Source organism: Pezoporus occidentalis, unplaced genomic scaffold (genome assembly GCF_034315485.1).
Source record: "Pezoporus occidentalis ecotype Australia unplaced genomic scaffold, CSIRO_AGI_Poc_V1 ctg4, whole genome shotgun sequence".
Lineage (NCBI taxonomy): Eukaryota > Metazoa > Chordata > Aves > Psittaciformes > Psittacidae > Pezoporus > Pezoporus occidentalis.
The window spans coordinates 25,087,170-25,231,348 of NW_026915724.1; the positions used below are offsets into that span (position 1 = coordinate 25,087,170).

A 144,179-nucleotide genomic window follows, 5' to 3' on the forward strand; every position below is an offset into this window, starting at 1 on the left:
ACTCCTCACACTTTCCCTGCTCCAGCGTGGGTCCCTTCCATGGGTGCAGCCCTTCAGAAACAGACTGCTCCACTGTGGGTCCCTTCCATGGGTGCAGCCCTCCAGAAACAGAATGCTCCAGTGTGGGTTCCCCACAGGCTCAGAAGTCCTGCTAGCAAACCAGCTCCATCGTGGATTTTCTAGGCGTCACAGCCTCCTTTGGGCATCCCCCTGCTTGGTGTGGGGTCCTCCAAGGGCTGCAGGTGGAGATCTGCTCCACCATAGACCTCCATTGGCTGCAGGGGCACAGCCTGCTCTAACATGGTCTGCACCATTGGCTGCAGGGGAATCCCTGCTCCAGCACCTGGAGCACCTTTCTTCCTTCTGCCCTTGGTGTCTGCAGGGCTGTTCCTCTTGCATGTTCTCACTCCTCTCTCCAGCTGAAGTTGCTGTTCTGCAGGGTACATCCCCTCTCGCCTCCCCTTTCCTAACTGTTATCCCAGAGGCACTGGGATAACCTTTGGCCTTGGCCAGCGACAGGTCCCTCTTGGAGCCATTTGGCATTGGCTTTGTCAGACACAGGGAAGCTTCTGGCAGTGTTTCACAGAAGCCACCCTTGTAGGCCCCCTGCACCAAAACCTTGCCATACAAACCCAATATATACAGTTTTAACAAAAATTGCTTTAACTTCCTGTTTCCTTAAGAAGCCTGGAAAATGACCTGCTTGAAAGGCTACCCTCTCTCCTTCCCATGCTGCCATGCTGCAGATGTGATCAGCAGCCAGAGCACGCCTGTAGCCTCACTGTAGTGAAGAACTTGTGCTGCTGCAGGGTCCACATGTCCAGAATATTCCAGGGGCCTCTCATTCCAGGGGTCTGGCCTAGGCTGGAGTCAGGTCATCATCAGAAACTGGCAGACCTCAGAAACGCTAGCAGGATACTCAGGAAGACACATTTCCCAAGCAGCAAATGGGGCCTGAAACAGGCTAAACCCAGGACATTAGGGAAGATGTTTAGTTTTGGTATTAACCATTTTATAGGAATTCTCTACTATATGCTAAAAATGAGGAAATGAGTTGCCATAGCACTTAAATATCTACTGTAATAGCAGGAGCAGACCTGAACTTTTGTCTGAATCTAGAAACAAAGACCTTCTGTGTCCATCCAAAGACTACAGAAATCATCTGGAAATCTCTGGTACTTCAGACAGTGCTAGGGAATGATGACTGTGTTCTTCATTGAAATGGTTTTCATTTAGCCCCATCATTTGGAGATGATGAAAAAGGGGAAATTAAAGGTAAAAGATGAATATACCTACACTGAATGGTGCATGTATGCATGAAAGATGATCCTATGCAGCAGACCAAATATAGCTCTACAGCAAAGATCCATGAGTTAATGAGAATGTCAGTAGTGGTTAATGCATTGCTCTGCATGAGATATGAATCAGGCCATACCTTCCTATGGTAAGTGTAATTTCAAATTGTCTCTGATATCAACATGCACTGACTGTGAACAAATATTGAACTCATAATGACAATCACTGCATTTTAATTACTGAATAAATTATGTTGCATATTGTAGACAGTAAACTTACAAATATTTGCAACTTCGCAAATGCTAAAAATAAAAATCAACAGAGAAAATGAATCCTGTTCTCTCAAAAGCATGGAAAATTCAAAGGAAAACAATATTTTCCTGAAGTTGATAACAACTTTTTTTTAAAACAAACACGATAATTGGAAAAATTATACCATAATAGAAAGTTTTTCCTTATACTTATCTTCTACCTTCTCCTCAACTCTTGGCTTAGATATTCACAACAGTATCATCTGACCTGTGTAGAGCACTCAAAGTATGAATGGCATTGCTGAGTAATCGGAATTTTCCCCCTAGAATGCCCATTCTGTAGTCTGAGCTAATACACTATTCTGAAAATTGAATATCTTTGCAATCATTTTAATATAGAACAGTACAAAACTATGCTGAAAGCTGGTTACATTTAAATAAATTAGAGCAAACTAGCAAATTTCAGAGGCTGGGATACAGGATGAATTGTAGGCATAAGGCAACTTTATCTAAAAAAAGGTTCAAAACATGTTTTATCTCTGAATTCTTGAGAGGTGAAAATAAAATAAAAAATAAAGAAAGCAATAGAAGAAGCTAGCATTTTTACACAGTAACCAAACCTTTGTAAGGGCAGATCCACTGCATAATCCCTATTTACTGGAGTCTAAACTCTTGTAGGCAGATGTAAATATTCAGCATAAGAATGTGTGCACAATGCAGACATTCTTTATTCCTCCAAAGCAAGGCCTCTTCAGTATAGCTCATTGTCAATACAGGATAGCTGTCTATGTACAGAAAAGAAAAAAACACATTATCCACTGTGATTAAGCCCTTGCTCCAAAATGAAGGTTACTCTAATTTGAAACAAGGCATTCTTGAATCTTGGAATCAAGATATTTTCAGGCAGTAAATATGTATAAAGCTCCTTATTAGAGATTCCACAAAGGGCTTTATTCAGGTCTCTAAGTGAAGTTTTTAAGAAAAGCCTTTGTTTTTGTGGGTGTTGGTAGTTTCCACATTTGTTATATTTGATTAATTTTTTGAACAAACCAGTCAGGATTTTATTAAATTACTGTGGCATTCAGAGACACTGTAAATAAATATGATTATTGAGCATAATCATTTCTGGAATACACAATGTCTGGTAATCTTTTAAGATTAAGGATTCTCTAGTTCACTGTGTTTGTTTTGCATGTTGCCAATGCGTTCTAGTGATAGTGTTTTGGTATTGTGAAGTTCTAGTTTAGTTAATGGCCATTTTGCACCATGCAGGGTATACAGCTTGAATGTACCAAAAAGAAAGGGGGGTGTGTGTGTGCGTGTGTGTGTGCAGGGTGTGTGTGTGAGTATTGTTGCTCAATCATCTAAAAAGGTCACTATGTCATTTTTTTTTCATTTTATAATTATTTTGCAATTTTGCTTCCCTAGGTAGAGATTGGCTGAAGAATTCATTACAAACAGAAGCCTTCGGGGAAGAATGTTGCCTAATGAAATTAATCATTATACAGGTCTACTCTTTAATAAAGTATTTAATAAGAGATTATTTCTGGATGTGATGTATTAGTGCAGATTTGCTGTTTTGACAGTCACTACAGTATATGAGAAAGAGAGAGAGAAAAAAAGAAGGAGGAGGGAGGGAGGGGAGGGGGAATAACTTTCCAGTGACCATCCAGCAGTGTTAGTAGATGTTTGGCACTTCATGAATTATCATCTGAGATTTATACAATTGGAAAATTGTGTTCTCATCTTTCTTTTCATTAGCTTTCACAAAAAAATTGTGTTGCCAGCAGAGTTAATTCTACAGGCAAAAAAATCAGCATATTATGTTGGGCATGAAGTCAGAGTTGTCCCACAAGTCAAAATCAGACAATTTGGCAAGTCATCCAAGGAAGACGGAGGATGATGTAGGACACCCTGCTTCAGCTTCATGTGTGCCCGGTTAGTTTTCTTCAGGCTGCATTTGTACAGGGAGACATGGCTTCTGTCTCACTGCTGGAGCAGGAGGAGCTGTTTACAATGTCACACGTTCCTAACAAAGAAGGTGTATGGTGGACTGTTTCTCCCTCTCTTTTCCATCTGTGTGTATTACCTCTTGCAGGTATCTATTTGTTTTCTTTACTTAAATATTTGTTCTCAGAATTCACAATAAAAGACCTTCTGAAGCAAAAACTTACTATCCTCCAGCAAAGGGTCTACTATGAATTTAACATAAAAATAAGGAATGTTAAATATGGATAAAGCTTATGAAATAGCATGGCATTTTACTTAGTTTTATTGTTGTGAACCCAGGTTTAATTCGCAGAAATTAGCTAGAGATCTACAGGTTTAGTATTTTTCTCAGGTAAAAAATACAATCTGCAGAAGAAAAGAGGAAAAAACTATTATTTTTATGAGCATAAATGATAAACTAGCAAATTTGCTAATTTGGACACTAGCTTCACTCCGAAGTTTAGCCAGCCTTTTATAATTTAGCAAGCAGCCCTGATAATCTGCTACATTGTGCATGATTCTATAATCATTGTGCTATTTCTAATTAAAATTGACAAACCCTCTGAAATTTCTTTTAGACAAATATGGCAAGTTTAGAACAGCTTGAACTGTCTTAACTCCTGGGGACTGTATTTTTAAGTAGGCACTTTTTAGAAGAAAAGCAAGAATATTATAAAATATTATAAAAGAAGATGACCATTTCCTTTTTGGGTAAGAAATGACACCAGATGCAGATCTGCAGCTACTCATGTTAGAGACTTCTGGCAATGATGTTAACACCTTTGCAGGCAGAGTACTGAAGCAGCTTTTGCAGATGTGTTTCATTCTGGAAGGAAAGTACATTTTTATAGATAGTGGCTTCTTTTCTCTTATGAATACAGAATAGAGGACACTGAAGTCCCAGTCATGGCTAAGACATCAAGCTAGTGTTCAAACAGATATAATATAAAGCACATATTCAGGAAGCATCTGGTTTATAAGACGAACAGAACTGTGTTCTCTGCATGCATGTTTTGCAGGTGGTGAAATCAGGAGATTTGTTGAAATATGTGATTTTGCATTCCTACCTCTACAGTTAATGAAAAAAAAAAAAAAACAAACCAACAACCAAACAAAAAGTATTGGCCAGAATGCTTGTGGTTTCTGAAAATATATATTTTCCTCTATCTTGCTGTTGTGCCTTCACATGTGACTATAAGGTGCAGGAAGAGAGATTTGTTTCCTTGAGAACTTAATGACAGAGAAATTTGTTCAGGGAAAGGAAGATAGAGTTCTACATAAAAGTTCTGTGATTTAGAGAGAAGAAAATTATTACAAAGGAGGAAAAAAAAAGTACTATCTCTGTATTTCTCATCTTTGTGTGTGTGTGTTTTGTTTTCTGATGCAGATTAGTGAAAGCAAGAATTTTGAGAAAACTACTTCCATTTATGGCTTTAATTTGAAAACAATTTTTGTAAGTTACTTGTGAAAAAAGGGGAGATATAAAAGCCCATGAAAAGCTATAGACACTCAGATTTCCTAGTGCAATAAAATGAGTCTCTTTTGTACACCTGTTACTCCTTTAGATTGAGGAATGCACCTGACCTAGCCTATGCTTCCTTGTTTCCATCTTTGCTGGTGAGACACATGAACAGCATTTATTCCCTGGCTGCCCTCTCCTCTACCTTTTCTCAAGTACTTGGATTCATGTATCGCATATTTTGGCTTCATGAATCTTCTTGCATGATGAAACATCTGCCTGTGGTGCCAAAGCTACTGGCAGTGCCTGTGTTTGCCCCAGAGCACATTACAGATGGTAGTGTCATTGCAGATAATGATAGCCTAATATACTTATGGTCGCAACAGGGGACAGATGCTGCTTTTGCTCAGTTTTCAGTGGCTGATCCACCCTACAGGCTGGGCCGGAGAGGTGAAAATACTAAAATGCAAGCAGAGCTGGCAATTTAGGTGATGACCACTGGGTGGGGCAAAAGTGCACATCAGTAAAAACCAAATAAACAAACAAGCTCCCCACCCCCACCCCCCGACCCCACCCCCCAAACAACAAGAACAAACAAAAGAAAAGAAAAATCAAAACGTGGATGATTTTTCAGAAACATCAGGGGACTCAAAAGAAACTTTTTTAGGGTGGTCAGGAGGTTCTCAACTCAAACATGCAAAATAACAATTTCTATATGTGAAACAATAGACATTCTTCATTACTTTTATTATTTCCACAAGAATCTACATCAGATTGCGTGGGAGACCATTTCAAGGCATTTTATCTCTCAGGATATGAATGTGAGTAAATCACACCCTATAATCTTCCATCATCCCCAGTCCTTTTTCCAGGGGGGATTTATGCTCACACATAAAATAAACACTTAAACCTCCAGTGTAGAATGACAGACCTTTCTTTCAGAGACTGCAAGGGTCTAAAGTACATGTTGTTTATCTTTTGCCTTTGTGCAGCATAGTCAGAAGAGGAAAATCTTACCAGATCATTATATTAAGTAGGAATTTATTACTATTTTTTAAGTGGAATATTTTAGCAAATTTCATTTTTCCTGTTTCTCAGTTTAATAGCTTGAGACCCTAAAACAAAATTTGCATGTTTTTGATGATTAACATGATTTTAGTACAAAACAGCATTATTTCCTCTTATAGTGAGCAAGACTCATGAGAGCATGGACCTCAGGTTATTCCTCATCCATGTACAGGTAGCGTATCAGAAACACAGGAGAGAAGCTGAGTAAAAAAACCCACCACCCTGCATGAACTTAACTTCCTGAATATCCTGTTACCCATACTCAGATCCACAGTCTGTTTTCTTCTCTAATGTGATTGCTCTGCTTGTGGTCATTAAATAGATTTCTTTCTATAGAACTGCTTTTTATTTTGTATTTTTCTGTGGAAGAGAAAACTGTTGGCCTGATTTCAGCAAGTTCTCAAAAAGGAAGACATAAGGAATAAGGGAGGAAATATTACAGATATTTGTAACAATTTTTCCCAGACTTATTCCTGAACAGCAATCAGGAAAAAAAAAAAAAAAAAAAACAAAAAAAACAATGACCTTTTTCTTTATAAGATTATAAGAATAGTTATCTATCTTCTAAATTAGCCAAAGGAACTGATCTGCATGTGGTTGTCCAAGCACTAAATACAAGACAGAGTATTGCCTTTTCTCTTTAGAGGGGCCTTAAAAATACAATTTTTCTTTTCCTCTTCACCTTCCTACTTCTTCATGGCTGTGTCCATCTATAACTCTAGAAGATCTTTTGCATTTATGAACTCAGTAACTATTATCACTTGTGTCATAGGGTCAGTGGACAGGACAGTTTATAATACAGTATCATTTTCTGGAGGGTGAAAAGAACAGCATATCTTATTTTCAGCAAAAAGACTAAAGCAAGGTGATAAAAGCCATTATATTTCCTCAGTCCTTTAACTCCACATCTGGCATCATTTTTCACCGGCCTCACAACTTGCTCTCTTTCTACAAACATTAGAGATACTTCCTGTGACTATGGCAGACATCTGCCAATGCTGCAAGTGCTTTTGTCCCTAGAGAGGATGGCTTCACCTCACTTTTTTTTAGAGGGACAGGCCGCCTGGATATATTTCTACTTGCTGTGTCTGGCCTACAAAAGGAACTGCTGATTTAAACCTGTTTCCTGTTCATCAGATATACCGATCAGCAAAAATCATTAGAACAGATGTTACTATCTGTTAGTGGCTTTAAAAGTGAAGACACTGGTGAGCTGAACTACTTTGTACAAATTTCAGGATGTGGAATGATCTAATGCATGTCATTTTCTTAATGTTCCTAGCCTATGGGTAAATGAACTTCATTCTCCGTTGTTGCCAGTTTTGCATTTTTCAAAATATTAAAAACTAATGTGAAGAAAAACAAGCACAGTCACAGACAACAGAGCTTGGACTGCATAGAGTGCTTCAGAGGACTTTGTCTTGCACTAAGATAATAATGTTTTTTAATAATGTTATTACTGATAGTATTTATTACTTAAAAATTAGTCAGTGTTGTAGTACAAGTGCCAGTCAAACTGTATCTATCTGCTTATACCAGAGCTGAATCTGTTTCATAAGGCATTTCATAATAATATTTGAAGCACTTCCAACATATAAGTAACCATGACTGTATACAAGTGAGGAGATTGGAAAATAAGTTCTGTTTTTTCCTCCAGGTAACTCTATCTATCCACCACTACAGTAAAAATCAGTCTTTCAAATTAATTAAATTTTGGATCCTAGTACTGACTTGAGCATAACCAAGCTAGGTCTTCAAAGGTATCTTCTTCCAAGCATTGGAAGTTTGTGACTTGATTCTCTTCTAAAAATCAGTCATGACCCTATCTAAAGTAGTCACAGTTTTCCAACCTGCACAGTGAATACACTGCAGATTTCCATTTGGATTTATACCTCCTGTCTTCCTACACTTGTCTTCAATCACTGAGAAATTCTGCTCTTTCATAATTGTGTAGGGAGTTCAATGTGGCAATACATTAAACGTAGGTTCGATAGTCAATAAACTATTGTCAATAGCAACTTGAAATATTCATTTAGGGCCTAAAGTAAACTTAATAAAAATTGCATAAGAACTAATTAACATAAAACAGCCAAATGCAAAATGAATTAAATAAACTAAAATAAAGTTCATGTTTTAATCAGCAAAGCCTTGTTGCTTAACAGCTCCTCCAGGCTTAATGTTCAGCTTAGTTTCTGGATCACACTTTCAAATTGCTCCGCAGAGACATAAATCTGACTCTAGCTACTACGTACTCTTGTGAGAGTGAGTACATGTGTGTATTTCTGAGTGGGAATGTAAAATATAGTGTACTGGTGCATTGCATGCAAATTAATCTTTTCTGTAGTAGGAAAAATAGATTATAATATTTTTTAATTTACAGAACACTTTCAAATATTTTCAACTTTCTTTTGTTTCGGGTGATACCAAGGAAATTCAAGAGTAATATTGGATTCAATTAGACTGTATGAGAGCAGAATAAGATTTGTGAACTCACTGGAATTTTCCTGAATAAATACTATCATATTTGAAATCTGATGCTAACCCAAAGTTCCCTTCTTTGGAGAGTCTTCACTGTAATATTTTTCTTTCTTGAGACAAATAAAAAAACCCCAAACATTTCACAATCTGTTAATCCATTGATCTAGGTCATATATATTTCAAAATAATGTCCAAACTTTCACTTAAAGCCATGCAACTAGATAAATTATCTGGATTATGCCGTATGTGCTAGCTTGCTGTGACTGATTCATCATGCAATCATAGGATCTCAGAATCATAGAAATGTAGAATGGTAGAATCATTTGGGTTGGAAGGGTCCTTAAAGATCATCTAGTTCCAACTCCCCTGCCATGGGCAGGGACACCTTCCACTAGACCAGAATTCTCAAAGCCCCATCCAGCCTGGCCTTGAGCATTTCCATGGATGGGACATCCAAGGCTTCTCTGGGCAATCTGTTCCAGTGCCTCATCACCCTCAAAAAGAGTTTTTTCCTAGTGGCTAATCTAAATCTCCCTTCTGGAAGCTTAAAACCATTCCACCTAGTTTTGTCTCTACATGCTCTCGTAAAACATACCTCCCCAGCTTTCTTATAGGCCCCCTTTATGTACTAGAAGACTGCTCTAAGGTCTTCCTTGAACTTTCTCTTCTCCAGGATGAACAAGCCCAAATCTCTCAGCATGTCTTCACAGGGGAGTGAAAATGCAGCTTGAGATGTCTTCTCTCTCCAGCTTCTTACTGAAGTTCAGAAATACTTGACCGCAATATGCTGTAAGCAACAATGTCACTATTGTTTGACACGATACAGGAACTAAGCAATCAGTACACTAGGTGACCACTAGCTGAATCTAAAGTGAACAGGCTGAACTCCCACTAGACGTCCACCACCACTCCTAGATCCTGTTCGTGTTGCTGTATCTCTGTCCGAGGAGATGGTGAGATAAATGTTGTATAACGTAAGCTGCAGCATGGAGTTCAGGGTGTATTAGACAGGTATTTTTCGTGTGCTCAAATACATGTCTGAATTTTTCCAACAAATGTAAAAAACCCTTTAAGTTGTGTTAATTAACTACATGGAAATCTGTTTTTATGGTCACCTAGACATGGATATTAATAATCTACTCTATTCATCAGTCTATATTTCTGTTAGGGACTTCCACTATAGTTTAAGTAATCTGATTTTTTTTCCTAATTTTTCCTATCTGCATGATCATAACGGTACTATTCTGTGGCACAAAGATTGTGAAATAAAAGTGTCAGGAAATTTCTCACAAGTGGAAAGTGTCTTTTTGCTCTCTGAAGTCTATAAATGAATCTGCAGCTCAGAGCAACCTTGTGAAAAGCAATTCACTGAGGCAAAATAGTTCACACAGTCCTACTTAAGCAGGCAATTTTTGTTGTGGAAGTTATGTGCCTCAAGTACAACTAATTGAATTTGAGAAATGTTTATACGGGACTAATTACTGAATGAAATCATGCTAATATTAATTATTTATATTAAGCACAACTTGTGGGTTTTTTTTTTAACCAGAAATGATTTTAAATATCTGATTAAATGACTAGAGATCACTATTAAAGTGTCCCCTCTGACAAGCCTGTACCCATCAGTACTGAATGGTAAAGCAACACTTGTGACAAAAAGGCCAGTCAGCCTTCTATTATTGATATGACCTAGGGAGTCACTGCATGAAGTTTTCTGGGGTTAATCACATATTCACTTGAAAAAGATTTTTAAGGGAGAAATGTAGCAACATATTGGACATATTGGACAGCCAGGAGAAGGCAACACCTCAGGGTCATGCTTGACTTTAAACAAAGTTGCTAAGATTACAAGCTTTTGATGAATGATGTTTATAGTTTGAAATGCTTTCTCTGGGACCAGCAACTCTGCATCAATATCTATCTCACTGAGAGACTCACCTGGTAAGGCTGATTTGATTTTGATGATGTGGAGGAAGGTGCTCAGACTTCTTTAAATACAATTTCCTACCATTTCTCTTTGGTAAAACTTTCCAAAAGAATGAGAACTAGTGGATATCCAAACAGGTTTAAAGGCATCACAATCCAGAAGAACATCACAAACTGCAAAAGTAACTACTGAAACACGGGTGAGCTTTCCCTGTGTTGTACACAATGATGTAACGTTTCTTGTTCCCATGAAATCTCTTTAGATGGTGTGGTGAAAAGTGAGGCAAATAATAGTCCTTAAGATAATATTTCTTGGGAATTTTTTTTATTACCTGAGCATTGATATTGCCCATAAGCAAGAGTGGTCCTGTTAAGGCATCCAAGAACTTGTGACAAGGCCTTTAAATCTATTTCAAAACAGATTACATGCACTTAAACAGAGCAAGGTTAGCAGCTCTGGACCTAACATAATGCAGAGTCTCCACTGAGTTCAGATACAGAACATGCTGCTACAAAAAAATGTTTCACTACAAATTTGTCAGCAGAGTGCCCCCAAATCAACACAAAAAAAAAGAGGTAAAGAAAAAAAAAAGAAGATGGCAAATCAGTTATTGAACAATCTCTAAAGAAAACCAAGGACAAGTTAAATGCAGCTTATACAATCCTTTTTAAAGAGGAGATTCAATAAATTTGTGGAGCTGCAATTCTGATTCTCAAGCTCAAGCAAATGAGAGTTAAGTGAAGAATACATTTTCTTCGTATCAATCTTCACTGTTGAGCCACAGACAGCTGACCCCATGGATGTCTTGAAATACAATTCTATCAATTATTGGGTCCTTGAATTGCTGTGTTTCCTTACTTGGGATCTCTGCCCAGCAGAACATTTTATCTTTTGAGAAACTATTCATCAGTTATAGGGACAAATATTGAGAGTGAAAAAGAGTATCTCTCCAGACAAGGAAGAGAGGCTAATGTCCCAAAATATATTAAAAAAAAAATTAAAACATTCTAAGACAAAGCTTAGATGATCTATGATTAAAAATATTATGATTTCAGAGGACTTGAATTATTTACAGTTGTTTCAATATATGAATTGCATATGACTTGCTCATCTCAGTAGCAATACATACAGACTAGTAAATGATTATTTTTCGTATTTTATGTATTTTAATTTAACTATTTAACATATCTTCATAGGTTTTGTGTTAATTCAGCATCTACAATACTTCTAAATAGTGTAGCCTTATTGATTTAACTTGTAGTGTCCCAGAAGACATTTGATGCATTTTTTTCCTACAAAGTGAATTGACTTGAAAAGTGAATTTACATTTTGTTTGCTGACCACATCTCAGAAGTACTGGTGAATATTAGATGAACCCAGCAACTAAATGAATTTGTCATATTCTTGCACTCCTAGTTTTCAGTGCATATTTATGTTTTAGGTTTTTTATAGCAACATTTGTAATTTATGTCTCAGATATATAGAATCTCCTTTAAGAACTAGAGGTAGAATGATCAAGGTATTTTATTTAAATAAATGAAGTGCCATCTGCATCTTTACAAACCTGAAAATCTTACAGTTATTTGCATTCTTACTGTCAACAAACTCGTCTGCGTATGGTCAGCTTTGCTAGGGGATAGTATATGCTCAGGCTTAACAAATCAGCCCAGTGTTCTACATAGTTAAAATTAGTTCTAATAACAATGATTATTGCACACAATTTTGGGTGTCTGCTGTAATGTTTTTTCCAACCTGAGGTGTAGTGTCTTCCCACTGATTATTACTTTATACCCATGGAATAAAAAATTCATAACAGATATTAAGGGGGTTTATTTCTACATAATAAAGAAGCATTCCCTCAGATTCTTTTTTTTTTTTTTTTTGCTTGTGGGTTTTTATTTTAATCAGTGTTTTCTTGCAAACACAGATTTCTTTTGGCTATTTGTATACTGCATTAAAATATTATGATTCTATGATTTTATCTTTTAAATGTATTACTCAAGATTTCTTCATTCCACATTACAGCAAAGTAGATGTACTGAATTGTTTTTTACAGATTTCAGTGTCTGGTAGATTTTCAAAAGTATAGGGGGCATTTGATATCCAGTTCAATTCCTTCATTTCTCTAGGAAAATAGTAACCTTATCAGACGTAAGTTTTGTAGGGTTTTTCCTCTTTTCATTTGAGAAGAAAAGTTCCTTTAAAATATGTTTTCTTTTGAAGGGGCTTGTAGCAAGCAATTGTGGAATGCCCTTCGCCATGATTTCTCTAATTAGAGATCATGCTTGGGACAAAGTGACCCTGTGTGTTCCCATTTCTGAAAAATAAATTTAGTTTGTGTACTATCTGGGACCATTTCTGTTTAAAGACAGCTGTATTTACTAAGCATGAAAAGACTAGAAAAAAATACTGTTTACATTCTTTAAGGATGAAATTTTTAACAATAGAAAAAAATATGTCAAACAACTCTAGAAATATTTTACTTCTTCCTCTACTTCATGCAAAGAAATTTTCTTAATATCTCTTTAGAAAAGGCTTCAGGATGCCCATAAATATTTCTTGGGTGATCAAAACCAAATTCTCAATTAAATTTCAAAGAAAAAGAACCTGAAACTTATTTTAAATGCATCTAATTTGATATGCAAGTTTTCACGGCTTGTGTTTTATGTTTCAAGACTTTAATGTGATTATATTATGCTTAAGCTACTTCTTATTCCTGTTCATTTTTGATAGGTGTCTTCTGCTACATTATGGTGTACTCTCACTTAATTTCTTCCATAGCCTTTTTTTTTAAATTATGAGGACTGCTGGTGGACCATATAATTGGACTGGTAAGGACCAAATACTTTTGGATGTGAATCTATTGCAGAGTTCTGCAGTAATTATGTGAGTGTTCTTACTGTTTCTGAAGGTAAGGTGAGGTAATCTGTATATCCCTCAGCTATTCTACAAAGGGAGATACTTTATAAAGTTTATTTTGTGACATCAGAGCAGCTGATACATTAATTAACACCGTATTTCATATACCTTTTATTGTTGTTTTTTTTATGGGACTTGCCTTTGAAAGTGAACTTTACCTATAAATGTATTAAGAACAACATTAAAATATCTTTGAATGTCCTAAAAACATAAAATGTGTTGAAGGCTTCTAAGTCAGGGAAGTAGCTATATCACCTTTGTAACTGTCTCCTAATGGAAAATCATCACAATTATATTTGAAGTCTAGTCAAACTGAGAACAGTGTTTTACTCTGAACTGAAAATAGCAAAAGTAGTCCAAAATCACTTTTCAAGTATTTTAAGGATCATGCATTCTCAAGATGTCTTAGTCTCAAGTTTTCCTATAGCTTGGTGTTTTTTCTACCCCACTTACTTATTTCTAACGTGAAGAGCACCAAAAGGAGTACCAAATAGGGCATTTAGGGAAGTCAAAATATACTGAATGTAAATGAATATATTAATGAAAACTTCTGTACTGGCAGGGAACTTGTTCTTGAGTTTTTTGTGATACTCAACCCAGCGGCATATCTTCAAGCTCATGTAGCCTGGAGGACTTGGGGAATATTACTTTATGAAACACTTAATCTTGAAAAGACATCTGTATCCTAAATCTTCACTTTATGGCTAGTACAATTCTTGTTGTCTGCAGTAAGATTCTTGTCTGAATTAATAGTAAAGGAACTGTTCACATAAAAATAAAAAGAATATAAGCACACACACAGATGTATAAACATACTTATAAAAATATGGAATAGGCAATCTCAAAGTATGATAAATGAAAAAGAAATATAAATAAAAATGAGTGTCAGATTTTAGAACTGGTGAGAGTACCATTTCGGCTGCCAAATAAGAGCTGCATTTAAATTCAACAACAGTGAAATCCTTTTATTTCAAGATAGTGTGATACTATTCCATAAAAAAAGGGGGCTGAAGACACTAAATGATGTTTTTCAAGGAATTTCTAGCATTTAGCATATGTCTCAATGTACAGATAACTACTATTTGATATCTTGTGTGCAAAAAAGGAAAGTTCTACAGGTAGAGGCGGGTGAAGAAAAGTTTTTGCCAATTGTGCACAAAAGGCAATTGAGTGAACTGGTGTGCTGCCATACCTCATAATCACGTGAGGGCTGGTCAAGGAATAACAGTGTGTGCTAGTACACTCCATCACTCAGTTACTTTTCATGCCCTAAAATTGTCATCACATCCATTATCCATCATCTCATTTTCAGCCAACTAATTTATATCTATGTCCTGATTTTACTTCCCTGATGTTTTATTGCATTATCTGGGGATTATAGTGCAGTGTAACTTTCTATATATGCTAATCCTCTCACTCATAAATCATTTCTTTATTCTGGGTTTAAAACTAAACCAAGATCAAAAACCTTCATAATCTTTTGTTCTGTGTTTCATTGGGATATTTTTTTATTATTTTTACAGATACTGTCCAAAGACTAAAAAGATACTGCACAAGTGGGAATGACTGAAGCCCTTTTTCTGTGAAAATACTATTGAAATTGATACTAAAACATTGGTTACGTTCCTAATTTGTTGGTATTTCAGTTTATATTTACTGTATCTCTTATCAGGTTCTATTAACTTTTAAAAATATGGAGTATAGTAGATTCCTGTGCAATAGAAGGCTTTTCACTTTGTAGAGAAGTTAGTTACCTTAGGCTCTTAACTTCATTAGGAGGCTAACTACTCTTAGTGGCCTCAAGGGCCAAACAGAGCGAGAACTGTGAACTAAACTGAGATAATGAGTTCTCATGGGGGTGTGATCTGGAGCCAGCATGGTGTTAGGAGGATCACCCACCCCTTCAGCATGGCCATATGCAAATGGGCACCAGAGGTTCTGGTTAACAAATAATCACTACTGAAGGGGGCCCATGAAGGGCTAGAAATGGATGGAATGAGCAGTATTTCCTGAAGGGTTCCAAGGGATCCATAGTGAGTTAAATCTCCGAGTTGTTTTGAGACAAACACAAAAATGGTCTCTTGACCATCACACACATAAATACTAAATTAGGCAGGTGATCACCATGCATGCCAACTACTGTCAATGAAAACTGTGGTCTCTGCAGAGAAAGATGACACTTCAGAGCTGAACACTCCCTTTCAGGTTCCATCAGCTTGCTTCAGGTAGAAAGACTATGCTAAGTAAGAGTTATCATTGCCTAGTAACTTCTTTCTTCCAGGTAAATAGTCGAGGACAAAACTAACACACTGTATCCTTAAGACCAGAACATTACTGTAAACCCAGTCCCAGTGAGAAAGAAAAGATTTTAAATAGTGTTTTGGTTTTGTTTTCTTTAATTTGTAACAATACTGCAGAGCAATAGATGCAGCTTTGTGCAAATGAGGCTTGCTTTGGCATTGCTTTGTAAAGACACTCACTTCTGGGTTGTGAGTCGGAATACATTCCTACTCTGTTTTCTCTCTCCTAATTAGTTTTTAATCCATAACATGACTGTGCATCATCCCCTCTCATTACTTAATGTCCTCAAATGAGGATTTTTTTCAAAAGACTTGAAATACTATATCAGTTATATTGCCTGCTTCTATTATGTATTTTTCTAATTGTCCCAAGTAGTACTAAACCTTTAATAATATAAAAATCTCTGTAACAATCATCTTGTAATTTTTTTTTTCCTTTTTTTGAATTCACCAGAGTTTCTTCTAGACCTTTGGTCAGTGATATCAATTAGGAGCCATACAGACACGGAACTTCAGGCTTAACTCTGTAGAGTTCTTACCTGCTCTGATCAGTACTCAATATGCCTTCAGTACAATTAATGTGAAATGAATATTCCCTTTATTAAAACATGGCATAGCAATAACATTCTATTAATTCTAACAGTGAGGATCTTGCTTGATTTTTTTTAGTATCTTATCTGCTTAAATTTTAAGGGCTTGGGTATTTGGGTTTTAGGCTACATTGTGCTGAGGCATATATGTATATATATATATATATATATATAACTTCTTAGATATTGTTAAAAAAAATCTGTACACACCTGAATATTAAGACTTGTGCCCTCAAAATGAATGTATGGGAACTGATACTAGTTTTTTTAATAGGATTTGCTATCCAGGAAGGGCAGGCTTTTGTACACTCCAGGGTTTTTTAGGGTTTTTTTTTGATGCACAAGAAGAAGCAGTGTAGAAGGCCAAATAACAACTCACTTCCTCCAATCCATTTCTGTTCCCTGGTGCCTAGCTTATTAAAGTGCATATCAGCTCAGACTGACAACTGGCACATGCCCATACCCTTTCTACTGTTCTCCTCAGCATTGTTTGACACTGTCATTCATACATTCCTACTTACATGCTGTACAAATCTGGCAAGTGCAGGCAGAAGCATGTTGAAGTGACTCTGATCTTTCTTGTCAGATTAATCCCAGAAGGCACCATTTCCATCTCCAGAACTTGCCATTGAAGGACTTAGTAAAGTTCAGTTCCATCCCCTTTCTCATTCAAAATCTATGCTTTAGCAAACTATGACTTGGCAGAGGCTTAGGAAAAGACCAGCAAGAACGTATTCTCTGCTAGCAGAATGAGATAAAAAACAAATAATATGCCATAGCTGATCTGCCCAAGTACCTTTTATATTGAGCTTCCCAAAGTATGCATAAAGTTTCTGAAAGAAACTTCAAGGTTGATTTGCTTGCTTCTGCCCTGTTTGTCCCTATTTTACATTCTGCATAGTTACACATGGACTTGTGCTGTAAAGTTGATTAGGGAAGCAACCAGTGCTCAATAAAACAAACTGGAAACTTCTTTGTTTTATTGCTTGATTTATCTTGAATCATTGAACTGATATATTTCACAACATAGCCTCACGTAGTGTGATGTCACCCACTGATGGATGGTGAGTGGTAGCCCTGTGGGTAGGAAGGAAGGAGAAGAGGAATGTCTCAGATGGCTTTGTTGCCAGTGACACTGAAAACCACAGTTCCACCCCTTGCTTAGCTGAAAACCATGTGTCTTATAAACAGGAGTGAGTTTTCAGATGTAGCTCCTCAAACTCGTATACTTGGTATATCCAGTGCCTTAAAGAAAAGAAAGCTTTAAGAAGCAATATGAAGGGGATTTCATGATGCATATATATATATATTTTTTTTTTTTTTAAGGCAAAAAAAAAACCAAACAAGTGAATTTTCTGTTGAAGATGCAAACTCATCCTGGTCTTCTGATTTAAAACTTTGCATTGAACATACAGCTTTTTTTTGTTTGTTCCTATTTTGTGTGTGGAAACAATAGCAAGTTATAGGATGGAATGCTAATAAAGGAAGATTGAGACATACCTCAGTTTTGTGTTCATAATTCAATGGGTTAAATGATTTTTTTTTTTTTCTTTTTGTGAACTCGAGTCATAGACTCTAACATACCATCTGAGCACTTTCTTTTCTCCATCTCAATGTTTCTGAGTCAATGGGCAGAATTTTACTTACCTTTTCCCTTAGCTTCTCTTTCTATACCTGCTGACTGAGTACACAGCAAAATCTTTTTTCTTTCTTCTCCAGCTTACTAAGCTACCTCATGGATAACTGTACTTCAAAGGCCACGTGTTACACCCAGCTATTATATCTAAATGCAGAAGCAGAGTAAATGCTATAATTCCTAATTTCCCTTGATCCTAAATCCACGGTTTTATGAATTAACATAAACATCCATTTTTTGACCAGTCTGGTAAAATTACCTACATATCTGTAGAGATTTTGCTTTCCTTTCAGAGGCATCAAAGACTGCTTCCTTTTGAAGTGGTAAGTGCTTGGTATCGTAGCTTAATGCAGTACTGTATTGTTTTGTTTAGCCTCAGAGAGATGCTGGTCTGATCCTTCCTACAGCAGAAAATACTGTGATCTGATATCTGGGACTGAACCAAGTAATTGCAGGAGCTTGGCTGTGCCAGGGGAAGGGGGAGGGTTATGCCTTCATCTTTCCCTACTAATGCCTGTTACGTGTTCTTATCTCATTTGGTGCATTAAAAAGAATTTTAAAGAGGTAAATACCAAATTATTTTTTTTTCTTTTAATTTCCTTTTCTTATTTTTGTTTTTGTCTTGGGTAACAGCTATGTAGCAGCTTCCAGTCACAGAACAGGTTGGTAATATGGTAGGAAATGGTGATGGTGATTATTCTTTTATTCCTTTCTGTAAATTGACCTCAGAAATAGTTTACAGAACTTGCAGACAATATTTCAAACTATACTGAGGTGTGGGGGAAGACACAGCAGAACTCAAATCATACTTCCATCAGGAATATTCTGCCAGTGGTTAAACAACCTGAACAGCTCCTGAGCCTGAACTGTCAGTGTTACAATTTTAAATGTTTCCCAATTAAATAATTAGGTGTAACTTAATAAATGTTTGAACACCACTTTGTCTCTCTCTTCTTTCAACCCAACTGTCTTGTAGTTTATGTCATTATGGCCCACTTTTCAGAAAGAACATGTCTTAGTATTGAGTGTATCAAATCTAATCCTACGGTTTATTGTGGGCAGCCACAGTTGGTCCAGCTCTAAGGCTTTCCCTCCCTTTCTGGTGAAAAGCACTTGTACTGTGGCCCTGCTGGTGGCCTGAATCGCCTCAATTTGTTCTAGCAATCAGAGGCAGCTGCTCTATGTGAAAGGAGTGTGGACCACTGAACAGAGCATTAGGACTGACCTCAGGCTGAATGCAAAAGGCTCAGCCTTTTCTGTGAGGCCAGTCGAGCATGTGCAAACAGATTTGCTGAAGTACAAAATGGTCCAGTGATTTAAAGCAAGTTTTTTTCCTCCTTTTCTCCTTTTCTCTTTCAGAAATGAAACAGGATAGAGGATAGCCTGGGTACAATCTTAGCAACATCTGTTGCCTTTCAGTAGGGTCTTGGCCAAAGCCGCTATCTATTCAAAGAGGTACTGACATTTTACTGAAAGAGAAAAAAGCCTTAAATAGAGAAGCATTTGGACATGTTTCCCAACACACACAGTTGGGTCTTTTTACGGGTCAGAATGCTTTTGGAGAAACACTTTTTCCCCCTCTCCTTTTTTCTGCTGAAAGTGTCAGAAAACAAATCTTCAGCAAATTATAGAGCTCAGTGGGCTTAGAGCACTGACGAACAGTTAAATTTTCCCTTCTTTGTTTCTATTCTTTGAACCAAAGGGTGTTTGACAATCAACATCTTAACCACACTTAATAGGAAGTGTGAAGGAATTTATGCTTAATATTGTTTCACATCTGTTACTTTCTAATTTCCACATTACTTTATCTTTTTTAAAAAATAGTTATAACAGTGGAGCCACTGAAAAATTTTAGAACTATTGTGATGACTGAGATTGTATGAAGATATATTTTGTAAAGTTGTTATGTTTTCCTGTGTGCTCTCCTGCTGCCGTAAACATTAATTTCATCCAGCACTTAAGAAGAGGTCGTTACCTGTTTCACTCTCCCTTTTTTTCTCACATAGCTTTTCACAGGCAATTTTGCTCTGTCCAACCATGACATGTCTTCATAAAAATGACAGATGAAGCAGCTGACTAACTCATGGGTATATTATCCTCCTGCAGGCATCTGCTGCTCAAAAGGCACCTATTCTTTTGTTGGTCTTGAGGCTGAGGATGTATATTGCATCCCATACATGAAGCCATTCTTATCCTCCATTTTGAAGGTGAATTAATAAAAGCTACTCAGAGAAGTCTAGTAGACATTTTCAATTACATAGATTAGTAACAAATCAAGATTTATATAAGCACATCTTTTTAGATGCAGAAGGTAGTGCTAGAATCCTCAAGAAGAAATCTTGCAGTATCTCTAGTTTTCCAGAATTTTGGTTCACCAGGCAATGGTTGTTAAGTCCAAAGCAGCATGAATATGCACGGATGAACAAAAGCTCCATGACATGAGATTACTTAAAGTAGTTGGCTTACATGTGACTTGTGTGCATGTGTGTAGTAAATTATTATTTATCTCTATGGTGGTCCTTCACACTGACATCAGGGTGCTGGTGCTCTATGTCTGACAACTGACATAAAAAAAAGCCTTGTCTTAGAAGGTTCACAACAGAAATACATATAACAAACTTCAGGGACTCAAAGTGCCCCAAAGCAATACTTCTGTCAAAAAACCAAGGTATGTAGGACTGGTAACACTAAGGTCAATGTTGCTGCATGATTAGACATAGCATCTTAGTGACCAGTGGCTGATGTCTCCAAAGGCCAGAGTGTCAGAGTAAAGGAAATACACTAAAAGAGTGAAGGGGATTGAATGGCTCTAGTGCTAGGGTACTAAACCATTCTGGTGCTAGGGCACTAAACCATTAACCTGCTAAGTGTAGGAGGGTGTAGGTTCCAGGAAAGTGCTATTTTCTTTCACCTGACCTCAGCCCTTTATTATTTTTTTCCTTATACATACAGGCATGGAGAGAAGTAGGAGTAAATGGGAACTGATAAGCCTCTGGTTTTATTCTTGCAGTACAACCGTTGGTGAAATGCCTTGGGATCTGCATCTTCATACATATGGGCAAAGATTTCCACCACCTTCTACGGGAAGGGGACAAAACATTTTGCTTCAAACTCTGAAGTCTTAGACCTCTCATAAAACTTAGTCTTCTCTCACTGAATCAGAAGATGTTTTCCCACTTATTTTAGGGAAAGCAAAATCTACCACAAGAACAGGTAGAAGCTGGATAGGATTAAGGAATTTATAATGTGTTTAACATTTTAAGTATAAAAGTAATGTCTGAGTTGTCATTCCTAAGAGATAAAAAAATTGATGGATACATTCGCTGGGTGAAAAATTGACGTACCAAATTATGTCTCCTTTGGCACTCACACCAAGTAATTGTGAAAGTGGGCAGTTCAAGATGATGAAGACAGACAGATTTTTCTCTAGCTCATTTGGAAGATATTTCTATCTATCTGCTTCCTGTACAACTGCTTGCATGACATTTCAGAATTCTTTTTCCATAAATATTCAGGTATAGAGGTTTAGCATTTAGGTTACCATTCAGACATGAAAAGTCTTTCGCTTGAAGGTGAAAAAAAAAGAAGGGTCACCAGCATGCTCCTTGCTTGTAGTATTTCTTGTACTTCTAATGCTCAGAATGTACGTTTTGTAGATGCTTTGTATTTTGGGGTTGGTTTGGGGTTTTCTCTTGCTTGTTTTTTCTTTTCAGATTGTTGAGGTTTTTTTTAGTTCTTGGGGTATTTTTTTTAAAGACAGACTGAGCTTGTCCAGTTATTTCTGTGGTCAGAGGAAAAACATACAAATAAATAAAATTTTCTTACTTAGCTGATGTGTTCACATAGGGAAGGTTATAGGCATCTTGAACACTAGTCACAATGCAGAGCTATATATAATTTTCACCATTATTCAGAAAAGTCCCCTAAAATTGTAGAGATAATCTCTGATCTTGTTCATGCCAGTATTGGAACTTGTGTTGACAAGCTACATAGGAACACCGAAATCTGATTTGGGCTTAGAGGTCAGTGGAGGAGTTATTCACATTATTTTTTTTACAGTTGATGCAGAATATAGAATCTGACCTGAAGTGATACATCCTGCTGTGTATGGGCAGCTACTGGCTTATTTGTGCATACAGTGGCTTTTTCTCACAAGTAATTTTGCTGCAGATTTTCAGATACCTGCTACACAGTAGCAGTCCCCTGAAGTGTACAAAACTCCCTGAAGTCAATTTGACTTCCTATGTAAAACTTTTCATAGGATCAGACAAATGTTTTCAGTCTAGATTGCAATTCCCCTGAAAAATTGACCTTAGTTGTGCCACAGTGTGAATGCCCTGCAGAACTGAGCTTAATATCCAGCAAAAGCTTATCTAACCTAATTTTTTTCTGCATACATCAGAAAAGAGAGGAGTGCTGATTATATAAAATGGTGATTCTTCTTCTCCACCAGCAGGATCTTGCTGGCATGAAGCATTAATCTGAGCCCCAAGTGTTTGTGGATTTATTTATTTACAATTTGAACTATTGTGTTCATCAAGAGACGCTCATAAGTGTGGCTAGGTGAGATCTATTAAGGAGCTGCTGTTTAACTTAGTACCACTGCAGTGTTAGTTCAGGTCCAAGGATAGACAAGTAGTTAACTTCTCAGAAACTGATTTTCTTCTGCTTTTGCCTTGACTGTGCCTTTCCTAGTATTTTTGTTTGAACCATCACCTTGAATGAAATAGAAAAAAAAGGATTTTTAAGCATTCTTCTTCCCTTTAATGCTTTTATTCTCAGCACCTTTCTTTGGCTGCTGCTGGCTTTTTCTTCTTCTTTTATTTTTTATTTTTTCTTCCCCTATTGGTAATCCATACTTCTTGCAGAGTGCTCAGTACATGACACTGCCAGCTTTGTCCTGCCATTCTCTATCTCAGTGCTGGCTAGCTTGGTACATCCACTTATAATATGATGAATAACATCTGGAGCCTGGCCACACAGCCTACATTCTGGTCTTAAGGCTTTTTTAAGTCATTTATCCTTCCCTGTACAAATAGCCCATTCCTGTGTGGCCGTAATGAAATTCTCCATTTCTCTTTTCAGTCTTCTGACAGCCTACCTGCCATTTGCCACTGTCTTCTTGTGAGGTTTTCAAAACTCTCTCCATGAAGCTCTTTTTCAACTGATTCTCCTTGTTTTGTTCTTACTGCTGTGTGACTAATAAATTACCTCCAATGGCAGAATCTTTTCCTTTTAATTTTGAATTAAAAAAGCCTGTTTCTTATCTACAGCGTCAGGTTCCTTTCCTACAACTGTTGCCTTTCTCTGATCTTCCTGACAACATAAAATCCATTTTTATCTGCATTCACATTTATTACCTTAAGCAACAGTAACTTATTAGTTTTACAATTGCATTGTCTTAGATTAACTGGATTTACTTCTGAAGAAGAATACTATTCTTTCAAACATATCAGTTAGTTACACAGATTTGCCAGTATACATGGACCAAATAGGCCATCAAAAGATTGTGGAATCTAAAGTGAAGGTAGAAAGGAACCAGAAAAGAATAGGTGAAGCCATGATGTTAATTTTGAATTGATAAGCTAACACTTCCTAAATGAAATGGGTGGTTGTGGAGAGAGAAATTCCCCGGTTGAATCACCACTTGTTATTTGCTACAATTTAGTTCATACTATTGTGTCTTTTTGGCTGCCCTATCTATTGAGGATATTCTAAAAAATGTCTCCTAAAAATTAGGTTGCTGAAATTTTGGGGGTTATTAGGTAGGTCCCCCTTATTACCATGGCTCTACAGGGGGTGGGAAAAAGCTCCTGGAATATAGACAACAAAGTAATTGCCTCAAAACTTAAGTTTAAATAGGGAATTAAGCCATAACTGGGAGGACACAGAAAGGCAGAGACATTCCTGTGTTATCTTGATAAAGGCAGTGTCTTCAATTTCAATAGTCCTTTTGTTTTTCCTTCTGCAATTTGTAGAAATGAAAACAAAAGAAGACTGAAGGCAGCAATGCTCAGTTCTAGATTTGAATCAGAGCTAGTGCAACCACAGCAATGGACAGTGACTTCCCATGCGATACAGAAGGTGAGAAATTCACATCAGAATTATAGCCACCTGTAAATAATACCTATGGACAGCAGAATCCTTAACTCAGAGTCGTTTATAGAGGCATTAGTACTCTATAGTTAGTACAGTGAAACCATGTGCTAATGGTGGTAAGAAGTATTTTCTTTTAAAAAAGATCTTAAACTGCAAGCTCTCCTACTTGCCTATGAAAGACTAATATCCATATAAATTTTTAGGAAACATAAGGAAAAGTTAGCATTTTGCCTCTGAGCATAATATATTCTTGCATTGAAGGAACTCTGCAAGCTGTTGCTGAGTGCATAATGGAAGTTATTTCTGCCCACACAGTTGATGATTTACCAGCATCCAGTAGCAGTTACCAGATATTGCCTTTTTTCAGAATATATATTATGAGTGTTCAGGTAGCAATGCTAATGTTAAGAGATTTCAGTGTCTCTGAAGACAACTATAAAAAGTTTCTGGGTTTTGCCTTGGGTCAAAATCTTCCCTAAGCAGTGGACACCAAAGCTCTCATTGTCTAAGACACATTTCAAAGCATGTTTCAGAGCAGGTTTTGTGGTCCTACATCTGCTTATGGATCCACTATAGAGAAGAGCAACACAGCTTGTACTGGGAAGATGCATCCTTGACATTTTCAGAAGTCAAAAGATGGGAAAAATGCCAGTACAAATACACCCATTGGTGCCTGAGGTCAGTCTTTATAGGGCCTATCTAAGAGACAGTCTAGCACGGTCTAATGTTTGTTTTTACAAATCGTAGACCTTTTTGTGGAAATGGTACATCCATACCTCTCAAGATGACTAAATACACTACAAAAGATATTAGAAAGAAATGCAACAGTACTGTGAGTATGGATTACAGCCAAAACGATTACAGTCAATGCATTGGAATGGACTGACTCTTTGGCAAAACCCCACAAGCAAGACAGTCAAGAACAAATTGTATTAAAAAATATACATTTGCTTATGTTACTATAAATGGTAGATTGCCAAAAGTGACTAAGAATAATTGCTTCTTTGTATTTTATTCTGCCTGTGCAATGAAATTAAATTGGTCTGCTTAGTCACATTTTTTGCTTGGAATCACTGGGCTGTTTTGCTCCCATGAAGGTTAAAGAGTTTAATACATTTGATTTTGATATGACAGCATAAGCATTTAGAAAAATAATCAGACAAAAATATCTATCCTATTTTCAACATAGTAAAAATAAGTTCAAATATTTTCAGAGACATAGAGTTTAATGAAGGGTTTTGCTTGAGAGAATATAGATTTTTTTGAAACATAAAGCACAGCCTTGAGAGAAGTCTGTTACATTAGTAAGAACATCATGAAATATTCTGTGGAGGTCTACACATGAAAGCTTTTTAATTGGGTGATAATTGGCTATTCCAATTCTCCATTAGTAATATCTGGATCATAATTAAAAAAAAAAAAAAAGTAAGAATCCTTTCTTTATAAAGATTTTAAGTAATTGTAAAACTATTTAGACCCTAGTTTTAACCTGAAGAGCAAACAGAAGTTTGTTAGGTAAAGTTTATGAAGCTCATGAACCCTTTTAGATTCTTTTTTTTTTATATCATCCTACTTCCAAACAATGATCTCTCTTTTTTTATTTTCTCTCTCTTTTTAAACTGTTCTATTTTCACCACTGAAGTCATAGCTACTGAATTAAGTAGGAAAAGATAAGGTTTCCAAGTACTGGTTACATCTCAGAATGAATTTGAAAGAAGATGAAGAAGAGGTGTTTGTGGTATTCAGTTATGAAAAAAAAGATAATCTGTCCTTGAACCTTGTCCTCTAAGGATCAGTACAAAGAGTGTTATTTTGATTAACTTGTGAAAGATGAATTAGGGATTGGGGGGAAGGAGAACAAAAGGAAGAAGAATCCTTAATTACAATCTTAAGCAACTGTGTGCAATCATGTTTCAGGATTTTCTTGCCTGAACACATCTTATTAAGTTGTAACCATGCACTCAGATGCTCCGTAACTTGGAGGATGAAGATTGCTTCTACTTTCCCTCTTTAAACCACCTCTTCAGTTCACAAATGCCATGATGCTGAATTGCCTTTCCCGATTAGAAGGGTGACATTGGAAATCACATGTCTGAAAGTGAAGCTAAAAGACAAGGAACACATAACAGTTACATATTATATTTATTAAAATACTCATGCCTGTTTGCATCTGTGTATTCAAAGGCTGCAAACAAATTCAGAAATTAAAATTATTTTAAAAAAGAATCCTTTGTGATTTAAACCAATTACTTTGTTATTTTATCCTCACATTAATTACTGTTGACACCACGCTTTGCAGCACGATGTATAGGAATAAACATTAATTATAAATGCATGTTACTAGTTTGTTCATAGTCTGTTGAGAATGCTTTTCAAAAACCAGAAAACATTGGTCAAGGCTCATTCCTTACAGTTGCCCTTGGTGTGATCCATTGTTCTAAAAACAGTACGTGTTAAAACTATTTTTGCCCGTGGAAAATGTCAGTTCAGCAGCTCCGCCAACATTTGGAACCTCTGCCTGATTTTCCTTTTTTTTTTTTCTTTTTTTTTTTTTTTTCAGGAGGCGTCCTGACATCTGGGTGATCATGTTTCATTTGTAGATCTGTTTCATTCTGCAGACCCAAAAGGCTTCAGCAGCGCTGAAATGAGGCAGAAAGTTTGTGCTGCAGCTTTCCCAGCCGGACCAAGTCCAAACAAAGCAGGTATTCATTTCCCAAAGCAGCTCCGGGGTTGCGGGGCTGTGCGTGGACGCTGCCAGGCATCAGCCCCAGCGTGACACTGCTCCTTCTCCTCCCACCCGGCCGCTGAGCTTCAGCACGGCCACAGCCGCCTCTCCCTGCGGTTCATTCTGTGAAAACACCTGATTTACTTGTTCCAAGGTGGGGTTTATTATTTTTTTTTTTTTTTAATTTTATCCTCTTCCCTCACCATCCCGGTTTAAACAGGGGGCGGATAGGAGGGACAGCAGCATTGGAGAGGCAGAAGGCAGCAGGGGTGACGGGTTTTGGGTCCCTTGAGCCCCTCGGTGACAAGTCCGAGCCTTGCCCCAGGAGCAGGAGAGGGGACCCCGACCCTGTCCGCTGACCCCGGCCCTCAGCTTCCCCATGCCGGCCAGGCGAATGGGTCGGGGGGTGAGGTTTGGATTTTCAAAGTGGAAGCAGGGTAGGCTGGGGAGACTGAAAGGGCAGAACTATAAACTAGGGACCCCTCAAGTTCAAATTAGTTTTGCGACTTCGTCTTCATGCCTCGAGAGCTCAAGGCGGCTTCTAGGACAAGTGTGGAGGGGGGGTGGAGAGGGAATAAAAAATTTCTTAAACTCTCTCCTTGAGCTCCGCGTTTCAAACACAAATCGAGAGATACATTGGCTCCCGCCCCACCCCCTAGCCCGGCTCCTGATTTTTATCCAAAGCACTCCATCTGTATATCCTGTCAAGGAGGAGGAGGAGGAGCGGCGTGAGGAGTGGGGTCGAGCAAGCTGCGTGTTTGCTGGATCCCTTCTCAATAGCCACTGCTGGGTTTTCGGGAGGTACAAATAGTCCCGGTACCTCCTCCTCGCGCTCTCGGACGGAACTGGCAGCCGGCTCTGGCCGCCCAGCCGTGATATCCCCTGCCCAGAGCAGCATCCCCACCTCCTCTGCCTCCTTCCCTCCCTCCCTCCTCTTTCCCTCCCTCTTCTTCCTCCTCCTCCAGCAGCCACGATCCGCACCCAGTCGTAGCTGGGCTTGGCACCGGCACCCACTTCTCCCACCGTGTGCCCAGCAGCTCTCCGTGCAGTGCCGTGCCGCTCTGTGTTGCGAAGGAGGAGCGGAGCGGTGGCTGTCCTACCTCCGCGGGTGCGGGCGAGTGCGCGGGCGGGGGCGCAGCCCCCATGCCAGGCAGGCGCCCGGCCGCCCGCAGCCTGGCCGCCGCCTGGGAGCATCCCGCCATCGTTTCGCGGCGGATTCACCGTGGGTCCTTGGGATTAAAATACTCACTGCGCTGGGCAGCCGAGGGAGAGGGGGAGCAGGTAAGTGCCGGCTGCACCTGTGCCTTTCCGTGCCTTCCTCACCCCTTTTCCCTCTCACGTAGCCAGAGGGAGACCGGGAGCAGGAGAGGGCTTTGCGCGGCTTAGTTCCCCCGCCTTGCCCCGGCACTGCTCCCGCTCGGCAAAGGGGCTACGGCTCCGCGTGGCGGCGCGGCCGCAGCCGCAAGTTTCCCCCTGCTCGCGCCCGGGAGCGGCCCGTGCAGCATGTCTGGGGAGGAGAGAGGGGAGAAGCCGGAGCACCGGCACCAGGTGTGGCGGGGGAACCATGGGAAGTAAGAGCGCCAATGCTATAGGCGTCTGTGCACCTTCTGAAAAATAAGAACAACAGTATCTCTCCGACTCTTCGGAGAAGTCTCACAGGCACAAGCGGGGAAGTAGGTTGGGGGAAGGGAGGACCACAGACTTCTGCAAAATACAGGGACCGCTAGGTCCCGACTGTCTCAGTCCTTTCTGCGGAGCCAAAGCACCTGTGTTGCTTCGCCTGAGAGTCCGGAACTGATGCTACAGAGCAAAAGATTACAGGGGACAGGAAATTTCCTGACTTATGTCACAGAGCTTGCCCCTTTTATGTCAAGGGTGTTCTAGAGTTTGCAAATGTTGAAATGATGGGAGCTTTTTTCTTTGATTAGTATTCAGCTGGTAAGACTAGATCTGCAGTGCTTGGCTGTTTGACACCGACCCTTCCCCCTCCACCCCGTCCCCCCATCTACCCACGTATCCACACAGAGGCATGTCCTGCTTTCCTACAATACGTTGTTTGCACCAGTAGCAAGTGGTTTGTGACCTGGATCCTCAGACTTCTAGATGCTAAATGAAAGAAAAATTATCCCTTTTTGGGTGAGATTTAACCTTTATACTCGTGATTTCAAAAGGTGAGGTAGTTCAGGTGAGCCAAGATTCTGCAGATGATATCTTCCCTGACAAATCGGGGGATTAAGGGAGGGACGTGAGATGAAAACTAGTGAGACATTCTGATTCTGGGAACTGAAATGCTGACACTTTAATCTTTTTCCATTCCAAGGATAAAATTTTGTGCTCTGATAGGTAAGTTCTCAAGTCAAAGCAGGGACTTGAAAGGACAGCATATACTTCATGGTCTCTCTAACAAGACATACTGCGTTACCATTTTTCATCTAAAACATAGGTGATTGTACAACTTTGCAGAAAATAAATCACTTTTCCAGGGCAAATTTACAGCCAAACTCTGAAGAACGCCAGTTTCTGAAGCAGTCTCTTCTTGGCAGTGATATATGATTTTAGTTTTGTACCCGTATTGCATTTACTAATTGTTCCTCTGTCACATAATTTAAAGTTAGCAGGGATTTTTTACTGGTGAAAGCTGGATATTTACCCCATTTCTGAAAAAGATAGGTCTACATATTCTTAGGTGAAGAGCTATTCAAGATGGGCAATAGCATGAAGTTGCAAAGTAAATTTAGTTTGCTTAGAGCATCACTACTCAAGATACAACAGGTCAAGAGATAAAGAACAGTTGGAAAATGATGCTCATTTGCTCATAGTGATATCATAACAGTTTTAAAGATGCAAAAGTGAGGTGAGGATGTTCAGAAGTAATATGACTGTGCCTCATTAGAACTACTTCAATGTGACTGGTGAGTTATCATTTTTTTGGGGAAAAAAAGGAACAAAAACCCCATTAAACAAATCCAAAAGAGCTATCTAGGGACCAAATGTAAGATCCTGTTTAAAGTCCTTGTGCATGCTTTTCTAGCTCTTCAGCCTGCAACTACCAGGGGATCTAATCTAGGCACACTTTTATAGGGTCAAGAAGAGGGGCTAAGTAAGATTTAAAAAACAATTATGATAAAATCCACAGCAAAGTGAGAAGAGCAAAGGAGCTAAAAGCTGGCTCTGACAACTTTTGATATTAAGCATGTGAAGTATTTTGGGTTTGAGCCCTTAATATAGATTAAAAACTACCTGGAATAATAAGGATATATCAAAGGTAATAATCTGAGCTACTACTGCATGTTAGAAGTGTGCATCAGTTAATGTTAATAAAGATACAAGCATAAGTAATGTTGACTATTTTCTTGCAAAAAGCCATTAAAGATTGCTATTTTAATCAGAGCATATTTCACCCTTATAATAGGAGTTCTTGCTGTAATTAAAGGCTTATTTAGGTCATTGGAATTGTGTTAAGAGTCAGATGACAGCCTCACAACTCTCTTAAATCTACTTTTGCTGATTTAATAACAAAAGACTCTTGATTATTTGCTATTGATCTAATAGCAAAACATTGCTGTCTTTCATCTAAAAGGGTAATTGTAAAGGATTTGTGTAACTGGATATTATCCGTGAATTATCTGATGAGAAGAATGTGTAACTGTGTGTGTGCATGTTGTGTCCATAATTTTCTATGTTTCTTCAACAGTCAGAGACTTGACTGAAGAAAATCATTATTAATGCAAACCCTTAGATTGCTCTACTCTAAATTAAAGTCTCTACTATAAACCTGGTTAAGCTTTTCCTCAAAAGTATTCAACTCACAAATTAACTCCAATGCGCAATGCAAATAGAAAATATTTGAAAGTTCAAATGGTTTGCTGTTAAATGTACTGCCTGGGAGTCAGTTCTAGTATCAGGTTGGCTAGTAAGCTTCTGTGTATCTTTTTGAGTATTGGCTTCAGTATCTGATGTGTTCTGTGGTTCGTCAGTGAAGGCCTTTCTTGAGCCATTCAGTCTAGTTTATCATGCACTTTTTTTTTTTTTACATGTACGCTTTCATGCTACTGCTGCGTATTGTTTTCTGATGTCAATAAAAGTCAAACTCTAGCTGAGGAAAGGTGCATAAAATAGATCGTTGTTATTTCAGTTCTTGTGTCAAACCAGGCTTAACTCTAAGCAGTAATGCAGGAGTGCCTCCTCTGGGAATTCAGTGGTTCTGCAAAAAAGTCATCCCCAGGTATTATGCAAAGTTCCTCAGCTTAAATGAGGCTGAAGAAATTGACCTTGTAGAAATTTAAATATTTGACTTGATTGGTCACAGACATACAAATACTGCTGGCTTTTCTTTTCAATAACTTATCAAATTAGCATATTCCTTTCCAGCAACTTAGATCTATAAAATGTTCCACAGCAAGGTGGTAAAGCAAGAAAACACTTTGTCATGGAAAAATGATATTAAGAAAAAAATCTTTATTTTGTTAATTTTTCTTGGGTGAAGAAAGAAAATTACCAAAACCCCAAACGACTTAGCACTCTAACAATCTTATGATCAGCTGCAGAGCAGTATGAAAGACCAAAAGCTGTTGCCTGGTTTTCTTTACACATTTTTTTTGAAGCCATATCATGTGTTCAAGAATGCCTAGTGTTTTTCTGCTGTCTCATCAGATCCTTTCACCTGAATCAGAGGGTATTGGAGCCAGTTTAGTGTAACAGTGCCATATGTTTGGAGCAGTGATAGTTTTTTGCTTGATAACCAGATGCAGACTGCAGGATGTGCACTACATTTACAGATCTCCCATGTGCATATTTAGGCCAGTTAGCAGCAGGAGGATATGGTCTGTAGTTGTAATGTCATCTGACACAGGGAGTTAATAGGTTTCATCATATTGCAAAGCTTCATTTCATGGAAGGGTCCCCACCTCACTTACTCTAAAGGGACCCTCCTTCTCTGCCTTTTTTTTTCCTCGCTTTCCAGGATAACCAGACATTGCAGTCGACACCATTATTAGACATGTTATTATCTCTAAACCCTTTGTTTCAAGCATCACAGAGTTCTTGTGCATGTGAAGGAGTCTCCTACAGTATTTAGGATGTGTGACATAGATGAGGTGCAGGCTTATAACGAAAGGGAATTTTCTCTGCCACAGAGGGTGACACCCTTTCCAATGGTCACTGTAAAATTGAATGTCAAAACATAAATATTTCAGTGAGGGTAGTTCAGCTCTCAGGAGGCTCACCTACTCATTATACAGTGTTTAAGGGATCATGCTTCAAGATCCAGTGGCAGCAGTTACCCTCAGAGTTACCTCAAAATGCAGGGTCTTATTTTATTGAATGACTAAAGTAGGGGAAAAAAATCCAACACACACAGTGTCTGTCCACTACTGACCAAGCTAAAACAGGATCTACTAGCGGGTGTTGTCTGGGCTGCACTTTCAGGGTCAGTGAGGTCCAGGTTTTCACAATAAATTTTGCAATGGTATAAAAAATTTAAGCAATTTATGAGAGGAAAACAGTGGTGGGGCAGGGGGGAAGAGGCAATAGCAGTGGAAAACTCTTCAGTTACAACTTCAGTGAATGCCCTGAGCTGACAGCAAGATTTCAAAATAGACAAATGTAATCCAGACTGGTAGAGTTTACTAATGGAAAAGGGTTTGGATTTCCACTTCTTCCTGAAGGATTTTACACATTGGAGAGACTTCAGGACAATATACCTTGAAGTACAAAATCTGCCTTGAAGGGGTGGACAGGGAAATGGTTCATAGGTGCAGCTGGCACTATGATACTGGTAGCAATGTGTGAGTGGAAGTCTGCAGGAATTTGCACTTTGGCTGCAAAGGTTAGGTGGTGTGAACATAAATCTCGAGACTCTTCAGCAAACTGCCGTACAAGGCTGGGAAAATCTCAGGCCTGGGGGGGCTTCTGTGAGGATATCTGTGAGACCGAAGATGTTTTGTCCATATCTACTCGTGCTTACCGCTATACACAAACATCAAGGACTAGTCATGATGCGTTGTTTTAGAAATTATGGAGCAAAGCAAAATATTCAGAGAGATTTTCAGTGGGTGTAAATTACCCTTAATTGCTTGCAATGAGGGGAACTGTTCCTTAAAGCTTAGGATCTTATTCATGATCTGAATGTTTTCAACAAATCAAGATTGCCCCTCAGAGACAGTGCATAATAGTGTCTTTTTGACACTAGCAGATTGTTTTGGCAGAGTAGAGTAGTAACATTTTTCAGATTAGCAGTGTTCACCAGAACACTTCTGCTACTAGACTGTGGCTTAAATATAGTTCAATTTCTGTATAGCAGATGGAAGAAAAGGAAGGTTTTATGGTGTATATTGCATAAGGAGGTTATTATTTTTCCAAATATATATTCTTCAGCCTGATGTTTTATACATCAACCAGCTGTTTAGGAACACAAATATGACAGATATTTAGTGGATATTTTTTATGTTTTAGCGATTTGGTTGGTTGGTTGATTAGTTGTTGGGTTGTTGTTTTTTTTTATTCTAATAGTTGTTCACATAGACAGTATGTTACTGTTCTATTAAGACATACTATGCACACAGTCCAGATCACATAACATACTCTTTGAATTACACACCAGCTTTTATACTTTATATTTTTCACGTTTTTCTGATTGTCAGGATTATATGTAAAATAAATAGAGGATAAAATCTTATACAAGAAAAGTAGTACCTGGTGACTTAAATATACCAGCAGACAAATGAATTTTATTTTTAAAGCCTAAATTATGTAGGCAAAGTGTGAGTGAGGAGGCATGATTGTATTTTGGCCCTGTTTGCAGTGAGGAGCAGCATTTTGCAGATCCCGAAATAAGATGTAAAGGTGCACTTATGTCCTAGGGTAATTAATGGCATCAATTAAGCACAAATATTTCTCAGTTCTGTGTACTCTGAGTCCCGTTTATGCAGAAAGTGATACATTTTATACAATAACATCTTTAAACACAAAATACAAAATGGTTGCAGGTCAATTTTGCCTTCAGTTCACACTCAATCCTGTAAACGCAGATCACGGAGAAGGCACTGAAATCAGAGCACTGCATTACCTCTGTTGCTTTCAGTGTTAGTCATATCCACCGCTACAAGTGCAACCCTAAACACTGAAGTTATACCTTGACAAGGAAAAAATTCTAACAGCACCTTTTAGTTTTTAGTTTTATGAGTGCTGTGAAGTTGCTTATGTGGACTTGTGGACTTCATGCTTATGGACTTCATAGAACTGGTGATGTTGAAGTGCTACTTGGACAGATATATGTATGTGCATATATATATGCAAATATATAAATTCATGTATATATATTTAGATATATATTTTCTTGAAAAATCCATATAAAAATGCTTATCTGTATTAGTTAGAAAGGTAATAAAATGCAGTTTAATAAATATTTATTCCACAAAAGGAAAAGATTTTTAAATACCAGACACTTTTAATTTTGCTTTGGAAAGTATCGCACTCAAAAGACAGTGTGCTGAAAGAGCTATAAATAAAAAAATGAAAAAGAAGGGCTCTAAAGAGGAGTAGGAAGGCATCCTGTAAAAGGCAAGGAAGAGAGGAAAAAGTGTTCCAGAGCAGAAAGTGTTGCCCCACAGCTGAATAAAACCAATCAGAATTCTGGCAACTATGTGGTGAAAGTATTTGAGAGTGAGTAAATGACAACATTTTTTTTTCTTTCAGGGGGTGTGAGTATTCTGCTTTTTATCAGATTGTGCTGTCTAGCATATGGACTGTTTTTCAGTTGGTATTTTGGGTGCATTTTTCAGTTCTGTGCTGTGGTGTGTGACTGGGGACCATGGCACTCCATATGGTGGCTTTCATACTTTCCTGCAGGTGTAAAAGAAAGGATACAAGAGAACACTGCTTGAGAGAAAGGTTAGAGCAATTCTAGGTTTGAAATGTCTGTTCAGAGCAAGAGCAAGTCACTTCAAACTGCTCAGTGAAAAGACACCAACATATTGTAAATGTTTTACTGACATTTCTTAAGAAAATCCATTTCGTATTTTTATCTGTTAAATAACAATCTGCTGCATCTTTAAAACAAACTGACAGTTTATCAATATCAGATGTCCTTAACCCTATGTAACTTAGACACAGAGAAGGAAAGTAAAGGGTGCACAAATAGCCTCTACTACAAACAATGCTTTTCTTATTTGAACTGTGTGGTAGGAAGTGAACATAGCACAGAGGCAGCACAGCTACTCTTCTTAACACTAATGGCAACCCTCTCAGTAATTACTATCGCATATGGTCATGATTTACTCAAAGGACCAGATCAAAACTGGGCTATGACTTGTTGGGATTAACCATTTTAAACTATGCTCTGCTAGTGAGGATGACACCTGCATGTTAATCCCACTGTGGAAATATTCTTGGTCCATGTTGGAGAGACATCCTTTATAACCATAGCATCGCATTTTGGAAATTAGGGTCTTTAGGTAAGACATTGTCTATTTTCTTTGTTTTGGCTGTAGGGTGACACTGGATTTTCACATACAGAAGCTTTCAAATTGCTGCTGCTTAACAAACATGCTCAGTGGGTTTCTAGTTTATCCCACCAGTCTCTAAGTAAAGCCTTTCTGGTGCAGGGCAGTGCCACAGAAGGGATTACTATAAAAAGGCTTTAAATACAGTCTGTAATCAGAAGAGCTTTTTATTTGTTTCATGTTTCTGCCTTCTAGGTACCTTTGGCAGCACGATGCATAAGTGTTCTCCAGCTAAAAGAGCCTGACATACTGAAAATAGGAATCCAAGTTCACATTTCACTCAGTTTTAATATCAGTGGGTAGGGTTATAATGATGATGTACCTAGAGCATTTAACAAGTATGTGATTTAATGTCTAGCCTTTTTAGATTAATTAAATGTAAAAAGGATGAAATCTTCTTTATTCCATTGCTTCCTAAGTAGCAGTGGTTCCCTCCAAATGAATGCCTTGTTATCTGTTTTAATTTCATCCTCATTTTAACCTTGTTTTTGCCACTTCTTAAACACTTCTCAACTGCCTCATTACTCATTCAGGCGAGGAGGATGCTTATTTTAGGGAGAGCATTGCTTACCTGGGTGATATCCTGAAAGACAGGGCTATGTTTGGTTCTGATTGACAAAACTTGTAGTTTTAGAAACATTATAGTAAGTATATATTTTTATTTGGCCAGGAAAGGCTCACAACTGTAAAGGGCAGAAAAAAACCCACTTGATTAAAGTTTTGTTTTTTTTTTTTAATAAATCTTTATTTTCTTGTGGTTTCTACCAGTTATTTAATGATCAAGATTTTGAAATAAAATTGAAAAAAATGCACAAAAAATAAAATTTTTATGTGTTAGTGCTGACAAATCATTTGTCATTAAATCAACATTTCATTGAAAACACAAAATCGCATTGTCCTCTGATTTTCTGAGCATATTTGTGTAAAAGTATATAAATTAGTCTTTCGTGCTTCTTACTGTGCCTGATACATTCTCTAGGAATGTAGTAAAAATGAGTGGGGAGACTCAGGGCTTTTTCGTGGATCAGATTCAGATCAGGATAAATCATAACATCTGGTATCCAGTGGCTAAGAATCAATCAGAATGTTCCAATTCATCTTATACTCCTTTAGTTTACTTTTCACTTATCTGGAAGAGAGTTTAGCTACCATATGTCCTTGCCGTTAATATAACTTTCTGCCTATAACTAGTTTGGAATTATATCATGGTAATGGCCAGTAAAAGCAGACTGTAACAGACAGAGGAAAAATCAAAACAAAATAGCTGTAAATAACTACACTTGATTTGATTATTTTAAAGTGAAAAAAAAAATTATCTGTACTGTGGAAACTGGTGTATTAAGAGAACAATCATGAGAAAACTTCATAGCTACCAATACAGATATATCAGCAGTAGTAATGCTATCCAATGAACATGCTCTAAATGCTCAGACACTTATTATGTAAACTCAACTGTGTTGATGATAAGAAAATTCATAAATAAACATTTTTGATGCATTATGTGAAAGCTGCAAATAATTTGCATTTGGGGAAAAAAAAAAAAAAAGTAAATAAAAAGGTTCTGACAACAGTTCTTGTCTTTTTCCTGGATAGGTACCTACTACACCATTTCTTTGGTGAAGGCTATTCAGCAGTGGTGACTTCTTCCAATCAACCACTTCACAAACTATTATCTCTGGACTCCCAGCTGACACCCTGCCAGAGGCTAGAGCTACTGAGACAACTGGAATTGTGCCCATTCTCATCAAGGTTTTTTCTTTCACAAGGGAAAAAAAAAAAGATGAAGTTTGGCAAAGTGGAGTTCTGCCATTTTCTGCAGATTCTAGCTCTTTTCCTCTGTCTTTCTGGGATGAATCAAGCAGAGTTCTCAAGGTCCAGGTCAAGGCCCTACTTTCAATCAGGGAGAACAAGAACCAAACGCAGCTGGGTGTGGAATCAATTCTTTGTGCTGGAAGAATACATGGGTACAGACCCACTCTATGTAGGAAAGGTAGGGGATTTAAACAAACTTTGGAGGGTGCAGATGCTTGCTTTTTTATGTGTTTGTAGGATGCAACCTCAAAATTGTGATTCCGTCAGCAAGGTTGACTTAAGCCAGGATGGGACAAGGTTTCATAGTTTGAAAAAGAAAATTCAGCACTTCAAAACAATTACATTCCAGATTCCCCTTGCTTTCAGAGCTTTACGTATTACCTATGCTTCTTTAAAGGGTTCAGTAATGAAAGTATTTTGCCACCACTGATACAAGGAAAATATTTTACTACTAATATTATGTATACTTCTTTACATAGGAATAGAGAAACATAATGATGAATATTCTTTCATGAGAGCTAACAGCTAGACCCAGAAAAATAGAAGTTCTGTGTTGTGTTTGAGAAACCTGGTCTAGAAGGTTTCCCTGCCTGTGGCAGGGGGGTTGGAACTAGGTGATCTTTACCATTCCTTCCAAATCCCAAATTATTCTATGATTCTGTGATACTATGATTCTGTGATTCTATGATTGTGTGATTCTATGATTGTATGGTTCTATGTCATTTGCTGCTTAAATATCTTCACTACTGAAGGCAAGAGAGAAAGAATCGGATGTCTGGGGGTGTGACAAGTAAAAATGAGGGCATGTCTGCATTACAACTTTGCTTTGACGTTGACTGGCTGGCAGATTGGCACCTTGGGGGCCTTGCTGCCCTCCATGCATATAAGAGCCTTGTGGCTTTACCTTCCTCTGATGGGCACCAGGCCAGTACAGAGGAAGCCCTCACATCAGTGGATCCCAAATGGCTCCTTTCGAGTGCCTGTCACTGCACATGGAGCACACTGAGCACAGCTGTGAATCCAGGCCTTAGCTTGTGCTGGTGAATAATTTGCCTCCTTCAGCAATTCTGAAGGAAAAAAGACAACCAGGGAAACAAAAAACCCCAAAAACCCTCTTGTGTTTCTATGTAGTATTTATGTGTAACCATCTTCTTGAAAGAAAGTCCCATTTTTCTATGTAATAACAGAATCAGTAAATACAGTTTCTCATTAAAATATTTTGCAAATGCATAGAAAACAAGGGAGTGAGAGCTTTTGGCAAAATGGCATGCTTACAGAAAAGGAAGTGAAATCATCTGAAATCCACAACTTCAAATATATGAGTACAATGAATTTAAGCTTACTTAATTTCTCCGAGACAAAAACTTTGATGTTTGTGTTTGCACAGTTAAGCACTTATAATTTAATCCTGCTAACTGAATAATCAGGTTAAATGGAGGATGGCTCTCCTGATCACAGCTATGTCTGTGTTTAGGTGCTTTTCTGAACTGGGGCTGGTGATTTTCACAGTTGAGCTGTAAGAAAGATACGCTGGAATTAGAAATATTTCTTATTACAGCAGATCTGAAGGTTTTTGTTAAGTTTTAAGTTATTTGACAGTTTCCATTCTGATGCCATGCAGCTCTGCTTGGCTTTGTGAGTTTTGTCTTTTAGGCAAATTTGGTCTTAGCTTGGAGCTTCTCTTGTCTTTGGAAAATAGCATATTGGGCATTGTGGCCTCTGATAAAAAAGGAAGCATGGCTTGCAAAGTAGAATTTCTCTCCTGGAAAAGAAGTGTCTTTAAATACTTGGCTAAAGACTGGTTTTGATCCATAGCAATTCTCATATTCATTCAATTGCTATATTATGGCCAAAGATGCTGTGGTAGCAATAGAGTACATGATATTTGCATGTGTGCAGTTATTTTTAGCTTCTCAGTCTGCACTTTCCTGTCCTTTATAGGTTTCATAGCATTCATAAGCAGATATCTTCTGAAAAGCCAGCCTTTTTTTCTGAAACAATCTGTACCCGGCTGCTTTTGTATCAGCAGTAAGAATTGTTGGCTCAGGAACTCACATTTGTAGCAGCAATTCATTTTGTAGGAAAAGCAGATAAAAATTTGCACTTGCTAAAGGAAGCCCATCTTCCTGGAAGCAGAGCCCTTGCTGAGCATCTTGTAAGATAAGATGTGCCAAGTTCCTAACCTTCTCACTGGAGAGGATTTTAACTGTGTGGTTTATGAGGTGCAATCATGACCGAAGCTGCATTCCCACGCAGGGTAGCAAAAAGGTGAAGAAGTGATTTTTTTTCTGTATGTTAACATATTATGTATAGAACCACTCTGAAGTGAGCAGCAGTTTCCTTCCTCCCCCTCTTCTTCCCTTAAAAATATTGCTGTTCTTGTTTCAAATCCTTTGCAGGCAGGCAGGGACTGAGAGGACTGAGATTTGGATAGGAAGGTTGTTCTTTTTCTTTTTTTTTCACTCTCCCCTTGGTGATGAAGCTACGGCAAGCAAAGAGCAGGCATAACTCACTTCTCTCATCAAGTGAAGTGCAAGCAGCAACCAGACTCTCCCTCGTGTTCTGCAGAGCACTCTGCTCCTGGGGAGGTCAGTCCTCCACTACCTTACATTCAAGATGCTTTGCAGGGTGCCAATCTAACTGCACATCCAAGAAAGAGGAACCTTCTTCCAGATTTTAAGGGCTGTGAGATAAAACCGTTTCAGAAACAGTCAGGCAAATGGAGCTGCAGCAAGGAATATTTTCTCCCTGCCACTATTCAATTTTACAATGCCCCAGGCAATTCTGGTTGGAAGGCAGCATTTGGAGAATGCTAAGGTTACGCAGCAAATCCTTCAACATGTCATGAAATGCCAATGTTAATTCCATGTTGAGCATTAACATGTCCTTCTGTGTGTGTGAATTCTGACACTCTCATTACATGATCATGCAAACCAAAATCCTATTCCTTTTAAATAGTCTAACAGGATTTCTATTCACCTCAGTAAGATAAGTCTCTCACTTAAAATAATTTTTCAGCGTTCTCATGTTTGTTTAATAAGGATTCAGATCCATACTTGAGGGATGTTACAGCCTTCCTTCTTGTATCCCTGACATCCATTTATTGGCAGGATGTTTTTGGGTTTTGTTTGTTTGCTTGTTTTTGGTTGGGTTTTTTTTTGGTTGTTTTTTTTTTAAGTATTCTTTTTTTCTTTTTTAACATGGCAGTGTCTTGTTTCTCGTGTCACTCTGGAGAAATGTCTGGAGGAGTTCCATTAGTTTTATACTAATAGGAGTCAGAGGTGACTGAGGTTTTCTGCTGCTTTTTTTTTCTTTTTTTCTTTTTTTTTTTTTTTTTTTAATGTAGGTCTTTCCTCTCCATGGTGTGAATTTTAATCATCTTGAATTCAATTCTGAGTAATTCTGAGTGCCTCTTGGGAGGTGCTTAACATGTAATCAGATTGTGGACTGAACCATATACAATTTCTCTCTGTCCCTCACATCACAGCATATGTTATGTTGACTTAAAGGGCTGAAGCATGTAACTATTTAGCCCATTTACCAGTTTGGATAGGCACTGCTATCTTTCTGACATGCCATGTAGGAGATTAGGTAGTCAACTAATTTAGCTAGAAACATAGGTAGCTTCTGTTTTCTGGAAAATGTTTACCATTGCTTGGTAATATGTTTTCTGAGATGCTTTACCTCATATTTTCCATATAAATGACTTTGATGGAATGTATTTGGACATTAATAGTACAGAGTAGTTTTAAATTATTCTATATGTAAGCATAAAAAAATTGGAAAAAAGTGTATCCTATTATATTGAATATTTGAAAAGATGTGTACAGTCTTGTAACTAAAGTCTATATGTGCACACATTGGAAAAAAGGGGTGCAGTTCAAATAGAGCTTTTAAATTTTGTTTTTTTTGTTTTGGTTTTGTTACATAAGAACCAGACATCCAGGGTCTGTTTTTGTTTTTGTTTTGGTTTTTTGGTTTTATGTCAGTTTTTGTTTTGTTTTTAGTTTCATTTTACGTGTTCTGCTGCAAGAGTGTCAGTCTCCTCAAAAGCATTACGATGGAAGTCTTAGGCGGCAATTCTTTCATTTTTATCATTTAAAAAAAAAAACCAAAAAAACTAAAGAAACAACAAATAAACCTGAAGAAATGAAACAAGACTGTGAACTTCATGTGAGAGATTGTTTGATCGCTGGCTTCACTGTTTACTTTTGGATCCAAACCAGAGTTCCTTTTCTAGTATCTTCAAATTTAGGTATAGTTAAAGACAAGGACAGTTTCAAGCCCTTTGCTGAGTTTAACTCTTTTTTTCCCTGAAGCCCCAATGAGATATGAAGGACTGAAAGTAAACTAGAAAAAGACATAGGCTCAACTGAATAAAACCCAAGAAATTGGTATTTAAGTTTGAGAGACTCATTGTTACTTCTCAGAAATAACTCCTGGAGCTTTTAAGGTGCCCTGAATCTAGTTGTTACTTATAAAGTATGGGGAAGGAAAGCATAAATCCCAACCTGCATTTTCTAGATGGTAAAATCAAGAGAAAAAAGGTGAAATGCGTCGACTAAGAACATGCAATCCGTTAGAGCTCACGGTCATTGCCTTCCTGTTCCATTTTACCTGCCTCTTTGTTTTTCTTCTATTTTAAGATAAAAAAGCCCTGCTGGATTCCATTTTCAGACATGGGCCAAAGCACATGAAAGCCAATATTTTCATTATTACTTTCTGGAGTAGCGCAGAATGAATGACGCATAAAAAAGAAATGCAGTGAACTTAAACATTTCCTAGAAATTTGGTGCATTTAGGAGAATTTATAGGTTTTGGCCAAGGCAGGGTTGGGAAAAGGCTTTTCAAGCAGCAAAATAACAAGAATTTATGTTATTGTTGGAATAAAGAGGGTATTGCTGGCATAGAGAGTGGATTGTCCAAACCTCCTCATTTTGGGGGGAAGGAGGCTGGACAGGGGAGGCTACTAATTTTTTGTCTTTGCTTTTTTTTTTCTTTTTTTTTTCAAAGGTGTTAGTCCGTGTGTCAATAGGACGACAGAATTATTTGCATGTGATATTTATCTGCAGTGTGAAGTTATATCAAGCCATACAGATGTAATCAGAAGTAGGGCTTTTTTCTAGATCACAACCTAACACTTTCAGTTGCAGCTGGTGACTTTTTGAATGACTTGGGTACAAGCGTCTTTGCTAAAATACTTTAAGGTGGTGAGTACTGTGGAAGTGCTGGCCACTCTGTCAAACTCAGTGATATTGCAGGAATATCAGCTGCTGGGAAACTGAGGCAACCTCAGCTGTGATGAAAAAGCTGAGATTCTGAACAGAAAATATCCCAAATGGCTTTTCATCTTTAGAAACTGCACTACAGATATTTTACTGACACTTTGGGACATGGAGAGGAGATGGGGTGAAATTACAAAGGCTGAATGTAGGTAAAAGAGACGAGGCTGCCTCCCTTGTAGTTAACAGAGCAGAAGGTGGGTTGAGTGTGATTCGCTGGAGGGCTCTGTTTCTCCCACTGCCTCTGAAGGCAACCCACAGTGACCTGTGCTCTCTGACTAGCCTCAGCCTGGGGTCTTACCCCTCCAAGCATTCTGCACAAAATGAATATTTATGTCTGCTCTGCAAATAAGCTCCCAGATGAGAGTAGTTACAGCTCTGCATAGAAATATTTTTATTTCCCAACCCCCATGTACTTTGGGGAAAAAAAGTCACAAACCCGACACAAACCAACTATTCTTCATCTATCTTTGTGGGCTCTTAGAGAAAAACTCCCCCTTTATTATACTTTTTTCTCCTTCTCTATTTATGTTGTCTTTACTTTTTAACATAATCTCTGAAGCTCTGCTGTTTTATATACTCCCAACAGGCCATTTATAAAAGTGGAAAAGCAAATCTGCCATAATTCTGATATTTACCCATCTCAGGAACTCTTTAGTGTTCTATGAAAGTGCATAACCTTTTGAGAAAAATGTGTCATGCCATTCCTGTCAATGTTTTTCTACCACAAGTGTTGCAAATGAAACAAATGAACAGACAAAATAGTCAAGTTCTGCTTACCCACTTTATGATTGAACAGGTCTGGGTGAAGGGGTACTTCAGCTGTACAGCAGTGGTAGGAATTTATCACCTCAGCTTGTAACTATTCAGTCACTAGCAGCATGCACTTTTCTTAACTGTATAGTCACTGTGGGCTTTGCATTATTCCACACTTTATTTGGATTACCCCGAATAGCTGAGAGCTGACTGACAATCTGAATGTTTCCTACTTAACATGCAAGGCTAAAGTGTCTCTGTAGAGAATGGTGAGATTAAGGCACACAGGAAGAATTATCCAAAGGGATAACTTAAAATCTACTGCTTTTTCCTGGTTGAATTCATTAGCCTGCACAGCTACAGTGTAATTTCCTCTTTCCCTTTTCATAAGAAGTTGTCTTCTCATATAGCTGAATGGATACAGAAATGGGTTTTATGCTGGGGATTTAAAGTGATGACAATTTCACATGCTCAAGCACTAAAAGACAATTTGTATGTAATTTCATTATTAGAGACGATAATAGAGTTGAGAGACTTATGGTTGGATACTGAACCAGAACATGCAGCTTTTTGATCTTTTAGTATAATATAGAACATTGATCCTTAACATGTGCCATTACAGAAGAGGAAGGTTAGTGAAGGTGATGACAACATCCGTAAACTAAGTAGCCCTCATAGCAGCTTTTTATTCAATGGCACAGCCATGCTATTTATGTAATCCTGTAATGCCAGCTCTATGTTTCAGTAGACTAATAGGCTCTACCTGTAGTGCTCTGCTCTGAATTTCTTTTGAGCATTATTTAAAACCATATTTTATGGGTCTCTGACAAAATAGAAAAGCAAGAGTAAAATCTAATTTTTCAACTATATGCAGATGCAAGTCTCCTCTATGCTTGGTTGGCCATCAGAAAATGCCTGTTTTTTCCATGAGGTTTACAGTTTTGATGTCAGTCAAGCTCATGCTGCTTCAGCTGACTTATTTTTAGCCATGTTCTAAGGTTCCTTTTCCTTTTCATCTGCTGAGCTTGTTTTTAGTCCTCTAGTTCATGCTACTAGCTGTCACCTAACATCCAGTTTTACCTCTGTCCTCTGTTCTCACAGTTGTATGTTGGTGATGTCAGAAACACAGCGCTATGAGACTAGGGCTACCAAGAACTGTATTTGCATTATTCCAGGGCTAAGGAAGTCCAGTCATGAACCAAATTCCCCTTGTGCTAGGCACAGTGCAAGCAAACACAACCCATGCCCTGAAAGAGTGGTTTTGTAAAACAAGAGGCAATAGCAGATTAAGAAGCAATGACAGGATCCAGAGAAATATGGAGATGTTAGTCAACATCCCCAAAATAGCTTGAGAACAGTAACTCACTATTGTTCTTTGCCATGAAGATGGAATATTCTGTGTTCTGAAAATGACAATCATGCAGCATTTTTAGACATTATGAACAGATAACAGTGAGTTTTTTCCTGCTTTTGTTCTCCATCCTGTACGGATGACAGTGTAGTTGAAATTCAGAAGTGTGGTTCTATTTGATATCTATGTAAGTACAAGGCTACTTCTTTCAGACCAGTGAAGATAAAGAATATTTTTCCGTTGCTTTCAAAAGATCAAACTGCACATGCTTAAAAGTTTTACGTCTTGTAGCCTGCTATGACACTACCTTTTCTGTGTAGCCTTTTTTCTTATACCTGTACTGCTAGACATAAGTGTCTGTCTACAGACTCATTGGGCATTCATTCCATGTATTTAGTATTTTCCATGTGTTACAATATAAAAGTGCTGCCAGGACTATTGCTGCCTTGTCAAGATTCCTCTGCTGAATTTCTTCTTTGCTGCACATTATTGTGTTTATTTCTTTTCTTTTTTTTTTTTTTTAATATTACACTGCACTTCTCAAGTTCCTTGACTTTTTTAATTATTATTTTTATTACTCACTTAATAAAATAGTACCTGTGTGCATATATTACTTTTTTAGTGCTAACTTTTACCACTTAAGGGGAGTACCAGGGGCAACATATTTAGAGACCATGAAAACATCAGGGAATAGGCAATGTCAAGTAAATTTGGTCTCATATAAATATACTGGTGATAAATCCCAGACAATATCTGCAATATAATCTTTTTCTCTCAACATTATGCATTTCCCTAGAAGAGGTGGCTGGGCTAAGTCACTAATGATGGAACTGCTGAGAGAAGAAGGAAATTAATACTCTAGGTTGCTCAACTCTCTCAAAATAGCTTAGCTACTTTATGCTACCAGCATCTTCTCTCACTTGTGGAAGAGACACTTACTGTCATGCAAATTAGAGACAAGGAGCTCTTAGAAAAAAACACTGGATTTTATGATGTTAGGAAAAACTAATTCTGTCCCAGCTGTTCAAACTCTGATTATGATATGAATACCAGCCTACACTATGAGCAGAAGTTTGAAAAGGTCATAATGCTTAATCTCTCATACCTTCAAGTCTGCAAAAGGAGGATTGGCCAGTTAAAAATGGGGTGGAGGAGGAGAGTTGTTTTTCATCAATCTATAAATGGGAACCACTTTCATCTTCCCGGGCTAAGTGTAAACTTAGCCAATTAAGAAACTCCATTGACAACAGAAGAACACATCATGAAAATATGCTTATCACCCAAATCAATCAAACTATACAATACATTTAGGATTAATTCTTACACATGTTTTAGGCCTAGCTAAAAAATTTGCTACCATTAATAGTTCCTTCCATATTCAAGTTTTGCTGCTGCTACAGCCCTGTTCTGTTGCAAATGTAATGTTGTTATTTACGTGGGTGTAAAGAACGCAGTACAGTAGTAGTACTCTATAAATCATAAGCAATATAAAGAAGAATACACATGATTTTATCTTCCAGATAAATAGGAATACCAAGACAAATATAGATCTTTTCTTTATAGTAGTTCATGCACAATTATTCATGTACCAGAAAATACAAAATATACCTTACTGGCTCTTTCTCAGGCTGCCTTTTCCAGAATGCTCCCCTGGGAGAAAAAGAGAGTTCTAAACATTCAAGAAGGCGGCAAAAGTTATTTAGTATGTGTTGTTTATTAAGTTGTGCTGTTCATACAGTAACTGAAGATTTAATTCAGAATCTTGAGATCATTTATGTTTATCCTAGTAGACCATTTGAGAGTATAAATTTTGGAATACAGCTATTTGGCTGTTTTAAGATTGAATTTTTGCATGTTATTTTATTTGGTAGGTTAGTAATAGAGGAATACTGAGGACTGATTGACAACAACAACTTATTCCACATTTTAACAGTGGAAAAAAGTAGTGCTTTTCTTTCTTATAGTCATATAGTATTCTTAGAGCCCTGAAGGCCTGTATTCTGGTGTTTCATATGGTTGAATAGGATGAATTTTGAGAACAGTTAAGGGCAGTCTGATATAATGTTCTATCAACACCACAGAAGAATTTTTTGCCCTCTCCAGGTCGGGAAAAAAATAAACTTAATGCTATTTTCCTAGGTGATATAAGGAGATTGTGCTATGTGAATTCTAAAAAATATTACCATAGTCATAGTATTACATTTAGATTTCCTGTTTCTGCAAATAATGAGAAATTACCTTGAGGAGTATAGAGACATGCAATTTTGTTGCTGTGAAAAGAATTGAGCCCACAAAGTTGTTATTCATTTGAAATGCTTCCAAAATATGGAAAATCTGGTACTTGGATACATGTGTGAGGATGATAAGCTGCTTAAACATTTAATCCTGAGGTACCAAATTATAACCTTGCTGACTAGGCAATCAATAAATTAATTTTCCTTACAAGGTAGGCAGGTGCTGTGTTAGACAAAGTTTAGCTTGTTATTCTGTAACAATGAAAAGTTTTCTAACACAATTGGGAAAAGCAGCTCATTATTTCTTAAATTTCCATAATCATGGTATAAATGCATTGCCATAAATTAGCAAAATTATTAACTTGTCTTTCTTATGCAATTTATACACATTTTATGGGTAGAGTTATATTTAGGAAAGTATTTGGCATATTTTTATGTTTCTTTTTTAACTTGCAGGGCTATAATTCTGCATAATGGTTATATTAAAAATTGTTATATAATTCCTCTTGCTTCTGGATGTTTAACATCTTCATGCATGTGCAAACTGTTGTCGTCCCTACCCTTTACCACTTACCTGTAAGCACCAAGCCATCTTCACACTAACCTTCAGGCAACCATCCTAGGAGAAGAAAAATTCTAACTTCAGACCCAGGCAGATGGAGCTCATCTAGCCTCGTAAGGCCTTCCATCTAAGAGAACACTCTAATCAAACCTACGACTTGAGGACTTTGCTGTCACCGTCCTAGCTAGCTAGGCCCTGGCAGATAAACCTCAGTTCCATGTACTCTGTACCTCACTTAAAAAATCCACTGCACAGGCCCAAAGGGTTTACTCACACTTGCAAAACACTGTAGCGAGAGGTGAGGGACGAAACAGCAGGTGATAAGATGCACTGGAAGCTGCAGACCCAACCCTGTGTGCAGGCGATTCACAACGTTGATCACTTGAGATTGACTCAGGAGATGACAGTCATGTTCAGAAACATCCTGAATGACCAAGCAGCCTTTTTTCCAACTGGTTTTGCATATCCCACATTGCCCTTTTAGTCATCATCACACTTGTAGTAAGGGTGGGTAAAGTCTTTCCCAAATCTTTGTTCATGAAGACAAGATGTCAAGCAATACGCTTTCAAAAAGTTTCCCTTAGTCAGCATTGCAGTCCTGTGTTCATCCATATTTCTCTTTTATTCATTCCCTCAAATTTTTCAATGCCTTCTTGACAAGAAAAAGCTGTAAACAAGAACACTCTATTATAACTTCAGCTGAACAGGAGATAAGCCAAGTGAAACTGTTATTTCCCGTCTTATTGTATGATTCAAATTGCACAAGTCATGTTTGTTTCTCTCTTCACAAGCTCATATTGCTACTAGTCTGAAGATCTTAAAGCTTTACTGCTTTTCTGTTTTATCCTTTCTGTTGAATCAAGTGTACTCCTGAATGGGTATCAATCCCTCTTGAAAAATTTGGACAGCAAAAGAAATATTAATTGCTCAAAAAGTTGTTTCAGTTTATTGATTTTTCTGATAAATTGAATGAAACAATGTCAAAGGAAGTTTTATGCAGGAAACCAGTAGTAATTTGAGTGATAGCAGTGATGGAGTACGTCAATGTGTGTGTGTGTATGTGTATATACATAGGAAACGATAGAAGTACCTCACATTGAAAAATAATTTCAACTTGTACTGACACATTTATTCAATTCAGATTTAGCTTAAGATTGAAAGAAAAGCTGAAGGTTGTAGTCTTAACAATTTTAGTGCAGGTAAAAAGAGATTGAAAAAGTTTAAGAGGAGGAAAAGCATCCCAAAAAGTGTGAGAACGCAAGGACCATGCTGAAACAATATGCTATGTTTTTCTCACTCCAGATCCTGATATAAAGCTGAAAAGAACATAACAAAGCAATCAACTAAAAGATTACTTTAGATTAAGGTAAAACAATCATATGTATATATCTTGATTGCCTTTGCTCTCTGCTGAGGATGTTCTGTAGTTATATGGGGCAGACGTTGGTTTAAGATACATCGATCCATCACACAGGGGTTCTAGAAAGGCCTTCTAGGTACCAATGCTAGCTGACTTATGTTAACACAGATGGGAAAGGAGGGCAGCTGGCCAGAGATCCAGTAACTCCCAGGTTTGAGAAATGTGCAGGAGCCGAGGTCTGCTAACTAGCAGATGCAGTTGAAAGGGAAAAATATGTAAGTGAAGCTCATTTGTAATCAAAAGAAGAAGATGCCATGTACAACAAGGTAGTCTGTGGTGCAAGACAGCAGCAAAAACAAATACTAAGACAAAACATGGTAGAAAAGTGAATTTATGTTTCTTTTCTGGGAAGTGGGAAGCAAAGGATAAAAAAGAAAAGATGTAAATATTTCTTAAAAAACATTACTAGAGAGGGCTAGAGGATTCAGAATTTGATAAAAAAAAAAAACTTAAAAAATAAGCAACATGTGCCAAACAACATAGCACAAGAAAGAAAAGCTTTCCATCCATAGAGCTTCCAAGAATTTCTGGGTCAAGACAAAGCATGGATAAGCAAAAAGGCAACATGCAGATCTGGAGCTGTCCAAGCAAGTCTGAACTCTCAGCAGATGGGTGGAAGGATGCAAATATGTGCAGCTGTCAGGGCAGCAGCTGGGCCATGTCCAAACTGTTTCAAATTAAGAGCTGAAAATGAAAAGGACTAATGCCTTAGTCTACCACTAAGGAAGTCAGTCTGCACCTCATGAAGTAAATTTGCTTTCAGAGTTAAGGGGGTGAAATAATGACACCTGTGGGTTCTTTTTTTTTTTACTGAGTGTCTTTCAGAACCTCAGTAGCCACTTTTCCTTCTATACTGGTACTTTGAAGCTCATGATTTCATGTAACTGCATTTCCTTCAATCTATTTGCAGGGTACATAAGAAATTTTTCCTGAAGACTAATATAGATTTTGTTCCATACTAGGTGAGCTGCAGTATCACATTCAGCAATTTCCCTTCTTCTATTATTTTAGTAAGTAGAGCTGAGTAGGAGATGATAGTCCATCTTGCTAGTCTGGTGGCAAAATCATCTTTCCAATCTTGCTAGTCTGGTGGCAAAATCATCTTTCCAAAATGTGTTTTGTTTTTTTTTTTTTGCCAACTGTATTTCTACTAGCACAAAATGAAACGACTGCTTTTCATGTGGGATGATACAGATCGAAAGCCCAGGTGTTTTGTCTTGCTTCCAAAATATCCACCAAACAGTCAATGAGGCTATGTGGAAGAGGGAAAGATAAAGATGTCCTCTTTGATGACAGATCCTTCTGATATATTTAGAAATAGAGGAGTCTGTATCTGCAGTATATGCTAAAAATTAATCAAGATATTTACCTTTGCTCTGAAATAATGTCACCTTCTGTGTATTAGAGGCAGTGTCCACTTTCCATTTCTGACCATTTCATGTGTGCTTTGTACTATGCTTAAATTGCAAACATCAATTTGGAACAGAATTTTGAACTGTAGCAGGATGAGCTAACAGGTTGTGGATCAGATTCAATTCTCTGTAAAATTACTTTGCAAGATAATTAGCAAGATACAGGGGAAACATGCTGCAGCTTAACCATCAAGGTCAGAAGAGTTAAGTAAGTTCATTATGGTGAAGAAAGTGATCTGCAGTATTGTGAATTTTCCTGGAGTCAAGCACTCTTACACCTGTAAATAATCTTTACTGAGAACAGAATTGTGACAGAACTGATACGAGTGCCATTGTGGAGACTAACGGGGAGAAAACAGCTCTTTTTTTTCCCCCATGATTACTTGGATCTGTTAAAAATATAAATACAAAAGATGATGAACATTGCATTAAATGCTTTCCTAATATACGCTCAAAATCAGAGTCCATGTTTGATTTTGTTGGTGGCAACAACAGTAATGCAATAAAATAATCTTAAAACATTAAGATGCTAGTCAACAACGTTTGGCTAGAGAATAACATTATGTTATAAGTGATGTTTTGGAAGGCAAAGTAAGAATTGTTCTTTCTTTGTGCTCCTAAAGTTGTATGGTTCATCAATCAATAGATCCTTTCTGACATCTATATATAAGGTTGGGCTCAAGGAAAACATTCAGTGCTGCTAATTTTTCTTTTACCTCAGCTGGAGATTTAAGCCCCTTCAGGGTGGAGTGTGGGACTGTCAGGTGAAGCAGCAGGTTGACTCATGGAAATGGAATGACTCACGGCCCTCACCTTGGCTTAGAAAGTCCGGGTGTCCTAAATAGATACAATGCATCAGTCTGACTGTTTACAGTATAGCAGAAAATTTGCTTTTAAAAGTGACTGTATAAAATCATTCTTCTTTACTCAGCAGATGGATCCTACGTGTGAGTCACACCTGCCAGTTCTGGTGGGGTTTTTTTCCTACTTATTATTGCTATTAATCCTGCTGAGCTAAAACAGCTGAGAGACAGCAAATTGCATTCTATTATTTCTGGAGTGTCATCCACAGACGTGCTTGTTATGTTCCACTGACTTACACCTGCAAACCCCAGTTGTAAGCCATGGAAACCATACATTTTTACAACCAGAACAGAATCTTAAGATAGCAGGGGTTTTACTTACTTATGTAACTGGAGGCATAATTCATCTCCTGAAGGAAAGCTTGTTTTTAAAAGGCTCAGCCAAGGTTGCAATATGAGCAACTTACATATGACTTGTCCACTGAATCTATTTGAAATGCAAGTCACAGAAAGCATTGCTGGTTTTATACTACCACTTTTCAGCATGCAGCACAGTAATAGAAAGCCTGTGTACTGTCTTAATGCCTGTTTTATGAACAAATTTGTTTACTTGGTTAATTCAGTTTGCTCTTTACCAGTTAACATTGAATTCACTAGATTTGGTGCTGAGTAACTACTATCCTTCCACTTGTATTGATATTTTTGTGTATATATGGACACAGCAACATGGCTCTATTACTTAACTAGTATGTTTCCTCTTTGATAAAAAACTGCAAATTTAATAATAGTACATACTGGCTCCTTTGTTCTCTCATATAGCCATTGTTTTTGCCTTCCAGTCTTCCACCTGTTTTAAAAGTAGCTTCAGAGCAGACTGAAGGGTATTCCTTATCTTGCGCTGTCATGAGCACTTGACCGCCAGTGGTTGGTCACTTCTGTTAAAAGCGTGTTTTAGAGTCTTTCATGTATTCTTCACTGAAAACTTAAACAAAACCCTGAACAATATTTTTGCCTTCTGGTAAATTTTATTGAGAAAATATGAATAGCGATTAATGGAGAAAACAAGAGAGGAAGAAGCAATATAAAGGATGCATGTAGGAAAAAAACAAGCCAATACTAGCCAACCACAAACTCCCAGAAGAGCAGAATATCTGTGGAACCATTAGGAGAACAAAGTGTTCACCAGTTAGGAATGAAAAGAACAGCTTACAGTTGAAGAAACACAATGAACATTGAAGATGAATATGAACTAGAGACAGGTGGGAAATATAAACTCTGTGAACTACAAGTGAGATTATTAAGTGGAATTTTCTGTTCCCTTCAGAAAGTTTGATTTTTACATCCTTGATCTTCATTAGGTTGGCTGGTCTGCTTGTGACTTTTCTTTGCAGAAGATTTTATTTATTTGTCACATTTTCACAAGTTAGATTCCATCTATTCATAAGCAATGCAACTTTTTTTCTAAACTTCCATTGTATTTAAGTGACAATTTGCAAATTTTTTTTTAAGGGAAAAAGTATAGAAAATCACATAATAAAATATTTCTGGTTTATGTGCAGAAACAGTTGCTATTTGGAGAATATTTACTGAATTTAAATTAACATTTTTCTTTTAAAAGGTACATTTTTTTTGTCAGCATCTATAAATGTACAAGGTTCAGAAGTGCATGAATGAGAATGTAATTGTTTGTTCTCCCTCAAAAATATAAGAGCACATCCTCAATGAATGGAAATTGCTCTCTCCCTCCAGGGCACAGAGCTGTGCTGATTTACACCAAGCCATATAGAGCTTCCCTAAGGGATAAAATTTAGCACAGTTTGTTAAATTAAGTGATCATTTTAATGGACCACACAGAAGGTATGAGACAAAAGTGAAAATGCCATGAGTGTAAAGTTCTGAACGTTACAATTGGTGACAGAAGGCCTATCAATGAGACAGTAATCCTATAAAAATACAGAAAGATCAGATTGCTTGTCGAATTAGAATTGCTTTAATATGGATGCATGCAAGGGGATAGCAAAGGAGCTGGAAACTTTCCATCTGCTTTGTATACAAAGTGATTAGATTGTGATCACTTAGACCAAGAGGATAGAAATGAGGCACAATTCTGCCAGGATGAGACATGCAAATTGGATCAATTAAGCTTTGAGAGTGCTCAGACAATCTGGTAGAGACGTTTACATGCTGTGTCAAGTGAAACTTAGCAAAGATCAGACTTGAATGCTGGGGGCAAGTATTATAGTGATTTAAACTCTAATCTCCAAGAGTAATTCATTGCTTTCAGATTCAGTTATAAAACTGATCAGATACTATAACAAAACTATCGGATACTAAAATAAAAGATCCCTTTAGGAGAATTTTGATGATATAAACAAGAAGCATGACAGACAAATTAGTAACAGTCATCTGAGTTGAAACATTCGAGGTAGACAAGAGTAAATTCAGATGACTGATGCTGTCTGCAGTTGGTAAAATACACAATACGAGTAACTCCTGTACCTTCATGTTGACCACAATGCATCAGAAGCAGGGAGTGTTCTCATAAGGAACTCATTCTGTGCTCTATTTTCATTGAACTAGAACTCAGGAGAACAATATGAAAATGATCATCAGGTAGAGTGCTCTAGCTTCATCAGGGGCCATCTAAGAATTTGAATTCTGTACCCTATGCAACATGTTTCACAGTGACAAGTGGACACGTTGTTTCAGATAAACAGAGGGGGCTTTATGTAAATATAAAGTTCTTAAATTATTTGAAATACTGGAACCTTGAGAAATGAGTTTCTGAAGGAAAACTTTGAACATCTTCAGTAGAATCCAGATGGCTTTCAGAATTAGAAACAGGTATGCCCAATTTGAATGTTAATGTAGATTCAGCAAGTATACATGATCAGTGTAAAATAACACCCGCCATTTCAGTATTTTCTTATCATTTGTTTATCAATTGCATATAAATTTCTTAGATTTCCAGCGTTTAACAGCAGTGAGTAAGAAACACCGAAAGAATGTGCTCTGGTGAAAACATGAGGAACAAATGAAAAAATCCTGGGTTGGCATCAGCACTGCACATGGCAAAACACATATCTCTGGATTTGTTCTTTGAAAAATGATGAATGAATTTCAATTTTAATCTATAAATATGTTCTCATTATTGTAGTAATAGGACAAATTGTAATGGATTCAAACTTCAACAGGGGAAGTTCAGGTTAGATATAAGGAAGAAGTTCTTTACTGTGAGGGTGGTGAGGCACTGGAACAGGTTGCTCAAAGAAATGTTAAATGTTCCATCTTTGGCGCTGTTTAAAGCCAGGTTGAACAGAGCCTTAGGAGACATGGTCTGTTGTGAGGCGTCCTTGCCCCATGGCAGAGGGGCTGGAACTAGATGGTGTTAAGGTCCTTTCCAACCCTAACTATCCTATGATTCTATGAATGCATAGGAATTTGATGAGATTATCTTTATTATACCTTCATCATACTCACCAAAATAGAAAAAGGCATCAGGAGAGCACTGTCCTTTACATACAGCTGTTAAAATCCTTCTAAGCTGGAAGGCTTTACAGTTAACCTAGTACTGTTCATGTTAGTTTGCTATGGGTTCAAAAATACCAATGCATTATCTTCTCCCCCACAGCTGCTTTCCCGAAAACAGCACAAAACATGGGCATTACAAGAATTTATTTCCCAGCCCTTAATACTATGGAGTAAAAGTGCCTATCAAAATATGAATTACTATCTTGAGATCAGTCTGGTATAACTGAAAACCCTGGCAGATATGCAAATGTGAATGGTTAAAAAAAAAAAAGTTAAGAATAAATCAAAACTTTTAAAGTATTTATTTGCAAAGGATCATTTTAAATGATCTGGACGGTTTAAGGCAGAATTTCAAATGTTCGTACTTACTGTGCATACCCTACTTCAGCTTGTTCTGAATGCTTAATGGCTACAGTGTAAATTTATGTAATGGAATCACTTAAGCTTTCAGTTCTGCTGCTTACAATTAGTCTGTGATGCACATTGCTGTTCATTAAAGTACCCTTCCTTTGCATAGGGATTAAGGCTCTATTTCAGAAAGGCGCTTAAGCATATGCTTAGTACCAACTTTTATGAATGTTAAACAAGTCCTGACATTCTGTACATGGGTAAGGATGATTTTCTTATTCAGAGAATTCTAAAACAGAGATTTTGTTTGATGTAGCACAGGGTTAAATTTTCCTTCTCTCAACTAAATTTTGAGCAATGGGCTGTTAATTAACTTGACAGTATATACAGATGGCTAGATATGTATTTTAGGAACACTTGGGTTAAAAACCACTGTGATAAACCATCATCATTGAAATACATAAGAGTAGGGGGCAGGGAATTCTAGAGCCTACTGAAAAAGAACAACTTGTTTGTCATTTGGTGCTTTACCTTTACTGAGCTGGTCATACTAGTTAATAGAAAACACTACAGAAGTGTTTAATCAAGCCAGTCTGAAAAAGAAATTCTAAATGAAGTGTAAACACATACTGACCACAGTAACTTGTGTTGTAAGGTAAAACATTAAACAAGGGTTTCTTCTGCTTTTCATAGGGGAACTCATTTTAAGCCCTGTAGACACAAGACAAGTGTCTACAGGAAGATATCTAGTACTGCACTTTATTTGGTCATGCATTGTTTTATCATGTTGTGTTGTCATTCTAGCTATGAAGCTGTAATGCTTTGCTATAGATTTTCATTGCTGCCCTTTCCATATGAAATAATTTATTCATATTAAAATGTTGCAGTAAAATTTTACATTCAAAATCCTCTGTTCTTTCTCTATTTCCTTGACTCGCTGTCAGCTCTGAGCAGTTACGACTCTTCTCCCAGCAGGACTTCCCACTGACTAATTGTGTGTGATACAGACATTGTGTCAAATTCTCAATTTTGCACTTTAAATCTAGGAGTATCTTGATTTTACTGGGAATACTTTTGGGATTAGATTTGTGGAAATGCTTTAGGAAATGTCTGGGTGGTGTGAAATATTTTATAATATATAACCAATATGATCATATGAAGAATTGTCAATTTGAAGGTGACTGTAAATCTGTCAGGAATATTATCACTAAGTATTGCATTCATGCAAACATATAAAACTTTATGATAAAAAAAGAGTAGGAATTTAATTTTTAAGAAGCAAGCCACAATAACAAACACTGATGCTCTATTATAGATTTTATCATTTATGAACATTAAATGTGGAGATGTAACCCAACATGTTAATTCTGCTTTACTTTAGCAGTTTCATAAATATTATTTAACAAGTCCTTAACTGTTTTCAGGGAACTACAGGTTCATTTGGCTGTGGACCCAGTTAATTACATTTTTCCTCTATGGTAAAACTTTCATCATTAAAATTATCAGTTCATGCTGTTGTCTGTAGTCTGGTGCAGTATAAGCTTCTACAGTCACAATTACTCACAGTAATTACTTCAACTGCTTTATAGTTACATATTTTACCATTGTCTTCTAGTCTATCAGAGTTTCAGCACTTCTTATGAATATGCAAGGCAAGATTATAAGTGGATTTTTAGTAGCATTAAACTTTCAAGAGCAAATGAAATCTCAGGAATTGATACAACATAAAACCAAACCCAAACAACAGAAAAAAGCTCTGCACCCTCTGGGAATCTATTCCTTGGTACTAATATTCTTTGGAAGCAGGTTCCTATGAGAAAAATCATTATCAACCAAGCAACGCTGCAAGCTATTTTGGATAATTGAAGCAGAAACAGGATAATCACTCTAAACTATAGATCACTAGTTTGACAAACAGGAGACAATATGGGAGGTATAATTTTCACTTTAAAATAAAGACATTCAGCATAAGTACATCTCTTATCTCAGAAAAGACTTTCATATGAAATGAATTTTTGTTTATAAATTTGATATTATTGATATGGCAATCAAACAAAAAGTGTATATGATTATTTTTCCTGCTCAGTGCTATTACAGATAATTCTTTCGATTAATAGAGTTAGCTATCAAAAAATAGAATCTCTAGTATGTTTTCATTTTCCATCAAATCCTAGGCCTGAATTACCACAGCTAAGTAGAAAAAGTAACATGAGAGAAAAAACTTTCCAATCAGTGTTCTTTTTTCTTTTTTGTATTTTCAAGAACAGGGAAAAAGTAAAAGCACTAATTTTGCCTTATTGCAGGTATGCAAATTCTGCTATTGCCTTTCTTCTTTCATCTCCCCTCTTTTACTGTGCCATAGGGCAAAGTGTATTCATGCATTCTCTAGTCATATAAATAAATAAGGCCCCTTTTAAATAATAATTAATAAATGATGTACGGTGGTAAAAGGACAGAAAATATTCCTATCATTGTAAAAATATATTTTATGCATATATACATGTATGTATTTCATTCAGGAGAATTGTATACTCAAGGAACAGTACTATATGTATATTAATATTGTGCAAGAGGAGATTAGTTCATGTGTTGTGCAGAAGTAATTTGAGAAGAAGAATGAGTGACATTTCTCAAAGGCTCTGTTATAGTAAGCTCCTACACATGCACAAACTTTTCAAGCCATGTACATCTGCCAGTCCAGACATATATTTCTATGAATTATACTAGGGTCTTAGGTATTTATTTGCCATGCTACATTTTTTTAAGCACGATCACTTTCATAGAAGCTATATGTGGACAATGCAGGGAGAAAACATCCTGAAAAATTTTTATTACACTGCTGAAATAGACAGTAGCGATTCTAAGAGAATTTTGTCTTACAGCTTCAGTGATTCTTGGCAATAAAATAAATCATATCACTGAACCAAAATAAATCACTGGACATTGGTTTAGTCTATTACAGTGAATAGTATGGTGCATTAAGAACAAATGTGGATCATATGAAAATACTATTGGTATGTATGGAAGAGAACTTGGTCCCTTTCCTGAAGAAAAAGAAAATGCAGAGACCCAACTACAGCTGGTAGGAATAACCATTCAAAAATTTGTAACTAGAAATTCACTCTGGTGGTATTTTCAAATTATTTAATTGCTTTAGGCTTTTTATTAAATGAGCATTTAGTAATTGTTTTTTTTTTTAATAAAAAAAAATCTATTTGGGTAAAAACAGAAGCAGTTTTTATATGCTAAGTCAGATAGCAAATCCACTTAGTTTGTCAGTGATGAATCTTTGTTACTGAAATACTCACAGTGAGTACTCCAAGGAATAGGTACTTATAGACTGAGAGCGGTTGGGAAAAAGCAAAAAACCCCAAAGCTGAATGTTGAACAGGTCTGTAAGGTTTCCAATGTGCATATTGTTTACAGACACTGTAGTCTGTTTCTCCATTCTAAATTTAAGCAAGATAATTTCTGAAAAGCTTGAAGTGTGTGTGAGGGGAAAGCAGGTCTTTTTTCCATTTGTACTCTGAACATGTTACGTTGCCTGCAGGCTCTTGGTGGTGCTACAATACAGTATTGCTATCCCCCCACTCCCAATAAATATTATGCAATTAGCACATGATGATGCACAGCATACAGATGGCTTTTACCTCCCAAAACTGCCAAACTGTCTTTTTAAGAGTGTGAATGACAAACAGTCATTTTGGAGAGTGACATGTCATGATGATGGTGCTTTAAAACCCCTCAAGAATACTCAGATGGCTACATATGCCCACTCAGCTCCATCTACAGCAGCAGTTGCTTCTGAGCTCTTCCTGTAGCTGCACAAATCTTAATAGGCTGGCTGCACAATTCCCTGTCGCCACAGGGCATTTTATGTGCTTATTATAACTGGGGGGAAGAAAGCACAGATTTGTGATTACAGCATCTGCAGACAGAGGAAAAGAAGAGGGAAGATAAGGAAAAGTATGTGTGTGTGCACACATATGCACATGCATGTAAACATACATACACTTTAACGTACACATACATTGTAAACATATAATCACAATCACTATGCCATTATAGAAAGGGCTAAGTTATACAAGTGTATAGAGAGTGAGAACACTATAGACACAACTGAGTGTTTTTAAGAGAAAAAATGTCATAAACATGTGACATGGTTGTTCTAATCATATCTAATTTTCAGTATTTCCTCTTAATTATTCAACTTGCTAGACTTTAGATGACAGTATCTCTTATTCCTAGAGGAACCATTCATCTGAACTTTGTCTTCCACTTGGGAGCCTTGAGGGCTTACTTAGATAATCACTGGAATGTTATGAAGTGTAAGTTTTAGAGATTTGGTACATCTATTTTGAATTTTGTTTGAACAATAACTGTCAAGGAACTGAGGAAGTTTCACTGTTCTCTTGACCATTTAACCCCCCTTTTTCAACAGGTTAGCAAAATTAAACATTCACTTCACTTTATCTGGCTGAGGTGATAAGGTTATTATCCTCCTGGAGCACTGATCAGTCACTTGAGAGTATAAGATCTATATATTTTTTCACTAAACTCTTCCACTAACATTTCTGAACATTTTATTGAGGAAACAACACAGAGGAAAGAGAGGCTAGTAAAGCCTAACTGGTTATTCAAAGTTTGATCATGGAAAAGAGTGTATTTGAGTAAATTAATTCTTACTATTTTAATTTCTTTGGCACAGAAACATACAGCCTGTAACAGCAAAAAAAGTAAAGAAGCTACTTTAAAATGGGAAATGGGAAGTTTTGTTTTAAAATTATACTTAGTTCATTCAGAGCAAGCTGACCCTTACGTTATTCTCCTTGCCCATTGGTCATGGTTTATGTTTGCTCTGCAGTTCCAGCACTTTAAAATGAATGGTAATTTGATTTATACCTTCTTTTTTTTTCTTTTTTTTTCCTTTTTTTTTTTTCTTTCTTCTCTAGAGTAGGTTTTTCTGTAGACTTGGAATAGTATTAATATATACTGTCAGTAAAATTACAGCTGACCAGATTCAGGTTATCGGCGTTTTTAATTACCATTACACTAACCAGAGCATGAAAGGAAGATGCTTGCAAAGTTATACAGCTTTACTCCCAAATACTGTTCTTGCCCGACACTGATTAGTCACTGACGATCAGCTCCACTTACTACTTCAACATTTTCTTTCATTTGTACTTTTTGATTTTCCTTCCTGTTTCCTTCCATTTTAGCTTGCCATTTCTCCTTTGGCCTGTCTTCACTGGTTTTCCTCGTGCCCTATCTCCTGTGTTTCCTCTCTTCCCTCTTTATCCATCTTATTTATTTTCTCTCTTATGCTTTCTCAATCATGCATATGCATAAATAGCTTGATCATAGATGGAGCTTTGTTCTCATTGGCTTTAGGTACATGTTAATATGAAGACCTTGGAGGTCAAAATACACCAAATGACATACAATTTATCTGCAGAAGGGCTATTAAGGACAAGTTGTGGGATGACACAGCTGGTAATCCCAAAGGGATGTGGCCTTGTTTCACCTTGAACGTGAAATGTGCTCATGTGATAAGTAATCTTTCATTACCTCAGTGCCTTTATGATGATCCTGGATAGATTTATTGATTTCCAGTCATTTGTAGTGCTCTAGCATTACCCATAGAAAGACAATAGAGGAGTCACAGAGACAGTCTGAGTTCAGGCAGCCTCTAAGGACAGAGCTGGATGCGAAGAGATCTCAGGAATGTCTGGGACCTCATTTGTCTCAGCAACTCTTAGATCTTTGGTCAGCTCTGTGCGCTCTAGACAGAATTTTGTCAGTTTTAGATCAAGACAGTGAAGAAATCTTGTCTAGGCTGACTGGGTTTTGGACAAACCTGTCAGCAGCTGCTCGTGTTAGATGAATATAATATGGTTATAACTGTGGTCTACAGCATGGGACCTTGTACTCCCACGTGACTATCTCTGCACTTGCTTGACAAGGAGAAAGTCTGGAGGCAATAAAACAGTGCATGAAATTGCTAGTATGTCAAAGTGGCAAATTGTGCCACTGTAGCATAGTTGTTGTCTGTGCTGGTTCCCTACTATACTGAAAACATTGCCAAGACAAGGAAACTCTGGCAGCATTACAAGCTTATTCCTTCTTTTGAAACTCTAATTAGAAATGTTAGGGGTTTGTTTATAGTCCTTTATATTGACTTGATCTCTTGTCCTCAGTATTATCTGTTATCCTGAGAGAACAGAACAGAGACAAGTATATTTCTTTCTGAGATCAGGCTTATCCTATGGTTTTACATAAATTAATAAAACCAAAAGGAAACAAGCACCCTCCAGGAACTTCTTTGTCACTATCTTAATGTTTCTTGGGGAAAAAAAAAAAAAAAAAAAGACTTTTATAAGAAATTCATTCATTACCTGCTGAATAACACTTTCACTAGAGCCTGGGTGTGAAGTCAATTTTATGAATCATGAGCCTCTGCTTACATCAATAAAATGCTGGGAAATCTTTCCCATGTGACTTCTCTAATGATACTAAAAAAGAAATTAAAAAAGTGTCTTAAGCTGTTGATATTGAAATATGGTTACAGTTTAAAAGAGTGAGAATTTCATAGCTCTCCCTGAAAACAATTGTATTAGTAACTAATCGTTCATGATGCCCTTAAATAAAACATGGCAAATATGTGGCGTGTGTGTGCCCACTGGATTTTATTTAAATTTTAACTCCATTGTCTGCAATGAATTTTAAATATTAGATATTATTTGATTGAAATTGTTCCAAATCAGCAACATTGAACACTTAGTTATCCTGATAGTGAACAAATATAATCTTATATTTTCAAAAGAAAAAACATACAAATATCTAGATCTTTATGAGTAACCACAATTCAAAACACCTACTAGCAGTATAATATGAGGGGAAAAGGGAATTCAAAGCATTCTAGATGCAACCACAGTAAATGCTGAATCCAAGAACTGAAGTTTTAAGAATCTGACTGTTGTGATGAACAAGCTTTAATAGAAATAGCCAAAGTATTTTTTTTCAAATCACCTGTTTTCTTTCATCTTCTGTTATTACATATTTAATATGTATACACCTGACAAGTTCCCTTTTCAAGTCTTCCCAGAAAGCAGGGAGGGGAAGGCATGTTTTATATGAAGACAAGAGTGTCTTCATCCCGCAATCAATTCTAAATTATGGTTATAAATGGACAAGACAATTGCTCTTGGCTTGGTATTCTTTCCTTCTTTTGTCCTTTCTTGTTTCCTAGTCCTTCCATGCTTTTAGTGAGAAGGAAGAAATAAAGCTACAGTTGCATCAGTTCTGTATCACCAAGAACTATGGATGCCTTCACAAGCATGAGGAGGAGGCAGTTTTCATTTCTCTCCTCCCTTTCCAGTTATTTTCACAGCAGGAAAGGAAAGGGTGCAGGCAAGGTAACTCCTCCTTGAGAAAACTTTTCAGGTGTTCTGCATGTAAGTGCACATTTCTTATGGTCTGAGGGAGCTATGGAGCTAGGTTGTATTGAAGCATCTCATGTTTGCTCTTTTTGTCAGCATTACCTCTGTGATCCTGCTGGTGCTGAAAACCCAGCAGCTCCTCATGTTCTTCCCATGCTTTTATTCTTCACCTGGAATCTGTAAACTTGGCAATGAAACATTAGCCATCCTGCCACAGGTAGGAAAAACTGCAAAGTTAGATCTCTGGGGAAGAAAAAAAATTGGGAAGAGAGGCATATGGATATTACACCTGCTTTAAAGGAGCCTGAATTGAAAAACTTTTCATTCAGACCTCAGACATATTGGTGGTGACCAGATATACTGGATTATCTCTACTTCCTGTTAAAAACAAATGTCCTTTGCTTATTGAAGGTACTGCATTAACATACTTTAATGGCAAGTGATGGAAAATGGCATCATTTTTGGTTGTACCTACAAACAGACAAAATCCCAAACCTACTGATTACCGGGGATCTTGAAAAAAACACAATAATCATCATCCTAAGGATCCACATAAATGTAAATGCATTAGTGACCCTATACTGGGTTATATTGTTGCAGGGCCAAAAAATATAAGTGAGGGCAACATTCAATTCATTAAGGGACTTAGTGTAGTAGTGCCTTTGCTACTGAGTTAAACTGACTGCTTTCTTCTCTCACACTATCTAAGCAAGGGTTTTCTAAAACTGAGAAGCATTTAGGACATTTAGAGGGAGGGATTTTATTTATAATGTTTATTACATACTTATTCCGAAAGAAAATTTTTCTGGGATGTTCTAGAATGGAATCACATGAGATCTACCCATTGAATCCTTGAATCTTCCATGCCTTTTGAAACAAGGATTTGAAACTGCCTCTGTGTTGATCCTCTTTACTTTGAAAGTCACAGTCCCTATGTGCAGCTACAGGCTGAGCTGCAGTTCTCTTCCTCCTACTTGAATGTCCCTGTAGAAAGTGAGAGGGGTGATAGACAAGATAGTAGATGACACTGCCGAAGATTCATTCTGGAGCCTTCCTGTAAACTTCTGAGGACCAAATATATAATTCTAAATAATTGTTGCAAAATTAATCACACAAACAAATAAAAATTCCAGGTCTCTTTCTTAAATACGCTTCTACAAAAAAGAACCACCCCCTAAAAAAACAAACAAACAAAAAAACCAAACAAACAACAAACCATCAATTAAAAAAACAAACAAACAGTCAAAGTATATTCTACAGCCAACATTATAAGAAATGTATTACTTCTCTTTTCCTAGGATGTTAAACTAAATATCTGGAAGTACAGGTAGTTTGAAGCCATATTTGGTAGTAGCAGAGGTGTAAACACGATACAGGACTGCTGCATTCAAAAATTTTGTTCTTAGTTGCAAATCACTGATGCTTCTGTATTAATGACTTTGAAGACTGCTGTTTGGAAGGATTATGTTGGGTTGAACCAGGATAGAGGTGATTTGAAAAATGCACCAAACATACATCTGGATTCTGCCAGCCTAATTTATTTTTGCATTGTTCTCCTGTATTGTACTTTCAAGATAACTAAGATTGACACTAAAATGCACATAAAAATGCTGGAAAAAAGTCTTTAGAGTGCTTTACACAGAATTGATTATACTGTAGTGCCAAAGATAAACTAAATCTTGAGCTATATCACCTTTCTTATGTTAAGTGGGTAGAGAATTGAGCTTTACTAACTTGATCATGGGCCAGCATTGCTTTTTAAAGGCTTAGTAGTATGACGTTTTAATGAAAGATACAAAGAAGTTTGCTCTCCCAGAGCCTCAGCCTTGGAGTAACAAAGGTCATTGCTAGTCACTTTATTAATCTGTGCAGTAGCAGTTTTCTACCAAGGCATGGTTCCAAAAAGAGGCTTCTGTTCAGCGTTTCACTTCAGGTCACCAGCCACTGTAGTGTAATCCATGAGGAGATTTATGGAGCTCAAAGTGGGACTCCTTAAAAAACAATGTGTTATCAGCAAGCGAGTTAGCTAGGGGGAAATGCTGATGCTACAGAATTTCTTCTTTCTCTTGGACATGAAAGACTTACTCAGTGCAACTTTGAGGATTTACACTCCTGGCCTCTCCCTTGAAGGTCTCTTTTGCTTCAAAAGACTGCTAAAAAGTTATTCAGGATAGGGCTGGATCTACATATAAGGTGAAAGGGAGTTTGTGCACCCCTGCAGTGCAAGACCCAGGTGTGAGTGCTACACTCTAGTGTGCTGATGGGCTTGCCTTCACCTCCATGAGACAGCACTTTGTTCTCAGAAAGTTGAGACATGGAATCCCTTCCTTCCTCTGCCTGAGGAGATCTACTTGTACATCTCTAACCTTGAGAAAACTGCTGTTCCTGTTAAACTGCTGCGTATGCTGGTCTCTTCTGCTTTTCTCTCATCCAGCACATCCTTAACTATGCCACAAAAAGAGGAATAACTTTTGCAGGGAGAATGGAAGAGTCTCAGCCACCACAGAAAGACCAGTACTCTGTTAGAATATGAGATATGGAGAAAACTATATCACTATATATATCACTTCAAGAAGACAAAGGCATTGTATCTTTGTATACCATAACTACAGTTCCTGGGTAATGTGATGCTTAACATTTCAGTCTAGATTGCAGGATTCTGGCTATATAGGGCAACCCGTAAATGCCTATGTAGCTCAGAGGAGACTTATGCACCCTGAAATAGGTCTAAGAAAAAGAAAAGAGGAAAAAAAAAGTAAACCAAAACCAAACACAAGCCAGGCAGAATCTTAATTGCACAGGCCACTGCTCCTTTGTAGGGAAGGTGAGTACGCCGAGTCAAGTCTGAAAAAGCAGAAAGAGCCCTTAAAATCAGATTTGTGAGATGATCAGAGGTATGGTTTATTGAATAAACCTGAGCCAGTAGGGCTGAGGAGTAGGCAGTGCTGCTGATCTTGAAAGAGCCTGGATGTGAGATACATTTTACCTTTATCTGCCCACAGTGTCAGCATTGACTATTCTCCACTATACTGAGAAGCAGGACTTTAAATGTTTGGGGAGCTCCATCAAAGAAATCTTAGGCTTATTTAGATATCTCAGGAGTTAGATATCAGCAGAATGAGGATAAGTTATATTTTGAAATCACGTAGTTAATCTGGTTTAGACACCCTAGCTGTGTTTTCTGAACCAGTACAAACCTCAGACTCCATTTCTGTCTTAAAAGAGAGAGTGTACTCTAATTGCGTAAATATGAGATATCCAAACACTATAAGGAAATAATGTGAAAAAAATAAGCATCTTTTTATCCAGCTGAAAAATTCAAAACTGATCATGAATACTTCCCCACTGAAATAAGAAAAGCTTTTGCAGCTGTGCTAAGTTATGCCTGAGATAGCAATTTTCTGCATGCATTCTGGAAGCGATTACTATCTCAGTGATACCCCCAGCTGAGAGAAAAAAAAAAAAAAAAAGGTTAGTGGAGGAAGTGATGATGATGATGACAGTAGTGTTACCTCCAAACTCGACATGATGTTGACTTAGCATAGGTACAAAATAGGTAAAAGACATAACCCAAACATCTTTAACATTGCCCTTAGCTATTTACAAGTAGTAATCCACTTTTTAAGTAGTGAGCATGTACTTTGAAATTTACTGATGTTCTTTTCACTTATAATCATATTAAATATTCATGTGTGTATTACTTCCACATGAGATATCATCTTATGATATCCAAATCAATTGCTTTGTTGACAGGAGTTTGAACAGTACATGAGAACTGTTGGAGTCTGTTCTGCAACAGGAAGTTGGGACTCAGTAGACATAAAAGAGCTACAAAACCTCTGAAATCTTGCTCTGTAAATAACTTATGTGATGAGGAAGAAATTTTATTTCGGTAAACCTGTCTTGCAGTTCCAATGGAAGATACATTTTAACCTACTGAGCTGCATTTGTTCTCTGCCTGCTACAGTAGTTTCAGGGAAACTACACCTAACTTTCAATGCTGTGTAGTTCAGGTGGTGCCAGGACACTTGGTCTTTCTTACACTCTGCATTTTTCTGGAATTAGATAATGGAAAACAAGATATGGAAGTGAACTTACTGGCCCATCAGATAGTAGCAAGCAATCTATCAACCAATCCATTTTAATTCATTTGGTATGTTTTATAGCTCTACACACCAAACACTGAGGAAATCATAGAATCATAGAATAGTTAGGGTTGGAAAGGACCTTAAGGTCATCTAGTTCCACGCCCCCTGCCGTGGGCAGGGACACCTCACATTAAACCATATCACCCAAAGCCTCATCCAACCTCATCTTGAATACTGCCAGGGATGGAGCATTCACAACCTCCCTGGGCAACCCATTCTAGTGGCTCACCACTCTAACAGTAAAGAACTTCCTCCTTGTATCCAATCTAAACTTCCCCTATTTAAGTTTTAACCCGTTACCCCTTGTCCTATCACTACAGTCCCAGCATCCCTATAGGCCCCCTTCAGATACTGGAAGGCTGCTATGAGGTCTCCACACAGCCTTCTCTTCTCCAGGCTAAACAGCCCCAACTTTCTCAGCCTGTCTTCATATGGGAGTTGCTCCAGCCCCCTGATCATCCTTGTGTCCCTCCTCTGGACTTGTTCCAACACTTCCATGTCCTTTTTATTTTCAGTATGTCGTTTCCCATACATGCACAGCAGCAAACACACACTGACATTAAGTTTATAGCAATATTCATTTAAAGACTCACCCTTCAGTAGAATAATAATCTGAAACCATAAATGTAGGTAAATTCAGGTAGGAATAAAATCACAATTATAATTATGTGCATAGATAAGTGTATATGTGTGTGTGTGGCTATGTAAAACTCTGGTATGAGAATATTAGATGCATTTGAAAATGAGTTTGTTTGCAGAAAGAATGACATTATCTTTCTCAGAAGAGCAAGCTGACAGATTCTAATGGTCCCTTACATGCTGTCCATGATAAACATTCAGCTTATCTTTCCAAGAACAATAAAATTTCATGTATTGCTGCTTGACTTAAGAAATATTTTTACATATCTCCATGCCACTGACTCTCTTGTAAGTTAATCTCATCTCTCATCAATTTTTCACCAGCTTCACTCTGATGTTGATAAAGGAGATGGTTCCATCAAATACATCTTGTCAGGTGAAGGGGCAAGTTCCATTTTCATTATTGATGAGAACACGGGCGATATTCATGCTACAAAGAGGCTGGATCGAGAAGAGCAGGCCTACTATACTCTCCGAGCACAAGCACTAGACAGGCTTACTAATAAACCTGTGGAACCAGAATCTGAGTTCGTCATTAAGATTCAGGACATAAATGACAATGAGCCAAAATTTCTGGATGGCCCTTACACTGCTGGAGTTCCTGAGATGTCTCCTGTGGGTAAGTGCAAAATACACTGTTGGTACTGTGGGAAATGTTCCTATTGCCTTTTTAAAAATTTCATTTTCATTGTATCACACTAACCTAATTAATTCTCTATGAGGCACCTGCAACAGTTAGATATTTCAAGGCTTAACTGGAAATAACATGGTAGATTAAGTATTTACCTTTCAAAAATGTTGTAAAACTCAAATAGCTATGTAGGGATTCAGATAAGCATTTTATGATATTTTTCTCATTCTAGTGTCCAGAGGCTTTCTTTTATAATTCTCTTTAACAATAATAAGTTTCATACCTATGCTATGGTATTCAGAGGTGATAATATATTATTTTGTTCAGATAAAGTCTGTTTTCAACAAACTCTTCAAATTGCTGCTACTGCATAATTTTTTGGTAAGTGTTGCATTTATCAGTAACAGTTTACTATATGTTTTTTCTAATACTGAAATTCAGCTCTCTGGGAAATACATGCAAGCAACGAGGACTGGGGTACTGCATGAGATATTTTCAAATTGCCAGTGAAATCAGAGAAGAATGTCTTTCAGACTCCGTCAGAAGAACTGCTAATTTTTCCTGAGTTTGAATTAAGGAAGAGTTTAAGCATCAAATCCACTATCTCCTCATTTAAAAGAGAACAAATGTTCATCAGTTGTCAGGTGCTGATTCAGAGTAGATAGGTGTTTGGCCTGGAGAGATTTTGGTAAATTTTACTTTAAATTATAAATGCAAGCATGAAGATAAAAAAGCACAACTTAATCTACTTCAGTGGAAACTGTTGCACAGGAAGTGTCACTGCAGCTTAAGAGGGTCATGCGTTTATTGAAAGTGTAATTCTTCTTGACTAATTTTGAACCATATCAAAATATGCACTCTTACAGTAAGACTGCCCATATATAATTTGCTCATTTCTAGATATTACTTCATGTGTTTTTGGACATTAAACAATGCCTCTATATTAGATCTAGAGAGGCAAAGATAATATCCCCTCCCTAAGTGCCTTGCAGCAATCATTAGTCAACATTGCTTTTGCATTTGAAATTTAGTTTAGGAGCCAATAGGAGATAAGTAAAACACTGCTAATGAGTTTTCTCTTTATTTATTTTCCTAAGTAGTGACCATAGATACTATTTCTCATTTGAAACTTTTTCATTGTTACTCAAACAGTATGTGGATGGCTAAAATGGTAATAATAGTTTTGGAAAGAAAAAGGGACACCACAGCTTTTGAGGAGTGACAGGGAGGAGATGAAGTCATGATACATGAATAAGATCTTTTTTACTGCTGCACTTTGGAAAAAATAGATATAACCAGATAGTCTAAGACTGCAAAACCTAGATATTCAGTGCTTCAAAAATATGTTCTGTACAAAATATATGTATTTTTTTAATCTATGGTTTATTTTTAGAATTAGATCATTTAAGTGAGCTGAAGCATGCAGCAGTGATTAGATTTTTGCTTCCTTGTCTTGTGTCCTGAAAGCAATATCTCTAGATTTCCCTTTTGCATGAGGTACCTCTGCTTTGTCCTGTACTGGCATATTGACATATGGAAACTACTACAGAGATAAGAGGTTTACCTATACACACATGTAGGTGTGTGTACGTAGTACATACCTCTACCCCTCACCCATGCTCCATTTGTTCAAAAAATATATTGGAAATCAGTCTGTGGAGAGTGCATAGTGTACAGTGGAGAACATAAGGACTATTTTTCAAAATGAGCTGCTTTTGCATATTTTGTTGGATCTCTACCACATTAATGAGTGAAAGAAATTCTCTCCCATATGGACCATACACCACCAAAAATATATTCAACATAGGTGCAATACTATGCAAAATTTTTAACTGAGACTTGTGTACTCTCTTTAATTTGTGTCAAGTTAGGGTGGTTTCATTTTCATGAATTTCCTGAAACTGTACATTTTACATATCAACATGGTTAGTATCACACAACTGCCACATACTGCATTATTACTGTATTAAGGTTTACCATGAAATGCATGTGTGATACTTGTCTAGTTACATCTATTCACTGTTCATGCATATAACCCATTTTTAATTCATCACCTACAACATTAATGAAATATTAAGGAGAAACCAAGTACCTCCTATTTTGTTTAAAATTATATCCATGACAAGGATTTTTAATTGGATATTAAACAATATCACAGGATTATAAATCCAAATTAACTATAAAGCTAGGAGAACTATAACCTTTAACCTAGAGGGTAACTATGAGAGTATACTGGTTCTGTATTTTATTTGACAAATATTTTAGGACATTATCTAAGGCTAATTGAAGTCGATCTTTTCTGTTATTTGAAATTACTTTGGCTCAGGTTCAAACTATATATGGGTCAGGCCCAATTATATTGATTATCCTGAACAGGGTAAATACCTTGATGGCTTGTAAATTCATTCATAGCAAAAACCTCAAAGATATGGCTTATCTGAAAATCATGTGGGTTTTTTGTTGTTTTGTTGTTTGTTTTTTGTCTCTTAAAAAGTCTAGCAGTGTTATATTTCAAACAAAAATATTTAAAATTATAGCTTAAAGAGTATTAATAGTGTTCTTGTGAAGTTGAGACAAAAATAGCTGATGTGAGATACTGATCTGTTTAGCTTATAGTCAAGGGAACTGGGAACAAAAATTCCAGTACCCAACATAATTTTGGTTTTGTTTAAACTTCTCTACTCTTCAGACATATCAACTGCTTTGCAAAAATATCTTTCTTGCCACATTTATTATTTCTGATAGAGATGGACAAAAATATTTTTTATTTTTATACCAAACTGGGAAGGTGAAATCTTGTTATCATGTTTAAATATTTGGTACAAGTGGGCAGTGTGTTTAGAGACACTGAATGAAGGGAGAGTGTCTCCAGATACAAGCCCCCTCTGCTTCACCTTATCTGACCTTGCTGCTGGGCTGGAACCAGTCTTGGGCTTTGCTCCCAAGTGAAGGTTACCTAATGAGGCTGTGGGAGGACAGGGAGGTAGTGAAAACAATAGGATTTGCCCCCAGGTGCTGTCTCTTCTTCACACTCCTGGAGGGGAAAGGCTGTAGAGGTATTGCTGCATCAGGTCTGGGTGAGGGCCAGTGTCAGAAGAAATACGAGAGCCAGGCTGGGCTGTTGCATGTAAGAATTCAGCAGGTATTATGGATAATTTGATAGTAAAAATGTTTAATATTTATAGTAGCAACTGATGTGATGCAGAAATGTGATGCCAGCATGGAATGGTCTTGTGTATTATGCATATTATGCATCATTAATTGACATCAGCCAATGCTTTTAATAACTGTTTTTAAAGGTCTGCTTTTAAGAACTGCTTTTAAAGGTCTATTTTTCAGTTGTTAATGTGTCTACAATTGACTTGATAAGGGTTTGCCCAGTTTCAAAAATAAACATTTGTTAAGTTCTTCTAGTTTTAGAAACCAGTTTTGCCTTAAATGATTTCATCAATGTTAAAAACAGAGTCACATAAGCATTCTTTGGGCAAAGTAATTTTAAAAGTTTTCAAAATATCACACAAGGGACTCGCGAGGTTTTTAGAAAAAGCTCTGTGCAGAGGCTTCTAAAAGAATAAACTCAAGAGATTTTGAGGACCTTAACCTCAAAATAAACTTTAGCAACCAGTTTATCTTACCCTAACACAAAAAAAGGATGGTGTCTTCAACTTGTTGTAAACACTGCTGAATTTAGACTTGGGTAAATTGAAGCACAAATACTGTTCTAAATTCACAGTCCTCTCTGCAAAAATTCCTCCCTTCTATTTGCCCTCATATCAGAACTTAAAGAGGTCAAGTTCTCAGATTGCTGCTATTTTGTGATATCCACTACTATCTAGTAAAGTTTAGATTAAAAATCTAAAAATGATAGCTTAAATATCCTGGAGGGAAAACAAAAACAAAGCAAAAATGGAAAACCAAAGCCCTCCTTCCCAAAACCAGAAATCTGTACCAGCTATACAAAATCCAGTGTGTTATTAGTTAGTATTGGTAAAGAAATATTCTGAACACCCTTTGGATAAGCAACACTGATTTTCCTCAGTATTTGCTGCAATTGCTGAAAAAGTTCATGTAGTTGTTATGTGTAGAATTCTTTTTAATTAACTGATATTCCAGTTTGTTATAAAGACATAATTGTAGAGAAAAATAATTGCAAAGGAATTATTATCTGAGAGGGAAAGATGTTTTCAGCAAATAGCCCCTATTTTTTTTTTTCAATCCATATCAGGTACACAAACTAAGAAATAATTAAAGTCTTAATTGTGAAGCTACAGGTTATAACAAGTCATTAATGAAAGTCTGGGGTAGGGATAGTGTCCTCTTTACACCTGCAGTCTAGGGCTCTGAACAGCATTGCCATGAACAAGATTTACTGGGACACTCATTTAGTTGGATGAAGTGAAGGTGTGGTGCTATTTGTTGGCTGTCTCAACAGCCCTAAAAAAAAACAGCCCTTTTTTGCCAAAAGGCCTAATCTTGGACATATGTGTGGCAGCTGACCACCTGCATTATGAGGTAGGGCAAAATGTTCAGGAATAGAAAGACTTAATTTCAGTGCAGGAGCGCAAACTCTCCCTTTGTAGTTGGAACTACGATGCAATTACCCATTTTTCCTCAATCTTTATATTTCTTGACTATCCACGACTATCTCTACAGCACATGTGTTTATGTGTTTGGTTTTTTTTTAAAAGAAAATAAACATATGAATTTGACATCCATCCATTGCAAAAAAAATATAGGACACCTCTGAATTGCAATAAACTTGAAGGAATACCTGCTCTTCAAGAGAAATATGCTTTCTCTGGGAAATTCTCTGGAAATCTTCACATACTGATCTTTCCATGCATGATATTTCCTTGGAACTGATTTCCCATATGTAGGACTTATCACATAGTTAGCATACCTTATGTTAGCTTGCATATTCTTTTTAAAAAATATATTGTGCAAAAATCTCCCTCTAGACACAGGACTTCTGGAAGCTTAATTTTTTTTTTTTATGCAACTGGCAAAGAAACAATGACAATAGCAGATGTTTTAAAAGATTTTTCTCACATGATTAGCACAAAGGGACAAGAAAATTATCCTTGCTTTCAGTTGCTGATTATGCTGAAGCGGGATGAGTGCAGAAAGTTTTGGTGTTAGAATTTCTACCTTAAAAAAAAAAACCACCACCTTTTCTAAAGGATCTATGTGCTTTAGGAGAGAGCCAATTAGATTCAGATACTGACTTTATTCATCTCACAGAATGTAGAGGGTTTGTTTGCTACATCAATAGATTTTTACAACAAACAAGCACTTCTAAGCTTGCAGGATTTCCAAAATGCCTCTGTTGAGGTTGCTGAATCTGTAATTTCTTTGATCTTGTATTGGTCTGGAGTCCTTGACAGCGGCAAGAGCAAGGAGCAAAGACGTAACAGTGTGTGAGGTTTATAAGCACTTTTGCCAATATTTGCAGACATTGTAAGCTTCATTGGCAGGGCTTAGGGACTTTGTAAATGTGGTAAGCCTGGCTTACACAAAGAACACAGGATGTCAAATAATCATTATGATACCCTTGTACTCAAAAGCTGGAGAGACTCTGGCAAGTTTAAAATAGGTCCCTGTATGAAATTACATTATAGAGTGATCTGTAAAATCAGTTTGACATAATGAATCAAAGTTCTTAGTTACTGGTGAACAGAAAATTGATGTATTTGAAGTCCCATAACTGATAAATGACTTGATGGATTAACCACCAATTTTCTTTTTAAACTAACTTTCCATCTACCTAATAGTTGCATGTGAAATTTCAGATTGAGAATAACCTTTTCTCTGTCCGAAAATATTAGACAGTCCACAAGAGAGAAAAATTGCATTAAAATAGATTTGCAATCATAATACTTTTTCATGGATACTTCAGGAAGAGACATCAGGAATGTGAGTTAGCTAGGCCATAGCTTAAGTGAATAAGGTTACCTTATGAATGATCACTTCTGGTCAGAATTCCTTCAAGCAGATCCCATCTTTAGTAATCTGTACCATTTTATGGGGGTCTGTACTCAGTCCTCTCCAAACCTTCAGCCTGGTCCCAGGACTCATTTGTGATCCTCTACTTAACTGAGACTTGTAAAGCTGAAGAAAATGGACAGAGGACATACTAGATTAGACAAAGAATTTCAGAACTTTGTTGCACCCATTTCCTGAAAAAGTCCAAATAAAACTGACCAGAATACAATTTCTGTTATGTTTACCCTGGACACCTGCTGTTGCAGTATGTTCTTAAAGAGTGATTTCTAGGTTCTCTGGTCTCATTCTCGCATGTCAAAAATGTGTTCATCCTGAAAATGAACACTCTACATTTAAATGAGCACTTAACAAATGCTTTTCTCTAATCTTTTGTCTAAATCCAGTTTATGAAGGGTCTGATCCTGTGCTGAAGACCTTTTCTGGGTGTTTGCCAAATTGCTACAATATTAATTTGCAACCTAGCCTCCAAATGGGTTCCTGGGCTGTTGAATGGAAGGTCTCAATGTTCCAGACAATCTGCCTGTGAGAAAAAATAGCTCTTTCTGGCTGCCAGAGGCTGATGGCCATGGCCAAGGCCTCCCAAGTGTTTTATCATGTTCTCAGCATACGTCATAGAAGCTGTTGTAAAAACAAAACAAATAGGAACTGGGATTGAAAGTATAACGAATAGGATCTAGATACAGAATGAGATCTTCACAGAATATATCCTTCTTGATAGCCAGTTAGACATTTCACTTTCTTACACCTGTCAACATAGAGACATTTCTTGCTCAAGAAATGTTTATGCAGCAGATTAACTGAATTGATACTGAAGTATTGCGGATTACTGAAGAAAATAGGTACTTTTAAAGGGAATTTGGAGACATCTCTCACCACTTTTTCTCTGAGCTGACACAAAAACTCTTCAGCCACTTTTTCAAAAAAGGATAAATTTATAGGTTACAATTAATTATATGTATGTACAACTCCCAAAATATATAAACATATATGTATGTATATTTGAATTTCTTAACTACTCATTGCAGTTTTAGCATGCAGACTTCTCTTCAAAAGTAAGCTATTACTGTATTTCATACTTAAGCATACTTCAGGCATCACCATCATTTAAAGAATGCTGTTCATATGTCCTCTACCAACCAAAGACAGAGATAGAGAGGGGGAGCTACTGTGTGAGATGTTTGTTATTGCTGTGAGCCAGAGGCAGCGAATGACAGAATGCTTCTACAGCTGGTACTACTGGTTTACAAAGAGGACCTTATATTATAAGCTGAATCAGCATGGAAATTATGAATAATTGTGAAAACACCACCTCATACTGTTTCTGATATATATTGACACAGCATGTTGAACAAGTATAGTTCATATTTTTGGATCTTTTATGCACAATAGTCCCTTAAACATTTTGCAGGTACCTCTGTGGTTCAAGTGACGGCCACTGATGCAGATGATCCTACTTATGGCAATAGTGCTAGAGTGGTTTACAGCATATTGCAAGGACAACCTTACTTTTCTGTGGAGCCAAAAACAGGTAAATTTCCATAAGCTGTCTGCAATAATGCTGGGTGTGGGGGGACAAGGATTGGGAGGAAGTGCATTAAAACTTGCTAGGAATTTACTAATGTGGTCTTGTGGATAATTGAATAGATTTATACTTTTGTTGCTGTTTTCACCTTTTTCTAGAATAAATTATGAAATTGACACATCTGAGCTATGTGATGAGCAGACATTGCTGGAATGGGAGCTTTTCTCATCTTGTCAATCTGCTAGCTCCATGTTCTGCCACTTGTTGCTTGTCTTTCTGATCAATAAAAATTTCAAGATGCTATGAACAAGTTTTTTTGCAGATGTTTGTTTTAGAAATACCTAAATGTCACATAGTCAGATTTCCTTAAGTATAGATTTATCTCTCCATTCTACTTTTAAACTGAAGCTTTGTTGTGGGAAATACTTTTTTTTCTTTATTAGTTTGAAAAAGAAATCATGAAACTTTCTCTCTTTATCTGATATAATATTTTGATGCCACTTTCAAAGCATATTGCTGGTGTGAGATTTTTTTCCTATTTTTAGTGAAATTTTAGGAATATTTTAAGCCACAACAAAATACAACCTTTACTCTTCTGACAGTTTAATAGCCATTACCCATTCTACTGTATCATTCCACAGAATAGAAAAATAGGTTCTCACTCTGCTCAGTGGAGTTTGGTGCCTGAGCCTTCACTTACACCATTATGGAGAAGATTTATACTTTTTATTTCAGAGAAAGACAAGCTGATCAAAAGAGAAACAAACTATTTACCCTATTTATCATAACCTGTGATATGAATCAGACCTGAATCCCAATGCTACGATGAAAAGGCAAAGCTATTTAACATTTGAACTTGCAGATATAAGTAATATAGTTATCTTCATATTGCAACAGCTCCACAATGATATGATAGTTTCTTCTAAGTTAAAATCTTTAATGGTTGAGACTGAAATGTTTGCACACATTTTCATTTTGATGTGATACTCAGATTACCTGTGTGCATGATAATTAGCTTCCAAATCATTGGTTAACACTGCCTGGCAATTTAACTATGATAGAAAAGCCAGCAGACCAGAAAAAGTGGTGTAGAAACAATAACAATATAAAATTGTATATTAATTGCATTTTAGCATTGCCTGTAAAATTGGTGAAATAGTGCCAAACAGCCTGTTTGTGAAAAAAACTTTTAAACGCAGAGATGATTAATGGCAAGTCCTGCATTCGTAAGGGAAGAAAGAAATAAAATTCTAACTAAACATTCAGCAGCTATCAGATGAAGAGATATGTGTCCCAATGCACTTCTCTTTTATTTAGTTTGTTTATATTTCCTTTGCTGCTGACACTAAGTGCTGGTGGAGTAAACGGTTGCCTCTCTGGAAATCAAAGTTAGTGGCTATACTATGTACTGAGCATGAAATATTCATAAAGTCATCACATTTGAGAAGGCATATTTATTTTCTGATATATATATCAACAGAACTGAAAGGATAGAACGCAGAGCTTTTGTCTTGCTTTCATTTCAGATCAATTAACTACAAATTGTTTGCAGATCATCAAATGGACAAACAAAAGCTATTTCAGACATTACAGTATTTTGATTAATAAATAATAAAAAGATCTTAATTATACTAATGCTTTAGCAATGCATATTTTTAGAACAAATATATGCTCCCAGTAAAATGAGATAATTACATGTGGAGTGTGGTATGATATCAAAATTATTAAGAGTTTATGTGGTGAATTCATTATTCAAGAGATTGTGAAATAAATTTTGACCTTGTAATCTTAAAAATGAATACAGAATATTCTTTTCCCTAGCTCTAAAAAAGTGTGAAATCAAACACAAAAGATGGCATCTTCCAGGGAAGGGGATGTTACCCAAATTATTGCGAATTTTATAGTTCAGGGAGAAGATATTTAGAAAGCAAAGTCATATATGGCATTACACAAATAAAGTTGTACTAAATAAAAACTGGGGGGTTTTGGTGACTAAAAATAAGTTCAGCTCCTAGTAAAAAACTGAAATATTAATGTTGAAATGAAATCAATGCAACTCTTGTTGCAATCATTGCTCTGCAGCTACCTTTTAAAGGCAAACCCAGCTTTCACAGTAACATATTTGCTTGTTCAACTACTGCCATGTCTTACTGCAGGCGTTATCAAGACTGCCCTTCCAAATATGGATAGAGAAGCCAAGGACCAATACCTACTAGTTATTCAAGCAAAGGACATGGTTGGGCAAAATGGTGGATTATCAGGGACTACATCTGTAACTGTCACTCTGACTGATGTTAACGACAACCCACCTCGCTTTCCAAGACGTAGGTTGCTTTGTAAAAATATGACTTGTAATATTATTTGTAAACGTTATTTTCTTTACATCATGCTAGTTCTAAAAAAAAGAGTTCTCAGCTTCCATGTGCAAGTACTTTGTGGATCACTGACAGCAAGAAATATTATTATTATTGTTGTTATTATTATTATTATTATCATTATCATTATCATTATCATTATCATCATTACTGCTACTACACTGGAAGAATCTTTTTTCCTTACCTACTGCATTTCAGATCATTTAAAATGAAATGATGTACAGCAGGTATATTTATTAGTGTATTTTACTTCCTCTCTACAAATAAAGACAAAAGAAGGATACACCTCAATAGATATGTAGCTCTTAACACTTAGACCTCAGAATGCATAATTCTTAACTTGGCTCTTAATTCTTCATGTTCCTTTGGCATTTTAATAGGATTTACCATTAGGGTGTTTCCCAAGATGTTAATTGCAGAAGAGCCAGAAAGTTATCTTCCTTCCATTTACTCTCTTTGACCAGGGTAATTCTCATCCTAAACAAAGAAACAAGCATGGTTATATGTTCAAAACCAAAGAGCTCAGTTTATTAAGATCATTGGGGTGCTTTCTTCTTAAATAAAAAAAGGTCTTGCTAAGTAGAATTAAAATAATGTGAATAATATATTCATGTCCTCCCCAGCCTCACCTCCATTGATATAAAAAAATAGATCTGTATGTAACAGATTATTTCAAGCCACAAACTGATGGAAATAGTAGACTAACTGAAATTATTTTTGAAGGTGAGGGTGTTATTGGCTACAGATTGCACTCATATACCCTTCTGATAGCATATATATAATTTTCTACTTAAATGAAAAGCTGTAATTATCAAGAATGCAGGTGATGTACTTACTGTTAAAGAAATTGATATATAACTATTTCTGGTCACATTCATATTGCAAACTGCCTAATCAAGATGCACAGCTATGAACTAATAAGAGTTTCTGCTGTTATTATTTTACTTACTTGCTTTGTTTCCCCTTTTATGGAAAGAAAGTAAAACATTTTCTGCGTTGGAACTCTGTAGCAGGCATTCACCTCATGATTTGCACTTACTTAAGTTTTGAATTATGTTTCTGTAACTTTGCCTTGTACTTTTCTCATCATAGGAAGAAATTCTGGCCATAGTAATTAGAGTCCATCATAAGGAAAACCTAGCAAAAAAAAAGAGCAATTCTATTTTAAACTGAAGAATATATTCTGGTAGTACAAGTAAATATTTAAGTGTTTTAAAAGAAGGTAAATTTTAACAAGGCTTTTTTTTGGTGTTTTGAGGTTTTCTTTAATTTTTTAGCCTATAGTCACAGAATGCTCTAAATTCATTAATTTTTTTTTTTTTTTTATTCCACAGGATCATATCAGTATAATGTCCCAGAGTCTTTGCCAGTGGCTTCTGTGGTGGCCAGAATAAAAGCTGCAGATGCAGATGTGGGACCTAATGCTGAAATGGAGTATAAGATTGTGGATGGTGATGGCTTGGGAGTATTTAGAATTTCTGTTGACAAAGACACTCAGGAGGGAATCATAACAATTCAGAAGGTAAGTCTGATTTTCCTCACGGATTTGATCTATATTTGTATAATATAAGAGCAGGCAATAAGAGTACAAGCCTTTCTTTCTAAAAGCCTTATCTGCTGTAAAAGTTTTCATTGGCATATTTCATCTGCATTTCTGTGAGTTTGTGATTTTTGAGCTTTTTAATGATTTACACTGAAAATTATTGTGTGTCTTTTTGTCAATAGCTGTATTTCTTTCTTGTTTGTTTGTTTGTTTTTTTAAAGCTCCTGCACAAACAAGTTAGGATGGGAAACAAAATTTTTGTCTCATTTGTTCTGGTAACAAAGAGAAAATGTGAAAATATATCTTACAGTAAAATATGCAAGCTCCAAATGCAAAATAGAACCCAAACATAATTAAAACAAACAAAAAAATATATTTCTTTCATTGATACAGTTCTATTCAGAAGGCACATATTGCTAATGTTAAAATTACATATTGAATCATAGAATAGTTAGGGTTGGAAAGGACCTTAAGATCATCTACTTCCAACCCCCCTGCCACAGGCAGGAACACCTCACACTAAAACATGCCACCCAGTTTTGTCCAACCTGGCCTTGAGCACTGCCAGGGATGGAGCATTCACAACCTCCCTGGGCAACCCATTCCAGTGCCTCACCACCCTAACAGGAAAGAATTTCCTCCTTATATCCAATCTAAACTTCCCCTGTTTAAGTTTTAACCCATTACCTCTTGTTCTATCAGTACAGTCCCTAATAAACAATCCATCCCCAGCATCCTTATACCCCCCCCCCCCTCTCAGATACTGGAAGGCTGCTATGAGGTCTCCATGCAGCCTTCTCTTCTCCAGGCTGAACAGACCCAACTTCCTCAGCCTGTCTTCATACGGGAGGTGCTCCAGTCCCCTGATCATCCTCGTGGCCCTCCTCTGGACTTGTTCTGACAGTTCCATGTCTTTTTATGTTAAGGTCACCAGAACTGCACACAATACACCACGTGAAAGCAGAGTAGAGGGGTAGGATCACCTCCTTTGATGTGTTGGTCACTCTCCTTTTGATGCAGCCCAGGATATGGTTGGCTCTCTGGGCTGCAAGCGCACACTGAAGCCGGCTCATGTTCATTTTCTCATCGACCAACACCCCCAAGTCCTTCTCCTCAGGGCTGCTCTGAATCTCTTCTCTGCCCAACCTGTAGCTGTGCCTAGGATTGCTCCAACCCAGGTGTAGGACCTTACTGTTGCCATGGTTAAACTTCATAAGGATGGCATCAGCCCACCTTACAAGCATGTCAAGGTCCCTCTGGATGACATTCCTTCCCTCCAGGTTATCAAGAGAACCACAGGGCTTGGTGTCATCGGCAAACTTGCTGAGGATGCACTCAATCCATGCAGAGTTGGGCAATGGTTATCCCTGCATGATGATATGTGCTTGTTAGTAAATAATCAGGGAAATAATTAGATCTGTAGCCTCGAATCTGTCTAAACATTTTACTATCCGGCATATGATGTTCTCTACACCTCTGACTGCAGTTAACACCCTCCTTTTCATGACCCTGAAATCAGCTGAAGTATTGAGAAACAGCTCAGACTTGAAATGTATGCCCAAATTTTGTAATTCCTGTGTATATATATGTTCAGGTGACATGTCTGAGTACACATTAAGCAGTAAAATTCCAAAGCAAAACCTTCTGAAAGTGCACACTTTGGTTCTGAAAGCAGATGCATGCTTTAACTTTGCACACTTTTGCTGCAGCCGTACATAGAAATGAACATGCTAGGCTTGAACATCGCTGCCAGTACTCTGAGAAGATGAAGGCACTGCTCCATTCAGTTTTGTGCTGGATGTTGTGGAGAAAGTGTATCACTTGGTTATTGTAGTCCTACACAGAAACTAAGGATTTTACGTACTGTTTTTAGAAAGATAACCATTTTGAGATAACTTGAAAAGCTGGCTTCCTCACTAGAAACTAAGATATTCCTTTTTTTTTTAACACGTAAGGCGCATCGAGTAAAAAAAGAAAAATTCTGTAAAAAAATTTTAGAGAAGTGATATGTAAGTATTCAATGAGCAAAGCAGGACTTTTGTATGTTCCAGGTACATGGAATATGAAAGAAAATGCTAGGGATCAGCAAAAATTGCAAATAAATTATTTATCTATATAAATTCAGGGAAACAAACTTTTGTAAAAATAGAGAGATACAAAGAATCTTGATACTAGAAAATTATTGTGGGTTTGGGTATTTCCCAGGATTACTTATGTATAATAGACTTGAGTAATTCATATATTGTTTTGAAAGGTGGGAAATCAGTGAATGAGATATGGGTGTGTTTAATTTTTTATTTGGCTTGGGTTTTTTTCTGCGCACATTTGAACACATTTATTCTCTGCACCCAATGACACAGAGATTTCAAAACATCAAAAGTCAGCAGAAAAAAATAATGGATTTACTCTAACAGTGATTTTCATCAAAATACAGAGTGTATTCTTCCCTTATGTGTATCTCTTCTGCATTGCTAAATCCAGATATGTCTTTGGTTTATATGGTTTATTCAGGTTGGATTTTTCACTGAACGTTTTGAGAACAGTGCTATTTTTCAAATAGTAGTAGTAGTTCTCATCGTTTTATAGCCCTGGAAGGACTGAGGATTACATGTGCCCAAATATGCCTAGCAACCAATGTTAGTATATGCTAGCTATTAGACTAAGCCTCAGTTCAAGGTAACATTTTGACAATAGTACTCATAATAACTCTCTTGACAATACAGTATCAGATAAGGAATACTTTCTCTGTGTTTTCATCCACCTGCCTGGTCTTTATCCCTCCAAAGAGAAAACAGTAGGATTGTACTACGTTATGCCCACAACTAAGGATCGTGTATGTCCCATTATACAATATTTGCTGCTATGTGTTTTCTCACACTCGTGACAACTTATTTGCTTTTGTGCTGGTTAAGATATTTGAATAAAAGTTTAATTAGATGTGAAATTCATGTATTCCAGCAAGTTTCTTAAGTAGCCCACTACCCCCCCCCCCCCATATTTTTCAAAATTTTCTTTGGACAAGGACTAAATTTTGTTTACGAATTTATGGCTTAAATAATAACAGGAGGTTAAATCTGGGTAGAACTGTTTTTTTTGTGAGATCAATGAAGCTAGAATTTAATCATATGAAGGGAGCTAGTAAAACTCAGTATTTAACTGTTTACTTGGTTATTTGCACTAAAACATAAAGTCTACCATCTTCATCAATACCTTAGCTAAATTCAAATGCAAAAAAAATTTGTCCAACATGTATCTAGGATGGTATATAAAACTGCTTAAGTTGTTTTTAGGATGCCGTGCTCTGTTTCCAACCTGCAAAAGAGATGAAAAATGCTAAAAGACAATCTTTTCCAGCAACTGATATAAGCAAGTGAATGGGATCCATAAGTGCAGTTCAGAGCAGTATTTTCATCTTACAGGATGGGTGGGTCAGTGGTGGGAAAATGGGTGAGGATCTTTTCCTGTAACCTGCTATGTTCACACAATTTGTTGCCTAGTAGTTTAAGTCACTGTGAAAACCTTCCTTTTTTTTTTCTTTTCCAACTTTCTCTCTTAGTTAGTAATAATAATAGTAATAATACTATGTAAGAGAGAAGTTCTCGCTTGTCAAGTGAAATAGAAAAAAAGCTCTTCCTTTATTTTTATCCTCTACAGAGCAGTCTAGAGATACCACCTACTCAAACTTTGTGCTAGAGTTCTGATGTTGCAAATAGAGTTAGAGTTTGGCTATTCTCCACCCTATAGTCACACTCTCTGTAGTGAATTCCTAAGTAAAGCTAAATTAGATATGTAAGTTACTTTTAAGCAGGATTTAGGAAAACAACCATCTTAGGTGATCTTTCCAGAAAAAAAAGAAAAAGAATATTTTGTACTTTTGAAAAGGAATTGGGTATTTATATTTCTTAGAAGTATTTGAAAGTTTTATCCTGATTCACACTGTGACTCAGTTCTCCATCTGTAGAGTAGGATCAATTCCTTCCTGTGGTTTCATTTGTAAAGTACATTCTGATATCAATGCTCTGTTAGTACGGGCTCCCACAATTTGCATAGGTACACTTCACAGTGGTGAGAGTTTTTGGAAGAAAAATGTAATTTTTCTGAATATATTAAAGTTTTTAAAAATGTGTTGGATTTGTCTTTGTGGTGTCAGCCTTCAAACTGTAGAAATGTTTGTGGAAACGAATGTTGGTTCAGTTATTTAATACAACAAATTCTGAAGTGTCTATGCAAACCTAAGTTTGTGCAATTTCAAAGTGAACTCATGTGGACTGTTCACGGAAACCTAATTGTAATAAACATGAATGAAATCCTGGCTTCACACTCTAAGCAAAATGCACATACAAGACCATATTGTTTGTAGTTTATAGCACAATTCCTAAAAATAATGTACAGAAATACGCCTTGTATAAGTACAGACCTCACTTTATTCACAAAGTTGCAGGCTATAGTTAGACTTCAGTAATAATAATAGTTTAGTAGAAAAAAATCTGAAGATAAAAACCTGATAGATGATCTGTATCCACCTACAACTTTATCAAATACTTGGTGCTTAAAGTAGTAATGCTGATTTAATAATAAAAAAGGCTGTGAAATCTATTTTTATTGGATGTATCATATATGACTTTTTGGAATGTTATGAGATCTGATTCGAACCATTTGGAAGTCTATGGAGAGATTGCAGTAGACTTAAGTGCAAAAAACAAGAAGCCTGAAGACTATAGAGAGAGGGTTGTCATGTCTTACTAGAGCTAGGGGCAAACATTAAGAAGATTTTTCCCTGGTACAGTTCTTGCTCAATTTGGCTTAATTTTTTTTCCCCCTCAATGCACAGACCTACCGCCAATATCAACAGCCAACTTGAATGTTAGAGGACAAGATGTGAAAATAGTGTTGCAAAGTACTTTGTCATAGAAACTGACTGCTAAGAGATTGTTCTAAAACCTGGATTCATTCCAAGAGTAATATTAACAATTTTATAAAAATGGGAGGCTTATGCAAAAGCTTTTAAGTGAAAAAGCTATCCTTCTATTACAGTTAACATTTCACTTTTTTTTTTTCAGTTAGAATTTTTTCTTTTAATTCTTTACTGAAGTTCACAATGTAAGAGCTTGAGGTGTCCATGGTTCCTTTGAGGGATAATGTGCATTTGTTTGATGTACTGCAGTTTTCAATGTAAAACCTAAGATGGACTTAAAAATGGGATTTTCACCTCTGAAAAGTGCATTATCATGAAGTCACCATAAAATAAAAGATAAACATTACAAAAAGATAGGCTTCCTGTGAACACTAGATTCATATCCAGCTCCTGTAGTATAGATGACTTATTTTCCTTCAGACAGGATAAAATTCTTACCCTTTAAAAGGAAAAAAAAGCAAAACCCAAAACAAACCAAAACCAAAAAAAGACCTCACAAACCTCCGTATGAGAGAAAGATGAATGGATCCTGCACAGAATCTAATCGGATAACATTAATGCACAGATATTAATGAAGCTGTCAAGCTCTATTCACTGTACTGAAGGACTGAAGCATACATTGTCCATTTAACCTTCAACACAGTGATTTGTAGTAGTCTGTTGACTTGGTATCCATTATTGGAATCTTGTCCTTTTGTTCTAGCAAGAAATAATGAAGATATGATCTAAAGGCCAGTTAAATAATACTCTCTATATAACAGACATTCGTGATAATTAGATAAGAAGAAACAAAAAAAGAGGAAATCTTCTCAGTTCATTTTTTCAGTCTTTCTTTAATATCCGTAATATGTAGTATCTTCATTATAATATCATTGAATTGTTAACACATTTCCACGAGGTCAAGAACTCTTGCATGCTAATTATATTTTAGAGGTTTTGTTTAATTTTCAAGATTATATTATGCGTCAAAGCCTGGTGCCTGTGTATTCACCACTGGTTCTGAGGATGTACCTTATAGGACCAGACTGAGGATGATTGCAGAATTTTTAGAGATTGTCACAACCCACAGTAGATAAACTCTGTTACAAAGATCTAAAATAAAACAATAATATTGCATCTGTATAACACACTACATTTAATGTCTTAAAAACCTTCTGACAATCCATACTTCCCTCTTTTAGACGCCAGCTCTTTTCCACTGTATATGTTGATGTAATAGATTTTTTTTATTTATTTATTTTTAATTTTAAAAGAACCTTATAGCTTTTGGAAACTATCAATAGCACTGGATACCAGCAGGTATCTAAAGTAATCCTAAGGCAGGATTCATGTCACTGAAAGCAGATATTTATTTCTTCCAGTTATTGAGACTTCCTTACCAGTGACTGGTGAAAAACAGGCATTTAAAAGTAGGCATCTGATTTCTTCTCTACAAGAATTTTGCTATACTCATAGTAAGCACTATGTGGTGATTTTCTCAGATGTACATGGCTAAGTTAGAGAAGGTAAAAGCAACACTTAGTAAGCAAGCCTGCTCAGAATATGCATCTATATCATTACTTTTTCATCCTTCTCAATGAGGAAATACCTTTCTAATGAAAGTGAGCTTTGTGTATCCTCTGCTAGTCTAACACTCCTGTAATTCAGTCAAATAAAGAATGAATTATTTCTCCAAGAATGAAATTCGATACTTTAAAAGTGTGTGTCAGCCCTTGTGATAAATATTCACATGGAAGGCATATTTTTATGATTTAAAAAATTAGAGGTCTAATTTAGTCTTTAATCAATAAACATGGGGATATTTTAAAAATTAATTTAAATAATATTTTGTTATTATAGTCTTTAGTCTATTAAAATTAAAATTTATGTAATTTGTCCAATTACATAGACCATGCTCTACACACTTTCTTTATTAAATCAGAATTATTATAATATCTTTTCTTAAGATGACTATGGTGTTGTAATTAGCGTATCTTAAGAGGATATCTTGTCTTCAGTCTCATAATATATATTATAGAATCATAGAATGGTTTGGGTTGGAAGGGACCTTAAAGATCATCTGCTTCCAACCCCCCTGCCACGGGCAGGGACATCTTCCACTAGACCAAAAAGCCCATCAAACCTGACTTTGAACACAGCCAGTGATGGGGCATCCACAGCTTTTCTGGGCAACCTGCTCCACCCTCATAGTAAAGAATTTCTTCCTAACTAATATTCTTCTGAATGTTTAATCTAATCTCTAAATCTCTTCCAATTTACAGCTATTCCCCCTTGTATTTACAAGGGCCCTACATGCTTTTGTAAGAATTGCCTCTCCAGGTTACTTGTGGGCCCCTTTTAGGTATTGGAAGACTGTTACAAGGTCTCCCCAGAGCCTTCTCTTCCCTAGGCTGATATTTTAATGTATTTGATTGCTGTAATCTCAGTCATTCAATTTCAACAGATGTCACTGATTAATGCAAATGAATTAACCTCCCCTTTTCCACTACATATGTTTGTACTGTCTGATTGAAAATATAGTTCACTAGAAGCTTGGGTTTTGGTTGTTTGGTTGGGGTTTTTTTAGAACAACAAATCTCAGTCTTTTGTCTTTGACATTCTTCAGGTTATAAGTTCTTCAGTTAATATGATGCTTTTACTAGAAATGTGTGCTTGATTGTCTTCTCCTTAACCTTGCTTCTCATCTGGTCATATCAGTTTCTTAAGTATTACCATCATACAATATAGTTTCTGAGGCACTTTTCATTATCCTGTCGCCACATTACATTTGCATTATGCCTTTGAGGTTAGTTTCCTAGCACAAATATTGTATTTTAGGTATAAAACCAAGATTAAATTAAAAAAAAATATTCCAGCTATGCTTTAGTAATAAATACTGACCAGTTGTATCCAGTATAGTGACCAGTATCCAGAAAACCTTTCTTTTATGGCATATCTGTGTTTGGATAACTATACGTACTACAGCTCTGATTCAATCCAAGAGTTTGCATAACATGAGAATCACATGTATTCCCATTTGGAGAAACCTTTTGTTGCTACACAGAGGTTATAAAATTTCAGTGCCTTTGTGATGTGTTGGAATACATTTTTCATTTTTAAATCTAGACTTTTTGCAACAGTACTGTAACACCAGCATAATTGCTTACTTTAAGTTACTCATTTGGGATTTATGCTACTGAAACTCAATGAAGAACTTAGAGCCTTGCACTTGTAGGTCAACAGATGTGTGTTTCACCTCTGCTGCTCCTCTGAGTGAATACAGTGACATTTTGCAGATGATGTCAGATTATTTTGCAAACACATTTTAGATCCCTATGATGCATTCAGAATCAGAACTGTGGAAAACCTTTTTTAATCTGTTTTATGCACTTGGAATTCTAGTTTTTAAGAAATAGTTGAGTAACCAGACTGCAGTTTTTTAGAAATGCTTGGGTGTTTTGTTGTTGTACTTAATCATTAAACTTGGAATTTCAAAAGAATAGCTGGGCATTTGGTGTGAGTGGACAAACTAAGACTATAGATATAAGGAAAATGGTGCTAACATTAATGTGAGGCTTTCATTTGATAACTGCCTGCAAAGTAAGATACTTTTTTGCCTCCAAAATAATTTTCTTTATGGGACTCTTCTCCAGACAACAAATATACCATTAGTTGTGGGTGGTAATTTTTAATTCCAATTCAGTATTTATGTAAAGAAACCCTGTACTTATCAAAGAAAATTAAAGCAGAATGAAGGTGAAAGAAAAACAATGTGCATTTTAATTAATAAGAAAAATAAACAAAAGCAATCTCAAGGCTGCATCTCAGTACAAAATATTCTCATACAAACAATGCAGTTTAACTGACTGCCGCATTTTCTTCACAAATTCATACAGAGATTAAAGTCAATCCCAATGCTGTGCAAAAAAAGCCCCCGACAAAAAGAACAACCCACCCACAAATTTCTGAATGAGGTGTTTTCACTAGTGAATTTTATAGAGTTGTTATGTTTGGGTAGTATAGTATAAGGTATATGACATTACCTTAGATAAAATGTGAATAAGACAAAAAGAAGTATTGATTCACAGTTATGAACTACTGGGGGAGAATGTGGTCCTCACAGAAAGTTTTGCCATTTCATTCACATGGTAGAAATACTTTTATCATTAAAGTCATTGGGTAGTACTCACTAGCAAGACACTGCAAATAGTGTTTTGACAAAGCTAAAAACTGAGCCATCAGCTATGCTCTGCCAATCAAAAGAGGAGGTTGGATGCAAGTGGCAATGTTCATTTTGTATTTATTTATAGCTTTAAGTGAAAGTTTTATGTCAACATCACAGGATAATAAAATTTCCAAATAACTTCACCTGTACAGGAGCTGGATTTTGAAGCTAAAACAAGCTATACGCTGAGGATAGAAGCAGCAAATATGCATATTGACCCTCGCTTCCTGAGTCTGGGACCCTTCAGTGATATGACAACAGTGAAGATTATTGTAGAAGATGTTGATGAGCCGCCTGTGTTTACTTCACGTTTGTACTCCATGGTGGTGTCTGAAGCCGCAAAGGTGGGCACTATCATTGGAACTGTAGCGGCCCATGATCCAGATGCCTCAAATAGCCCTGTCAGGTAATTATGTCTTAACTATTTATTCATTTAACCATTGAAGTCATTCATTTTGATGTGAGAAAGTCTTTAATTACAATGAAAACAATTTTTTTTTTTTTCCCTCGCAAAAGACGATTGAGATGTTCTAAGAGTTTATTTTTACTTTTGTATGCTTGAACTACACAATCTCTGAGAAAAGAATATATTTTAATCTCTATAAAACAAAGAAGTGAAGATATAGTTTCAGGATTACAAATGAAAAATCCTCAACATGTTACTCATATCTATTTCTCTGTAAATTTACAGAGTCTTTTATTATTTATAACAATTATGTTCTCTTAAATCAACATAGACAAAAAACCCCAAACAAACAAAGCCGCCATATATGTGTGTGTATGTGTGTGTGTAATATAATTGCACATAGAGTCCTCCATGGTAAACCAGAGACAAGGTCCCACAGTAAAACATTAGAAAAAACTCTTATTGTGAGAGAAACCATAAGAAAACACAAATTATCAGTCTCATGTTTGTCTGCATCTAAGGTCAAAGATCAGGAACAAAGACTCACCACTTGAGTTAAACCAATAGAGTTACTTAGAGCTTTTCTTATGGAGAATAGTGATAATAATTGTCAAAGGAACATGCAGAGGATCTAAAGGGTAATACTTCTGACTCAGGAATTTTGAGAACTTAATAACCTGTATGAGAAGGAACACATTCACAATTGGAAGTTAGTACCAAGTTTCATTCATTATTATTGTTCATTTAAGGCATACGTAGAAAACAGGTACAAGCCTTATTTAGATATCACCTTTTTTGTGATGCTGGATTTTTACTTTCATGCATTGAGGATGATATTGGAACTGTAGTGTATCTCTGTAATTTCTAAAGCAGCCATCTCAAATTGAAAAAATAAAGCACTCTTTCACCCTTAGAGGTGACATAAGTATTATCTCTCTCTCTTTCATTATATATTTGCAACATATTCAAAATAACTGATTCCTATAATGCATAAACAAGTCCTAGATGGATGGTTGGCATGTATTTACTCGTGAAATTTATCTTTGCTGAGATTTTTCTTTCCTGTGGCAGTGTTTTCTGGTGCTGATGTTAGCATCTGTTGTACAATATCTGGTTTAGAGGAATCATGTAGGGTGGGATTAAATGCAGTTCCATAAATGCAGTCCATACTCAGAATTTCTTTGAATCCTATGCAGACATAAGCATGACTTTGATTTGATCAGATTACTTTTAGAATTCCAACATGAAAACTAGGTATATCACCAGCTTAACTAACATCCTGGAGAATTCTTCTGCTCCAAAGTCATATGGAATTTGAGAAGGAAGAAAAAAAAATAGTGCAAGTTTATCTATACACTTGTGAACCTGCAATGTACCTTGTCAATGGTACTGCCAGCTCATATGATATAAAGCTGTCCTGCATCTGCTATGATATACATCAGAGCCCGATTCACCTAAAATTAGAATGTGTTAAGGAGGATTAATGCATAATACTTTTCATGATCTATTTAAGAAGTTTAAATTGTTAATCTATAAATAAGTATTCCAAATTCCAAACACTGGATTATATTGATTAAAATTAGATTTGATACAATTCAAAAAATGTCAAAGTTACAAGATCAGAAACAATTAAAACCTTGCCAATACTGGGTGGGAGGAGGGGGAAGCAATAAATATTTTGAAAATAAGAGGTTATCATGTGAGGACCAAAGAATTATCTATGTTCGAGCTAGCGTAAATAAAGGATTTAAAACTCCTGCAGCTCAAAGATTTTTAAGTCTTAATGGCTGCAAGGAATTAAAGGATTAAAAGTATTTAAAATATATATATATTTTGAATTTGAATATGGATACAATACTTATAAATAAATTAAAGGAAACTGCTTGCTTCCTGTGTATAAAATTTTTTTTCTTGTTTCATAAGAATCTATAATCTAACTTGCATAACTTGTTTGTTTCCCTTCCTTCCTTCATTCCTTCCTTCCCTCCCTCCCTCCTTCCTTCCTTCCTTCCCCCCTCTCTCCCTCCCTCCCTGCCTCTTTTCCTCTCATCCTTTCATCCTTTCTTTCTGCCTCCCTCTGTCCTGCCTGTCTCTCTCCCTGCCTTTTTTCTTGCCTCCCTCACTCCCTCTCTCTCTTCCTCTTTTCTGCCTTTTTTTATTATTTATTGATTTTTTTTTTTCCTATCTTTCTCGCCTTTCTTTTATTCTTTAGTCTCTTGCTCTTTCTTACTATTTTTTAAAGAAAGGTCTTTGGTTCTTCAAATTGCATAGTTATAATGTTAATGGTTAGGAAATCTGAGGGCTGTCAGGAGACTGAATCCCAGCTACAGGGCCTGCCATGACTGACTATATAGCAGAGGTCTCATGGGAAACTTGCCATGGACAAAACAGCTAAAGAGCACTGCTGACTAGATAGACAATAGTGCTAGCATGAAATAAAGTCAAAAATAAACTACAGTTAAAATAAAATAAATCTATGTTGTGGTTTAAGCCCAGCTGGTAACTCAGAACCATGCAGCCGCTTGCTCGCTCCCCCCCTTCATCTTCCCCTGCTCCTGGAGGGATGGGGATGAGAATTGAAAGAATGTAACTCCCACGGGTTGAGATAAGAACAGTCCAGTAACTAAGGTATAACACAGACCGCTACTGCTACCACCAATAATAATAATGATAAGGAAAATAACAAGAGAAGAGAATACAACTGCTCACCACCCGCCAACTGATACCCAGCCCTACCTGAGCGGTGATCTAACCCTTCCGGGTAACTACCCCCAGTTTATATAGGGTGCATGACGCGCTGTGGTATGGAATACCGCTTTGGCTGGTTTGGGTCAGGTGTCCTGTCTCTGCTTCCTCCCAGCTTCCCCTCCTCCCTGTCAGAGCATGAGACTCAGAAAGTTCTTGGTCAGAGTAAACATTACTTAGCAACAACTAAAAACATCAGTGTTATCAGCATTGTTCCCAGGCTGAAAGTCAAAAACAGCACTGCAGCAGCTACTAAGAAGGAGAAAAATGACTGCTACTGCTGAACCCAGGGCAAAGCCTGAATACATGAAAACTGATGCTGCTATTGTTGCGGATTTTTATTTTGTTCTCTCTCTTCATTGTCTTCTTGGGACATAATATGGCAAAACAGTTCTAATTATGTAGCAAGCCTCTGCTCTAAGATTTTGCAGCCAAGAGAGATAGATAAAAACACAGTAACAGAACAAAATAGGAGTTTATATATTACAACAGAGAACAAACAAACAGTGTCAGAAGATCATTATATCTGGGGAGTCCCATTTTTGAACTGCCAGAGAGGGACTAGATGCAGGAGAGGGACTCTTCATCAGGGACTGTAGCGGTATGACAAGGGGTAATGGGTTCAAATTAAGCCAGGGGAAGTTCAGATTAGGTATAGGGAAAAAGTTCTTTACTGTGATGGTGGTGAGGCACTGGAACAGGTTGCCCAAAGAAGTGATAAATGTTCCATCCCTGACAGTGTTCAGGTCCAGGGTGGGTACAGCTTTAAGCAACCTTGTCTAGTGGGAGGTGTCCCTGACAATGGCAGGGAAATTGAAACGATCATATGGTAATTTCCAACCCTAACCATTCTATGATTCTATGATTCTGTGAAACTATCTTCCATAATTCTTTCCTTCTACCTTGTTCAGATTATTTGGTTAAAGTTATGTCAGTAGTCTATCGTCAGTATGACAGTAGTTGCAATGATCTCACTTGGTCTGATTGAGACATTTTAATTCACCTTGTGTGTAGGGAAGAGTTCTGCAGTACATGCTTGATCTAAATGAGAGTGTGAGGATCTGACCCAATATTAGATTAAATATCAAGAATATTCCAGTTGTAAATCTAAATCTGCCTGATCAACTGTCCCTTTCTCTCAAAAGGGTTATAAGCAAAACACCCACAGAAATTTTGACCTTTTCCCCTATGCTATTTTCTGTTTGCTAAGGAGCTCGTTTCCCCTTCCTAAAGCAAATTTGGAGGAAAAGATATGTTAAGCCAAAGAGGTAAGGGCATAAGCCTGTGTTTGTCTAATGAAAGTAAATCACCAAGAGCTGACAGTGATGAGAAATAATCTCTTGACCTACTCTGCATCATCTCTCTCTTTCCTGTTTTCTCTCTTTCTTCCTCTTTTTTATCATCCACTTTGGCTGACTCAGGGCCTCTTCTGTTCACACGAGTTAGGACTGTACACAGACTGACAGCCCCCATAGGAGTAATGCCAGGATGGTACAGCCATGTAGCAAACTTCCATCTCTCCTTCTCCTTTTCTGGGGCTCGGGAGGGTGCTATTCCATGACTAAATGAAAGTTTGCCTTACAGCAGAGAGGAAGAAAGAAAAGAGAGGGGAATACCTATAACCTCAGTTAAAGAGGACACTATAACTGCACAGGTCATTGTGTAATTCTCTCACCTATGCATACTCTCAACACCCCAGAGAAAGTGTGTAGATCAATGCCCAAAATAGTGAAAGAGTGGAAAACCTTTCTCACTATTAATTTTTACATTTTTACAAGTTGTACCTAAACATAAATCAGAAGTTTTCTTTCGTTATTCACATAGGTACTCGATAGACCGAAACACAGACCTGGAGAGGTATTTCAATATTGATGCCAACAGTGGAGTCATTACAACTGCCAAATCTTTGGACAGGGAAACTAATGCTGTTCATAATATCACGGTTTTGGCCATGGAGAGTCGTAAGTAACAATTTAAATATTTTATTGGATGTTTATGTGTAAAACTTCAGGCTTAGCTGTGATCAGCAGCACTCTAAGAAAAATTATGACAGGTTAATAGCATGGCAAATAAAAATAAGTTCTTAGTGTAAAAGACTGTGATAAAAATTAGAAACACAACAGATAAAGTATTTGCTCTTTAATTCTCCTCACACCTTCATAGTCTTTAGTCTTCTGAAAAATAAGAACAAAAAAAGGTGAGATATGTTAAGTCAACAGTCTCAGACCAAGCATCATTAGAGGAAAAGTGATACAGAATACAGAGGAGACCAATTAACCCATTTTAATGATGACACTCAGAGTTGGTTGCTGTTGGTCAACAACAGCATTCCTAAAAGGCATGAAAGAAAGGGATATGGCTGCTTGTGTGGTTTCACTTTCCTAAGGTAAGACTGTAGATATATTGTACTTGGTATCTTTTCTCTTGTAAAATGAAAAGTATTGAAGAATCAAACCACTGAAAAACATAAAATGAGAATTCTATTAATGCAAGTTTAAACCTAAACTTGCTTAGCTGTGAATACATTCTGTAAAAAAAATATCTATTTTTGCCTTTATATTCAAAGAAATTGTTTCTTCAGATTTCATCCTTATTATTACTCTGTTGGGCTGTGATAGGAAGAGTTATCCATTCTCTAGCCTGCTATTTTAAAAATCCTCACTTCTTGCTTGTGCTGAGGTTAATTTAGTTTTTAATCTGAAAGCTAACTTTTACATTTGGTGTCTGTGCGAATTTATCTTGTATTCTCAGGAGAGAATTTTGGTCTAGGAGGAAAGCATGGGAACCAAAAATTTTCCTGGGTAATAACAAAACTAACAAGGCAGCCAAGTGACACAAGTGAGAGTCTAGGAGCACAAGTAATACCCTAGGAGCACAAGTAATACCCTACAACGCTTTAATTTATGTTTATGGCCTGCTTGGCTTTCAATAAGCTTAAATCAGCAGAAGAAAAAGTTGCTGGTGGAATTTGTTACTTCTCTGGTATTTCAGATGTGGGGAAAAAAAAACCAAAACAACAAAATAAATTCCATTTTGTGATCTATGCTCGGATGCACTGGTTTAAATACTTACTAAATACTTACTAAAATGTGGTTGTAATACCCTGTAAAAAGATAGATACATTTATGAAGGTTTGTATAGTTTTTCATTCTGCCCTGCTGTATCACTAATATTACCACTTGTGGTAAAAAAATAATACAATATCTTTTTTTCTGCTCAAAAACAGAGGTGTTATCTAGAAAATTTAAGTACAGCACACACTGATGTCCTTTATACGTAGTCAAAAATTATTTACTGTTTAAGATTAAATTATGACATTGAACCCTGAACAGATTTGTATATTAGCTAAAGGTGTGCATCAGTTTAAGAATGTGGTTAATATTTAAGGTGTTCAATGTGTTAATGACAGTGTTGAAATACTTAGTTCTGTGTGACTTTGGGATTTGCTTGGGTGTATAGTTTTCTCTTTTTTTCTGTTACACATAGCTGATGGAATTCTGGTTTTAACTTGTTAATATACTGATTGAAGTTGCAACAACAATGTATTTAACCCATAATAACCATGCTATTCCCAATATTCAGAGCACTGTTCGGGATAGCTATACCCTTTGGCAATGGTTTTACACCATCTTGCTTTTATCTTTCCACATGATGTGTTTCAGTGCTGTAGATTTTTCAGTTCAACCCTGAGACTAAAATCTTAGTTTAATTGAGGAAGCTGGAAAACATAAATATTGTTTCCACCAGGTACAGAAGATCAAACCAAGACTTTCTTTGTCTTTCTAGGAGGCATTGTATTTGATTTGACACATATATGCAAAAGAAGAATGCAAATGAAAATGTGCTGACCCAAAGAATAATTTGCAAGAAGATTTTCTTGATTGTTTTATTGCCTTCTTTCTCCATAGAGAATCCAGCACAGATTGGGAGAGGCTATGTAGCCATAACTATCCTTGACATCAATGACAATGCCCCTGAGTTTGCCATGGAGTATGAGACAATTGTCTGTGAAAATGCTCAAGCTGGTCAGGTATGACTTGATAATTTTTAATGTTTATTTTTAGCAGATAGGCAGCTATACATAGTAAATGCCTTTAAGATGAAATAGAATCGTCTTATGGCAGTAAAAATGATGCTTTGATGAGCAGCACAAGCAATATTAATCAAACCATGCCATCTAGAGGGACCTCGACATGCTTGTGAGGTGGGCTGATGCTAACCTCATGAAGTTTAACCATGACAAATACAAGGTCGTACACCTGGGTCAGAGCAATCCTAGGCACAACTACAGGTTGGGCAGAGAAGAGATTCAGAGCAGCCCTGTGGAGAAGGACTTGGGGGTGCTGGTCGATGAGAAAATGAGCGTGAGTCGGCAGTGTGAGCTTGCAGCCCAGAAAGCCAACCATATCCTGGGCTGCATTAAAAGGAGCGTGACCAGCAGGTCAAAGGAGGTGATCCTGCTGCTCTACTATGCTCTCATGAGACCTCACTTGGAGTATTGTGTACAGTTCTGGTGTCCTCAGCATAAAAAGGACATGGAACTGTTGGAACAAGTCCAGAGGAGAGCCACGACGATGATCAGGGGACTGGAGCACCTCCCATATGAAGACAGGCTGAGAAAGTTGGGGCTGTTCAGCCTGGAGAAGAGAAGGCTGCGTGGAGACCTCATAGCAGCCTTCCAGTATCTGAAGGGGGCCTATAGGGATGCTGGAGAGGGACTCTTCATTAGGGACTGTAGTGACAGGACAAGGGGTAACAGGTTAAAACTTAAACGGGGAGTTTAGATTGCATATAAGGAAATTCTTTCCTGTTAGGGTGGTGAGGCACTGGAATGGGTTGCCCAGAGAGGTTGTGAGTGCTCCATCCCTGGAAGTGTTCAAGGCCAGGTTGGACGAGGCCTTGGGTGATATGATTTAGCGTAGGGTGTCCCTGCCCATGGCAGGGGGTTGGAACTAGATGATCTTAAGGTCCTTTCCAACCCTAACCATTCTATGATTCTATCTTCACCATACCTCTGAAGAGAAAGACTCAGGCATAAAAATTGTTAGTTTAAGGGACTGATGAAACATCTGGGTTTTTTACTGATATAACTGACACATTTTGCAAAACTCACCTAATTTTAAAAACTATTAAGAATGCATACTTTCTCCTAATTTTACTGGGAAGTGGAAAGTCATGACATGGAGGTTTTTCTCAGACAAAAGGCCTATAATTTCTAAAAAGTGTACTTATTTTTATTTCCCTTGAGAAGTATGGTCCAGAAGTCCATAATTTCATAAGGAAGATATATTCTTACCATATTCCTCAGTGCCTTTAACTCCCTTAATGTTTTTCAAATAGTCCTAGACTCAACTAAAACTACCTGGTATTGTTTATCCTAGGTATGTCTTATATTTGTACTTTTCCCTTCTACTTTGTAAGAACTCAGAAAATAAATATATTATCTCATTCTCTATTCTTTCTCCCAGAAAACTAGTGAATGATTCACCTACGTTGATCCCACATATTCCCTGGGAGACTTTGCACTTTTGTTTCTCCCTGAATATTGCCCTATTTATGGCAGGTGTTGTTATTGCACATTTCAATTTCACAGAATAAATTTGATCCTTAAAAGAAAACACTATGATTATTGTTTTGTGCTCATGAGAAACACAGAACATGTGTGTTCTCATTGAACTATTATTTTTGGTTCTCCTGGGATCTAGTCTGAATATTCTGAATATCTGTGAATATTCATATTTTATGGATTGTAAACAGCGGTGAAACTCTTTTTTAGGGGCAGATTTTGACTGAATTTTAGAAAATAAAATTGGAAAAAAAAATCCAGTAATTATTAATATAGTAATGACTTGGCTTTTTATTTTTCATATTAAAATAAAAAAAGGTGCATGAATTAAAATACCCAAAGGGATATTTGCTTCCTTGTGAAAGTTTACAGCATGAATTTCAGTCATTGATAACTACATAAAGGTCCATGCACTTCTACTGCTAAGCAGTTTATACTCCAAGGTCTGTTGAATGACAGGACCTAAAACTTTCTCATAGTCGCTGCAAATCCTTGCTTTTGGACAATATATTTGGTTCAGGAAAAGTAAAGAGTCATGTCACTGTTTTTGGTTTTATAGTGTCTACACATGCTTAGGAGATTAGACAGAAAAAATGCAATATGGGTAAGACTCAAGGAAGGATTGATACTTTAATAAGTATTAGAGGAATTATACAGTGTATGTGCATTTGTTTCTTACCATTCCAAACAATGAACCCTGATGTACCTCAAAACAGGTGATCCAGAAAATCAGTGCAATTGATAAAGATGATCCACCGAATGGCCATCAGTTCTACTTCAGTTTAACAGCAGAGGCAGCAAATAACCACAATTTTACACTGCAAGACAACAAAGGTAAAGGCATTTTTGGGGAGTAAATATTCACCACTAACACCTTTCAGTCTGAATATATTGTGCTGATTATTACCTACATAAACCTCTATTCTGGTAAGGAAGCAAACTGAACTACAATCAGCCTACAAAATAGACTATCTATAGAGTTGTAAAGGAAATTAAGCTGTTATTTGAATTATTTAAAACCTTGAGCCAAACAAAGTAGCTTCAAATATATATATATACTTTTATTTCCAGAAGTCACTCTTCTTATATTTTTTCCTTGTATTTATAGATTTTTATCTAGTTAACCTTGGGGTCACGACTGAAAAATGTCCAGGAATTTGTTTTATTAATATAACTTAGTGCATAAAGAACAAGTGTTGCTTTTCTGGTTTTGTGTTTGTATGGGGTTTTGTGTTTTTTTTGATTTTTTTTTTGATTTTTTTTTTTTAGAAAACCAAATATTTTCATTAAGTATACCACCTATTGAAGAATCTTTTTGATAATGGAAGCTGCCTACAATATCTACGCAGACATCTTATGGTTATTTCTCAAAGACTTATACAAAGACTCCCACTGACATCATGTTTCTATTAGCTAAAATATGTGCGAACATGATTCTAATTGGTGTTCTTGTTAGTTGTATTGCATAGGAGGCAGCTGGGCATGTGTCAGTCAATTTAACTATTAGCTGAAGCAAATAGAACTAAATAGACACTATGTTACTCTTGCTCTTTTACGGCTTAGTACTAAACCAGAGCTACAAAGCCATCCTTATTAATAAGAAAAGAAAAACAGACATATGGTGGACTAAAGGATATTGTTTGTACAGACAGACTTTGAACAACATTCACTAAGTATAATGTGACCTATTAAAGTTCTCTCACACAGTTATTTTTTGCTTTACCCTGCATGTAGTTACTGAGATGCTTAATTTTCTTCATATGAGCAACTTGCAGTTCAAAACTAAAGACTGTAATAGTAATAATGATCAAAATAATCAAAACATTATTATAAGACACTTTCTATGCAGAAGTCTGACATTGTTACAAGTACTGTGAACTATTTAATGGAAAGACAGGCCCTCTTTCAGAGAATGTATAATTGAAAAAAAAAAGTAATAACAGACTTCTGTAATGCCAGTAAAAATAAAAGGATTTGCAAAACACAGCAACAATTGCCTCTTTTGATGTTAATTAATTTTACGCATATCTCATATGATGCTGTATGAAGTGCTTTCATGTTTTGCCAGATAGGTCGTAGTAGATGACGCAATAAGGTAACTTTACAGGACTATAAATATGTCTGTCTTTAAGTAGATAGCTCAGTAGATAGATAGATAGATAGATAGATAGATAGATAGATAGATAGATAGATAGATAGATAGACAGACAGACTGACCTTCTCTATACATTCTAGGAGGTGTAACTCCCTACTTCTCAGGAGCTGTCAACCTGTATTGAACACAGTGAGCTTTGTACGTATTTTCTAGAACACAAGGACTTTTTAATCACACCTCAGAGCAGCATCAAACCATGCATTTTAGGTGGATTATAGTAGTCGTCTTGACACTCAGATGAGATGAAAACAAGTGCATTAGGGTTACACATTGCAATTACTTGTATTTGTGTACTAAATGGACCTTTTCATTCAAAAATATTTCCTTGGTCTTCAAACTTCTTCTCCTGTTAATTTGTTCATTCCTTACATTAGCATGATATCTATATCTGTAAATAACTGAAATAGATCCTTGGAAATTAGACCTGAAACATGTACATAGATAACCTGATTACAACAGGGTAAATTTTTGATTTAGGTTTTTTTTTTTATAGTGAGCTCATCTTCAACTATCTATCAAGAGTGTGAAACTGTGAGCTGAACTAAAATTAAACAGGCATCTGCAATTTTGAAAGTCATTTGTGAAAATTGGAAATCTTTTGTGTAGTTAAGTATTGTTCCTCATCTGATTCTCTCTGCAGCATCAAAAATATATGACCAGGAAAGATAAACTTGTTGAAATAATATAAATGTGCTTAAAAATCCTTTTAAGTGAAAGACTGTTTTATTTATAGGCTTGTGGTTTAGAAAAGTTTTGTAATTTATATTTATCTTTTTATTCCTTTATCTAGATAATACTGCAACAGTATTAACCAGAAGAAATGGTTTCCGAAGACAGGAACAGTCTGTCTTCTACTTGCCAATATTCATTGTGGACAGCGGATCACCTTCACTTAGTAGCACTAATACTCTCACTATCAGAGTCTGTGATTGTGATGCAGATGGTATTGCTCAGTCATGCAATGCAGAAGCATATATCTTGCCTGCAGGACTTAGCACTGGAGCCCTGATTGCAATATTGGCTTGTGTATTGACACTGCTAGGTATGTTATTTTCCTGTTACCTCTATTTTCCATTCAATGTATAGTAGCGATAAAGAGATAGATAGATAGATAGATAGATAGATAGATAGATAGATAGATAGATAGACAGACAGACAGACAGACAGACAGATAGATAGATAGATGATAGATAGATAGATAGATAGATAGATAGATAGATAGATAGATAGATAGATAGATAGATGTGTACAAAAGCTTCAACACCGCTTCCTCCTCCTCCCCCACCTGATTTCTGTAAACCGGGACACCTAGGATTCCAGGCAGAACAGCATTTTTTATCATGAGGCACACAAATTTTTAATTTGGGATTTTCCAGTTCAGATACTTTGTTCACATATCAAACTGCCTCCAGACATATATATATGAAGTGATAGTAAATGAAAAACAAAGATCACTTGCATCAAATGTCATGTTTAAGAGATAGAGTGTTTGGATTAGCATACTTACTGTATCACCGGTACCAGTATGTGTCCTTTTTTTCAGAGGAGATACAGCTATTTATTTTTTAACATTTATTGATTTATATAGAGCAAATGACATCCAGAAAATACAACAGAGGTAATTCACTAAAGGAAATAATATATAGCTGATTATCTTCCACAGAATGACCTTTGCTTAGTTGTGCAGCTGGCAGCAGTGGGGTTTTATGTTGTTTAATTAGATAAAAGACACTGGAAAATAGTGGAATAGCGTCAACATTCTAGTTTGGTTAACATTTCTTATCCCATGCTCAGCCTTTAAGTAACATGACTGCATGGTAGTAACAAAGGCCCAAATTAGAAGTAAAGACGAAGAATCATCCTGCATCTACAGGATGCAGTTGAGTAAAAGTGCAGCTTTCCTTATTGTTGGAAAGTTCACATGTTAACAAGAGTACCAGTTCAGCACACAATAGTTCTTTGAGTGTTATTATTAATAGAGAGATTTTTGTATTCCATGGCTGTACATACCAGTCTAAGGGAAAAGGGTATACCAGAGTCTCCTCAGGTTGGTATAACCCCAGGGGTGGTTTATCTGTCACTGTTACTGAAGTAATTTGAATAGGTCAAATCAAGAGACTTTTGTCCACACTCCATGGCATTATCTCATCAGTGTATAAATATCTCTTCTTATTGACTTTGATTCACCTTTCTGTGAGTTATTGGAAGGAAATTTCTCTTCTGCTACAAACGTTTCTAAAAGAGACAGAAAAAAGAAATCCTCTTGTATTGTTGTTACAGAGTGAGAAAAATCATTACTTCTGCATTGAACCCAGCCAACTTACTCAGGAGCTATGTATAAGCAATGGCATTTACAGAGTTTTCCATCTTTGTGACAAAAACCCCTAACAGCAAAAGATTGTTTAAACTCACTCAAGACATGGTTAGACTTAGGTTTAAGGAGAAATGGAAGGGAATGATTGCCAAAAGTTTTAATGAATATTTTTAAATGCCATATTTCTAGTAACATTTCTAGGCCATTTATACAGACAAATAAACTTTATTTGGACATGAAGCTAAATGATAAATTTTGAAAAAATGTACAAGAGATCCTCTTATATCAACTGGCATAGGCATCAGTAGTAAAACTTTGGTCTAATGTACTTAAGAAAAATTCTGTAACAGTAGCAATTCAATGTATCCCAAATTGAAACATCATCATTTCTGTCATATACATAGAAAGAGAGTTTACAAAGATTATAAACGGTTGTAGATGCAATGCAGCCTGGCCTGGCAGTAAGCTTTTCTTAAATAGAAGCCATAAAGTCTTAAAGAAGACAACTGAGTGAAGACACAGTATGTTACCAGGCAATAATTGGCTTATTCTACTCTTTAAACCAGGATTCAAACACAACAAATAAATCAAGAAGCTTGAGGTTTTGTTCTGGTCATTTTTTGTGTGCTGAAGAAGCTTTTCGTAAAGAATTGAGGCAAAGCTTTTTGAATAATGGGCTGTGCACTGTCGAGGAATCTTGCATATGACCAATTCACCATTGATTTTATTTGTCAAAGAATTGGACTTCGAAACTCAGCTCTCTGAATGCGTCACCATTGTTTATTCAAATAGACATTTGTGTGTGTCATCACTTCCAATCTAAACTGCTCCTTTTGGGTAAAATTCAAAGCTGCAGGCAGTTTAATCAGTGTTTGTATGTTAACCCTGGCTTTGAGTCCTGCATTTTGGTTCTTGCATCCTGCTGCTATATTTTTCCTAGCCAGGTGCCAAGGAAGAAGTGCCTAAGCATCACTGTTGCCCAGTAAAATCAGTCAAATGTTGTTGCTTGTCTGGTCCCAGAGCCTTTCTTCTTCTCTCATTTGTTCTTAGAAGACATTTTCTGGGATCAGCTGAATGCTGAATGCTTTCTCCTTTTATTATTTTTTTTTAATCTTCACATATATATTCTTGAAAAAATAATCCTGAAAATCCAGTAGCACATCATAAAAAACAGGTTTCAGCTATTGGCAAGTGATTGGAGAGCTGGGACCAAGGGTGCAAGAGTTTATCAGTGACAAATGGAGACAGGCTACCAAATCGAAATTTTATTTCTGGCCCAAGGTTCACACGCAGCACAAATCCAGTCATGTTCGTCACTGTGAGCGCCAATTGTAAAGCAGAGGAGGCATGAGATTTACATAAATATCATGGATACATGCGTTCTGGCACTGGTATCTTGAATTCTTAGCAAGCTCTTATATTCCTAAAGTTAGTATGATGTGGTTTGGTATTTTTTCTTGCCCCAAACATCCTTTTGTCTAAAAAATAACCGTTTGTCTTGACCAAGAGTCAGATTGTCTCAGGGGGATTTCTTAGTGTTATTATTTTTACTTAAGCAACTTATCAATTTTAGTTAAACACAATGTTTTCACTAATGCTAAGAAAGAAGGTTACTAAATCACACTGATTCATTATAATTGCATATAACATGGTGTAGACTAATTTTTCAAACTAAAATAATTTTTAAAAGTTAAAAACATTTTATCAAAATTTTTTCTCTCCTCATATTGACTATGGAGATTAAATTCTAAATTTTATTCTACAAGAAAGTTGCAGTGCTTTGTTAATTACTCAAAACTGCTTTATAATTATTCAGTCTGCAAGTGCAGTTATGTTTTAAAGACAAAAACTAAAAAAAAAAAAAAAAATTCTTTCAATTTATTCCATAAAAAGCATATGAAAAGGTAGGTTTTATTCATTTTAGACTGTATATAATTTTAGAGAATTAAGTAGAAATTTTCTTAACTCCTCTGAAAATTACATAATAATTTAAGTCAAGGTAATTTGTTTTTTTCAGTTAACATCTTCCAGACATGATAATTGCTTTTTTAACAAGTGTTTAGAATAAAATGTGTACATAAAATCACACAGAAAAGAATGTTCACCTGTAGATAGCCCAATTCTATTTGAGAGGTTAAAGATTTTCTTTGCATTGAAACAATGGTAAGCTAGATTGCCATAATGTTTTTCTCACAATTTTTATTTTGCATACTTCTAGATATAATCTGCTATTACTTATTTTCTTAAAAACACCAAAGAAAGCCTCATATCAGTGTGATACTAGAATTTGCAATATAATAATAATTTAGTTAATGAATACATAAATAATAATATATTGATTAAAATTCAAAATATAGATTTTTTTCAGTTGAAGGATGGGGAATTGAGTATCACAATACCTACAAGAACACAAATTAGCACACATAATTGTGTGATTCATAACAAGAAGAAATCGTCTTAGTTATAAGGATCTTATTCTCTAAATAAGTAAAATGTGTACAGAATGTGACTATGTAGGATGCGTGGGTTTTGGTCTTGCATTATAAAGAATGATAAATATATAACTCTTTTAATTTAGGGGTATCCAAATTAAGTCATTTAAAATGTGGTTGAGTAAGCAGTGCTGGTGCTGTTTTCTGAAAGTTATGTAGCTGATTAGGGTCACTCAGTGTAGGCATTTAAAGGTCACAGTCTCTTTGCGAATATCAATCCAAACTGATTACACAACAGTTAGATATGAAGCTTATTAACAGAATTAAATGCAGGTTTCCTGAGACTTGGCCTCTGTAATCCCCAAATCTCATCTGACTACAGGCAACTGCAAGGTATAACTAAATAGGTTATTAGAGTGCTGTTTCCATGACTGAGGATCTGCAGTCTTCAGATTAATGAATCATAACACACCTAAGGCACAAACCAATGTGCATATTTGCTCATAGCTGATGTGGCTTATTGCTATAGTAAATACCAGGCTTAGGGGTGTAGCATATACCTGGCATGATAATGCTTGTGATTTAGCTTTGTCCCTTACTGTATAGCTGTATGTCGTGTTCTCCCTCAGGTTATCTCAGGGCTTTTATGGCTTCCTTATAATTATGTTGCAGTTGCCTTGGATACAAAAGGAAAGATTAATACCAAAACAGAGAAATATGCTCAGGTGGCTTAAACCTGACTTTTCACCAGATCATACAAAACAGAAATTTCATAATAATTCCATGAAGCCCACTGTAAAATATCAAACTAAAAAGGTGCTCTTGTATTCAGAAGTGTTTGTTTAAAGACTGATTTAGGTGAATGGAACTACTGATACTGTCACTACTTCTGTACTGACCCAAGGATGAAAAATACATATTAGCACAGCTAATATAAACACAAATGACATTTTCTCTTGGCTATTTTACCTGTTTAAAAAACCAAAAATCAACATTTCTAACAATTCAGATGTAAATCAGAACAAAAAGGTTAGTTTTGATCTATCTCTCTTAGTTCTGTATATTTAGTGTTTATAATTATTTCTAATGTTGATTGGTTTATTCATTTGTTAAAATCACATATGAAATCAATATTGCCGTTTCATCTATTTAGCATGAGTTCTGTGCATCAGTATGGACCCAAACTAGTAGCCTCAATGTGCAATGCATGTGTCCCTTAAGCTTTTCCATTTTTCCATTCATACCTCAGTGGCATGATTTAGGGAGGACTTGGCAGTCCTGGGGTAATGGTTGGACTTGATCTTGAAGGTCTTTTCCAGCATACTTGATTCTACAACTGCATTATTTTGTCTGTAAAAAAGCATAAGATCTGGTTTTCTAGATGTTCAATTAGTGACTAATTACAGATTTAATCTCTGCTCTTGTGATAAATGTAGGGGATCTCCCTCCCCCTTTCTCCCCCCCCCCCCAATCATTATTTAATAAAAAATGGATAAGCTTTAAAAACATTTCCACTTGATTTAGATATCAGTGAAATTTGTCTGGGGCTTGTATTCAAATCCACAAGTCCTGCAATGCAGCTAAATCTTTGTTTAGAGGTTAAACTTTCCTGTTCATAACTGCTGGAAAGACTAGAAATTAATATTCCCGTAAAGCCATCTAAATACTGAAATATTTAACCTTTAGAAAGATTCCATATTTTTGTTGGCTTTAAGCAACTGTGAGATGTAAAAGGAATACTGTATGAATCTTTCATAGTGTCTTGATTTTTATTGTACCTTTAGGCAAACCTGCCTATTAAATTTCATATTTTTCACTTATTAGCAGGTATTTAACTTTCAAAATGAAGCATGTTAAGAGTGTGTTAGGAGAGACAGTGGTGTGAAAATGCATTTACACTTGAGTAAAGGAAATTATTAATAGTAATTAAAAAGTTATGTCAATGGCAATCTTGGCTGAAATGTATATTTACTGTCAGCAAGCTAATTTGTCTTTAACTTTAAAATATATACTAAAGAAAAACAATAAGAGTAGAGTGCAATTGTTACCTCTAAGATGACAATTTTATGTTCACTGCTGTATAATTTACAGCTCAATTTGTATTATAGAAATATCAGAATGTTATGAAATTTCATGAAAGCCACTTTGAAGGTCAAAAACTGATATTGTCAAACTGCTTATGTAAATATTGTTCAAATATACAAAACCCAAAATGCTCCAAACTAGCAGCTTTTGAATTTAATACATAAAGCATGAATCAGGGAGACGCCAGGGGCAAAAAAAGTGAAAGAGTGATGCTGATGCTGCAGTAATAAAGTCACAAGGCATCTGTTAGTAGATGGATCATTAGATGTGTCCCTGGTAGCTACTGAAAAAAAGGGGGAAAAATATTGCCTAATATATTTGTCAAAAAGTTTAGAAAAAAAAAGTTAAATTTTTCCTGTGTTATTTTTAGACACGATTAGCTCCAAAGAAAAATAAGAAGGATTGCAGAAAGTCTACCCTTAAAATCACCTTATGCTTTAGTCAGTTCTAAGTAGTACTGCAATGTCTATAGAGAGTTTTCTGCATGTACAATTTCTGATTGACTGTTTTATTCTAACCAAGTGATCCTAATATTAAATCATGTCTTCAGGTGACTTAGATTGATATTGATTTTAAAAATTCTTCTATGAAAAGAAGGGTTTTCAAGAATGGCAGTCTTATACAATTTATGGAGGCCACTTCTGAGACTACCTAGGGAAGCTCATGCTTAAATTTATCTGTATCAGCTTTTGCTTTTCCAGATGTTTCTACAGCATTCATTTGTCATTTCAAAATTCTATAAGGATTGTAAACCTTAGACATTTGAATGCATATAATCACATATACTTAAGATTAAAAATAAACATAAAATCAGATAAGAATAATTGAATGTGGGATAACACTTTTCAACGTACTGTTATGTTTACAGCCATAGTGATGCCTGTTGTTATCTAGGAGTATCATTAAGTCAGTGGATGCCCAGATGCTACAGTATAGTATTAATCATTTTCTAGGAGGATGATTCACATTCCATCATGTTCCACAGATGGGTGCAATTATCATGTTACTGGTTCCATATTTTTTCTGTCAGCAATGATGTTTCTCTACCAAAACTGTATTTGAACTAGAGGAGCCTTGAGTTAGTTTCTCCCCGTTCTTTTGGCTGTCACTGCAGTTTAGTACTAGATTGCAAAGCTGAATGAAACTTTAGGGATTAAAACAAACAAACAAATTACATTTCTAGCATTGGCTGATCCAATAAAATCCAGCCCCAGCAGTTCTTATTAGATGTAATTCATAAACCTCAAGTACAGTACTTTGCACTATACAGGAAAGTGAGGTCTTATATAGAGATACTTTCAATCCGTGAACTGACAGTTTTATTTTACATATTGCTTAACAATTCAATGTTCTCCAATCTATGATTTCGCAGAGATTGACCGTATACTTTAATACAGGCCCTTCCCAAACCGTGGCTGTTAAATTCTATTCAGGTACTTTATGAATGTGCTTTTATCACTTGGGCAATTAAGAGTTCAGGAAAAGGTCCTTTTTTTATTTTATTTTATTTCATGACTGTGAGACTGTAATAATCAGACTGAATCAGTCCTAAAGATTATGTTTAGTGGACAGCATAGGATATAGAATTAGAGATGAAGATGCTAATTCAGAGTGGTTTCAGAAAGAGATTCTTTAATGTCTAAAAAGCTTATGGTTTAAAAGCTGTTTCATGATCTCCTAGGTTTCATATCTAACTGCATAAATTGCCTGTTATTTCCTTGGGTCTTTGCCATACAGATTAATGAGTACTTGCAACACTGGGACAAATATGAGGAAACTTTAACACTGCTGAAACTCTAGTTTTTCTGTATTCCAGTTCTTGTCTTGCTGATTGTCACCATGAGGCGACGGAAAAAGGAGCCCCTCATTTTTGATGAAGAGAGAGATATCAGAGAGAATATTGTCAGGTATGACGATGAGGGTGGTGGAGAAGAAGACACCGAGGCTTTTGACATGGCTGCCTTGAGAAACCTCAACATCATCCGAGACACCAAGACCAGAAGGGATGTGACACCTGAAATTCAGTTCCTGAGCAGACCAACTTTTAAAAGCATTCCAGATAATGTCATTTTTAGGGAATTTATCTGGGAAAGATTAAAAGAAGCTGACATGGACCCTTGCGCGCCGCCTTATGACTCTCTGCAGACATATGCATTTGAGGGGAATGGCTCGGTGGCAGAGTCTCTCAGTTCTTTAGATTCGATCAGCTCAAACTCTGACCAGAACTATGATTACCTCAGTGACTGGGGCCCTCGCTTCAAAAGGCTTGCAGATATGTATGGGACTGGACCAGAATGCTTATACTCATAGCCTTGGAACCTATCTCTGAAAATGCACTGAAGAATAGTAAAACAGAAAACTTAACCTTACAGACTAAAGAAAAGTTGTAAATATTTCTCCATTTTTAAACTTTTAGGTTTTTTTTTGCCTTGGTGGAACATATCTTCATTAGAGTTGTCCTGGGGACTACACTGACCACACAAAATATGAGAATTCAGTGGCATTTTTGATAAAATGAAATGCTCAGCCACGTTCAAATAGATAGCAACCCTCAGATACCTGCAGGGGCTGTTCACTTTCAAGAGTATATTATGCACTGTGAACTCAACAAACAAATGATACTCTGTAGATGCCTTTACAGCATTGCTGTATCTAGCACGCAGTGTCTCTGTTAGGAGATAAGTGTAAGAAGAAACAAATTTACAAATACAATATATAATTCAATGCAACATCACAGTATATAGTAAGGGTTTTTAAGAAATTTTCTTTACAGTATTGCATGCAGCTTGCTATGATGAAAGCAGAAGGGCAAACATTAAAACAAACAGAAAGCCAGTAGATCATCTTTTTGCTTCTCCCTGTTTATTCTCAGAGATATTCAATCAGAAGTTTCTGTCATTTTCTGAGCAGTTTTATGGAAAATTGCTCTTTGTACTGAGAATTTCCACAATGTTTGTCATCAACATACCAAAGTAGTTTGCAAACCACATAAAATGAGAAGTATGGAGGGGTATTCTTATGGTTGAAAAGTTTAGTGATGCCTATGTAGGTATAGAAAAGATGTTGCTATCTATTTGCTATTTTTTATTATCTCTTCTGATTTGTACAGGAGAATTTATCCTTTTTTATTATTATTTGACATAAAGCGTTATATTTATTTTGGAGCTCCAATTTTCACTAAATTCAGGTCCATTTTACTGCCTCATGGTGTTAGACTCATCAGAACACGCTGATTTTTTTCCAGTCTCAGATAAATGTAGGAAACGAAGCATGGAAATGGAGAAATTACAGTAAAGCAATCTTGCCCGCCATTCATCTCTCAGAAAGGAGAGCATCTCCAAGGACATGCAGTTTATCTTCTGAGCCATTAAATAGTCTGAGATGTTTAAATAAAATATTTGTACATGAATTTTTTTTGAAAGAAGACTACAGAGGTAGCCGGGAGTGTCTTTAATGCAAGATTTAATTTTCAAAGTTAAACATGCTACATGCTTCAAAGACTGTAAACACCTTGCTTTTTGATTCCCCGTCTCTTTTGTTGCTGAGGAATCACAGTAAAAGACTCTTCAATTTCCTTCTTATGTTAAGCAATGCAATGCTATTAACTCCAGAATGCATCTTTAGATCCTGCTACACATAAGTATTCTTCCCCGAAGGTAACTCACTACACATAATTTCTACGCTGGTTCAGGAGTGCCAAAACAGAAGGACAGCTGCTGTTGGTTAAAATGCTGTACAATTTTGAAGTAGGATTTCTTAGAATAATACAACTTTTTTATGATTCTGACAGTATTTATACTTCACCTTTCATGATTTATTACTAGATAAGGCATATATTCAAGTAAAATAGTGGTTTTAAGTATTATTTCAGATGGATTTGGTTTAGATAATGTGTAGATGAGTTCTTAAATTAGACTCTGCTCCTGCAAACATTTTTGCTTGTACCTAACTTGAAATGACTTGACTTGCCTGCAATTACTGAGAGGCATACAGAATTGCTTGCAGGACTGTGCTTGTGAATAGAAGGTACTCCATAGAGGATGATGCTCACTCTAAAAGTACTTCTTTCTGAAATGAAGGATCCTTGTAATGAAATCCTAATGTATGGTTGACACCAGGCTGGAAGATGGGAAATTATCATTAAGGCTTTGTAATTTTTGCAGCACAGCATTATCAGTTAACTGTGTGAAAGTGGCCTTCAGCTCCATCAGAGAAAACAAAATATTTTTTAACATCTGCGGCAGATTTAATTTGAGTTAAATTTTCTTAGACAATCATTGTTTCATAATTCAGTAGATTTGCTTCTAGTTGTATTAAATATATATATATAAGTATATATATATATATATATGACAGATTTTGTAATGGAACTGAAAGATATTGCCCATGACTTTTAGTCATACATGTAAGATTTTCAATAAAAAAGAAAATAAGAAAAAGCATGTGTAAGCAGTTTAATGAGAGCAAGATATGCTGCAGGAGTTAAGCAGGTATTAAATCAGCAAGGTGCTGAGAGAACAGTTTTTTATTAATCTCCTTGTTGTTTGTCGGAAGATAATTCATGCATCTGGATTAAGATGTCAAAAATGCTGATTTAAGCTTATAGCACTCAAAGGAGATCTAAATGTGGTTTAGAATAAACAGCACAATTCCCTTGCTTTTCTACCTTCTATATCTGTCAAAACCCCAAGAAGCTCCCATGTTAAGAAATTGTGTTAGGGATTTTTTGGGGATGTATTTTCATGGAAAGGAATATGCTTTAATGCCACAAAAGCTCTTGCATATGCACGGTGTTTGTTACACAGTTCTAAAATAATCAAGTATATTTGTTATTCCTTTATATATGCTTACATACTGATTATATTATTGCAGTAAGAAAGAAGAGAAACAATCCCTTACACTCAATGACAGCTGTTACTGTAATATATACTTATGGTATGCATAATACACATACTATACAATACTCTTCATAAACTACCATGAGTATAGGTTTTCACAGTTGATAAGCTGATTCAAATTCTTTCTTTGAGTGATATTTATATTACATATTCTGATGTTATAAAGTGTATTTTACTGACTAAATAGAGTAAAATATGAGACATACTGTCTCTGTCCTAGAAATGTTATGAAATATTTTAAGCAAATTAATTAGAAAGGCCTTTTAAAAAGACTTATTTTATTTATTTAACTTTCTGAATAGCTCCAGTATCTAACTAGAGGCCCCAAGTACTCCTTAAAAAGTATGTCAAACCTTGCAACCACTCTCATCTTATAAAGCAATGCCAATACCTCTTTCCTTCCACCATATGACAGTTGAAGAGATTTATTTTAAATTCAGATTCCCAAGAACCTTGGAAAGTATATAGTTTTATGAGTGCCACTAAAAAAATCCATATACATTTGACCCATCTGAAGAAGATTTAAGGCAAGAATCCTTATTCTGCTTTGACCAGTATAAAATCTACTGAGTTCAACAGGGTTGAACAGCGGACATTCTGACTTACATATTTTATTTGAAAGAATAAACTTACTGTAGTTTATTAAGCTATATCCCTGCTAAAATATAATACAGGTCTTTCTAAACCTACAATTCTGATGCCTGGGTTAACTCAGTCACTGCAGGACTCATGAAACTAATGGCACTATCTGAAACCTCTCCTTCTCTAGAATGAAAAAGGGAAGGGACGGTGGAGGGAATGCTTCCTTTTTTTCCTTTATATCCTACAAGAGTACTTGTCCATAAAGATAAGATGCTGCCATTTTGTATATCCTAATATGCTCTCATCCAAAATCTCTAAACACAAAAAAAAGGGCAGGTAATATTTTGCTATTGAGTGACAGTACCTGAAGGGTAAATAGGATAAAATAACTGTAAAAAGACCACCCCCCTCCACACAACGAAAATAACAAGTAAATAGGAAAGATGAACGCAATTACCTATATAAAATCTAGTCTTAAATTATTGGTTGCAGCCTACCATGTGGCAGATTTTATTTTTATATATGTAGAATTTCTGTCTACTTCAAAATAAATGTAGAGTAATTATGGTTTCAGATGATATTGGTACTTCATTAGTGATAGATGGGGTCAAGTGTGTTTTTACTGATCTGAGACTTGCACAAATGAATTGCAAAAGATAGAAATGTAATTTTATTTATCTGACAGAAACAGGAAAGTCTACAAGACAACCAGAGATCTGCAAGTTGTAGTCTTAAGTATGGGTTCACCAAGTTTTCCATACATGTATGTATATATATATTTATATCTAAGTTTTCTGAATACATCTTAAGATATACTTACATCCCAGTATCATTTTTTTCACACCAAGAATTCTCCCTTTGCTCAGTATCAACACAGCTACAGAAGTGCTGTATTGTTCACAAAAAAAGTTTTTTTATAGATATCTACCCATAGTTTTGTTCTTCTAAGAGAAACCCAGCACATAACAGGAATAATTTATTTCCTAGATAAAGGAAATGGAAAAATATATTCACATTTGGATGTTGTACTTTGCTTTGTGTTTTATCATTTCTCACAAAAGAGAAAAAAATCTTTCAAGGTGGTACATAAATCTGTGAAACCTTAGACCACAGAATTTCAGACAGAAATATACTGGTTGAAAAAACTTGTTTTACCTAGGTATTATATGACACAAGTTTTCCTGGAATCTTTCTGGTTTTAATAAAAAAAAAAAAGAAAGGCAGAAAACGGCATAGGAATTTCTTGGAAATCAGCGCAAAATCTGACCTGAAGCCACAGCGTTATATCATATACATCCTTCTGCTCTTATCTCATATGTGAACATGTATTTCCTAAAACTATATGTATATCTCAATATTCCACCCACCTACTATTTATTTTAAAATACTATATATAACTAGAGAGTATTAGAAAAAAAAATTAACCCTACTATCAAAAACTTTGTTTATCCTTATTAATGTCTGATGTAGAAAAATACAGTTCATACTCAAGCAAAACTTCTAAGAAAGATTGGTGTTTAATATTTTGTTGGTTAACTAAAGTCATAAACCTGTTGTGCATCATAGCAGCCACCTGAATGCTAAACCAGGAGTAGAAAAAAAGTCAATTATAAATTCTCCTTCTACTCCCCATCATCCCTGCCAAAGTTAGAATTTCTTTTCATTGTACCTCAAAGCAAACTCTTGTGTCTAAGTTAGACATAGTGAGGAATTAGATCTTAGACTCCTTCTCAGAAAAGCTTTAAATCTATTTACTAGGTTATTCCTGTATGAGGATGCCTTGACTCCTTCTAAGATACGTTACCAGAGACGTGTGACATTGTTTGGGTTTTGGTGTTTTTTTTTGTCTGTGTTTTTTTGGCTTTTTTTTTTATTTTATATATCGTTAAAACTGCTGTTCTTGGTCAAAAATATACATTTGTATGACTCAGCTTTTTCACTGGATTTTTTTATTTCCCTTTGTTAAAAACATACTAGCCAAATATAGCCTGACTTCAGTTTTGACTTCAAACCCACCTTCATTTGTTATAATAGAACAAAAGAAAGTCCTGAGATCTTCCTTCTCTTTGACGTCAAGAAGATATGGCTAGAAAAACTAAACATCAGCAGACTACAGTGAAACTCATCTGTCACTTTCCCTAAACACAAGATCACAGATAGTTAATACAACAGTTAAGCTGCCATTAACACCATTTAAAACATGGGTCTAATCTTACAACTTTAGAATATACTGTCATTTTGTGTCACCACTATCAGCAACTTTTATATGTTTAGCAAAATTAAATTTTAGAATTATCAAGGTCTGCTGCCTGTAGTTCAGTTTCATCATTATTGCTGATATCATGTTCTTGGTGCACAGAAAAAGAGGGAAAAGTTACAAAAGTAAAACAGCACAAATAAAAAATCTCCCTATGTGCACTGATTGTTATTTCAGTGTTTTAATTATTGCTCTGCCTTACTTCTCCCTAATACATTGATAGCTTTTCCTCTCATCAATTAGGGTAAGTGTGATATCCAGCCAGACATTAAATCATTCAAGTCTGACAAGAATGGTCAGGTTGAATTTTAATGTCCCTATATTTCCCTAATGATCAAAACATTATCATTATCCTACAGTTGAAATTATATAGAGAAAGAAGTGTTTGCTGATGAACCTAAAACATGTTGATCATATTAAAGTGCTTGGAAAATCTCCCTAAGGCTTTCAAGAGGTGTCAATATTTATACGTTGTTGGGGGACACTGATAAATGACCACTTACAGCACCAAGATAAGAGATTGTTGCTTTGAGCTGGATACCTGTTCTTTTTACTTGTCTTCTACTGACTTTCCCTTTCTAGAAACTACAATTTGCATCTTGTAATGATAATTCAAGTTCTTGATGGAATGGTTTTAATGGCAAAAAATTAGTTCCTATCAGTATAGTACAAATAACACCACTGTAACAAGCCATACCCTTGTTCTCCAAGATAATTTCTGTGCACATGATAAATACAGTGTTACAAAAGTTTTATACCTGATGAAGTATGAATGATGAAATACCGACTGGGGACAAAGAAATCCCCCAAACCAGCAACAACAACAAAAAATCCAAACCACAACCCCCCAAAAAAAACCAATACACTTTCTCCCTAAAATTAAGAACATACAGAATATTTGAGCTATAAAAATCAATTATACCTTTTTTTTCAGACAGCATGACAATCTGTAGCTTTATTTCTATGACTGAAAGTACAATTCAAATGAGTCATAATATTCTTGTTTTGGAATCTCTTCTCTTGCTGTTAGTTGAGGTTTTATTACCATAAGAAGGGGCTGGAGAAACAGCGTGACAGAGAGATTAAGAATATCAAGCTTTTCCTTTTTGTTAATGTTTTGTATACATGACCTAATGATGTGAAAAATAACATTTTACCAGATGCTACTGGAAACAGTTTCCTTTAGCTATACAGTACCTTCCAACAGTCTACAGTACATGGCCTGGTTTCATCTTCTTCTTAAAAATAATAAAAAAAAAAAATAAAAAAAAAAAAACCCCCTCAAAAAATCTCTACAAAACAAAACAAAAAAGTATCCAACCAATCAACCAACCAAAGCAAACAAAACAAGAAACCCACCCAAACTATTAATGTGAGAGATTAAATATCTAGGTGATAACCTTAATGGTAAATTTGCTATTCCTAGTTTATGTGTGATGAACACATGAATGGACCTCTCATAGGACATACAGCCTGTTGAGCAGTTACAGTTTCTGGCTGGATGTTTATTCATATTTCCCCCCCCCTGCAGTTTCTAGTAGAGTTTGACTGTGACATATGGAAAAAAACTACAACAATGAAAAAGTGAGGTATATTTACCTTCAAGGGCACTGGAGATTCAAGCCGTGTAAAAAACAATTTCTTTAAAAGAGCTTAAGGAAGGTTGAATATTTTGTCTCCCTCTTTCTTTTCTTCTCTCTGCTTCCCTTCCCTTCCATCCACTGCCCCCTCAAAGATAATATATGACATTAAAGCTTTTGCTGCTTTTGGTACACATTCATTTACTTTTGTAGTAGTCACACGTCGAAGATGAATGGAGAACAAGCCAGTGTCAAAGTCAAGGCTTGGGAATTAGGAAAAAGATTTAATAATTTTCTTCTCTTTATATAACCTTGACAAACTAGCTTTGAGGTAGAACTATGATTTATCTTTCAGTGTAAATTATAATATGAAAAATAATATGAAAAATTGATACTTACTAATCATGAACAATAGATTAATGTAACACGTATGAATTCTGTTACTGTGACTTATCACAGGTCAATATAAACTGTTGGGACTCAAAGATTAGTGCAGACCATGTTTGCTCATACACAAAAACACTTTCATAATGGGATTTTAATTCAAACAGCTAGTGTGAAATGTAGGGGTATTTCAATGTTCAAAAGCCACAGTTCTTTGAAATAAACAGAGGTAACCAATAATCCAGAGTTCTGGAACAAGTAGGTGTATATGGAGAAGACAGGAAGGGTAGCATTTTAGAATTAAACACCTGTAGTGAATGTGCCTATAAATCCAATTGACTAAAACTGAAAGCAAGACAAAAGCAGAGGAGGCATTGTTCAATGGTACCCATTTTAATCAGTCTCTTTTAGCCAATTATTGCCATCTGTATTAAGAGTTGTTTTACTTTCATTTGGCCTTTGTGTACTACAAAAAAACACGAATTCAGAAACCGAAAAGATGAGTGTTGTCTTCTGGGGTATTTGCACTCATGAAAAGGTACAGCAAATAAATGCTAATGCTGCGGCCGACTGACAGTCTATTCTCATGTACAATATATGTACAATATAAGATTCATGGCATGCAGAGACCACACTGGATGACGATGTCTTGCTGTCTCATTCTTCATTCTTTCCTGTAGATATTCACTGCTCTTTTCTTTCTCTAGTTGCTACTTCCTAGACAGAAGTCTTATCTTTTGTGATTATCTCTGAATGGTGCTTCATACAATTGGTCATAGATGATGATTAGGCCTACTAAACAGAACAACAATATTCCTGTTTCTCCTCCTACTAATAATGATGCAGACAAAACGACATTGTTGGTCATGTATTTGGAGTAACAAGTTATGTGCCCAACTTTGTCACTGATCTGCTCTGTGACGTTTCTTCAATCATCTGTCTTTGTCATCTGTTGATATAAAGAACTGAAAAGGAACAGAATGTTTTCAATATTTTGGAGAATGAAAATAGTATGGTAAAAGCGGCGTAATACACTTTGTTTGTTTCTTTGTTTTCACTTTTGAATTGAAAATATGAAGTATACTCATGGATAGGATTCAGTTCTGGCATAAGTCTGAAGTAAACCATTCCTCAGCCAATGTCAGCAGCAATGTAATTTCAGTGTTGTATATGGGATGGTAAGGGAGCATCAAGAGACAATAAGCATTTGTGAAAATGGTTTGGCATTAGGAAGGCATACGAATGCATTATTAGTCATAAAAGTAGGATGGAATTCTGTAGAAAAAAAGCAAAAATAAAGGCTGCCAACTCTTTAATTTCATATACCTGATGCTCCACAGATTTTCAGAAAAGGATTGAATAAATTTTCTCATTTATTCTCCCTTTGAAGTAAGTGTTCTCTCAAAGGTGTAACAAAATGATGCAGAAATATATTGGAGGGCTAGTCTACTTTGTTCTTAGGTAAAATAAAGCATCATGTACTTCTCTTGAGTTTGCAAGTAGATAGAAAAATACTTAATTGATGGTTTAATATGGAAGTAACCATATTTTCAAGTAATCAGGAACATTTTTGAGAATGTATATTCTCCTCAGCTGATATATTTTGATATGTTAAGCTTGTTAAAATCTGTTCCTAAAGTAAAAGATATTTTTGTAAACCTCATAAAACTAATCTAGGATTAATAAATATAAACTTAATTGACATGGAAACTTTATTTGAAAAAGGAAAATTAATTCATCCTTTTTGCCGTTCAATCATTAAAAAAAAAACAGCAACACAATAGTTTTGTAAATTTAAAATCTATCCTATTTTTGGAAATAAGAAATTAAAAGCTCCTTCACTAGCAAGTGGCATTGGCAAAACAATGCATAGGAAAAGGTCTTGACCAGACTATCTCATCGAATAATATTCTCCAAAGTTTGTCTGCCATATGCATCAGGAAACACTGCTCTTTCAGAAAACTTAAGTGGAGGGAGCTTAGGTAAGCTATCGTCAACTTCATTAACAAAATATCACTTTATCTGTATAATTTGATGGTGGATGGAAATTATAAAAAACAATTAATACAGACAAAATTGATGCACGATTAATTTTAAAAGTGGTCATACTTTTGTCAAAAAATTGTGTGAAATAATTTATCAAGATTCAAGCCAATAAACCTGAATTGCTCAAACTTATGCTGATTGAATTAAAAAGAATCCCAATACTATGATACTAATTTATACCAAAATTCTTTTCTAAAGTAAATGTGATCTTATATATAACACATTCCAATGTTTGATTACAACATGTTTAAATGAAAAAAAAGTCTAGGAAACAGAAGAGAAGAGTTCAAAGAACTCAAAAAGAACTTTTTGTAACTACACCAGCTGTTCTATTTTTGATACAGTACCTCAGAATTTGTGCAATATAGTGGCAACAATTTTGTACTAGAGCAACAGTGAACTGACCCAGAGAACAGCATACCTTTCAGTGAATGAGGACAGGTTCAGAACTTCAAATGTATTAAGGTACATGATCAATGGCAGCATGGTACCTAAGGGCTAAGATCAGAACTCTTCCTTCCATTTTTTAAATTCTCTGGAGAAAAGACATCTAAGCACAACACTCTTGGAGAATGAAATGCGACAAGATTCTCTATTTTTAGGAAAGCTAGTTATAAGAGAAGAAAAGGTCATGTATAACTTTTGTCTTTTTATATTTTGTTATTATAGTGAGATATACCAGTCTTTTACCTATAAATACCCAAAGAATTGCATGAAACTTCCATTAAAGCTGCATAAGCTAAATTCTTTAGAAAACCTCTGATTTTTTCTTGGGAATCTTTGGTAGTTCCCAATGAAGTCTTTCATAACTTCTAATTATTTTTTAGTTGCTATGCTTTCTTTCTACATATGCTGCATGAAAACTACACTATGTCAATAAGAAAAGTTCTGTTTACTATTTATTTTTCTAATATAATCTAATTTTTTTGACACTCTGTGTAATCTGAAATATAAAAGCAGAATAACTTTGTGTTAGATAAGCAAGCTAGCTGGGCTTAAGAGAAAATTGTAATAACTCTGAAAACATCCTGTTGTTTTTCTATGATTTTTTCTGTAAATAAGATCCTACTGACCTCTGCATTGCAAGACAGAGAACACATTTAATGGGCTTTACACATATTGTCCAAGAAGGTAGAGACACTTGTTACTTAGAGCCAACAGGCAGAAGAGTGAGAAAAGGATGTGCAAGATGACATAATGTTAGGCTAAAAGGATGTAACTTTATCTTAGAAACAGGACATTTTGTTTACAATGCAATGTATTAATCAGAGAGCTGTTAAGCATGAATTATTAAACTTAGTTCACTTCAGAAAATTTAATTGAACACGAGAGACCAAAAATATAAATTATAGTCTGCAGCAAATAAATTTATCCATCTTTTTGCTATAAAATAGACATAATGTATAATACTAGCATACAATTTAAAGGTCAGTTAGTTGTTGTAGTCCATCTGTATTACATAGGTTAGCCATCTTGGTAGCTTGAAGAATAAATTACTAGTCACATGATCTTATAGGCTTCCCTTACATTCATACTTTTCAGCTTTCTCTGTCATTTTTTCTCTCCTCAGTCCCTTTCACATTTTTTTTTCTCCTTTAATAAATCTCTTTAATTACACAGCCTTTCAATCTCTAAAAGTTTGAGATGTACCAGGCAATCTCACTACTTGGGTTTACAACCCAAGCAGTTTGCAGCAATGGTTTTCGTAATCAGTGCTTCTGATAGTGCTGCCTTCTATATCCACCTAAAACAAAATTCTCTACCAGTATTTACATGTGGTCAGGATTTTGTCTATTTCGCACAAAATATAGGCAAAAGACATAAACCCAATACACTGTCTGATGTCTTCTCCTTATACGTTTGTATTTTATGAATTCTGGTACCATGTAGAGGAAAAGAGAGAGTAAGAAAAGGGACTTCATGTCTCAGGAAGTTAATAATTAATTAGGAAGACCACTATTAGGAAGGAAGTGCTAGTCAGTAATATCTGAAAGACATTATGAAACTCTCATCTGATTTAAAAATGTTCCCATCAGGTAATTTTATTTATTTTCTTTTTATTATTTTTTTTAGTTCTATTGTTGAAAAAAACTGTTTTAGCCGTCATAGAGCAAGATCAAGAAAACTTCAAGCGTTATCAGACTGCTAGTTCAGCACCTTTTAAAATAGTATTATGAACAAAAAGAAAAATAGTTGTCCAAGCAAAGATAATTCAGCTTAAGGTCAGTCATCTAACCTTTCTCATATTTAATCAGCTGCTGTGTTCAACTTTCTAGCACTTCTTATCAGTTCAAAAATAATCATTAAAAGAGGTATGTAATTAGAAATTAAATTCAAATTTTGACAGAGTTTCTATGTCTTCCTTTTTTCTTATATTCTTTTTTTTTTTTTTTTTACCTTTAACCTATATGAAATTGTTCACTATGTAATAATCTCACTAGAATTCTGGAAGTAACAAGTAACATGATTATGAAACGCTACAGTTTTCTACACATATATTGTGAAATAGATACCATAATAACTGTAGGGACAAGGTATTCTTGTACATGGGGCTGGCATATATCTCTACCATATACTGAAATAGAACAGTGAAATAAATTCTTTTAGATCAGAAAGCGTATTTGTAACAGAATTAGCCACAGAAAGTGATCTGTGGTTGAGGTGTTTAAATGCAAGGAAAAATAAGCTTCTGACTTGTTAGTTTCTTACTTCTGATTGGTGATGTATGATTAGTGTAAATGAAGAAAACAAATATCTGAATGTGGAACAAGCAAAGAATTATTTTCTTTAAAAAGGGGCAAACTTGAACAAGATGTTTTATTCAAAGCAAGATGACAAAAATAACTGCTATGGAAGAAGTACAAGATGATTTATGGAATAAAAGGAAAAACAAAAACCCCACAAAAAACCCCACTAGAACAACTTCAATCATGTCCAAAAGAATATTAAGAATACAAGCACAAAGTATGAGAAATACTCTGCAAGAAGGATTCCTATAACACTATTGTAAGGAAGTACAGAAAAAAAAAAGAAAATAGTAAAAATATAGTTTATCTGGACTTTTAAAAGAAAATTAAAGCTGCCAGTGCCAAACATAAAAATAGGAAAGGGTCATCAAGGGTAGGAAGCAGAAGAAAATTGGTATTAATACATGCTTATAAAAGAGTAAAGATCAAGGTTAATCTATTCCAAAGCTTAAGGGATATTTTTGTCTCACATTTCTTTTTTCTATCTTTCAATATGGCTGCAATACATTAAAAAAAAATTAGTTACCCATCATAAAAATCCAAACCAAGCAAACCAACAACAAAAAGAAGTATGTAGCAGGATATCTGAAATGGAAACAAAGCTTAGAATATTCTAATAAAACCAGGATTGTACAATAGTCTCTATCCTTGAAGAATGTATTCCTTCAAAAAATCACCACTTGAAATTGAAAGTCCATTACAGTGAATGAATAAGGGTAGTGCTGTCTGAATGGAGAACAGGGAATACAGCACAGTATGCACATCAGATGTATGTACATACTAAGTCTCAGTTCTGCATAATGGCTTAGAGTATATTTTAAGAAAAAAAAATACCAAATCCATGGAATTTCAAATACCCTTGAGAAAGTTAAAAGACTGTATTAGTGATAGCATGTTAAATTCACTCTCTATATATGTGTTTGCAAGTACATATACATGCACATTTTCTGACAGCTGATCTATTACATCATGATTGTCAAGTCAGTCCAATTTATCTAGACTTACAAAAGAACTTGATTACGCTCCCTACAGAAAGGGATATTTCAAATGAACTTATATTCATCAGAGATTATGAATAGCTACGTAACAGGAAAGCAACATGAGTTGCATCGAAAAGATCAGACTGGAAAGAGATTAGACAGTGATCTTCCTCAATCATTATTCTTAAGTAGATTTGTTTAATATTTTCATTAGAGACCTTCATGCAGGAAGTAATTGTGTGCATTAAGATGTGCAGGTGATGCAAAGTGGAAAGTATTATATGTACTCTGGAAATGCAGATTGCTAAATGGAAGAATTGGATGAACTTGTGGTCTAAAGCAATGGAAATTAAATTAAGTTTTAATAAAAAAAAAACCAAAGATTTATACTTCAGGATTAATGAGAATTGTAGCCTATCAATGTAAACTATATCAATTGTATGTGACAAAGAAAAAGAAAAATCTGAAGACATTGGGAAGTAATAAATGGGATGACAGTGTGACATAGCTGTGAAAATGCTAATATCTTAGGATGCATCAAGCAAGGCATTTTCATCACAGATAGGAAAACATCTATGACTATGAGAATGAAAAAATCCTTATGAAATGTTAGAAGAGATAGTAAAGTGAGCAAATATATTTAAATGTGCAAATATAAGGACAAGAATATTCTGCTTTAGAGGACAGTGCTATGCATGACCATATGGATATAAAATAGCCATGAGTAATTCTGTCATCGCAATTAGAAAGATGTTTCTAAGTGGGATCCTGGGATAGCTTTTCAAGTGATTTTGGCTTTAACACAAAAGTTGCAAAGATCATAGAAGAAGGAATCGCATAAGACTAAAATGCATCAATCCCAATTTTCATGAAAAAAGACTAAGTCTATTCAACTCATTTACATTTTCAAAGGCTTTTGAAATAAATATTTCATTGATCAAAAATATGGACCCCATTTATTTGGTACTCAACAGAAGTTACATGTTGTTGAGATTGTCTGCTAGATGAATAAGTTGGCTTTTTTATGGTGTTCTGTCTTTTAATCTCCATCCTGAAAAGCATTTGGAGACTGACCACAGGCCACTGTACAGGTTCACAAGTAGATCTAGCTATACTGAATTTTTTTCAAGTGCCTACATGGTATTTATTGCTTAGATCCTCAAGTGATCATCACACATCACTAAATTAGTAGTCAGGATGTCAACCCAAACTAATCGGCAGAAAACATTGGAAAGTTGTTTTAATTTGCTATACAATGTCCTTACCTAAGTGGTTTCACCTAACAAATGCTCACATTCTTCCAGGAATCTAGGACAATACCAATGCCCTTGATGTTCTCAGCTATATTTCTGTACATTTTTCTGGCTTATGATCTGATGTTGAAACAGAAGCCTTTGGATTGTTGAAAGAACATAGTATTGTTATTTGTGAGAGTTTTCTGGGTGCCTATCAAAGATGTTATTTAATCTATAAGTGGTTAACACTGGACTCTATTGCTATAACTTCTTTTTTTTTTAACTTTCACTTGTTTGTTTGTTTGCTTGTTTTCCTGCAAATTTTATTTAGTTATTTATGAGTTTAAACTGTATTACTGTTTTTCCAGCTTGATAACAGAATATTACATTTTGTTTCTTCAGGGCCTTAAAACAGCATTCTGAGTCTGTGCTATAGAATGGGTATAAATTGATTTGGGATTAGACAAAATTCATGTAATATTTTAGAATTTAGGATCGACATTGTAAAGAACAAAATTCTAGCTGTTAGAGTGTTTTAAACACTGCCTATGTATATACCTACAGAATCACTGGTTTCAGTTAAAGAGCTTCGACTTTTTTTTTTTCCCTTTACTAAGACTTATCTTTTTCAACTTCTGTCATTTCTGGCTAAATACCTGAAACTACCTGTTATCATTCCCCTACTCTATGTCACTCAAGCCGACTTTCCCAGTCATTAATTGGGAAAAGACAACTCAACCTAGCAGGTTCTAGCCCCATGATATTTGCACACAGGAGTTTTTATCACTCAGTTATCATACCTGACATTGCTCTATATTTCATTGTATATAAAAGAGCAAAAAATTTAGAAGACAGCTCCAGTATGTTTCTGTACAGTGTTGCAGAACAGAAATGTAAGGAAAGAGTAAAGATGTTTTGTTAGAGAGAGAAAAAAGATGATAAATTGAGGTAAGTGAAGTGAAATTCATATTTTTAATACTGAGAAGATATAAGATTTTCATAATTTCAGTAAGAAGCTTTACTATTTTTATATGCAAAAATAAATAAACCTAAACCAGTCTGAAACAGACTTATGAAATTAATTTTTTTTGCTTCTTCAGTTTGTGTTCTCCACTGCTTTCTCTACTCATGACAAGAAATTGTTTTATTTTCTCAATTCTTTTGTTGCTTGTTTTAAAACAGTGTTTACTAATTTATACATAATAGCTTTAAAAAGTGCATATTTTTGAAATAAATGATTCATCTACAGAAAGCAGAATGTCTTATAATATTAAATTCACTGACAGTTGAATAATGCAGTTGTTCCCCCTACTTAGGGAAAGGTCAGTGTAGAATGAGAATAATAATCATAGTAAAAAAATAATTACATTTTGTGTTATGTGTTGTGTGTGAAGAATTCAGAGTATTTTTCAAGCTTAATAACATATAGCTAAATATTAGCGATCTGTTTAGACAGAAGAAGCTAAGAATCAAGACATAGAGAATTTAAGTGACTTCCCCAAAGCCACACAATTCAATTCCAGTAACAAAAAGATATCATAATTTAAGTTTCCTTTTCTTCTAGCTAGACCTTATTCCTGCCAAAAACCTGTCTTACAGACAAATATCCTTGTTCTCAATGGTGAAGTGATACAAAAGGAAATTAAGTCACCTTGTGTGATATTATTAGCTGACCTACCCTGATGAAATATTGACTCCTCTAAAGATGGTGCATGTAATTTATCATTCTGATTCTAAATATGTTAATAATACTTTTTTACTCCTTCCCCTGTAGAAATTTTTGATATAACAGACATGTGGCAGTATCACCAGAAGTGCATCCTTGCTTCATCATCTTTTGCAGCTAGGTAGACTTAAGAGTAAAAAAAGAGCAGATGTTATAGCAAAGGACTTACAGCATTAACAGCTTTTAAGAAAAAGTAAATGCCATATCAGACAGAAATATGAAGGAAGTTAAATACCTTCTATCTAAATATACACATGCAGTCGCAGCTGTTTCCGAGGTAACACAGTGTGGCTTTCTGAACGGTAATTCCCAAAAGCAGGTGTAGCTTTCAAGGGATGAGTCAGTGTAGAAAGACATTATATAACATTTCAAACACCAGCAGTTAGTTATTTTAGGTGACATTTTCCTTGTCACAAGCTTTATAGAATCACTAGTAAAAGTCTGCCAGGAAAATAAGTGCAGTCTTCTGGCAATCTCTGTCTCTGCTTCTTGTAGGGATCTGTGCTTCTCTATGTCAGTAAAAACAAGAACGAAAATAAGTTGATGAGAAAGTCAAGGAGGAACAAGAAATAGTATTTGTTTAGGGCTTCACTACCTGACAGAGCAGCTGTCTATATAAAATTTCTGCACCTCTTACCTTTGCAAAACTGGGCACTAGCTAGTACTGTGAAATGCTCTGTAGACAGGGTATTTAATTCTCTACTGCCTTTGTAATTTCTTTTATTCTTTTCTTCAGAGTGCATGTAAAATACCACTATTCTGATCATACTCACATTTCTTTGCGCACAAGATAGTGATTACTTAAGGCAGTGTGGAATCAGACCAAAAAAGACAAGAAAGAGTTCTCTTTCCTAATGATTGATATTTTAAGTGACAAAATACATAATAATAATAAACCTATGCATTTTTATGAGATTTCAGCTTTTTTCTAGTGTTTGCAATAGCATTAATCAATTTTTAATTATGAATTCTGGCAGGTGTTAAAAATTCAAACTGTATAAAATTTTCCAGTAGATTGCCAATGCATTCAAACCCACTTATAATTTTTTTTTTTCAGCATTCCTATAAAACCTGTTCATCTCTGCAGATCTGTTTAAAATTTATTTGCAGATTTAGAAAATTAAACTCTTGCTGTGTTACTTTTGGATGCTATAATGTACCTATGTGCACTTTGCTCAGAGTGCTGGTGGACTAAAATATCTGACAGTGCATGGAATACAGAATATCTATTTGCTAATCTTTCATAGTCTCTGAGTATGTCATGGTGCACCTTAGTTAATTTGTCATATACTGTAAGGATGGTTTAGAGTGAAGGACTGCAGATTTGCAATTTTAATGTTCTTTCCGAGTTTCTTATTGCATGAGGTCACATATAACCTTTTAAAAGATGTGATTAACTGTTTGTTTCTCAATTATACTTGTATTTTCCATTCCCGGATTGAAAACAAAGGTCTACAGTCAAGGGAGATGTGACTGGTTGCCTTTCAACACTGTAATGGAAAGTAATCATCCGTCATTTATATTCTTCTCCCCTCTCATGCACTCTTGCTTTTATATGACAATAATTGTAGTCTAGCTGAAACTGCAGAGGATATAAAATATCCATGTTCTGCTATATTTTGGAGGAATTGCAACATATTTATGTGAATAATTTTTGATATTACATCAGCAATTTAGCTAAAAATAAGATGATGTTGTTCAAAGAAGCCTTGAAAATTTAGAGATGCATGTCAAGACACAGATGAGATTAAAAAAATAATATCTACAAGAACATAAGAATGGCTGTAGTTCAGACTAAAGGCACTGGAATCTAAAGTGAAAGATTAATACTGAAGAAACCTTACAAGAAAAGGATGTGCTGAAATGTTCTCAAAAGACTTTCCTAGCCTTGAGAGGAGAGTTGCAGTTCCAGAGCTCAGGGTGGCTGATATGTCCTGTCTGTACTAACCAGATGGAAGTAGGGAAGGAAAGAGCTTTCACATCTCTAGGCAGATATGTTCTTCTTGCCTTTTATCCCAGTCAGACTTTGTTTTCCTCAAAACAATCTGCCCATGATTGTATAAATATATTGCAATTCAGACATGGTAATCATCAGTTTACTAGTCAGAGAAACATGGACCATTGTGAGTTCACTCATATTCCTCAGTTGTCACATCTGATCAGACAGTAATGGTTACTGATTTGCACAATTTGCTTACAAACTATCTAAAACACATACTATTGCATTCTGAGAAATGGGTTTTATCTATTAGTTGGCACAAGAGAAATAAAGAGAAACAAAGGAAATTGGTTCTGCAATTTTCATTTATAAGGAATAGGAGTAAGATCATTAAGACTGGTGTGAAGAGAGAATGAACATGATTTTTCTGCTATGCAAGTAATGGAAGGAAAAGCAGAAGAAAGTGAGGCTTATAAGAATAGCATGTATTGATACCATGTAAATTATCACGTGGTCATCAAGAGCCACACATGCCTACATGTTGATCCTCAAAGTATTTGTATCAATAGATAAGTAACTAAGTAAATTCAGAGCACTCGTAGAGATTGCAAAAGGTAGAGACTAATCTCTGAAGAGTCCAACAGACACATGTAAAACTAGTATATAGTCACCAGCCTAAGAAAAAATTAGGAACTGATGAATAGCTGTTGTTCCTTGGAATCAGAATCATCCTGGGACCAACTGCCATTGTACAAGCACCTTGGTCCCTGCATGCTGGAGACGCTGAAGACACAAAAATCTTGGTGCCTGTGAGTATGACTGTGAGTGACTAAGGAATTAAACTATCTGGCTTTTTTGGTTTGATTTGTTTTTTAATAAAATCTTTTCTTCCTAGAAGGCCTGTGCTAAATCTTACTACACAATGTCATAATATTGATTTATGACATTGCATGCTACCTTCTTTATTTCTTTTCTTCTTATTTTCTTTTTTTAGCATATATCCTCCTTTACATGGGCTGAAATAAAAAAAAAAAAACAAAAAACAAAACAAAAAAAAACAAACCAAAGAAAACCCCAAGTGCCCCAGATTATCAATCAAGATGTGGTCCGTAAATGTTTGTTTCATTGATAGTGCTTTCCAGCCATAGAAGTATTGAAAAAAGAATGACAAAAACTGAAATACAGCCAGACTATGGACAAATTCCAAAAATATCTTAACAACCATTAAACAAGATGCCTTCCATCAAGAGGACCCAATTCAGTCTGACTTTTGGTACTGCATAGAACTTGTATCAATGTGTGGAATCATTGTATGGAATCCAGTAGAGATTAAGTGGTTAATCTGACATGGTGGTTGCATGACTTGTCTATGTAGTTTGCAGAAAACGAAAAATATATCAAAAGCACAGATTCAAATAAGATAATGTATTTCTTGATTATAAAAATGGAAATGGAAGTGGAATGAAATACCTCTAAAATGGCTTTAGCACTGTGAAGTGCAGCTGTCTTCTGCACAGTCAAATAGCTTGGCAGGCCAGTGCAAAGGGGCAATAAAAGCTATTCTTCCAATCAGCTTTTGGAGATATCTTGTTTTTAAAAGGAGTACATAGATAAAGTAAATTCTGATATTAAGGATAATTGTATCAGATCATGAAGGATGTACCCTAAAAATGGCTATCTGACCAGGCGCGAGCTCCATGTTTGTTCAGGAAATCCAAAGTGAGAGGAAATAAGAAGAAATACCTCAATTAAATGCTGATGTTTCTTTGTGCTTGTTTTGTTTTGTTTTGTTTTATGTTTTTATTGTTTGAGGTTGTTTTTAACCATTTCTATCAAGTGAGGTAGTTCCAATCTCTACAAGCTATAAATGAAGTCTGTACATGAATGTCACAATTAATTTGCAGGTGACAATTTGGAATGTTAGCCACCAGATGCCTATCTGTCCAGATAATTTCAAAGTAATTAGGACCTCCTGAATATCAGTTCAGGTAAGCTGTTTATCACTGTATAGTTAGTGTTCTTCCATATTATACTGCCATTAGTTTTAACACCACTGGTGTTTGATTGCTTAGTAAAAGAAGGGAAGGAAGAAATGAAAGTGGCAAGGTGACCAAAAAAGTAAGAAGCAAGCATGTAGGACTTAAGAGCTATGAGGTAATTTCAGATTTTTAGCTAGGAAACATGCATATGAGGGAGTGAAGGGGGAGAAGCACTGTTGTTTTCAATTTCAGGTTTTTGCTTAAACATTTTAATGATTCAGTTCTGAATAATGTCCATGGCTTCATTCAAAGGCACAGAAGCAGCCATACTGATTTTGCTTGTCTAGGAACATGCCATTTACAACCAGATGTATGGCCCAGGCACAGATTTAATTTTGGTGTTCTGAAGTTGTATTTTAACATGTAGGAAAAAAAAAACAACTGCGGATGAGAACAAGAGAGGACCTGCAAGTCTGAAATTCAGATTTGCAGCCAAAGAAACAACAGCAGTAGCATTCCCCAGCTGTGCTTATTACTACTGCACAACAGTGATAATTACCGAATTTCTATATTTATAGAAAACTGGTGCCTCATAAATATCCAGCTGTGCTTTCATCTAAGTACAATATGTGACCCTTTCTATAAATATGGACATTTGGTAGAAGCATTTTGTAACCGTTAAAATGCAGGATTAAGTTAGAAGAAAGTTCAGTACTTTATTTATTGATATATTTTAATGAAGAAAAATGTTTTTCAGGAAAATCGGTATGACTTCTTGCCATTGTCAGTGAATCCATAAGTGATCATTTAGTGATTTTTGACCATGAGGACTATATATGAGTTTTATTTAGCAGTGTGTCTTGACAGGAAGCAGGCAGTTTAATAAGGTTCTCGATCACGATGGCTAATGTGTGTAGTCAATGACAATGCTGGCTATAATGTTGGAAACACGGGTACCAAAAAATCTATCAGCTGTGCAGAGCTGTGCAGATAGAATAAAACAGAGACATTGATTCAGACAAGGTAGGTGGAACATTTCAATTATTTATCAGCAAACAACTGTAGAAGCAGCAGCAAAACTCTGACATGACACGGGATGGTAAACTTTGAACTTGGAATAGATCTTATAGTCACCAAGGCAGCTCAGAGGCAGAAGGGAAGTTGTCAGTAATTAATGGCTTGTGGATTTAAGAAAAAAGCAGGGTGTCAGCATTTGTGCAGTGAAGGATCGGAGAGTACATGGGACCAATCTAGCTGACAACTGCAGGGAGTTTTGCAAATGTTTGCAAGTGGCTTCTTAAGAAATACTCATCTGAAAATGACTATGCTTATAAATGGATTATAGTATCTACAACTCCATATGCCTTTTATTGTCAATTCTAGCTGCTGGTCTTCTTCCATCCTGTCTAATAATATTTACCTTAAAATGTTTGTCCTATTTAACAACAGCAGCAGCAGCCTAAGACAAGAAAGACAACCAACCCCCTTTTTATGTCAGACAAACATCTTTATTTTCATTAGTCCAAACAGTTCTGAAGGCTGTTTTTGTATAGTGCATTGTGTGTGTGTGGCTGCAGTGGCTATATATAACATAAGCACACAAAACTGGCAAGATGGATTTCAATCCACTGCTGATGAGCTGGCTCCTTTTATCCCTCTTCGCTCCCCAAAATAAACTGCTAAGCTTTCAAATGCTACTCTGCCTCCAAGTAGTCACTTGACTAAACCAGATTTTTAACTTCTCACCTGTTAAAGCTCTTCTTTTTCAAACAGAACTGAAGGAACTTAAAGCAATAAAAGCCCTGGCAAAAGTCCCAGTGTCATCTGGACAGGGGGAAGGAAAGAGCTTAGGAAACCAAATTGCTGCTCAAAATGTCAGCAATTAAAATTAATTGAAAACAACTAGTAAATCCCATCTTCTTGTTCCTCTTCAGTGTTTATTTAATTTTGCTATTATTACCATAGTAAATTCATGCACAGGTTGAAAGCAAGTTGAAAGAGACCTGCAGTTTCATTCCTGATTCTTCGCAGGAGTGTGTCAGGGCACAGTGGGGGCCAGCGGCCATGTCATGGCAGCGCCTGGCAGCTGTCAGGGCTTGTCCCACCATCCCAGCCAGGAGCATGACAGCCAGGGGTGCACTCTGACAGCCCCAGTCCTGGGCAACGAGTGCCACCCTGGGGACATGGACGAACCAAGACTGGGCTGGGACACAACTGTGGATAGGTCCAGCTTGGTGGAGCCCAGGGACAGCAACAGGCTAAGGCTAGTCCATGGTGTCCCGACAGGTTATTGATGCTTATGTCCAGGGCTCTGAAGGGACAGGACCCCCTCATCTATATGCCCTGAGTTGGCCTCAGTCCTTGCCAGTGTCCCATGCTCCAGGCCCTGATGAATGACACTGCTGCGACAATTTCAAGGAGAGTTCACCTGTGCAGAGGTCTTTTATTCATGTTCTAGGCAGGCTGACCTCCATTTGTTCTTTGGGCAGGTGTGATGTAGGGCCCTCTTTTCCTCGTTCCTCTCCTTGACCCATGGATATTATGGACTTCCAAGGCAAGGCCAGTCTCTGCAGCATGTGGCAGCTGTTCCATGTGAAGGTCCCTGATGCTTCAGCAGGCTCAGCAGAACAAGGACAGTGCAGTCTGTGGTCGTTGTCTCAGTGCAGGGACAGCCACCTCCATAAAAACCCACATATGGAAAAGTGGAAACTTTCTAGGGAATTCCATTTCAGGAAGTTTTGATAGCAAATGCATTTTTATCTTTTTAATCATGAAAATCCAAGCGCAACCAAGAAATAGTCATAACCATAAAAGAAACCTGTTGTCTTTTAAGAGCTGAACAGTGTTCAATTCTTCTGTTTTCCAAGTAGAATTTTAGCAATTAAAAATTGAAATATTAATTGCAAAATTAAAGTGTGGGAGGAGAAGATAACACTTTCTAAGGAAAAACAGTGAAGAAAGTGAGACAAGGGTGTAATGGCAGCTAACCTTCTTGATTAGAAAAAATGTTGTTGTGAAAAACTATCCTTTTGAACATATCACCTCTTCTTTGTATCTAAAAAAGACGGAACAAACCTCAGACTAAGAACAGGTTGTTAGTGACTGTTAAGGTTCATGCTCCTTCCTCTGGCTTCTTGCACCCCTGGGTTTTCCTTCTCAGGGTTCCTCATACTTTGTGGGTGACTCATCTGTGACAGTAAATGCCTGTAGGCCACAGGTATAAGCCAGATGAGTCAAATGATCCAGAATAACTACAAGCCTTGGGAGCTAACAAATGTAGAAAGAACCATATCAGATCACACCTGGAGTTTAACTTATGTTTAAGTAAGGGATAGGAAAAAGGGGAATGGTGTTAAGCTGAAAAAGGGTAGATTTACGTTAGCTATTAGAAAGAAATTCTTTACTGTGAGTGTGGTGATACATTGGAACAGATTGCCTAAGGAAGCTGTGGATGTCCCATCCCTGGCAGTGTTCAGAGATTTGAGCAAGCTTGTCTAGTGGAAAGTGTCCCTGCCCATGGCAGGGGGGCTGGAACTGGGTGACCTTGAAGGTCCTTTCCAACTTAAACCATTCTATGATTCTATGCCCACACCCTTGTCTGTCAGGGAGTTCACCTTATCTCTCCATTTAATACGCTTTTAGATTTGATTTGTGTCTAGCATAAAAAATGTTAGGCATGGGAGAAGTAAGAAAGGTGGTTTAGACTGCAGAATAGGGAGGGCTAATTATCATCTGCGAAACATTTACAAGTGCACTGGAGAAAGGATAAGAGACAATACATACAGTATCAAAAGAATAGTCCTGTTGGACCTTTGGTTTTTAATATTAATTTTCAGGGAGAATAAAAATAAAACAAAACAAAACCAAAAATCCTAAAACCACAAAAAAAAATTTTGATGGGAAAACAGTTTCATTGAAATAAAGAAAAAAGTTTACCAAATGGTCTCTGTATTAGCACTTAATTTTTTTTTTTTTTTAAGTTTCTCAGTATTCTTCTACAGCCAATATCTTTCCCCTATTGCTAATGTTATGCTTGTGCTGGCAGCAGAACATGGAGTGTTCCTTAGCAATAGCTTATGATATTTGAGCAACAAATTTTCTCTACTGGATACTTGCTGTCTCATCAGGTCTTCCTCGCTTTTTAAATGTAAGCTGCTTTCTCCTGTCCTTTGGTTCCTTTAATTTATTTCCCAAATTTCATTCTGAATCAGAACCTTTCCTCCAAGCTGCCAGGCTCCTATTTCTTTTGTATGTAGTGTCAGGCACAGGCAAATTTAAAGTTTCCCTCATCAGCACAACTCTCAGCATTACAAGACCTACTTGTAAGCCGTAAGACTATTTATTACACAAGTACAGACTGGAGAGAACTTAATCCCTTTAAAGATGAATTACAAGTAAAAAGGACTGGTGAATATGGGCTAAGCATCCAACCTTCCTCAATTCACAAAAAAATATGAATATATATATATATAAGTACTTAAGTACTTGTTAAAAGATATGTGCTCATTCTGAAAACCTCATGGCCTTTGTTATTTTCAATTTATTTTTATCTCAATTTTTAAATGACTCACAGAAAGTCTACAGTATTTTACAGTGACTGTTTCGTTGCACTCCTAAATGCACATAAGAAAAATGACATTTCTTTTGCTAAATACAGATTCTATAAATGATCTGGGTATGAAGAAGCCCTTATTAAATATAGAATTAGTAGGAATTAGTAGAAATTAGTGTTATGCCTGATTTTCAGTAAAAGGTATAGGAAGAATGTTAATCTTCAGTGGGTATCAAGATGATTAGGTTTCTTGCACTTCACAGTAAAATCATTGCGTTCCAAAGATTTTGGAAGGCAGGCTAATTGTTTAGGACAATAAGTACAGGCAGGAGCACAAGACTGCAAATCTTCTAATTTGTGCACTCCCTTATTCCTAGATCATTTTTGCAGATGTTTATCCTTCTAACAAGCAACCATCCTCCTACATGATCACATGCAGCAGTTGTGTTGGCACAGACAGTTTTTAGATAGAAAGAAAAAGCAAATATTTTAAATAATTTAAAGCTGGCAAGAAAAGCTTTTTTTTTTTTCTAGGTGCAAGCAATAAAAAAGATGATCATGTGTAATTGTGAAAAGTCATGGGTTTTAATAATATTCATCATTTTTCTTTTCCAATATACAGAATGTTTATGTGGGGAGCAGAGAGTACCACTTCTTGAACTTTTTAACAGTTATAATCCCACCTTACTTAATGTTACTTCTGACCTCCTGTTACCAGCATTAGAAAATCACTATTCGTTACGTCTAAAAGGCATGAAATATATTTTTATAAAATAAAAGTGACTGTATCTGCCTATAGGTATCTTTTAGAGCAGGTTTTGCTGTTTTGCTTAGGTTTCTAATCTTGCAAAACAATTCCCTTCCAAGTATGCAGAAGCTGTGAATGCTACATATTTCCTTAACAGCACCTTGCAGTTCTCATAGTCGGTGAACCAGAACTGAAGGGTTTGTAGATAAGGCTCATATAACTATGCAATAAAAGGAACACTACGTAAATATTTCCATATTTGTCTTGTAAAATATTGTCTTAAATGATGTCTTGTAAAAATGATGTGAGGTAGATAAATGTTTTTATTAGGTAGCATCAACTTTTAATATAGTAATAAAGTTTCCTGTGTCTAGGTCCTGTAGTAATTTCCAGCAAGGGATATTTGTGTAAGTGTCTACTGATTAAAAACACCTACAGTTTCAACTGTGGTAGGTCTGGAATGATGAATTTTACAGATTTCCTATTAAATCTTCTCTACTTAGCAGCTGCTCAGATTAATCTTTCAAAATAATTTTCAAGAGATATTTTGAACTGAATGGGTATTAATTATAAGCCAAAACAAATCTAAATTTGGGATTGAATCCCTCCTTTATTTGACCTCTGGACTCATAACCTATCCTCATTTAGCATGTTACCACCCTATATCACTTACCCTGGGTTTTGGTCAGAAAATATTCTGATTCAATGTTCCTAGAAAGGTAAAAAAAAATTTAAAATCCTTTCATTGTTAAATATTTAATTGGCTGTATATAGACATTTAAAACTAATCCTTACATGCACTAATATAAAGCTGGCAACTTCTCATACCCAGGTGCACAATGGAATCTATAACTATTTAAAAGGGATCACAGAGGAGAGGACACCTCAGGAAATAGACACTTTGATCACTCCTTTCTAAATGCATCTCATAGCCATTTGTCTTTCAACCAACACACACAGCTCCAGCAAAGACTCTCTTCCTAGTTATTCCTACTTCTGTTCATTTGTATTAAGAAATTATATCCATGTAAAACCTGAGATTCTTCTTAATCACATCTGCTGTAGAAAACTTAATTTTATTTGTCCCTTTTGAGTAAGCAGGATTTTTAAACCCATCAGCAAGATTATGAAGTGTATATAAGTATAGGTCATGTCCTGGGTTCAGCAGTAGCAGTCATTTTTCTCCTCCTTGGTAGCTGGTGCAGTGCAGTGTTTTGACTTTCAGCTTGGGAACAGAGCTGATAGTGATGTTTAGGTTTGGCCAAGGACTTTGTGAGCCTCATGCTCTGCCAGGGAGGAGGGGAAGCCAGGAGGAAGCAGAGACAGGACACCTGACCCAAACTGACCAAAGAGGTATTCCATACCACAGCACGTCATGCCCAGGATGTAACTGGGAGTTAGCCGGAAGGGCTGGGAGACTGCAGGGTTGGAGGAGGTATCGGTCAGAGCTTGGTCGGGCTGGGGGGGGCGAGTTATCGGGCGGCTGGTGGTGAGATGATGTATTCTCTTCCCTTGTTATTTCCTTTATCATTATTATCATTGGTGGTAGCAGCAGTGATTTGTGTTATACCTTAGTTACTAAACTGTTCTTATCTCAACCCGTGGGAGTTGCATTCTTTTCGATTCTCCTCTCCGTCCCTCCGAGAGCAGGGGGAGGGCAAGAAAAGGGGGGAAGTGAGCGAACTAATTACCTGACTGGGTTTAAACCACGACAGTTCTTTTTGGCGCCCAACGTGGGGCACGAAGGGTTGAGATAACGACAGATTTGACTGGATTAATAGTCACTCATCACAATGCTGATTTATTGGCTCTCAGAGTTGTTTCTCTTGATCTCACAGCTTCAGAATGTTGTAACTTACGTAGAGCCGGTATTTGCTGTGATAGTGTTTATCAAGTGTGGGGCTTGGGCTAAGGTTCTTGTCTCACTGTGCTTTATGGCAATGGCTTGTAACACGGGCGGGCTCCAGCAGCAGGGCGGGACGGACGTGGCCGTGGACTTGTACCTGGCCGTCCGGCTGCTCTTCACCGTCCTGGCCCTCGCCCTACTCTCCATCTTCGTGAGGCTGTGGGGAGCCGAGGGGGAGCGGCCCCGGGAGCCGGCGGCAGCCGAACCGGCCCGGGAGAGCGGCCCCGGGGACCAAGCGGCGGCGGGAGCGGGGCCGGAGGCCGCGAGGGGACGGCTGCCGGTGGAGGAGGTCGGGGCGGTCGAGGAGCAGAAGGAAGCGGCTGCCGAGCAGCGGGAGAAGGCGGCGGAGGAGCCGAGCCCCGCGGAGGAGCCGAGCCCCGCGGAAGAGCCGAGCCCCGCGGCCGAGCCGAGCCCCGCGACGGCCAAGAGCATTCCCCGGAAGCCGCCCGCCGAGCCGCAGGAGGATGCAGGAGACCACGCAGCATTTCCCAGCAAGGCAGGGGAGGAAGAGCTGGACTCAGGAAAAGAGAAGCTGGCGGTGGGAGAGCCGGCAAGCACAGCAGCTACACCAGCCCCAGTGACAAGTACAGCAGCTGCACCAGCCCCAGTGACAAGTACAGCAGCATCGTTTGAGAGTTCTGAAGGTTTTGAATGGCCTTTGGGTATCTTTGGGACCTGCCTGCTGATTGTGATGGGGATCAGCATGTTGGCGCACACACAGACTGTGTGCTACCCACAACCATTTTGTCTGATCTCAGAAGTTAAGCAGAGTCAGGTTTGGGTCTTGTCTGGGGTTAGACGACGATATGGGGGGACCAAGAGGTTTTCCCCAAGGCTGGACAGTCATGAGTGGCAGGGTGTGTGGGACAGTATGGGCAAGTATCTAGTCCACTGGGCCCCTCCAGTGCTTTGGAAGCATCGGAGATGGAAGGCAGCTGTATGGAGTCCCCAGCAACAAGCTGCAGAAACTGCTGAAGGGGACAGTGAATTATTTTGAGCCTGGTGGGCCCAATGCACTTCAGGCCATCAGAGCAGAGATGCAACACAGAGATGGACTCATGATCGAGGGGTGGACTTAGCAATGGACACTATTGCCCAGGTTATTCACGAGTGTGAACACTGCACACAGTCTCTCCTGCTCTGGAAGACTGTTACAAGAGATGGAGCCTGACATCATGGACCAGATGGACTCAGCAGCTTTATAGGGACTGGTCCATGCACTGAGATAAGAGTGATGGTATACTGAAAATGTGGGATCTGAGCATGACGTGAATGGTATGGAATAAGGGGTGGATAATGTCCTGGGTTCAGCAGTAGCAGTCATTTTTCTCCTCCTTGGTAGCTGGTGCAGTGCAGTGTTTTGACTTTCAGCTTGGGAACAGAGCTGATAGTGATGTTTAGGTTTGGCCAAGGACTTTGTGAGCCTCATGCTCTGCCAGGGAGGAGGGGAAGCCAGGAGGAAGCAGAGACAGGACACCTGACCCAAACTGACCAAAGAGGTATTCCATACCACAGCACGTCATGCCCAGGATGTAACTGGGAGTTAGCCGGAAGGGCTGGGAGACTGCAGGGTTGGAGGAGGTATCGGTCAGAGCTTGGTCGGGCTGGGGGGGGCGAGTTATCGGGCGGCTGGTGGTGAGATGATGTATTCTCTTCCCTTGTTATTTCCTTTATCATTATTATCATTGGTGGTAGCAGCAGTGATTTGTGTTATACCTTAGTTACTAAACTGTTCTTATCTCAACCCGTGGGAGTTGCATTCTTTTCGATTCTCCTCTCCGTCCCTCCGAGAGCAGGGGGAGGGCAAGAAAAGGGGGGGAAGTGAGCGAACAAATTACCTGACTGGGTTTAAACCACGACAGTCAAGAGTTTGGGATTCTCCAAATGTAGAAAAGCTGAAATCATTTAATGAAATAGAGAAAAATAAAGATTGAACACAATTCCTTAATAGTTTAGTCAGAGAGTGCTCCAACATAATTTTCTTCTCTATCATTAAAGTCTTTTTAAAGAAAAAAACAAAAGGGAAAAAGGAAATATAAGCTAAAGAACCAAGAGGAAAAACAGAACATAAAGAAGGTATGATAATAACATTTGTCATGACGTTATTAGAGGAAATTAAAAAAATGGCGTAAGCATTACAAGTTTTCCCCAAAGACCCCAGACAAAAAGGTCTAGTTGTTGCTGCAATATAAAATTAATGAATACAAAATGTTAATCTGCGAAGGATTTAGGACAAGGGGCAATGGGTGTAAACTGGAGCACAGGAGGTTCCATGTGAACATCAGGAAAAGTTTCTTTACTGTGAGAGTGACAGATCACTGGAACAGGTTGCCCAGGGGGGTTGTGGAGTCTCCTATGTTGGAGATATTCAAGGCCTGCCTGCACAAGTTCCTGTGTGATGTACTCTAGGTCACCCTGCTCTTGCAGGGGGTTTGACTAGATGATCTTTTGAGGTCCTTCCAACCCTTAGGATTGATTCTGTGATTCTGTGAAGGACTGGAGATAACCCACCATGATGATAGGGTAGTTTCTGAAGTCAGTGACTAAGAAGTGAAAATAAACTGACTCTGGGGCTGCTGATTGCAGCTATGTATATAAGTTAACACTTCTAAGGAACAGAAGCAACTATCCTGTCATGAGTACATTTTTGAAGGATAGAGTTTAGTCTTAGGTAAGACTTTTAATATTAGTCTGTAATCAATTTTTCATGCCTTTCACGTAAAGAAAAATATAATTCCCAAAAGCTCCCTAAGTTGCAGGCTCAAAAAACTTCCCAGTAGAAATCAGAGGACTATGAAATAGCTTTTGGGGAGCAGTTGAAACTATAGGCATTTTTTGTTCAGAAAAACTTCAGGCAGTGAAAACTCTTTAATTTTTATGTCAGTTGTTGAAATATCCATTTTAATTGCACTTACAAACTTTCATTAAAACCCTTATAGTTTTGCTTTAAAAACTTAACCAAGTTGAGCTCATTCAGTAGGAGAACATTTCACCAGTATTTTATTTTCCTTTCTTCTGCCCACTACCTTTAAGTCTTAACTGTATTGCTTACTAGGTATACATCTCTCTCTAAACATGCAAGTATTTCTTACTAATTGCTTAACTATACACAGAAAGGCAAGAAATTCAATTCAGATCCCAGGTCCTGTAATACAGCATGAGATTAGTGCCCAGTCTTAAGTCTTCAAGTGTCTTAGAGTGTGTAGTTTCTCCCTCATCAGGCCTAGTTGTATTTGCGCAGGAAGAGCATTAAGAACTGACATTCCTCAGAACTTCTTCAGATAAGAAATATAGACCTTTTTATTATTTCTCAAGTTAATTTGCTCTTTTTCAGATTGACTTTTTTTTTTTTTAAGAGAGTGCTATTGATATCTACACATCTCCTCCTTCCCCTTTCTGCATTTAGTGATTGCCTCTAGGCCTGCTATATCCCTTTCATATTTAGTCCCCATTGATTTTAACTGCCCTGTTATATTCTAGTTAAGCATGTTCATTGAAATGGAAGTCACCTGTCGTGGTCATTAAGATGCACATGTATTAAAGAAGTTAAAGTCCAAAGAGCAGAATATCAAAAAGGCTAACAGCAAATGAAATGGTACATTTCATTATTATTTTGGAACTTCATTAAAATTTAGTACCCATTATTGGTCTTTTTAAGATCCCAACTTCCATTGAATCATCTGATTTTTGTCCTTGTAGTTTCATTAATAATTCAAAAAAAATTGTTTCAAACACCTCATGTCAGCACATCTGTCAGCATCATGATAATTTTAACTTCACTTGAATATAAAAGGAGGGAGATCAGCACAGAAAGAACAAAACCTTAATTCCAGCCTTGCAGTAGTGATCAATCAAAGGAATTGTGTTTTCCATGAAGGGGTACCAGTAGACTAAAGGGAACTTTTTTAATTAATATTTTATTGCATGCTAGATAGAATCATATGTTTGCACTGCAGAGAATATTTATTTGCACAGAGTTTAGCTATAAAATGTGAACAACAGACCATATCATGAAGGCATCTCACAGTGGCTTATTGCCTACTTAGCATTGTATTGCCAAATATAAGAATGATTGTCATTCAAATGATAAGAAATAGAATGGAGAGAGGGAGAGAGATGAAGGGAGGGAGGAAGAGACAAAGAGACCATGTGTGAATCTTCATGTTCTGATTCTGGTACTAATTAGGCTCAAGTTAAGAAAGGAACAATTGGAATTGGAAAGAGGAATATAAGTTTGTGATATATTCCTATTTATCCTCTTACATTTATAAAATGCATTTATCCATGTCATCTCATTATACAGAGATGCAATAAATGACTCATATTCTCTCTGTGAAAATTGTTTTTCAAAAGATAAGTAAAAACATTGTAATAAAGAGACAAATTGCCTGCCACAGAATTAGCAGACTCCAGAAATTTTTTTCTTCCTTCATGCACTTATAATGGAAGAAACCCTTTTCTTCCTTTATGCCCTTATAATGGAAACCATTTTATATCTAAGCAACATCTAAAACAGTCTTATGAATACATAAGCCACATCTTCTAAGATAAAAGATTTGTTTCAGCTGGTACTGTAAATGACTCTTATTCAACAAATATGAACCTTGCTCACTGGAGGCTGATTTTATTGTCCTTCAAAAATATAATTTTAACAGTTATTGTTGCTCTTAAGAAATATCTGGTTTTACCTTGCTTTGTCAGGAACAGAGAAATAATAGTCATCTATGCATATTTCTTTGATTTTTATTGTTTGCAAAACATGTAAAAAAATAAAAGCTTTAGAAAGTAGTATCCTAGTGAATGCTCATATATTTTCTTTAACTTCAATAATATAACAAAAAATTCATTTCTATAAAATCTCAGGTAACAATTATATCTTTCCTACTACTGAGTTTGTCTGCTGGACCAAGTAGTTTCTTTTTGGAGAGTTTCCTGACAAACTGATATTCTAAGAACTTTCTTCAATATTGTCACTATTATATTCATCAAAACTTATAAAAATTTTAACTTAAATAAGAAATTTCACCAGAACTATAACAGCTGACAGAGATGAAATTTAGATTAGATATTAGGAAGAGCTTTACTGAGGGGGTGGTGAGACACTGAACATGTTGCCTAAAGAAATTGTAGATGCCCCATACCTGGAAGTGTTCAAGGCCAGGCTGGATGGGGCTTTGAACAACCTTGTCTAGTGTGAGGTGTTCCTACCCATGGCAGGCGTGCTGGACCTAGATCCTTCAGGTCCCTTCCCACTGAAACCGTTCTATGATTCTGTGATTCTGTAGGGTTTATAAGAAAGCACACTTCAACAGAAGAAAGCAATTAATTCAATAATCAAAATATTTTTGCAAACATTACTTTAAAACATTTGTATTTAGGATCAAGGATTTATCATATTTTACTCATTTACCTTCTAAATTTTCTGTCTACTTAGTTCTGATGCTGCATTGAAAAGATATATTTTGAATCTATAACAACAGCTGGACACAGATTTTTCATGTTAGATTTCTTTTTTTTCCTGTCTTCTATAAATACTAAAACTTGGAAGAAACAGAAATAAACAAATACACACAATAAATCATGAAAGAAAGAAAGAAGGTAAGTACTAGCAAAACTTATAGTTATCACTAACAGGAAATATTCACTTGGTAAAAAAGTGAAATTTTTTTTTTGTATGTGTTACTAAAAGCATACAGAATGCGGTTAGTTTTCAACGCATTTTCTCATATTTGCAACAACATAATATAGCACCATTAGATATATAATTATGCTATGAACAATTCATACCACAATTTCTCAATCTTGTATTATATGTAATCCAAAATAGGTGTTTTTTACGCATAATATACTGATATGGTACTCAGTACTCTTACGAAAAAATGCCAGATTTGTGTCTAACGTGAGTTAATATTTTTTTCGCTGGAAAACTCAGTGAATTGTAAAATATAAAGTCTAATAAAACACTCTTTTACACAAAATTTTGGTAGTTAAAATTTCTACATAGTTCTTTCCCAAATCAGGCATAAATGCTCCAAAATTAATTTAAGTTTCAAGAACTTTGGAGGACTATTTATATTTTCTTTAAACTAGTTTTTACTGTTATATAGAGGTATGATTCTACTAGCATGATCTCTGGGAAAGTATTAGAAAGTATTTAGAATTGAAAGGTATCTGATATTTAAAGATTTTTTTTTTCAAGTAAAAAACCCAAGAAACACTAATAATGAGAAAATGATACGGCCTTCAATCTGTTATCATAACTTAATAAAGTGTTTACAAAGATCACAGGTTTGTTGTTGTTTTTTTTTTTTTAGTTAAAATGTTTTCTTCTAGTCCATCTTGGTTAAAATAAAGGACTGGGGTACAGATGTGATTCTTTTTTATAAGTTTTCTTCAGGTATTTCTTATGTAATTGACATAATTTTAAGGTCACAGGAACAGAAATGATCTTGTGATTATTACTGGTGAACAAAGCTAAATGTTTATTTCAGATTCATATCTATCAAAGCAGGTTTCTACACCTTCATTTACTTACATCACAAAAATAAACTCATGCGTTTGTGTACTTTTGTTTCTGCCCTGTTCTTTGTACAGTGAAATTAAACTCTCTTGCCTGATAAAAAGCAAGCAGCACTTTTTACACCAGTTGTCTTATCTCAACTGAAATAGTATTTTTGAAAAGTGTTTTCCTCTGCCTCTTTCCTGCAAATCAGGCTTACAAAAATATAATGCCAAAGATAGTTTAGAAAAATAAGGTTCTTCAGTATAACTGGGAAACCAGCTCCTAGCATGCTGTGTGCCCAATGACTTTTATGTCGCAATCATATTGAAAGCATTCTGAAACCCTTGGTTTTCTGGGCAGTGCCATCTTCAGCAGAACAAGCCATCAGTATGCCTTATTAATACCTCATTTGCATAACATTCAATGGCATGCTGAAGCAACAGCTCATCAGAGCAACAGCTCTCTGTTGGTTTATAACTGCAGCATATCAGAATGAGGTACACTAATAACATATGATTAAGAAAAACCCTACAGGGTTATTATGAAGAAGTGGATTCAGTTCAGGCACCAGTACAAATACATAACTTATAAACCTTCAGCTGTTGTCACTGATGTAACGTGATTTAAGTTCTTGCAAAATGTCACATTATTGTCTCCTATATGCCTAGTTCCTTCAGCATGAACCCTGAAGCTCTCACAGATGCTCTCAGAGAGCATGTCCTGAAATATGATGCAAAGAGGACTGTGGCATTTATTATTACTAGTTACAAGGTCAAAGACAATGACATACAAAACATGAAATGAATATTGGGTACACAGAGAATGCATTGCTTAAAGGTTGTCTACTAAACACGTTCTTGCCATTGGAAAGCTTTGTTACAGGGAAGGATCATATAAGCTGAAAAACGGTTTATAGGAACATATGAGAAAATTAATAACTGAGTTTAGTTTTGGAATATTTACTAAATGGGAATTACAAGTCATGAGGTAGTAAATACTCCTCCTTTGGTCTCAATCTTAGGAACTGTGGAACTCTGCTCCTCTTCTGCAAGAGACATTGAGGTAGTAAGAAATTAATCCTATGGGAATATGTATAATTTTGTTGATGCGTTTATCCTTTTTTATTACATTATTAAAGTATTATATTTTCTTTGTCTATTATAAAAAAGTTCCACAATGTGTAAGTAGTTGGACATTTCAAACTAACCAGTCGATTCATGTTAATTAAAAGCATCATAAAAATGATTCTTACAATTACTAAAGACATGCTCATTAATTTAAATATTTATGTAATGTTATCTCTTAGAGAGCATTAGAAGACCAACATAACAATAATTAAAGATGCTAAGAATAAATCAATCATAATATTAAATATCTATATCATCATCACATACACATGTGCACTTATGCACATATGAACACACAATTCATTAACAGCTAAGTCAAAATTATTTGGTACCCAAGAATGGAATCATATTTCATTAGTTAAGTGACCCAGAGAAAAATATTTTCTACAGGACTCTCATGCGGGCCATTTAGAAACAAGTATGATGCCTACATATCTTCAAAGTAGTGTGCAAAACTGGCTAACTAATCCATTTATGCTAATCCATTTATTTAACGCGCTAGAGACTAAATGATCTCTATGAGTCAGGCAGAACCTTTTTATGTTTTCACAGATTTTTTTCTACATAGCCTTCTTTTATGGGTCATTTTCTTTTTTTTTTTTTTTTTTAGTCACTTTGTAATCACTGAACAATGCAAAACTACCTGAATGTTAAACACAGTGCTACCTTTAAAATTTAAAACAAAAAGGAAACAAACCATACAGTTTCACCTGCCTCCCTGACTGGATTTTTTCTGTGTACAACCAAGAACATTTCTTTTAATTTTAAGAAATATTGATCATTTTACCCTAGAGATAGAGGCAGCAACAGAGGAGACTTAAGATCTTCCTTCTCATAGTGTCCCTACATCTGTACTTCTGTAGATGCACAACAGAGTTTTTATTATTTTTTGTGGATAGACAATTTTTTTACGTCTCCTTCTGAATTCTTTTCTTACCATTGCAGTTTTTTACTGGGCAAATTCAATTAGTAAATCAGTCCAAAACCAACAGTATTTATAGTCCAAGACCTCCCATAATCTCTAGCTCCACAGACCTATTCTTTACAAAAACTATAGTATCATGCTTCTCTTTGTTTAGCATCCACAGTTTATTCTTCCTTTTTCTCCCACGGTTCAAAA

At 36.3% G+C, this 144,179-nt stretch overlaps 1 protein-coding gene across 2 annotated transcripts; it reads left to right on the forward strand.

Annotated features, from left to right (window-relative positions):
• Positions 1–27,381: 27,381 nt before the first annotated feature.
• On the forward strand, positions 27,382–108,240 carry LOC134171096 (cadherin-7). 2 transcript variants are annotated; one of them, XM_062633083.1, is made up of 12 exons: positions 27,382–28,018; positions 36,832–37,228; positions 67,300–67,594; positions 75,018–75,137; positions 77,288–77,455; positions 78,841–79,028; positions 88,321–88,574; positions 93,144–93,280; positions 95,228–95,349; positions 97,602–97,719; positions 99,831–100,082; positions 107,688–108,240. In XM_062633083.1, the coding sequence occupies exons 2-12, from the start codon at positions 37,019–37,021 to the stop codon at positions 108,179–108,181; spliced, it is 2,358 nt and encodes a 785-aa protein (XP_062489067.1). In that variant the 5' UTR covers positions 27,382–28,018; positions 36,832–37,018; the 3' UTR covers positions 108,182–108,240. The 2 variants fall into 2 exon arrangements, with proteins under 2 accessions (XP_062489067.1, XP_062489066.1); XM_062633082.1 differs by lacking the exon at positions 27,382–28,018 and having other exon boundaries at positions 36,373–37,228.
• Positions 108,241–144,179: the final 35,939 nt, after the last annotated feature.

Coding starts and splice junctions, on each gene's coding strand:
- LOC134171096 (XM_062633082.1), top strand. CDS start 36,731: ATGCATTATGTGAAAGCTGCAAATAATTTGCATTTGGGGAAAAAAAAA. Junction 88,575..93,143: donor GCCTCAAATAGCCCTGTCAG/GTAATTATGTCT, acceptor TTATTCACATAG/GTACTCGATAGACCGAAACA. Junction 95,350..97,601: donor AAAATGCTCAAGCTGGTCAG/GTATGACTTGAT, acceptor ACCTCAAAACAG/GTGATCCAGAAAATCAGTGC.